At 37.3% G+C, this 144,179-nt stretch overlaps 1 long non-coding RNA gene across 3 annotated transcripts; it reads left to right on the top strand.

Moving 5' to 3' along the window:
* Positions 1-6,044: 6,044 nt before the first annotated feature.
* On the top strand, positions 6,045-112,562 carry LOC119695927. 3 transcript variants are annotated; one of them, XR_005255453.1, is made up of 5 exons: positions 6,045-17,690; positions 20,875-21,037; positions 107,030-107,123; positions 108,410-108,524; positions 110,716-112,562. It is a non-coding gene; the product is annotated as an uncharacterized LOC119695927 (long non-coding RNA). The 3 variants fall into 3 exon arrangements; XR_005255454.1 differs by lacking the exon at positions 110,716-112,562 and having other exon boundaries at positions 6,045-14,410; positions 17,629-17,690; positions 108,410-108,633; XR_005255452.1 differs by lacking the exon at positions 110,716-112,562 and having other exon boundaries at positions 108,410-108,633.
* Positions 112,563-144,179: the final 31,617 nt, after the last annotated feature.

Raw genomic sequence — 144,179 nt, forward strand, 5'->3', positions numbered from 1 at the left:
ATCACTTGCAGTTGAAGAGACGTGAAAGAAAAGAGGTACCTGAACTGGCTTTGACCTGTGGTACATCAGCAGTGTGAGCAGGACAGGAGCTTGGCAGGGCTGCAGAGTTCAGCTGGGAAGTAAAACAAACACCCATGCTGTCAGTTTGCACTGAGCCTTTGCCTGCCATTGCAAGCTACACTGCATATTTGAACACTATAATTTAAAGTAAACAAAATATGCCCATAGTGAGCTGCACTGTAACCTCTTTGATGCTGAAAAACATCAGAATAAAGGAACTTTTTATTTTGCAGGTGCAGGAGATGAATTGAGTCAGCAGTGGCAGTGCACTTTGAGTTCCCCTTGGAAAGAGTGTTGTCTTACAAGCTGCATTTTTGGGAACAAGCTTTTTCCATCTGAATATTTTTCTGTTTTGACTGGACTGTGAAACTATATTATTTTATATTAAAAAAATCTCTAGGGGGAGTGGAAGGAGGGCAGGAAGAAAGGGGGAGGGCAGTGTCAGCCATCCAGGAATCCTGTGTAAGAATCTGCTGAAAGTGCTGGTGTGAGAAGTTTTTGTGGATATAGGTTATAATTGCTTCTTTACTCAAACTGTATAACAGCCCATGTTCTAAATATTTAATTCTGTTTTGCAACATATATTTTGCATTGAAATACAACAGGCTGGGGAAGCATCATAGGCCCAGCAAACATCCTGAGAAAATGGTGCCTGGCTGCCTGAGTTGATTTTCTTGCTGCCTGAGATGAGCTTTTTCTTTAGAAACCTTTACTGCTTAACTCCAGCAGTCACCACAACTAGGTTACAGTCGTGCAAAAGGAAGGACACTTGGAAAACGAGGAGCTGGAGAGACTGAGAAAATGGAAATAGGGCAGTTCATTAAATTAAATATATCTTGTGAGAGGCTCATTTTAAAGTTTGTGAAGAGAGGGAAAGAAGATTGGAATTGCAATGGGAATGCTCTATTGGGGTCAAGAACAGTTACCCTCTCTCAGATGCAGAAGGAACTCTGGATCCCGCAGTTGTACTGACAGACCTCAGAGGCCATAGTTTGGGGAATGTTGTGATAAGGCTATGGTTGAAGAAAAAGAGGACATGCTATTGACCTCAAAAATATATTTTGAAACTGTATGTGGCCTCTTTAAATATCTTCAGCATATTTAAAATTTACATAAATTTCTTAATCTGCATTGTTCAGGTAATACTAAGTCAGCACATAAGTGCAAGCTCGGAGTCTTGGATCTCTGTGTAAGGCTGCAAGGACACAGATGTTATCCATGTCTCAAGTCCTGATAAGCACTGTACTGTTGGGCTGGGTTCATGTGGAAATCAGGAAAGTCCTGTTCCATTTCTCAGGTTCTTCTTGTGTAGAGGCAAGAGCAATGCCTCAGAACAACACACTTAACTCCTCTTTGAGTTAGTGTGGCCATCACTCATTATAAAATACCTGTTTATCAAGAAACATGGAACTGAGGGGGTGTGGTTTAGGTCACTGAGTTTGTTTTCTACCACTGCAGGCAGCCAGGATACCTTTCAGAAGCCAATCACACATTGTCTCAGTATTTTAGTTGACCTTCTCATTGCTTTCTCCTAGGAACCCAATTCTGTTTAAGATAAAATATTTTCCTTTTTGGATAATAGCCAGAATACTGGTTTTTGCACTACTTGGCACAAGACGAAGCTCTGTTTTCTTTGGTGCTTGTAGTTGATATACTTCTTGTTTTTCTTAATTTTCTTTCTGCTAGATTTTACTCAGATTGACTGCTAGGACTTCTCACTTTCTCTTAAATTTTCTTGTCTCCAGGATGCTAATCAATATCTAGTCTCATTGTTTCTCTCCTTGGTTTATTATCTGCATTCATCTGGACGTAAATATTTGTCTAGCTTTGTCTGTAATCTTTTCCTTTCAAACACTTAGCCTTTTTTTTCTTTCCTTTTTCTGAAAAATTGGGGTACTGATAAATCTTGAGCATGCTTTTACATCTTGCATCATTTACCTGATATAGAATTTAGCCTTATTAAATACAGTATTAGCTGCCAAGAGTCGATAGTGCTCTAATGTACATAAATGCATATATGTTATTACTGTATTATTATTTCTTAAGGGTGGGCTCATTGTATGCCCATGCTTCTATGAGCTCCACAGTAGAGATGCAATGATCACTGATGCTGATTCAGACCAAGGAAATCAAGTCATATTATTGCTGAAGCCTTCATTTTGAAAATATTATAATGCACAGTAGAAAATACAAGGCTGTCCTGGTTTTGGGGATTATTTCTTATTAAAAAAAAAACATTGCCTGGCTGTTCAAGAAGCTAAAGCAGTGTAAGGTTCGCCTCTGCAACTATGTTGTATTTTCAAACAAGATGTGGTAAAGAAAGTACCTTCCCAGAAGAGTGCTTCTTCAGCATTCTTCTGAATGCTGCCTTGTCTTCCACAAAGGGAGGTAGGATCACTTCCTTGTGCTCTGAGTGCAAGAACATGTCTTTGGTTCTACTTCCAAAACATTGCTTATGAGCCTGTATAAAGCTGAAAGCAGTTGGTGCTATACAAAGAAACTATGTGTGAGACAGAACATTTCACTCAGAATGTTAACAGTCTGTGGATATTTGATATGGTTCTGCTGTTGCAAACCATGTTTATTTGATGCTTTTGGTTGTGTGGGGTTTTTTTGCAGTACTGCTCTGAAGCATAGCATTGGTACAGGAGCTGTAAGATGTCTGAAGCTAGTGCATTTCTTCTACTGAAAGAATTTACAGCAAATTTCTTTAAACACATCACCTATATTTGTATGGGGCTGTCAACATAAACAAATATGTTAGGAAGCTTTTGATTTTTTAATGAGTTTCTTATACCAATCTGAGTTCAGTGAGAGAAGTCTAATTTGGCAAGAGTCCCTGCAGAACCTCTCCATAACCTGCAGGTTTTCCCCAAGATCCTCAAAAGCTGTGCAGGCTGCCAAGCAAAGCTGACTCCAAGGGAATACAATAAATTTACAGCAGTATATTGATTTCACTTCCCTACTTGCTTTTTTTTTTTTTTTTTTTTTTTTTTTTTTTTTTTTTTTTTTGTGACATTTTAAGTGGAAATTGGGCGTCTTTTTTTCATAAATGACTGGTAGATTCAACAATCAGAATATGGCTGTTCCTCCATCTTAGTGTTCAGGTTTTAAATATGTTTGGCTTGAGACTGGGTATGAGAGTCAAACCCTTATATTTTTATTCAGAAAAAGATGTCCATTCACTTCAGTAGTTTTTCTCCTGCAATGGACAGAAACCATCAAAACCTGAGAGTTTAGTACAGTTATGTAATTCTAAGTGCTACCTCTATGTTTAATATACCCCTTGGTTGCATAAAGGGGCTCCATGGCTATGAAAGGATAAAGTGTCTCTCTCTCACCAGCGAGGTCCTGTTGCCTGAGTGGCTGCAACTGAGCAAGTTCCTGTAAATGCCTGTTAATATGATTCTCTCCCAGCCTGAGATTTTTTGCTCTGAAGTATATAGCAAGTTTTGCATAGTTAAGTGTGAATATAAATACATACTCTAGCTGTCTGCATTCACTGCCCAAAAATTGAATGTGTTTCAAAGGAATTTTCTCCTTTAGTGTCTACTTTTTTTTTTTTTTAATGGTCCTTATGCTTCAGTTAATTTTGACAAATTTCTTGGGGTTCACATTCAAGAACTCTTGAAACTTGTGTACTAAGATTTACAAACTAAATTTACTAAGTAATTTACAAAGGAGAGAACAGCAGCAACCTCAGCATGCCAGTGTTGAAATTATGTTTGGTTTCCTATTACAGGGCTGTGAATCATGTTTAATCTTTCAGATTTTAATACTCTCTGATAGAAATACTATGAGGCTAGGGGGGTGGTTTTGAAAAGATGTGTAAATGCTTCTTTTTGTGCAATGTAAGGTCTGTAAGGTTTGAAGCACCTTGGGAAGAATAATTTGAAATTATGATGAGTTCATGCTTTACTCTAATGTTTTATAACAATTTTGATACAAAAAGTGATTAGATTGTCTCAGCCTCTATGAAATATTCTAAGTGAAGATACACCAGCTGCATTCTCTTAGGGCTGATTATTTTCTTTGGGTAAAGGGCATGTCATGCAGTGCTTGGATATGACTTGTCATTCATATATGCCACGTGCCCCTCACAAACAATTACGAAGAATTGTATCTTTCTGTGAAACTGTAATACAACAGGGCCTAGGGAAAGAAGATATATCATCTCTTGAAGTTCACAATGAATATGTGAGAGCTGTGAAGAATGTCTTATTGCTCCAGGCAGGTAGCTTAAATGTCAGATGATAGAAAGTTATAGGAAATCAGCCCATTTTCCGTTATATCTCTTCCTGCTCTGGAAGAGCATTTCAGCAAAGAGAAGATAAGACGGGGATTGTTTTAGACAAATCAAATTATTCTAAATTTACTTCAAGACATGAACAACACTGTGTTCCATTCCAAACCAATTGTCCTCAAAATGGGAGTTTTAAATGCCTGGTGGCTGATGTCAATGCCTGCAATATACACTGAGATACCTTGCTCTAATAAGGCATATTCAGTGGTGAGGAATCTTTGTGTTGCTGTTTTCTTCCTTTGGCTGCTGGTAACCATAAGTGGACATCCATCCTCATGTTCCTAAAGTTAACCCTGAGAAAATATCCAGTGTGAATGCATTGCTTATTCGAGATTAGATACTCTTTGCTAACTCTTTGCATTCTTTCATGAATGAGATTTCTATTGATCAGATAGAAATGTTGGATCAGCTTCTGTGCTGCTACAAAAAGGTACTACATTTCTGCACACTATTACTCATTCATGGCATTACTCAGTTTAACCACCCACCATGAACTGACATTCATACCAATCCACATGAGTTGTAACCATGCCCCTCTCACATCAGTAACCTGCAAGTATGCACTTCTCCCACATTCCTAAATTTATTGTTGCAGCCCAGTGTCATGATTTAATCCATGAGAGCAACTGATGCCATTACAACTATTTGCTCACGCCTGCACCAGTAGAATGGGGAAAGAGATTTGGAAGGGTAAAAGTGAGAAAATGTTTCATTTGAAATAAAGTAAAATTAATAACTGAAATTAAATTACATGAATTAAATCTAAAGTAATAATAATAATAATAATAATAATAATAATAATAATAATAATAATAATAATAATAATAGTTTGTAATGAAAAGAAAAATAACAAAGAGCTGGAAATAAAGGTAAATGATGCAGATTAAAACAATGGCTCACCTCCAATCTACTGATGCCACACCAGTGCCTGAGCAGTGGAACTTCTCCCAACTGTCCCCCCGGTTTATATGCTGAGCATGATGCCATGTAGTATGGAATATCCTTGTGGTCCTTTGAGATCAGCCCTCCAATAGACTGGATCCACACCAGTTATTGGGAAGAAAATTAACTCTATCCCAGCCAAAACCAGCACAGTCAGCAATCCCCAGGTAATGTTTTTTTTTGGTTTTTCACCAGAAAGTATTAGGGATTATTACCTTGAATCCAGTAGACTTGCCTGCTGTTATCAGCCTTGGCAACATGTCTGTTGCCCATTCTACTGTCACAAATTCCCCATATTGCCCTCATTTGACGTTCCAATAGAAGCAATGTTGTCTACAATTCCTTTGTAAGGTTACTTTGAGTGAGATAATATTGTCTAGTGCTCATTTGTAAAGATGCTTACATCTACTGACTCAAGGTGCTATGAGATCTAGTGATCGGGATAGTTTAATCCTTCAGTGAAATCAGAGTGTCCACAAATAGCAAAATATAGAGAAATTCAAATCTTAAGTAATATAGGGAGGTGATGCAGATAAATACTTGGTGCTAAGGTAATGGAGACGACTGGTAACTATGAGGCTGTATCAGATGAGTGTAAGTAGGTTTATGTAGTAAGGTAAAGGGTTGGCTGCCTTCTGTGATTGAATCATATAAAAAGTTTGACTAGATAAACTTGGGCAGACACTAAAAGTGCTGTGTAGTTGTATTAAAAAATTTAAGAATTTCCTATGAACAGAAGTATTCCAAAACAACTTTAGTCAATGACATATAATATAACAACTTATTTGTTTTATTTTTAAAATCAAAGGCAAGACAACAGTATTTAAATATTTAGATAAATATGCTGTATTTCAGAGTATCTGAAAGCACAGGAACTTCTGATTATTATGTGTCACTATGCTGTGTAAAACTTATAGTTTAGTAACTCATTTAACTAGTCTTCTCATACATCAGTACATTGTTCATTGAGGTTTATATTTAATGTCCTGGATAGTGTTTGTGGGAATAAGTAATATATTTTACTACATGAAAATTACTAAGTTTGGGAGTGAGGGCCCAGGGGGGTGATGGGAAGTCATCTTCCTCTTGTGTAATCCTTCCTTCTAGTCTGAAACTGAAATGATGTGCTAATGCCATGACAGGTCCAAGTTTACTTTGATTTTATCAGGTAATTTCAAAGGAAAGTGGGTTTGACACTAACAGAATAAATACTCCCTGGGTTGGTATCCAAAAAGGTTTCAGTTTGACTATAAATATTATTATAGAAAATCAGTAGCTGGCAGTTTTCTTTGGATATTGATATTGTATTATTTTGAATTATGCTGTATATTCATATGTGTTTGGTCAGAGCTGATGTTATTCCACTCACTCAGCAGTCCAAAGGAAGACAGATGATCTGACTCACAGTTCACAGCCAGAGGAATGGAGAGGTAAACAAAATTACTATTTTTTATTTAGTTTATTCACAGTTTATGATCATCCTCCAGTCTGTGAAAATAAGGTAGGACTCTTAGCTAAAAATAATTTGTCAGTTTAAAAAAGATGCTTTTAATTTTCACCTCAGAAGTTCAGGATATTATTACCATGTTGTATATTGTTCTGTCAGTCATGGGAGGTGTTTTCCAATAAACATCTTGAGTAGCTGGAAATATTTTAATATTAGTTTGTTGACCTTATCCAACCAAGATGATAAAAGCAGATAGAAGAGAGATGCAAAGAAAGAAGGAAATAATTTGGCTTCATTTCAAGCTATTAGATATTTGGCTTCATGCCAAATAGTTTAATTTTAGATGGGCTAACATACTTCATCTCCACTAAAGGAAAGGCAAATTTTAAGTAAGAGAAAAGCAAAATTTAGGGTAAGTTTACCTCCTCTTTGTTTCCTTTTTAATCAGAACCATTCTTAACTAATCTGGAATGAAAAATAACAAAGTGAGATGTTCTTACCCCTTCTGTAATAAAAGTCTGGGGAGTTGCCAGAGATGTCTTAGGTACTTTGATTCACCAGCTGAGATGGCCTGACCTCTTAGATGTTCAGAGCTGAATGTTAACCACCATTGTTTCTGTATCTGCCTCCTACTTTTTGCTGTAAAGAACAGGAAGCTCAGCCAGCACCATGTTTATCACACTGTAGCAGTCTGAAACAGCTCAGTTTGGCTTGGGGGCTCTCATGTAAATTGTTTCATTACGTTTGTTGAGGGATTGTGGGTTTGCATTCAAAACTACAACCTTCAAATACAAGTTTACGGCTTGAATAAATTCAAACTCTTTAAGCACAGCTTGTTCATAACTGTGAAGTTTCACTTTGCTCCCAAACCATGTAGAACTGTGAGTTGTGTATGAGTAGAATCACTTGCTCCAGTTTTATGGATATGAGGCTATGATGTGCTTTTTATAGTTTCCAGGTCTGCTCCAAGCTGTCCATGTGAAAAGGTATGGCTTGAGATCAGTATAAATTTCTAAAGGACAAAGATCTGTGTCAGCTCTACCTACCTTTAAGAACACAGTATGATTCCTTCCTATAGGAGGAACCCAGTCAGTTCTGTGAAGAAGATCCCATTCAAGGGGACAGATTCTCCTTGGAAGCACTTGTCTCCATGGTCTGGAACCAGGTGCTTTGGTGTCGCTGGATAGCTGTGATGCTGCCCACAGTTGCAAGTTATTTTCAATCAGATCATTAATAGGAAGATTAATTTCTCAATAAACATTAAATGCAGCAAATTGCTGCTGAACCATTGGTTCAGCAATGAACCAATGATGGAGCACCTGCCACTATGGTCAGTGAAGCACTTGTGCATCCTCTGACTGCCTCTGGTACAGGATGACTGGTTTCTTTATCAGAATTTGGAATCTTCACTGAGGATTTTCCTATTGCCTTACATTATTAGTGACCTCTGAAAGCTGAATAGAAACCAATGCTATTTCACACATAGCTAATCTCTTGTAAGATTTAAAGAAAGTATCTTTAGCTAAATAGCGGAAACTTTCTGAATGATATTAGTGATTAGGAGAAAAATATATGCAAAAATTATGTTAATTGGAGGGGCTTTAAAATTAAATTTAGCTTTTAGGACCACACCAAGTAGTTTCTTCTACAATCAATTACATGGATATGAACAATTTTCCTGTTTTCCATTTCAAGATCAAATGATCTCATAGGTTTTGGCAACCTTACCTCAGGTTAGTAAATGTCTCTTGTTTCCAAAAATGTATTCACAACCAGGAGCATCAAGGAAAGAGTTCATTGCAGAGATTAATTTCAGAAGGAGACAACAAAGGTGATGTTACTAAATATTTTTGGTTACTGGAAATGTATTTTGAAAACTTTATCAACTCTAACCATTGGATTTTGACTTTATCTACAAATCCAGATGGCCTATTTGGGGCAGCCAAACAGAGCAATTGGTTGAGAACTGTAATTTTGCAAACTTGTTAAATATGAGAATATTTTTTCAGGGCTGGTTGCAGCTGCAGTGAAAAATTGCAGAATTGTTTTACAGTCATTATTGTGTTGCAGATGGGAGCCTGAATTCTTGCAGCTTCCCAGTTCCCAGTCAGAGCAATATGGAACATTTCCTTTACCTTTCAATTATGACAGTACTACCACCACTTGTTTTATTTTCATTTAGCAAGTAAATATATTAGAGTCCACTGCCATCCAGAAAAGACTTCCACTAACTTGGCATGGGATCCTTAGTTCATGTCATTGAGGACCAACCTACTCTGGGTTAGGGCAACATAATTTGTTCCATATAATTCAGGTGAAGGATGTTCATAATCTAGGGATGAAGCACTCTTTGGTGAACCAGTGCAGAGCACAGAGAAGGTAACATTATACAGTGAAGCACTGAGCTGTTCTGGTTTTGAACTCTGTATAAGAACTCCTATAGATTAGGACAGGAAAATGTAAGGATTAGCAGATGTGCCATGCTTATGGTTTGCATAGGAATTACAATTTAAAAAAATTAAGAAAAAATATGCATTTAGCATATAGTTATTAGATGGATACTGCTTCAGAAATTATTTTCATTTGTATCCTGCCTATTACTGTATTTATCTCTAGCTGTATTTTAGCATACTGCATACCTTTAGCATACCTTGTACCATGAGTATATTATTAGTGGGGTGGTGCTTTTAAGAAAAGGATGAAACTAGTTTTAAATTTGCAGTGCTTCTGAGTACTCTGTTCATTGTAAAGTTGGAACACAAAATGTCCATTCTGCTTTGATCAATAGTGTCATGTTGTCTCTCCCTATATTTTGTCTCTATTTTGTTGTTGTTTGGACTTTTTTTTCCTTTTCTGTATGTAGTTACCTCCAGGGTAGTAAAGACAGTAGTAGACAGTTGGCAACCATCAAAGAAATAATGAAGCATTTCCTTTAGAGGCTGTAGAGCTGTTCAGAATATCACTTCAAGGCTAATAATAGCTTTGAGAATTTAAATTACAGTGCAGTGTTGAAATTTTGTGCTTTGCCTCTACAGTTTTCTTTCCTTGGTTTAGGAGGATCATATGTTATTTGAATCCATAAGCTGCTGGAAAACAGTTACTGAAGTATGAACTCAAGACGATGTTATTTGGGGACAAGGAAGAATAAGGGCCCCAGGAATCAAAAAGACAATGTTTCTCTCTCATTATTTTGGGTCACTGAAGATTACATCTGAAAAGGATAATCTCAGATAGGTATTTCTAGGCTCACATATGGAGAAGTAGGACAAGAGATTATTTAACAGCTCAACACAAAATTTGTTGGTTGGGGTAGCTGGTGCCAAATACTCAGTGTTCTTGGCAATAAATTGCTTTTTATCTAGCTTAATCTCTTTGCTAAAAACTAGCATAACTAATGCATACTCAAAAAAAATAGGAAAAAAAAGGAAATGTTCCTTCTTGGATGAAAACTGATTAAAAATCTCTTCCCAGAGAGCATCTCTTCTCGAGCCAGGAAAGCAGATAACCAAAGAGGGCTACCTGTAAAGATCTCTGCTTTTTCAGGATCAGAAAGATCCCTAGGACCTTGTAAGGCCCTGTTGTTTCAGTAAATGGGAAATCAGCTAATAAACATGTCGGTTCACTTCAATAATAGTCCTATACCTGTAGGCAAAACAACAGTGTTAGAAAACATACATTTGTGAAGAAATGTATTTTAAGACTTAAGAATTAATATGGCATTGGCTCAATCAGAGGCATTTTAAGAAAAGTCATTTGTCATCCAAAATATTACTGATGTTGCCTCTGGAAATGTTTTGCAATAGGGTTGTAGTTAGAGTAATACCTAGGTTTGTGCCAACCCAGCTTAAAAGACAACAGCCTCAGAAATCTGGCTTTGAATCTCATACAGTAGTAGATTCATGTGTCTTTAATATGTTTTCTGTTAGAAAGTCCTGTAGAGTTAACCAAAATACTGTAGAAGTCAGTGACTGCATAATAGAAATTATGCACTCTTTTATATTTTGACATGTACGAAGATAGTTAAAAGATGTAATGCTGTGCAAAGCAGACAAACAAGGAATAAGAAAATATTCAGAAAATTTAACAAGTAACATATTTTATTGATTCTGTAGGTGTTGTATTTACTTAATAAGCTATACTCAAGAGTTTTTCTTGAAACAGCAAACAGATCTATCCCAAATGTCCCTGAAATAAAAGTGTAAGTTTTCTCTTGCAGTGAGGAAGAAATCTTAACTCTTGCTATACAATCTTCCTGAAATGGTAGAAACTAGTGTGCAATACAAAGCCAAAAGTTTAAATAAAGTGAGTAGCTCGGTAGGCTCATGTACAGCACCGCTTCCAGCAGCTGGCATATTCTTAACAGAAAAGAATTTCAGTGGGACTTTTTTTTCATTAGTGCTTTTGTCCTGGCAAACAAAGAAGTAAATTGCTTAGTGACTCACCCTGCAGCTTGATAACATATGGATGAGGTGTGAGGTCATGTTCTGCCATCCTTAAAGCCAATATCTAAGCTCATAAGTATTTATTTGCTCTCTGAAGGTGATTATGATCTGCATTACAACACCAACACTGCTAGTTTTAAAACAGCAAATTAAATTATTAATTTATTATATATATGTAAAAAACTCATTGCACAGTCTGTCCAAGAAGAGAGAACTTCAGCAACTCAGATGTTTCAACTAAAGATGATATGTGCAACTTCCTGCACCTTCAGTTTAAAAAAGCAGCTTTTGAAGCAGAGTAGTTTTTAATAGAGTCATAGTTGTATGAAAGATTCAGAGAAAAGTTGTATAATTTGCAAGTCTTAAATGCCTGGAAAATGTATCTGGAGCTTAAAGGCATCTCCATGATGAACACTCAAGCTGAAAGGAGGTTTTCGTCTCCCTGTGGCACGCACAGATAGAGCTGTGATTCTCACTGAATATTTGTTGTGCTTCTTTCATTTTGTTTGGAAGGGTGTGGATGGGCAGCAAAACAATGTTCCAAAATTAAAAGCTCAGAAGACCTTAAACTGACCTCTTAAGTCCACATAATAACAAAGCAACATTGAAGGCCTGACCTCACAAACTCAGGAAGCACAGTGCCAAATAATCTTGTACAGTATAGGAAAGCCAAAATATTGAACCTTATTTTAGCTCTGCTCTGACAGATGCACTGCAGCCTTAGGCTCAGGAGCTTTATGTGCTTTTCTGCTCATGAGTAACATTCAGCTCAAGCTTGTGGGAAAAAAAAAAAGAAAAAAAAAAGAAAAAAAAATCCTGCATGTCCACAAGTGGAGGTCCCCTTGCTGCAGGGGAGTGAGGGGAGTGCAGACTCTTGTGCAGCTAAGGCAGAAGATGCAGAGTGCATTGCCCTTTGGGTTTTTCTTTGCTTGCTTGGGAAAGAATGTCAGGAGCTAGATACAGTCGAGTAGTGAAGTGGCAGTCCAGGAAACCAGTGCTTTGCTGGTGAAGGCTGACAAGAGGTCCATGCCCCTCCTCCGGCGTTTGTTGTTTACAGGAAGTCTGGGTGGAACTCTATCACTTCAAGTGACTGGCTCTACATGAGTTGCGTCAATGCAAGACTATATGCAGTGAAGTAGAAAATAGAAACCTATAGCAGACCTAGAGAAAAAGATCTCTGAGGATTTAATTCCGGTTCCTTTCAGACAGTGGTCCTTCTTTGTTCAGCCCTGAGTCTGGGTACTATGGTACAGGCTGCTCTCAGCACAAATGTAACTGCTAGAAATTTTTCTTTCAATTTAGATATATTGAAATTGCTAAGGCCATTTTCTGAATTATGGAGTCAGTCCTAAGGACTGTGTTTGATTACCTAAATGCACTGTCATCTCTCTTAGATGGAGAGACAAGTTAAATGCTCCTGGACCAAATTATCTGCAGAGAATTTCATCTGAGTGCTGTCTCTTAATTTCGAGGATACTTGACTTGCAATGAGTCTTTATAACAAAGTGTTAACTGCAAAAAATGGTTGTAGTGACATAAATAAATCTGTTTAGGGCTCTAATGTGAGAAATAGTCCTACTCAAAAAAGCTCATATGCTAGGAAGTTTGTGTTCTGACAAGGTGGTGCTTCTATGAGGATGAAAGTGCAACAGGAACACTTGGCTGCTCCTCTGTAAGTTATGCAGCATGCATAATGCTTTTATTGTAAAATATTACATTTTTCCTCTTGTAATAAAATGGCTAAAAAGTTAAGTCAGCAGATACAATAGAAGTGCTGCAAATTAACTGTTAGTCTTCTGCCTTGTCAGTCCATGTATAACTTTCTGCTTTACATTTTGTAGTTGTTTTGCTGTTTATTTAGTTAAAGGTTATTTGTCCGTTTGGAATGGAGAGTAATGTTTTGATCTTAGTATGAAATTGAGGAAATAATATAAAAACTTGAAACCATCTAAATAATGAAATGGGGATTCTTAAGGTAAAAAATGCATGCATTTGGAAATCAGATGGAAATCAGATGTCATAAATTTATTTAGAGTTTCATATTGGCATTAAAATTGTCACAATGAAAAATTACAAATATGGTATGCAGGACTCTAGTATATCTTCTATGTGATGAAATTCAAATGCTCTTACTTCAGGATACCTTTGTACTTGAAATTTGTCAGGAAGTTTGTGGGACAGAGCAAGAGGAAGGTTTGCATTTCTTTCAGAGTGAAGATGGATTATAATGCCTGGTGGGATTTTTATCCAGAGACACTTGCAGTCATTAGCCTTGTCAGGAATTTTTTTTTAATCTGAGTAACAGGAACTGTGGTTAATGGTGTATACAGTTACTAACAACATTACGATGGCAGAACTAGGTGTTGTCAGTATTATCTATTATAATACAGATATTTCTTAAGCTGTGGGTACAGAGGGTGGTGTATGATCGATGAAGAGTGAGACGACCTGAGAGGGATGTGGATTTTTTTTTAGTTCAGGCAGGGAGACATCTCCTCCTAGACCTTCCTCACTGTGTCTGTTTGTTTTCCCTAGGTTTTTGGCACAGCCTTGTCCAGGCAGTAGAACCATTTGCACCATGACAAACTGAAAGGTCTTGGCATTATCACAGTGTTTTTGGAGGCAAAAATCACTGCCACTTTGTCTGGCTATAGCACAGAGCCTGTCAAAGGTGGCCCCAGATAAGGCAAACTGATGAGAAGCTGAGAGCTCATTTGTTCCCATACACATCTGAAATTCCAGGAATGTTGTATCAGTGTGCTCTACCTTGCTTGAGAGGACAGCAGCTATAGGAAATGTTGCAGAATTTGTTAAGCTTACAAAAGGATACACTGAGTTTGGATAGTGTACAGCTTTATCTTTTCATGTTCTTGTGAAAGAATAACTTGCAATGCTGGGAGACTTCAGGCCTGGGGCATTACATAAAATACTTGACAAAGAATGTTAATACTTGTCTTTTCTGTTCTGGTCAGTTGTCCTTAAAGTAACTCCTGCAGACTCCATCTGGCCATCCTTATGTGACTTTGAAAAAGTCAGCACTATAAACTTCATCTGACTGTTAATTTATTATGGTGGGGTATTTTTTCTTCTCCAGACAGATGGAATAGTAAGAAAATTCCCTTTGCTGCCAAGAAACAAGAAAAATGATGATATCATATTCAGGTGCTTTCCTCTTCTCCATTTATTCTGCATTGCAATGATGTTATGAAGGGAAAGGTAAATACACATATGCTCTGCCAAAGTTTCCCTGCATGTGGAAGAATGAAGAAAAACAGGGGGGGGGAAGGAGGGGTGGTTTTTTGGTTTTGTTTTTTTGGCCAGAGGGCTGCATTATCAGGACTTTCATATATAAGATGCAAAGGTGGTTGTTCTGTTATTCTTGTTGCATGTGACCCTTCAGATGGACAAATATGTTGTAGGTAGATCTTAACCTTCCAACAAGAAGGAAGGAATTACCATGTAAAGTGATCAGCATGTAGGTATCTCTACCCAGTCTTTTTAAGTGGGATGATATTTCTTCTGTGGTAGGATAATCTTCCATTTCTTATGTTTTTTTGAGGCAACAAGGCTGCTATCTTCCATAATGTATATTTCTGCATATCTGAGAAATCAGTCATCAGGATTCCATTCATGAGCTTGAGAGCTGACTGTTAATTGCTGTTGGTTAAAAAAGATTAAATCCATGGACTAGAAAACCCTGTGCAAGACTTAGAAGGAGTTAAGCACACATGCTGGCATTCTGAATGCTACATAATACATATGGACATGCTGGTACATTTTGAGAAGTTTGGATTTTGCTCAAAGCTAAACTTTGCTATAAGCCTAAGGCAAGAATAAGTTCCAATTTTTGCAAAAGGATGATCTTTTTAGCATTTCATATTGAATTAGTTACTTCCAAATTTAGATATATGCATATATATATATATATATATATATGTCAACCCTCAACTCTGTTCTGAGATCTTTATGGGACTGCTACAGATGGAAAACCAATGTAACTAGCTAGCTTCCTACCTGTGGCCCTCGTATCCCAATAAAGAATGGAATAGTGGTAGCAAAGGGAAGTTGTCAGAAGCTACATGTTCAGGAAATCACAGTAGCTGCCACTCCTTCTTGAGAGCCAGTACAATCCTCTGCAGCTCAGGAGAGCCATGGTTTAACACCAAACACTTCTCCAGAGAAGGTGCTTCTGAAAAAAAGTTTTAATCTAAATTAAAACATTGGTGATTTGTCTTTGACTAATGCAAACTATATAGGCTTGTTCTTTATGTCCTTGATAGTAATTACATTATGCCATGCTTAATCTACAATTACATTTTCAGTTAAACTCTGAAACTAAAAAAAAATGTCCTCATTGTCTTGTAGATGACTTAACATCCTCCTTTATTGTCTTCCTTTAAGGAAATGGTTTCTCAACAATTTTTCAGTCCATCTGGAGAAGAATGATTTACCCATTGACTTAGTTTAGATTTTAGGATCACTCCACCCACAACTAAATTGAAATTGAGATCTCTATTTATCAAAAGACTGGCAGGCAAGAAATGCAGGCAAATACATAAAAATGAAATGTAAAATATCCTGAAAACCAACTTACTTTCAGAAATATATGAATAGATTTGTGAATGCCCAAAATGCTCTGATGTTCTTCAGCATTCCTATCCCAGTTCATTGAGCGTTTTGGAAAAAGTTTCCAAAGCCTTCCACTGGTGAAAATTTCAGACTTTTACTTAGAATTATATTCCATATTTATATTACAAAGTTTGTGTAATAGTTCACTTTTTATATTTTGAATCTTGTCCTCAGTAAACTTGGAGACTAACACATCTGCACTTTTCTGATGTGTTCTTTAAAACATCACATATCACTTATAACTGAAAACATTTTTTTTCTACTATTTTGTCTATATGTCTTGTTTTCTTCACTCCATCAGAATTTTCTCAATATCTTTTTTTTAGATATATGGCCTATGGCTGGACCCTAAAATCATACCTTATTGCACTTGGACTTACTTTATCAATCCTGCACATAACACTCCTATTTATACCCTTTGCTTTTTTTTTTTTACCCCAGGATGATGGCAACACAGATTTTTGTTTAACTTTGATTTATTCAGATATTGGTGGGTTTTTCCTTTGTTTTTTCTTTTTTCTTTTTTCTTTTTCTTTTCCCATTTTATAACTGCTGTCTCTTCATTTACTTTCAATCTTCTATTTGCCATGGAAGTTTTTGCTGGAATGTTATATATGCTATTTGTCCTAAACGAAACTAAACTTTTTCTAGCTGTTTCTGCAGTTTGTCTGGGTATTTTACAATTCTTCGAATTGTATTCTCCAAAGTATTTTCAATCTTTCATAGAATCATAGAACTTTTAAAATTGGGGAAAACCTCATTAAGTCCATCCATTGACTTAGCTCTGTCCTGTTTACCACTAAGCTATCCCTATGTGCCACACCCACTTTTATTTTTAACTCTTCCAGGGATGCTGACTCCACCATGTCGCTGGGCAGCCTGTTGCAATGGTTAACCTCTAAAGATATTCTGTGGTTCCTCATTTCTCTCTTTGTTGAAAATATTTATCAAGGTCCAAGCCCAAAACAGAGCACAAACTTTCACAACAAATTATTTGTAGCAATTGTGGACATTTTTTTTGGTTTACTTATAAAAATATTGGGTCATACAGTGTCAGACTCCTAACTAAATTCACAAGCTCTATTTTCCCACTGAGTGGTTTGGCATAAGTTGCTTACCTGTTTGTTTCATAAGTACCTAGAAATTATATAAATAAATACTTTGTCGGATGATCTTTTCCTGTATTTTTTTTCTGGGAACTCAGTTATAGATCACTGAGTCTAAAATTCCTAATTTCTTGCTAAACTGTAGTAACAATAATTTTTTTCTTTTTTTTTTTTTCCTCTTGGTTCATCTAGATTCCATTGCTTAATGCAATCTTCATTTTTTCAGCCTCCCTTCTGCAGAGATTCAGAAGGGATAACTGAAATGGTTCTGCCTGGCCTTGAAATACAGGGATCCACATTTTTGATGCTCTCCCTGTTCACTCCAGGCTGAAATGTTTTTTGACAAGATTAAACATACCCAGACTGTCTCCAGTCATTCATCCTATAATGTTTTGAAAGCAGTCACTGAAGTTCCTACTGTTTTCCTAGCTGACCAGTCCTCGTGCTTAAATATAATTCTGGATGGAAATTTTTCCTCATGTCTTGTGCAGACTTCTATTTTTTAAAATAAAGTCTTGCTCCCTTCCTGGCCTTTGGTTGACATGGGGGGATAACTGAATTCTTTGTTGCACTTTTCTGCATGTTTGAACTTCATTGTCATGCTCTCCCTAGTCTTGCCTAGACTATGGAAACCTGAATCCTTCTGTTCTGTAAATCAAGCCTCTTGATTGTTGCTGGTCTTTCTTGTGTTCTCTTTAGCTTGTCTAATAGATTGTGACCAAAACTGGATGGAGCACTTCCGCTGAAATGATCCATTTTTTGTAAGTGATACAAAAGGAAAAACAAATCAATACTGTGCACCATTCTCTTTTTATTACTTTGTAGATTGGTAGTTCTTTACAACCAGACTGTATACTTGCATATGCTTAAAAAATGCATTACAGGATATTTCCTTAGCACTGTTTTATTAATGTGTTAGAAGTTCTCTTCACTGACAAAGTGTAATTCCATGAAAACAGTGTGAAACTTTAAGGAAGGCAAAAACTCTTCATCAAATGTAGTCAGTTTGAAAGAATGAAAAAATAAAAAGAAATAATAAAACCAGAAATTGTAAGCTCTGCAAAGACAACTTGATTAAATCAAATTTTTTCTTCCCTGATGTACTCACAAAATGGCCAGCTAGCTCATGAGTTTTTGGAATTTAATTTGCTGCATCTAATGTGAAGGGAAATTCCCTCTGTGGCAATTTGACTTCCCCAACAATACAAGCAGAACCTAATTTCCCTAGTAGAATTAAGCACTAGTGCTCTCCAACTTGCAGTCTGGATTACAAGCCACTCCTCCCCTTGTAACAAGACTCACCACATTTTCACAGTGAAGCTTCCCAATGTTGATTAAAAAGGATGAGTGCATAAGGTGGAGGCAAGCACAATGCAGTGTTGGCTACTCAGGCAGGAGAGGTTAGCTGCTCATTTCAAGGATCTTCCTACAGCCAACGTTAGTGGTTTTTTATAGACAATCTGTTGCTTTCTTTGACCATACCTAAAGCTATCGCCTTCTCAAATGAAGTTACTGGGAATTCTGCTCAGTGCTTCCCCATGAGCCTTATGCCAAAGCTTAGGAATTTGTGTGATGCTCCAAAACTATTAATCCTGGTCTGTTCCACGATTCTGAAGTATAATTCGTAGAACTCTATCTACAGCTAAAAAAATGTAAATTTCTGTGTAAATGTTAAATGAACAGTTGGAAGTCTCCTAAATCAAAGTTTTTGATTCTTTCCTCTTTCCAATTCTTTGTGTGATGACAAGTGATTTGGTAATCCATGATAAGGTGTCTGGCACGTAAACTGCCAAAAGCAGGACTGTGTCTGATTCAGCACACTGACACAGGGGCAGTGCTAGAGTTCAGACAATATCCCCAGCAGCCTGGCCAGCTGTGTCCGATGTGGAGTGTAAGGTCCTCCAAGCAGGAGAATTTAATTTCTGTCTTCAGCAGCACTAATAAATAATAAACAAGAGACACAGGCTTGTAGGGGAAATTTAATCCCATTAACACCTGGGCCTCACTAAGCACAAATGTGAGGTAAGAGAGAAGCTATCCTTGAGCACCCTGTTTCACAGATATGCTGGGAGTTTGTAGCAAGGGAGTGGAGGAGATCATGATGCTACAGCCTAGGTACCCATCCTACCCACATTTTGACAATAGGGCTCCAGAAAGTGAAGCTACAGATAGGTTTGTTTATAGAGAGTTTGTACAGGAAGTGGAAACCTGTAGCAGGGGCAACCTGGTCATGTTGAAGGAGGTCTGCTGTCAGTGGTCCCTACTTTCCAAGGACCTGTGAGCATGGCTGTAATCACTTCTCTTCCTTCTCTGTTGTACAAAGCGATTTTCTCTACCGTTGCGGCCTTTCTCTTGTGTGGCCACTACTACTTCCACTGGTGCGAGTGAGAGGCTTTGTTTTTGTGCCCTATGACCAGATTTGTTTTGATCTGCAAAACTCTGATAACTGAAATCTGATATACAACTGGGGTCAGTATTAGACTTTTATAATGTTTTGAGCATAGAAGAAGAGCTCAGAATCCTCCTTCAAAAATTCTGCTTTGTCTGCTCTTTGTGCTCAGAAAAAAAATGCCTGCTTTTTGCCCCCAGAGATAATTGGCAGAGCTCTTTTAAAATTTAGTACAGGTATTCAGCACTCAGTTGTTGGTTCAGGTGACACACAAGCTGAATAGATGAATACCACGATTTTGTTAATAAGTATCTTTTACTTCTATGACTGGTCGTTAATACTATGCATATGTGAATTATAAGTAAACTAATAGATCATTTACATTTTTTTTAAACTGAGAATGCAATAGCAGACTGGTAGTCTACTCAGCTTAGTACCCTTGCTCTTGGAGTGGTCAGTAGCAGATGGTTAGGGAAAACTGTGAGAAATTTTACAAGTTGTGGATTACTCTTCCTCTCATGATTTTCTCAGGCAGTCAGTATTTTAAGAAAATTCCTGAAGCTTGTGTCTGCTGTGTTATATTTATGTATCCATTAACTCCTGAAGTCAATTAACACACTTTTTAAATCTAGAACTTATTTTCACTGTTATGATCAGTGAAATCTCATGGCAATGAATATAATAGGAGTAGTAGTAGTAGTAGTAGTAATAATAATAATAATAATAGTAAGAATAATCCCCTTGAAAATTATTCTAATATCTCATTTTGTTTTAAACCCACAACCCCAAAATCTCATAGTGGAAAACTGCTTTTCACAGTTAATTTGCAGTGACATTTGCAGTTTGACAGCTAGACCATAACTACTCAGTCATCTCTTTTCATATGAAGAGCTTCTGCCTACTTATCTCACATAGAAGGTACTCATCAGTTGTCCTGTGCACATCACTCACTACCCACTCAAAGCCTTGGTTTCCTCCTGAAAAAAATCAGGTTTTGCCTCAGGGAAAATCGTGAATATGATCTAACTAAAGATAAAACCTTGCCATTTAAAGAAGCTCACTGGGTTGAAAGCCTACTAGGCTTTTTGCCTGCTCTTGGGGTACCTGTTTTTCAATGGAAAAAACAATAAATAATGTAACAAACCCTGAATGTATTGGTTAATGGCAAAGGAGAAAATGCATGCACCCTTATCAGCCAGTTTCAGAATCCTTCAGACATAAGCTTAACCTAGATCTGGGTTTTGAAGATTTCATTTCCTTGCAGGTGAGTGGTCCTTAAGTCAAATAATGAGGTAGCGTTTGGCCAGTCACCATGCAAATCTGACTGACCAAGGGCAATATGGAACAATGAGGATAGGAAGGAAGCAGGCAACGTGCTTCTGTCATGCTCATGAGTCTTAAATCTCTTGATTCTAATTATTTTTTTAGAATCATTAGCTTTAACAAATTCCAAGGAGTGAGTGTGTATTACTTTTTAAAACAACCATGAGAAGCATTATAACATAGGAGGTTATTGACTTGACATTCCACTGAGTTAAAATTACTTCTTTTTTAAGGAGATGATGGCCATATTTCCCAACTGACCTTTAGAGCTATGACCAGAATATTTGTCTGGCTGGGAGCCTCATCACCTTCTCCATGGAAGAAGAGCCCCAAGGAGATGGAGAGCTCCAGGAATAGCAGGACACGATAACAGTTCTATCAGTGCATTACATGTAGGTGAGTCACGTAACAGTATCAGTCTGAGCAGTTTTGCTACTTTACTTTATGCCATAGCTGAGATTTGGGCTACCTGACCAGTCCTTCTTGGCTGGAGTTTCACTGGGACACTTGGCCCAAGCGACGCAGGTTGACTGTGTCTGTATCTACCTGCTTGTAGATAAGCTCAGGAAGCCAGCTGAGTGCACCTACATCACAAACATGAAGCTGACTGAACTGCAAACAGAATAATCTGGGTAGCCTTTATGGAGCAATACAATGGTCAGGGCACTAGTGCAGACTAGGTTCAATGCCAGTGGTCAAACCCATGATTTGGAAAAACTTTTTTTTTTTAAATGGCAGGTATGTATGTGGTCATCTCTTCCTATGTGAGGGCACAACTAATAAAAGAATAATAAGTAATATGTCATATATCAGATGGTTTGTTCTTCGAGAATAGATTTCTTAACTCCTAGATAAACATCATGTCCTCACATATGTATAAAATATTTTAAAATTGTGCTCATGCAAGTATGGCTGGAAGGGTAGAGGAGATTGATGCATCTTTCATGTAGTGGGAAAGAGGACTTTCTAAGGGATAGGACGCTCTTCAGACATGAACTTAATGTAACACTTACATCTGGAACTCAGCTGCTGGAAACTGCAGGTTATAATAATGGCTTTCTTCTGGTGACAAGTAATACCATCATTTTTTTTCTATCATCTTAGCATTGTTCTAATTTTAGTCAAAACTGTTTCCACTTTTAATGGAGTCTAAAGTTCAGTTAGCTATTGAATTTCACTACCATATTTTGCAAATTGCTGCTGTTGGTTATTTATATTATAAATGTCTCAGGATATATAACTACTTACTATTATGAAAAGATCCATTTCTGACATCTAATTCCAGTTTATCAGCCAAACCAGTGAACTGATGGCCCTGGTCAGCACAATAGGATGATAAAACCCAGCTTTGAAGTATATAATCCTCTTATTAGTTATATAAGACAGGCTAGCAGGAAATTTCCCAAATGAGGTCTTAAACTGTGTTGTTTTCCAGTCATTTCAAACCATCCTAGATTCTCAGTAATGCCGTTTCAAATGTACCTTTGGGTGGAAAGGAATCATCATAATTTTTGGCATATTTTATTACTCAGAAATAATCTTATCCTTTCTGTTCCTTCTCATTTTTCAGTTGATTATATAGATTTTCTATTTCCTGCCAATTCTATCTTCAACTACTCTTTAATAATTCTATTCAACACTGAGGCCTTAAAGAGTTAGTTTTTCTTTTCTCCTGAACACTGTTTTCAGTGCAAAGAAGGGCTGAGAAAGTGTTAGGAATACACCCACCAGCACCTTTGTTCCTTCCTTAATTTTTTGAATGTACTTCAAAGCTAGAAACTATGTGGCAGTGTACTGAGTGTGCTCCTAGTTTACAGAAAATGTTGAATTTAGCTGTTAGAGAGCTCCGTTCTCTCATTTAGTGTTCTAAATGTGCGACATATTTTAATTCACGGAAGGATCATGCTGATTTAGCTGATAATGGTTTCTGTTAATTCCACATACTGTACCAATTAAAATCTGGGCATGCAAATTAAGATGTTTATTCTGGATGAATGGGAGATAGGGGAGGTTATAAACCCCAAATCCTTCTTTGAAGCATAGTTCTATTTGAACAGAGCAAGCTTCTAAGTATTATACTCTGGGAGTCTGTGTGTATTGTGTCTCAATCAATCCTTATCAAATGCTCCCAGGTTACAATAAACAAGGTTTTTATTTCCTTAGCTGCCAGCTTTGACAAGACGATGCAGTCTGTCAGGGTCAGACTGGGATCTTTCCATCACACATTACATGACCAGTAAGAAAGATTCTGTGAGCCAAAATCTGTCCTCAGTTGCACTCCTGCAATCCTGTTACCTCTGTAGCGTGTCCTCAGTGACACCAGCAAATCCGTCCTGTGCAAGGGAGCTCTTCACTGGGAGATGCAGGAAGGGTGTTAGAGGTAGCAGGGAGATTCGAGGAAGCAACTGGTGGATTTTCCCTTTGCAGAGTTTGTTCTTTATCAGTTATTTTAAAACATGCATTTTTATTGAAAACCTAGGCTCTTTCTACTGCACATTGGAACTGACAAAAATTTCATAGACTCACAGAATATGCTGAGTTGGAAGGGAGCCACAAGGATCATAGAGTCCAGCATCTGGCCCTGCACAGGACAGAGCCAACAACTCCACCATGTGTCTTCCTGAGATCATTGTCCAAACACCTGGACTCTATCAGGCTTTATGCTGTGACCACTTCCCTGGGGATCCTGTTCCAGTGCCCAGCCATCTGCTGGGTGAAAAATCTTTTCCTGATACCCAACCTAAACTTCCCTGACACAGCTTCATGCCATTCCTTCTTCAATATCCTAGGCCTACTAAACGTTTAGTGAACAATTTTGTAGAAGATAAGATGAACAGAAGAGCCAGAACACAAGTTCACCCCTTGGCTTCTGTCTCTGAGGAATGTTCTTTGTATTTCCATTGGTTTTTTAAATGAAAAATTACTTTTAGGGAAAAAATGGTATTTTAACATTAGATTTGCAATAACAGATGTTCTACTTTCTTTATGGAATACGATATACCTTCCCCAATTAGTTTCTTGCATATAAACAAAGAACTTTTATGGTAACAGCCTTTGTCCTGTAGTTCTTGACAAGTGCTGGTTAGTTAGCACATTGAACATACTTACTTCCTCCCTTTGTATTATGGAATCATAGAATGGTTTGGGTTTGAAGGAATCTTAAAATCACCAAACCACCTGCCATGGGCAGGGATGCCTTTTACTAGACCAGGTTGCTGAGACCTCCATCCAAACTGACCTTGAACACTTCCAGGGATGCAGCATCCACAATGGCTCTGGGCAAACAATTCCAGTGCCTGACCACTCTCACAGTAAAGGATTTCTACTTAATATAACCTCCTCTCTTTTGAAACCATTTCCCCTTGTCTTCTCACTACAGGTGCTTGGAAATATTTTCCCTTCATCTTCCTTCAAGCCTCCCTTCAGGTACTGGAAGGACACAATCAGGGCACCCTGGAGCCTTCTCATGACTGAACAAACCCAGTTCTCTCAACCTTTCTTAATAGGAGAGGTGCTCCATCCCTCTGATAGTCTTGGTAGCCTCTGGACTTGCTCCAGTCAGGTCCCTGTCCCTCCTGTGCTGGGATCCCAGCTCTGGATGCAGTGCTCCAGGTGGGTCTCAGCAGAGCAGAGCAGAGCAGAGCAGAGCAGAGCAGAGCAGAGCAGAGGGGCAGAATCCCCTCCCTCCCCTGCTGCCCACAGGGCTCTGGATGCAGCCCAGGACACATTTGGCTCTCTGGGCTGTGAGTGCCATGGCCGGGCCATGTGCAGCCTCTCACCCACAGCACCCCCAAGTCCTTCTGGGCAGGGCTGCTCTGGGTCTGTCCATGCCCAGCCTGTGCTGGTACCAGGCCCATTACTGTGACCTGGGTGCAGCACTCTACATTTGGCTTTGCTGAACCTCTTGAAATTCCTATGGACACATTTCTCCAGCTTGTCCAGGACCCTCTGGATGGCATCCCATCCTTCAGGCATGTCAGGTGCACCACTCAGCTGGGTGTCATCTTCAAATTTACTGAGAGTGCACTCAATCTCAATCTCTATGTCATCGATGAAATTCTTAAACAGCACTGATCCCAGTACAGACCCCTGAGGAACACTACTTGTCACTGATGTCCATCAGGAGTCTGATTGGTCTGATTGACACTACCCCCTAGATGTGACCCTTCAACCATTTTCTTATTCATCTAATAGTCCACCCATTAAATCCAAGTCTCCCTGTAAATGCTTTGTGAAAAAGCTAGACACGTATGTTTAACCTAAAGACAGGCCTTGGTGGTGATTCATATAATTGGTGGTGGTTCATATAATGGCTTTTAAAAAGGGATTTCTGTAAAATGTGTTGGTTCAGAGGAGTTGCTGATGTAGGAAGAAGAAATTTGTCTCCAAGTAAATTTACTATTCTTTTAAATTATGGAAATTAAAAGAAAGATTGCATTAAAGAAAATCTACTTAGTGATTCTCTGGGGTCATGAAACACCAGCAAATCCAGCAGACATAAAGAGTCTTCTAGTGTGCATATGCCTAGGACATCATAAAAACACATCGCTTGCATTCAGCTGGTGATATTTGTAAGTCATGTCTTTAGTTTGCATGTCAAAAATTACTTAATTTTGATTACTCTATCTGTGCTAATTATTACATGTCTGAAGCCATAAATCATTGCATTCTTAGTATACTGACAGTATTGTCATCTGATAATAATTTTAATGACTTTTGGTTCACTGTATCTAATACTTTTTGCCCACTCTTTGATGACTTCCTAAAAATCCCCATCTCAACATCCTGTGTTTATAACTATTTTTGAATTTTGCACTTATTACAGCTATACAGAATAAAGCCTTTGAGCACTTGAAGTCTAACAGTTTGGCAAAATTTAAAAAAATGGCTTTGAAAAACAGGAAAGGCTTTTAAAGAAAATTCTTTCTCATTTAAAGAACAAATAGACATTAATTGGTCAGGAATAAACTGGGAAATCCAAAGGTTTGTGTTTGCTAGAGTCTGGAATTTCTTCTAGGGAATTGTCAGGCTGAACTCGAACTCTTTGTGAATAGAAGGATGCTAAGTTGCCTGAAAACAGAAGATCTGAGTGAATCCAAAGTCTTTTCAGTTGAACATCCTTACAGAGCTACTGGCACCAATGTATTCAAACTGAAAAGTCTTGCTGCTGATTGTAAACATTCAACCAAGTAAAAACATTCTGTCTACACTTGTGTATGGAGGGTTTTTATTCATTCTCTAATATACATTCTGAAATTAAAGGTGACTTCTAGTTTCTTGATATCCTTCCAGTGATTCACTTCAATAATTCTGTGATGAACTTGGATTCTGAAAGTCTGTGTGAAAACACAGAAAACAATAGGAAGGTTTAGTTTTTGGTTTTTGTTGTTTTGGTTTTTTTTCTGTTATCTGGCTGTGTTCTACTTCCACTGTTTAATGTCTGTCTAAATAGAGACAAAGTTAAATGGTTTTCAATTTCAATGATATGCTTACCTAAGAGCATTCAAGCCTAAAACTTATGAATAAGATAATAAGACATAATTAAAATTTCATTGTATTTTAGATCTAGAGAAGTGGTACGTGTCTGTTTCTCTGCTGCAGAATTAGTCTGGAGCCATGTGACTGAAAATAACTGAAGCTATTTTCTTAAAGTTTGCTTGGCACAGATTCATTTAAAGCAAATAAGCTGTCTTACATCTTGCCTTTTGGCTGGATTAATTGTCCATTGCTTGTGCTACCTTGCACTTTCAAATAGCTTAATCTGCAAGAAAAAAGCATGGCCTTAGCCAGCAGAAGATAATTTAGAAAACAAGAGAACATCCAGCCTCCACCTAAAGGAAATCAAAATAAATCACCCCTTTTTCTGTCTTAGTATTTGCTATACATCTACATGCCACTTAGTAGTTTTCAAGATACTTATCTTGGTATTTATTTCAAGATACTTATCTCATACTTATCTGAATATTTTTAATTCAGAAGTATAAACAAAATCAGGACTTCTGGAAATCATAAAGATTCATAATGTTACTATTGGTGACAGTTCTTCCACCTGACAGAATCTTTGTGAAAGACAGGAAGAATTTTATATTATGAAATTCAGCCCTATTAATAATTTTCCTGGAAAGATGTTTTTGAAAGATGTCTCCTTTCCTTTATGTAGACTATTAATAAAGCTAAAAGTCCATTTGTATATACTACTGTTAAAAGAATAGCCTTCTAAAACTTGGAGCAAGGTTACTGATCATTTTATGTAATGACATTCCTGCCAGTTCTGGAATTTAGATACTAAAGAAGGAAGGGAAATTACAAGCAAGCATAAGAAAAGCTAAATTTTCTTTTTTCAGCCCTGTTTAGAAGCTTAGCAGGATAACTCTGATTAAACACTTGAAAGAAGAAAAATGGGCGTGTCTGGGTGCAAAATAGCCATATGTTTGCCATGAATCACTACAAAGGTCTTTTAAGTTGGGGACTCATTTTTCCTCACATGCATATGCACACAGCCAGCTGAAAGCTAGATGCTCAGAGCCTTACCATAGCTGGCTTACATGAGAAACAACAACAAAAAGCTATCCACAAACCTGAAAAGGACACATGCATTTTAGAAGAACAATTGAAATACATTTTTTGTGCTTGCAATTACTGTGACAGGCTATGTAACAGTGAAGAGTAGTATCACCGTAAGTATTTTCCAAAGTAAGCAAAGCATTCATGCACCTGGCTTTTTTTGTTTTTTTCCCTATTTCAGGATTAAATGCTCGACACTATGCTTAGATGTAGGGAATGCTTACAGTTTGATTTATAAATTCAAATTGGCAGTCTCATCCTGTTTGGTGCAGTTGAGAGGAGCAGGTGAATCCACCCACAGACCTCTGTTATTTCCTCTCCATCCTGTGATGTGAGTCCAGGAGACTGCACTGGCCTGCAGGAATTGCTGGGGAACCCAAGGCTAGCCTGGCTCACCTGGCACTTGCAGCTTTTTGCCTTAATCTCTCCACTGTCTGTATCAAAACCCGACTTGCCTTTCCTGGTTGCTAATTCAAGCAAGGATCAGAAAGGAATGTTGTTGTCTAGACTCCACATAGCCCCCAGTGCTACCACCTCTTCTAAGGTGAGCTTGCCAGAAGTGGGTGGGAGCAGTGCTAAATCTGGTAACATGTAAAAATGTATCTTGGACTTAAGCTTTCTTCTTAATTACAAAGTAAAAAAACTTGTAACTATCTAAGCAGTATGAAGCTTTTCTATTGGGTTTGGAAGTCGTTTCTTAGGGGGTCCCAGCAGAGAGCCCCGTGGTGTGAAGTATGTCCTGGCAGTCTGCTGCAGCATACCAGGGCCTATCCTGACTCCTCTCTTCAATACAACAGCTTTGATTAGAAAATGCAAAGTAAAATACCTTTTTTTTTTCTCCATGGTTTTCTCGAATTTTATTTTCTGTTTTCTATCAGCAGTTATTTATGATTACTTTTCAGGTGACTCTGAATCCAGGCAAAATTGAAATGGCCTTTATTCAGCTGATATGTAACTACTCCCCTTATTCCCAATGCATTCTTACTGAACTCTTAGGATATTTTCCAGACTCTTTCCTGCTTTATTCTTTTCCACAGCTGGAACAAGCTCCTCCATCCTATACCATAAAAGACTTTTCTGTAATAGCCACTTTCCTATGAAGCTGCAATAACGTGAAACACTATGCCTCAGACTAAAAGTGATAAAGAACTAAACACTCAATTGGATTAGACTCTTGAATCAGAGTTAACAGAAATCTAAGGAAAGAAGAGAAAAATAGCAAAGTGCTTACTATTGGAGGAAACATGACTTAGAGGCTGCCATAGAAAATGGAATTTAACATCAGGTACAACATCCAAGGACAAGTGTCACAATCAGTCAAGTAGTTGTCATAAAATTAAAAAAAACCCCTTTAAATAACTAAAAAATCCCCACTGTTTTTTTTTCCCCCTGTTATTGATGTATCTGTTAACCCCTTTTCTGTTGCAAAGGATGATTTTAAAAAACCAAACTACTGATTGTTACTTCTTATTATTTTTAGGTGCTCGGAATTTTATTAAGCTGTTTCGAAATTATATCTTAGGGAAAATATCTCTGCCCTGATTGCCTCCTTCAGATACATTTATCCCCATAAATATGACAACAGCATGGAATTGCTTTTTGTCTCCTTTCACCTCTCCAGGTTCTTAGGCTTGTAAAGGTCCTGACCACCTCCACTTAACCTGCAGTTTTATTTGTCTGACTAACCCTGCATTCACACATTTCTGCAACACGTTAATACTCTGTCCCTTCCTCTCCACATGGTCCCTTCCCTTGCAGAGGATAGTGTCAGCCAGGTCAGTTTTACCACAAAGAACTTGCTGTGCTCTTACAAGCAAAATAATGTCAGCAACTGGAGCTGCAGTTCTGAGAGATGACTCCCCTACACTGCAATTATTGTTCTTAACGGGGTGTTTGGCACTATATTATTGCATCCAACTCAAAAGGTGTTTTAATGTCTAGATTTTGTCAGCTATCCAGATTCAATCTATTGCAAATGTTACTGACTCCCATGGTACAGTAAAGTGTATGTAAATAACAATATCCTCGAGCCCTCATTACATTAAAATAATTTACTAATGCTGTGTAGGAGGAGAGGAGGAGGAAAGAAAGGTGGAAATTAAATTGTGTGGCACTAGAAAGATTTTAAATGGCAGTTTCAGATTCAGGCCTTGCAGTGCATGGGTACCAAGCTAACTGAATGTATTAGTCAAGAACAGAATTTGCAGGTATGTACTCCTGCTTTTTTTAAAAACTAACTCTCGTCTGGATGGTTCTTACATGATTTAGAGGGCAAGATTTCTGGCTGCAGCTACAGCATCTCAGTGTTTTAGAAGAGATTGCTTGTGCCTGTGACAACCTCCTGTTGCTGTCATTTTTATCTGAGAAATTTTACCGTCTGCCAAAGCTGATACCCTTTAATGACCTACCACAGACTAACATAAGCATTGAAATCAGGCTTGTTGGTTTAGGTTGTTTTGGTTTTTTTTTAATGTTGTATAAGTGCATATGCATTATCCCTTAATGAGTCAAGTTATTTAAATTTCAGATCAGATTGGGGATATAGTGAGTGTGATGGTTCTATATTCCTCTACCATCTGTCACTGAGAAGCTTCTTAAAGTTGCAGCCTGGGTTAGAAGAACAGCTTGGTCCTATAATCTCTTTGCTACTGTTTCTAAACAAAGACTAGAGACAGGCTTCTCATCTACTGAGAGCAGTTGTTTTGAGTGAAACCTAGTGGAGACACTAAGCCTATGTGGAATATTCAAAGCTCTTGTGGTGATGCTACAAAAATGTGTACCTCAGTGGTTCAGATCACAAGCTCACCTCACAAAGCACTAATTTAATGGAAATCCCTAGTGCTGAGGCAGAGTAGGTGAGTGGTCTTAAGTTGCACTCCCACAGGGAAGTGAGGCATCTGCTGTTTTCATTGCTTTTGGTAGCTCTCAGTCAGATCAGACACCACTAGCTGAAGCAGGTGAGTTGCTAAATAATTTCAGGGGTAGAATAGGACTGACCAATACAGACACTCTGCAGAGATGGTCTGAGGTACTTCAGCCCTAGAGCCTCTTTGTGGAATTTGGATGACAGTCTGGAATTTGGATGACAGTCAGGATTGTTTTCTGACTGTTTTTCCCTGTCATGTTTTTGTTTTGAATATATGATGCTTTATCAAAGCTGTTGGGTGTTGATTCAGGCTGTCCTTAGTCTCAGAAGACAGTCTTTTTGCAGCCAGTGAGTTAAGTCAGTCTTGGTCATATGGATTATTGTGGACTGCATACATCAGTTATGAGAAGGAGCAGGGATGAGTTGGAGGTCTGCAGCCAAGGTGGAACATCCTTAGGGAGCCGCTGATGGCACCAGAGGCAGAAGCACAGGTGCTGGCAGCGAACAAGGATGCTTGTGTAAAGGGAAGGAACTGGCCTTCAATTAGTCCAGTTTCACCCACAGGAGTACAGACAGTACAGAAAGACTTCTTTTTTTTTCCCCCTGAAAACACCTATAACACTTCTCCTCTTCTGCTTGTTATCTGTTTAAGTAGTGCTGGTATTGCTCAGCGAGAGGCCCAAGGGCATAGCTGATAAGGGCTCAGGAGACACAGTCCTGTATGTCCTGCCAAGAACATTAATGTTTTCTGCTATCCCATTTTCTGTCCTACAGTTAGTAAGGTCTCCAGGAAATCTTGCATAAGGCACCTGGATATTTATTAGGGCTTTTGTAAAAAAACCCAAACAAACCAAAACCAAACGGACTTTGTCAATGGTTTATGTCTAAAGGATTATACAGGTGTAATTGAACCTTTATACAGCTTTGTCCTGCAGAATTAAGGATGGCAAACCAGATAAAAAATTCATAAATTTATATTTTATAATTTATAAATTTTTAATTTATAAAATATACATTATGATAAGGATTAGACAAAAATATTGTAATCAGAATGAATTGCAACAGAGTATAGGAGATATATAACAACTATTATAGTGCAATATGAAGCAATATTGAAGCAATTATATTAAAACAATTGTATTAAAGCTAGGAAAAACAATTATTAAGTAGAGATTGATATCACCCAACCATACTGATGACTTTGGGCAAATCTCTTTTGCTCAGCTTCAAGGAGTAACCTTGAGGGGCAGTGAGATGTCAGGATAAATGATGCATATCAATTCTAACTATAGGCTGCTATATATATGAAGAAGTCACATGCAAAAATTAAATTAAACATGATATTTGCTAGCAAGGAGGTCTTGGAGTACTGACATGACCTGATATGAAAAATCAGAACCATGAGCAAAGTCATCACCTTCCTCTTACAAGTGAATTCATGATATGGACAAAATAGATGCCACTTTCTCTTCTCCAGCCTCACTCATGTCTCAATAAAGTTTGATAATTTTTGCTTTTACATTTCTACTTGGCTTCATTCTGCTGTTGAAATTCTGTTATCATATGAAGGTTGTTAACTATTTTCTGTGAAACTTGTCCTCAATAGTTAAAAGAAAACATTTTCACATGTTTATAAACTTCTTTCCTTTAGGTGATTTTCTTCTCTTCAAAATTAATTTGCTCAGTAATATTGACTTCCCAACAAAATTATGTTTTCTGCAGAACAAGTAGTTCATCAATGCTGTAATTGAATATATGTCACAAATCCCAGTTGTGATTTCACTGCTGGTATTGAAAATTAATAACATTTTAAATTACTTTTTTTCATTCACATGTATTTCTGGAAATTATGAGAGGAAAAATAGGTACTAGATTGCAGTCTTACACACTGAACATGACTTAAATCATGTACATCAGAATTTTTTGTGTCAGACTGAATATATACATTGACAAAATTATGTCAAGGAGAAAAAGGAGATCATTAGAATACTCTAAATGCAAGACTGGGTTTTTTTAAAGTACTACTTACCATTGAGATAAATAAATTAAATCAAATTATAGCTACCATAATGCAGTTTTTCCTAAAATTCTCTTAGTTCTCAGTACTACTTAGTGTAGAAAGTACTGAATATAACTATAAATAGTTATTTCTGAAGTGTGTGTAGTAGCTCCAATATGACAAACAACCCTTGCTGGGCTTTGAAACAGAACTTGAACAGCCTGGCTTAGTGGAGAAGAAAGGGTGTTATTGCTGTGTGAAGTGAAAGAAGGATGGTGTAAATTCCTAAGATGATTACAGAATTTTAAAGGAAATTTCAAAAATATGAAACACCATATGAAGGAAAATCTTGGAATAGATTAAAACATAAGAGGGGGGAAGTGAAATATGTGTGATTATTGAAAAGCTGCCTGCTGCAGGTGGTTATTGGAAACCTGTCTGTTTGGGGTGAATATTATCTGCCATTTCCCTTGGGCAATGTAAAATTGCAGATTTTAAATGCCTCATAAAAGTGCCATTGCCCCCAGTCCTACCTGCTGTGGCAGACACCTGCACTCTGGGAATCTGCCTTCCTAACACAAAAGGCAGTCAACAGTGATATAAAGAGTCCTCTCACCTACCCTGCTGCAGTTAAATGCATTTAGGTCAATGTTACACAGGGGCTGTTTTTATAGTTTAAAGAACTTTAAAGAAACAATATGGATGCTCTCACAAATAACTGTTGCAGTGTCTTCAAATCATCCAGGTCTGCTCTACACCCTTTGCCAAAGCAGAGACCCGGCAGTCTCCACTGCCCTCAGAGAAACAGGACAGCTTTCCAAGGCACAAAGCAGTGTCCTCCTCTGCAGCACTAACATTGTCTCTGCTCCGAGGCAGCAAAATTTCTGCACCTAGAAATAATTGATCTGCTTCTCAAGAATGATGATGATGATGATGTCATGTATATGACCCAAACATTTGCCAAACCTGTTTCTCAATCTTCCAGCAGCTGTAGAGAAGTGTGCTTTACCCCTTTTTAAAGGACAGGGAGATGGAGATATTGGAAAAATGAATGAATTCAGTCCTAATGGGAGAAATTATGTAGCTGCTGCAGTTTCTTGTTTGTTCGTCCAGATCTGCCTTCGACAACTGTCTCATGCAGTGCTCCCATTCCAGTTTAATTCTCTTAACTTTGTTGAACTGACACAGCTATAGGAAAAAACTGCGGCCTCTGTGTCTCCTGAGTGCCGTTAGCAGAATTTGTTATTGAGGTCATGTCCATCACAAGGTCGGCATTGGGGCTGCACTACTGCCCTTGAGGAACTATTTGTTTGGCAGATATTTTGTGCAGACCCCAATGCTCAACAAGGCCAAAGCCCAGCTTGACTTTCTTAGGTGAGAGAAAAACAACTCCATTTTATTTACTCACAGATTGAATAAAACTTTGAAGATATATGCAGATGATTACAATGGTAAACTAATTCCTGTTTTTCAGAGCAGGTTCAAGATAACCAGGTAGATGCTTTAGTGATAACCAGGTACATGTCCTTCTCCTGTGAATATTAAGAGTGACAGATAAATGGCAAAGTGTTACAGAAGAACTGACAAAGAAACAGTTTGTCTGAAGTTAGACAGTGAGTGGGTCAAAAACCAGGTGAAACTTACTTTTTATCTAACACAAAAAGTGCTTGTGAAACATGGCTCAGTGGTTCTGCCCATCATACGGATACTCATCTTACTGTATGGAGCTAATAATCCTAAACTCCTATGAAAGATATTAGGGAGAAGTAGATATATTTAGAGCACAGTCCTAAAGTAAATGTCTAAATCAGAGAACTCATGCCCTAAAAGTTCCTGTGCATGCCCTAATGACAAAAAAATCAGATGGCATTTTGGACTTATCTGTAACATTTTTTTATTTTGCACTTGGAAAATGAGCTCTCCCCTCCTCTTTTCTCTCCTCTCTTCTCCTTCTCCTGTCCTTAAATAAAGTAATCATACATGCAGGCTTGCTTGGAAGTATCCTCTTTTGGAAATTTTATGTAGACAGCTTTTTTGCTGGTTAGCCAGTATCTCTTATTGTAAATTTCAGACTGATGGTAGCTTGAAATGGTGAGGTGAAAAGCACTACATATGTGGAAAAACTAACATCCATCATGCATGAATCCCCATGAGTGTGCATCTTCAACAGAAATATGGTCACCCTCATCTTACTCAAGTGCTAAAAATGAAAGCAGAAAAGATATAATGAGTGCATAGATAAGGAAGTGAAGATAAAAGGGGGCAATAGGCTAGGCTGGTAGAAAGCAGAATATTTTCATACCTGAAAGTGCTGACCTCATCATCCTATACAGATAAATTTTGAGTTACAGTTTTTATATGTAAGCTAAATCAGTTTTTTGTTGCTGAGCCCTTTAAACTGATGTGCAACTTATGGCTATGTTCATATTGTCTGTCATCACTGTGGCAGTGTGTGGGATTAATACCCTAACCCAGCGTGTTAGTTGGGCACAGACCCTGCTGCTTCCCAGCACCATCCTCTGTCAGCCTGGCAGCACAGCCTTGTCCAGTGCTCTGTGAGCCCCGCGGCTCCCTCTCCATCATGTTGTCCGGCTTTGCACTTATTTTGCCCTATTTTCCTTTCTTTTCCCTATTGTATATTCCTTCTTATTGTATATCCCATTGTATATTCCTTCTCTGCCTGCTCTTTCTTGCCATCTCTAGGTAAGTTTTAGTTCTGAGTGCTGGTAACTGTTTCTTTATTTTGCTGTACAGCAAGTTTTTAAATATTTTAAAAAGTAGTTGAGTGTTACCTGCATATTGAAAATGGTAAGGTGGATTCCCATACCTGTGAGGGGAATGATGAGAATTAGCACTTTAGGGGCATCTCAATTTCCTTCTCTCCCACTGTTTGCTGACTCCCTTTAGCCATCTGCTCTTTCAGTATGTAGTTGAGGAGCACTGGCTATTGCATACCTTTCGTGACTGTACCGCCATTTCACAACATGTCTCTGGCTGTAGTGATAAAGCTGGCTTTGAGGAAGAATGCTCATATTAGTCCAAGTCCTCTCCTCCTTTTCTCTCCAACTCCCTTCCCCTCTGATTGCCTTTCCCTTAGCTGTGTTGATACAGGTATTTTTCAGGCTCTACAGCAAATGTTATCAGTGAACTGAAATGCTTGAAAAAAGTAAACCTCCTTTGTATCATCAAGTAGAGAGTACAATAAGCAATGGTGCAGGGAAAAGCAGCAGACAGGAAAGTAAAACTGGCCTGCCCACCAAAGGAGGGCTTTGTAATGAGTACATTCTGTATTACCCAAGATGTACTCGGGCCAGTATGGCAGATTCACTGTAAATGTTCCCCTCTGCAATGAAATTGTATGGGAATATGATTCTCAGCTTTGCCAGTAATCAGCTTTGCCTTCCTCTGAGCATGAGTGGAGACTCCTCTCATAAAATTTGTGCAGTGGCTAGGGGAAGGTTAAACCTGTGCATTCCTCCTATGCACCAGCTGGTCCTGTGGATGGAGAGATTCTTAATGCCTTAGCTATTCACAAATTCTTTCTGAGCTTCTCCTTACACAAAGGCTGTTTATTATGTCCTGAAGAAATGATATCAGCTTAGTCAGGCTACAGTTTTCAAAGAAGTCTATGTTATTTGAACACCCAATTTATTTGAAATTAAAAGTATATGTTCAAGTTTAGATGGCTTTGATTAAGTCCCAGCTGGAGTCTGCTTACTGGTAGAAAAGGGACAGATCGATAAAACAACCTTGGCCATGACACTGAAACATGACTCAGTACTATAATTCAGCACATAGTCTCTATTCATTACTTTTCTTAAAATTTTCCTCTTCCTTTTTTTCCTTCCTTCCACTTGCTTATCAGAGACAAATTTCTTTCAGATCTAGTAGAGAGAGCATTTCTTTCAAAGACATTCTGGAGAAGTTTGTACAAAGCTGATCAAAACTGCAAAACTGAATAAAAAAAAAATAAGACAAATTTATCTGTTTGATATGGAAAACACTAATAGCAAACTTTCCACAATAACAAACCAAACTGCAAGTAAGACATGCTAGTAAGATTAATTTCTTTAATGTGTGGGTTGCTTTTCACCACTGCAGACATTCTGAACCACAATGGCTGAGAAGCATCAGTCTTTGAAATGAGTGAAAAGGTGATATTACACTTCTTTTAGGAAGGTGATTTGTTTGAGTGTCTGGCAGGTCCGCAGTGCACAATGTTGTGGGGCACAGAGACATCTGAGCTAGTTCCACATGCAATACTCTTGCTGTCAGAAGTGGGGTAGCCAGAAGTTCACACAGGTGCATTTGTTCTACTTTTCAGTGTTCAGTCATCTGCAATGCAGACTTGCTTTATGAATCACATAACAAAATGTTCTACCTCCTTGCTTCCAGGCTATATTATCAGATAAAAGCTTTACAAGTACTCTGTGAACTGTGTTCATGCCATTTGGTAACAAATTTCTGCCTCTTTACTCTAGTGAATAACTTCATGTTGTAAAACCAAACCCTAGATGATGAGTTTTTCAAAAGATAGAGCAATGCAAAACTGTATGTTAGGTACACATGGCATTATACTCTGCATGGCAATGAAAACCACTGAGTATGGCTTTCATACTCACAACTGACATATTCTTGGTCTTCTCAACCTCTAGTCCAATTTTTGAGGTTTATTTAAAAACTACCTAATAATTTTTAAAGCACCCAAGTAATTACTTCATGTAGATATTAAACAGCATTTTGTTGTTAACCCTAAAATTTTCCTGTGGGCTTCACATTTCTGTTAGACTCAGTTGTGTAGGAGGCTGTAAATTTCATATGGGTGCATTTGATTTAATTAGCTGGTTTGATATATGCATTTGTGTCTGCTCTGAATGTCAGACCAGAATGGCAGCTGATCCAAAAAATCAGGTAGGAGCTGCTCCTATTGCATCCAAAGGAAGTACTTGCATTTGCATCCTCTGATGAATGGGAGCTCTAGTTATATTGTTAGTGTCTGTATAAAAATCCAGAGCTCAAATCCAAATGGTTGGTGAAAACCTGAGTACTGGAAGAAGTCACAGTTTATACTCTGCAGTTTGAGTGTCTTCACTTGACCATGTGGTTGGTGACTTCATGCTTCTTGCAATCTACTCCAGGCTGGAAAGGGATGCCATTTTACACCTATAAATCCAACCTATAAATCCAACACCTATAAATCCAACAATCATCTTTTTAAGATCTATTTTCTTGATTTCTTTCTGCTTTTTCTGATTTCCTGAGGCCTCCTGAAAATCTTCTCAATGTAACTGGAGTGTTTTTTGCATTTTCTATGGTGCACAACAAAAACAAAGGACTGAATAATTTTTATAAAAATTTTAAAGTATAGAGGGAGACTGTTAGAAAGTACTGATATCATTTCTTCTTGTCACCAGAATGAAAATTGCAAGACTTTCCTAGGTACTTAGTTAATAATGTTATATTTAAGACGTATCTCTCTTTGCATCCCCCTTACAATAGACATTTGTGGGCACGGCCCTGCAGTATCCACCAGAACCCCTCCAACAGCACTGCTTAACTGCAAGCCAGAGGTGCTGAACAGTGTCCGAGCACCATGTGTTAGATCCCTGATCATTCCCAGGGAGACTTTGCATAAAATGAATCAAGCAAGGATCAGGGATGGGCTGGATTTACTCCACCTGCTCTGCACTGCACATTGAAAAGTCAGGGGCAAGTTCTCCCTGCCCTGCTCTGCCTGGGTGCTCTGGGGTGCAGCTTTGAGTTCTGAATTTGTAGTGAAGAGAACCTGCCTTGGGCTGCATCGAGCTTTCTCCAAGATCCTTCAGCTTAAGACTGAAGAGAAGATTTTTCTCAATTTGTAAATTGGTTTTCCCTTTGCTGCAACAGTAGCCTAGTTTGTGCTGCTCAGGGTACGTGAGAATCTTGGTTCAGAATATCTGATTGGGCAGGGACTAGTAAATTTTGACCTGTTGTGTGGGTGAATTTTTGTGAAATTACTATGTAAGTCAGAAATCCTTTGATAGAACCGTTTAGAAAATTTGATGTTATGCACTTGCATATATTGCATATATGGTTATATTGTTTCCCTCCATTAGGCAGTGTTAACAGCTTTTATAGATAATAAAGAAAATAAAGAAAAAAACCCACAAATATATTTATATTTTATAAATAGGGTTTATAAATATAGATAAATATAAATAATAAATAAATATAGATATATATAAATAATAAATAAACAAAAACACAGTTGGAAAAGGCATGAAACAAACTCATATGGATCTTTAAAAATGGGCTCTGCAAGCTCTTTCACTGGCTTTGCAGTTGATTCAAGTCTCAGCAAATGGACTTTCCATCAAGTGATTTCTTTTGAGTTTGCATATACTCATCTTGAACTAATGCTACCTACTTCTTCTGTCAGTGTCAGTATGTCAGCAATTAATAGTAGTTTCTTGATAATTTCTAAACCATTTCTTGATAGTTAGCCACAAAAATTACCTTTCTGCATTCCCTTCATTTAAAATTCTTCCGCTCTACAGATCAGTAGGCTCAATAATATTGAAAAGCTGTCCTGCAAGGCTGCAGAACTAAGGCTGATTTACAAGGCCTGTGGCAATATTAAGCAACTTGGATGTTTTCCTGTAGTCAGCAAGCAAATTACTCTTCCTTTCAATTCTGCTGCATTTGATGTTTCCAATGTTTTCATTTGAAATATTTTCATTAATATTAGTATGTGCTTCTGATTTACATGAAGATCATGAAGGTGTAAATTTTCTGCAGTTATATTAATGCATTATGGCTACTAAGCTCTTGGTTATGTTAGTTGAAATTGAGACTTAGTTTGTAGGCCCTGCAGCTAGCCAGTGGTAGTGGACATCATATTTTAACTCTTACAGATGTGCAGAAGCAAGTTTTTCTCACTCTTCTTTGTATAAATGCAAATACATAAGATATGAGAGTACATATTTATTGCTTGTCAGATCCATTGTTTGGCCTAATAACTTAGACATGACTTATTTTAAAAGTAAGCACTCAGGCAAGGTGTCCTGGAAGCAGCACAAGGACTTTCACCCTTGAGCAAAGCACTGTTATTTTCTGTGTTTCTATGCATGCAGATGATGTTTCCTCAATATGCTTCCCAGAAGAAGGATCTCTGAGATTATTCAGTGAAGCCAGCATTGTTGTCACTGCACAGTGACACATGGTATTCTCCAGGGTCTGCTCCAGCTACCACTGGTGTGTGAAGCTCCAGCTGGCACAGCAGAGGCTTCCCTAAATGCTTACAGGTGCTGTGCAAAGCCAGCCTCACTGGGGCCTGTAACAGCTGAGCTCTTCACAGCTGCAACCACAGCTGAATTTCTCTGGGTTTTATTGTTGATGGTGATGGTGGGTTTGCTGTGTGGTTTTATCTCATTTGGAGCCCAGATTTGTATGTGTTTTTTCCCTAGATAAAGCCTGAAAGAAGAAAAAGGCAGCTAATTTGAGAGGGAGCCCAGTGAATGAAGGTTCTATCACATTCCAGTGGAGGAACCAGAGCAATTATTTTCTAAGCAAATATCCTACAGTATGTCAGCATAGCATATTACACTGTTTATCTGGATCATGAAAAATTACATTTCATCCAAATGTTGGCATTTTCCCAGGAGACAAAAATGACTACACCACTGGCTATGCAGAACCTTCTAAGTTCTGGTTTGCTATGAGAACAAACTTAATATTTTTTAGCAAAACTGTTTTCCTGCCTATTTTTCTTACAGTCTGTAAATAAGTTCTCATTTTTGACTGACTGAATGATTAGGTGACAGTGGAAATTTTATGTAAATGAATAAAAAATAATTCATTAAAGGAAAATATTTTAATAACACATTAAAAAACAACAGAAATGGAATTAATATTCAGGAATACTTTTTTAAATTACAAGTGTTTTGCAGAAGCATGAACTCATTACCCAATAAGACTTATCTGCCCTGCAACACCTAAAAATGCTACAAATGTGAAGGAAAAAACCTAGAAAATCTAATGTTACTGGTGTATAATTCCCCAGTATGTCTGAATCTTCGATAAAGTACGCAATTCTGATCTTGCCAACTTGGAAAAATGTCACAGAAGAGGGAAAGATTTAGAGAGGAGCAATACGGATTAACAAGTTACAGAGGAGTAGCCATACATGGCAAGCAGACAAGGACATTTTTTTAATTATGAGAAGTAGAGGTCTATAGACTTGTAAGTGACCATGAAAAGATGGTTTGGGAAAAATTGGAACTTGGTTACTGGCCTACAGATGGCTTTGCTTTGAGCTAATACAATTGTTCTTTTGGAAGAACAGAAGGCCTCAGTCATGACAATTTAAAAGACATGAATTTTCTGTTTTAATACACTGTTTCAAGCTGTTTGGAAATTTGAGTAAAATTTGGTTTTTGATAAGGCTTTTGAAACTGCTGCAAAATTCTTCACAAACAGCAATTTTTTCTCTGAGGAACCAAGAGAAGTTGCTTTTATATTTTTTTTACCTTCTTTGTGGGTAGCATTGACCTCAGTAAAACTTTGCTATAAACTTTGATAGTGCCTGGATTTCTCCTCTGAGTCCTTTCAGATTCTAGTATGAGGAGCTTCAGCTATAAAGCTGTCACTGAACATTGATATTGAACACTTCTTTTTCCACTTATTTCTGTGTGATAATTAATCAGTATGATCTGATGCTTCCAATTCTGTCTTTAATATGCTAAGTCCCAAGAAAGAGGGGAAAGGGGAAAGGGCTAGAGAGAAACTTTCATTTACTTTCTATAGTGAATAGAAAAGTAGTTGTCTGATCACAAACATTAGCAATCAAAGGGTAATCTGTCAATTTAAGAACATAAGGGTAGGAAATTTTAAATCCTAGTTAAAGGTTTCAATCACATCTACAGAGGCGGTCTCACAGAAGGGGAGGTAGAGTTTAAAACCTTACTGCTCTACCAGGGTGCAAGAGTAATAGCTTGCTAGCATGATGCCAATTATGAAGTGGGTTCTATTTCAAAGTCATTCTTCAGAGGACATTTTGGATAATGATAGTATTTCACAGAAATAATCCAATCAACTTCATGTATTGCAACATTAAGAGACTTTTTGAGACTTTTTCCACAAATAAATTAGAGCTAGTAACTTTCATGCCTATTGCTAAAGCCCCATGACTCAGCCTGGAAGGACAGGAGTGAGTGCTCAGGATTCACTACTGTACTTATCCTAGTACTCCAGTGATTGCAATTGATTGCAACCAGAGTGGGACATCACAAGATCAACTGGTTTAATAGTGAGTAAACAGTTTTTGTGAGGCATCAGCTGACCATCAGGATCACCTTAGACATCAACATGTTTTCTCATCCCTCTTCACTGTGACACCTTCCCCATGGTGTGCAGAGTTCTCTTCTTGCCTCCTTTCTGCTCTTTTTTCAATTGTTGTTTAATAAACTGAATTTCCCCAAGACCTCCTTTCCCCATGCCACAAATAATGCAGTTTCTCAGGGATAAATTAGCCACAGCACAAAAGACTCTGGTCCAGAGCACAAATAATAAATTAATAAAAATGAGTTAATTAGACTTTAGATGAGAGTAACAGTTTTACATGTGTTTGACCTCCTTTACCTGACAGGTTGGTGTTTTTATCCTTCCTTGGGGTAGTTCTGCCTCAGTGTAGTCAGCAAGACAGGTAGTCCAGGGCATTTGAAGACCTTCTTTCATGATGTTTTATATTTGCATGAAACATCTGCATTTAATTTCATATGCATTTAATTTTATGCCCCATAAAAAAAGGACAGTGAGAAGAATTAAGTATTGTTTCCACATTTTTATTTAACTTTTTTAAAAGTTTGATTTTTTTCCTGTGTACATCACTGAAGAAAATAATTCCTTGGAACACACAAAAAAAGGTGATCTTTAGTCAGCATAAGGAATAATCTTTCTACAACCCAATTTCACTCAGCTAATTTACATAAAAATATAAGAGCACTATTTCTGAACTAAGGTGAGGGAAATAATCTTCCCTTTGAGAAAACTCACAAGTTTTCCTCAATTTTCATCTACACTGCTCAATATATTAAAACTTTATGAAAAGTAATAAGGTTTCACAAAAATGTCTCTGTTCTAGAACATGACAATCCTCGCTGTATATATTTTCATACAAACACAGAGGAGAAAGCTCCAACAATGCAGAAGCACCAACATTAAAGTACCACCGCCCCGGGAATAATAAAGTGTGTGAGCAGTGGGAGAAGCCTGTGCACAGGCACTTTTGCCTCTGGGCATAGCACAGTCCAGATGACTGCTGAGTGCCTTTCCAGACTTGATTTTTCTGGTCCTGTGAGTGCAGGGTGAAAATGCAGCTGTTGGACCCTGCACTTCCACAGCCATGATTTGCAGCCTTTCCCCTGATGAATTCCTGGATATTTTTCAGTGGAGACATAGGCCACTTTTCCATGTGTTTGACCTCCTTTACCTGACAGGCTTGTGTTTTCATCCTTCCTTGGGGTAATTCTGCTCAGTGTAGTCAGTGACGGTCTGGGTGCTACAGAGGCAGGTTTTGGCTGCATGTTGCTAATTTCTTTTACATGGGACAAATACTTGCTTCTATACCTTAGAGAAATTCCTGTGCCAGACACTTGCCAAAGCTAGTATATTGTAAGGATGGAAATACTCCCTACAAATGCTGGTGAGCAACTGATTCAAATTATCCCTGGCCCCAGAATTTCTCAGTTTGGATATTGGCAACAAGGCAAAGTTGATCTACAGGAAGTAGATTTTTCTCTGTATGCAGCAGAACTAAAAATAAAAAAACCCAACCCTTTCCTTTGTGTTGATTTCATGTGAAGCAGACATGCTATTTTTTTCTGAGCTTTTAGTAAAATCTTGCTATATTGAATTAAAGGGTTGAATAAAGACATCAACAACAAATATTTTTTCAAACATTCATGTTCAAATAAAGCTCATAGAAATTTATCTCTATTTATTATAATGAAAAGGGAAAATTTTCAGAGTGAAATAGCAAGGATTGTTTTATTAAATTCTGGGGAAAATATTGACTAGTGTTTTCATAAAGCTTCCTCATTCTAACATTGACTCTAACAGATAGGTGGGTAAGCAGAGAAACAGTTTTCTGAAATGTGTGTGTTAGAATTGTTTGCCATTTCAAAGATATTCTCTCTATACATTGATAGCCATGAATTTTAAAAATAAACTTTAATCTCTCTCTCTCTAGCTCTCCAATAAACTGCTAAGCAGCCAACATGTTGTCAAAGCTTCAAAACCTGTAGATAGTTCTGTTTCCCTGGCATGCTGAAGAAGAAAGTAAAGCTCTGAATATTGAGCTGACACTTCCATCAAATACTTGTTTGTGGTAATGTTCAGATAAACAATCTCTTCTAATAAGTCATCATCTTTCATCTTCAGACTACTATGGAGCTCATTATAAACAAATTCTTTTGAAGTGCATTGCTGAGAAATAAATTCTAGCACATTTTTAAAATTTGAACTCCTAGTTACCTTGCTGAGAGTGACATCAGAGAGTAGAATGAAAAAAAATCCATCTCTCAGGTCAGTGATATTCTCCTTTGTAACAAAACTGTCTTGGCTTGCTGTTGTTGTTTTATAAACTATGCGGAGTGTCAGGAGTTCCATGGGTTATTTATTTGGGGAAAGGAAGAGCAGAAATTTTGGGAAATTCAGTGAGCTGTTTTTGCAATTATTCTTCAGTGAGCTCTTTGTGCAGTTACAGAGGAGAAAGTAGAAGAAAGACCATAGAAAATAAAAGACAACTTGATTCAACATGATTTACATTCATCCCCAACATATGTGGGATGTAACCGTGAAAAAACATTTATTTTTGCAGCCAATTTTTATGACTTTTGTTATAGAGTTTATGACTCTTGTTTGATTTCCTATTACCTGAATAAGACTTAAGGAATAGTAGGAAAAATAATTCAAGATATTTTTTATTCTCCCTCATCTGACTTTCTTCTTTCTCCATTTCTGATATTGAGTATTTTGATTAGTTTCAACAGCCTGTACCTCACTGACACATTTAACATAGGTTACATAGTTATTTGCTGTAGAATTCATGAAATTGTTTATGAAATATCCACATTGTCAGTGGATAAGTTAGCCTCAGCTGCAATGTTTATTGTTCAGATTCTTGTTCTTCAATTTAAACTGTAACGTATAAGCTTTTGGTAATTATATATATATATATATATATATATATATATATATATATATATATATATATATATATATAAAGTTTCTGAGTTTTAAGAAAACAGAAAAAAGACAAAGCTTGGATGGCAAGAAAGCCATTACAGCATGACAAACAGGAATGCATGGATGCCCAAAAAATGAATGAAAGGAACATCAGTGTGACAAAAACCCTCTGCATGCCTTGCACTATGCCCTATTCATGCTAGAATAAAAGATACAGACCAAGTGCAACCATTGCACTATTGTGCAGAAAAGTGAAACAGTGCTTCATGGGCCAATGCCTATACTTTTTAATAATATGCAACTTTATAATATGCATTTCATAATGATAATATTAATAAAGTATGTTTTTAATATGCTGAGTTTTAGTCGCTGCCTATGTCTTTTAAATTTATGCACTCTAGAGATAGACATGCACTCTAGAGATAGAGGAAATATTTAAGTATTAATACATAAGTACTAAGGCCAGGCCTCTGAACTTGGGTTTTGAAGGTGCTTTTTCTCATACTGAAAATATACAGGTGCAGAGAGACACCTGTTAGACATCTATGGTTGCACCTGTCCTCATATAAATTTGCTCAGCTCATCCACTCATTAGTGCTGTCCAAGGCCCAGCCTCCTTTAATGAAAACACTCAATTTCTAATTATAGGTATAACTGTTGGTTTTCTGGTCTTTCAATTCACTGTAAGCTTAATGTATTTGTAACTAGTTGCTGTGTAAAGTCCTGAAGAACAAACTCTTTTTTTGTATCAGCTGCATGGGTGGCCCACAAATAACTAATAATAATTATGTGCTTAGAACAAGATTAATATTTAGATAAAAAAATTAGATTCCCAGAAGTAAAGAAATTCCACTTTCCCTAGTGTCCATTCAAACATACTTCCCTTTGCTGACCATTTGTTTCTGCTGTTGTGCAAAAGCAAGCGGACTTCAACTGGCACAGCAAAGCAAATTGTCACTATTTTGACATAATTTGGTCATATTTGTGTGGATTTTCTAAGGGAAAATACATAATTGCACATTTTAAAGTTAAGTACTGTTGAGAATGATGGCCTTGTGGACCCAGAACCTGCCATGATTTCTGAAACCTAAGTACCCACCTGGCACTTGAATTGTGGGATGTACCTCACAGCTTTACTGGCTTATTCTGGTCTTCCTGCTCCTGCAGTGGTCTCTAGAGCTATTTTAAGTTCAAAGTCTCAGCTATTTTGAGTGGCTGTTTTGAGTCACCTTACCTTGGCAAAATCTTTCAAGAAGAAAGGAACAGAAGGGAAACACTGTTTTTCCCTCCCTTCAAACCATCCTGCAAAATTTGAGTGAAATTCCATAGCGTAAATTTAAATAACATGTTACTGCCTGACTATTTTCTACTGCTGATTTTTAAAGGATGGCACACCCACTGGCCTTCAGTAAAATTCTCAAAGTAAATTTCCTACGGCAGTGGAAAGTACCCTTTGCAGTGAAAATTATCTACTGTTTTAAATGTTACAAATTCTTCCTTAAAAAAGGAGATGATGAATACTTATGCCTGAATTGAGAAAATGCTATCCAGATTTGCAGGTTTCATTTGAAATTCCATAAACTGAGGGCTGGCAGTATCAGCCTTTGAATCTGATAACACTTTTAACTTCTAAGAAATGTTAGAATATTTATTTCTATGTTTGTGGTCTTCTCCCTCGCTTTATGTTGTAGTAGGATGAAATGTCTAACTTGAATCAAGAGCTTTTTTTCTTATTCAAGGTGCTTTTTCTCCACCTGTAAGCCATTATATCCACCACATATAATCTAGGATATGCTACTGTCCTTTGTTTGCAAATATGCATGGATCTTGCTGTGGACCAGGAATCCATTGTGCTAAGGGGTATACGAGCACACAGCACGAAAAAGGGGCTGCTCTGCGGAGACCTTCTGCTTTCAGTGTGTGTTGTGTTTGTCTCTGCAATAACTGAGTGCCTTCCAGTAGTGCACTGAGCAATGCAACTACCATCTGGCATGTGTTTGCTCGCTCACTGTCTCCCCAGGGGAAGAAGTGTGTGCAGTGGAGTGTTATGTTTCTGAATTTTCATACGTAGATACTGACACGTGCTTACACTGGAAATGACAAGGTCAAAATACATGCCTTGCACTGGGAATGAAAAACAGTGATATTTTAAATGTTCCTTAGTTAATTCTACGTATGCCAGCTCTAACAAGATCTTCCTGTTGCATAAGAAGATGCATTTTTAATTTAATGCAGCATTTTCCATTCTTGCATAGCCTCTAGTCACCCTCTGTCTTCAGTAAGGAGTTGCCAGGGGCTTCCATCCCTGTCTCCAGATGGTATTGGGAGCTGAAGGCAAGAAAAAGGAAGAGGAAAAGTTAAATTTAAAAGTGTTCATGCTCACAGAAATGAAATCTGTTCTTCCTGAGATGAGGAAAAGTCATGACACAACAAATTCCCCACTCATTCACATCCTGTGCAATCCTATCGAATACAAGATGGGATGTGTAAATGCATGCACCATTTGATCATCATAAATGCATTGGTTCCGTTAAAATTTGGAATCAAGCATTATTTTTAGATATATTTGCTGAAACTAAACAAAAAATTCTTCATGATCATTCAAATGGGCTCAAAATGTAGAGAATAATTATTGAAAAATTAGTTGCTCAAAGGACAAGGGGTTTTTAATGTCCCAGATTCTTACATATAAAGATAGTCTGTCACACTGTTGCATTAGCCTAGCTGAAATGCCAGTGATGAGTATTTCTGATAACACAGGGATCTGTTTTTCTTCAGTAATTTCATAACACAGAATGGTGTCATGTAGATTATGGGTACTTATGCTTGAAAAGAAAAAGAAACCTCCTGCGTACCGATTTTTTCCCCAAAGAAAATTTTCAGAAGATTTATGAAGAAGTCAACATACGTTTGCTTGTAATTATTCAGTAGCCCCTGGATGTGCTGCCATCAAGAGTGCTCTTCCTTTTGTTCATTTAAATAGATGGAATCACTATCAGTTCCTTAATTCTTTTCCTCCATAGTTATTTTTTATTCCTCCTCAGCCTTTCTGTGGAAGCTGACGGCTTAGCTGTGCTCTTCTGAAATTCTCCTGTTACAGCATTTTTTTCCCTGTAGAATTTTTAAAATGAATTAAGCAGTAGAAATTGATGATTAACTCATTAGTAGCCATTTGGGAGTGGAGAGATTCTGATTGAAAAGTATGATACAAGGGACAGAGCAGGTCACTGGGGAACAGTACTTTGAAATTTAGTCCTGAATTCTACCAGTAATTTCCTATGTGGTTTTAAACATGTTGCTGAACTCCTTTGTGGCTGAGTTTACTCATCTGTTTATGAAACATGTAACTTTATCCAGCAGAGATGCTACCACAATTAATTTTTAAATTAACTTGCACACTTTTGATTCTATAAATGAAGGTTTTCTCTTAAGTCTTTGCTGGGCTCTTAAAGCGCAGATTAATTTGGAATAATTTTTGTGTTGCTTTCGTGGCTCATGGTGTAATCTAGTAGCAACCTTTTCAAAGGTCATTAAAAATGCCTTCAGTTTACTATGTAATTTAAACTTTTGATGTTCAAAATTTCACATAAAATCTCTTGAACCTTTCATGTGCTCTTGTAGTTGATGGTGGTATAAACTAGAAGGAATATTAATAACTTTTCCTATGTCACAAAATATGCAGTTATCTGTAAACTTTTCTGTGAATTGCATAAGATCATCCTTAATTTCAATTTAATCCCATAAAATTATACTTGTGTTTTTTATTATTCATGGGAGTGACTTTGTAAGTGCATGACTTCTTACTTATGTGATGGAAATCAAATAAATTTTAATAAGGTATGATGCAGTGTATTTCACAGTACTGTTTATAAGTAGTGTTATTTCTAATTTAAGTGGTTATTACAGATCAGTTGAACAAAATTCTAAATTTTTGCTGTTTTATTTTGATTGATTGCTGTGGATTTTTTTTTGGCAAATATAGTTTTGTCAGGTGCGTATTTTGCTCTTGTCATGATGTTTGCCACAGGACTAATGGATTATGCTGCTTATCCTCAGGTTGGCCTGAATGCATTATGAAATTGCAGTCTAGGGCTAGACTAATGCCCATTTCACATTGTAGACCACACAGAAATGCCTATACAGGCACTGGTAGAATCAGTGCTTAGTATAGCTTCTTTCATTGTTTGAACCTCTTTGTTCCTCTTCTGCTATGGACAAAATACAAGCAATGACATCCTTTGTGTGCTGTGAAGTTTTGCAATATCAAACTGCATGCATTTGAAACTGAATTTTGAATGTGTAATACCCAGATACAAGCTTGCCACTATCAATTGCACTGAAACCCCATCCTCTGCTCTTTCCTCCTGGAGGAAATCCATCACATCCTGCACACATCTTGGGGGTTTAATTTCCTTTTTGTGAGGCCTTATTACAGGTGTAGTTGGTTTGTTCCTTGAATATACAGGTATCCAGCACAAAAGATAGTCAGGGGCTTAGGAATATTTTCACTGTCCTGGGACTTCTGTCATAGGAAAGTTCAGCAGACACTTTGGTACTCAAACAATTGATGTGGGGAGTGAAATGATTTCTGCTCCTGAAATCTATAGTCCATTGAGTGATTTACATAAACCCCATTGCAAAGAAAACTGGATAATCCAGTGAAAATCACAGTTGATCTCATCTTAAATGATCACTGCAGAGAAGAATGGTGGCTTAAAGATGCAGACAAAAAATAAAGATTACAAGACAATTTCATTCTAAGTGAGGACCATCTGAAGTCCATGGGCAATGGTAGAAGGTGCTGGGGAGAGATGAGAAGATGCTGGAGTGCTTACCCTCTTTCTGTATTTCATGATTTGCACCAGTGATTCTGGTATTCCCATGTTCCAGCATACTCCAGTGCCTTCCAGGAAGACTATTCCTCAGCTATTGCTCATAATTTTGAATATGAAGTTTTACACAATTCTATATTCTTTTAATTTTATATAGACATTTCTAAAATGGGACAGAGAAATTTTCATCTGGTTCTTTAGATGTATCATATCTGGGTATTGCTAATTCAAAGCAGAGATTGTCATTCAAATGAATATGTTATGAAAATCATGGAATAATGCTGCCAGCTATGCCATTTTAAGGACAAAACATGGTTTTCTTTTAAAATTAATGCAAACCTTCCCTAATACGATTATACTTGTGGGAATATTTGTCAGAGACAACACAAGCCAGCTAGGCATTTCTTTGTGATGATCCATTACAGTTCATTCTAAATCAGCTATAAATATTGTTCCATTAAAATTGTTATCTACTACTGTCAGTCTGGGTCTTTCACAGATGAATCTTATCAGAATAAAGAGCTGACAGTACTTCTTAAAATGAACTATGCAAGTCAGGGTTACAGTCCATAACTTCCAGCGTCCTCCCATACCCTTAATATCTGCTGGGTGAAAACTGTTACTTAATTTGACACTTTCATCCATTTTCACTTTTGAAGGGGATAAGTAGAACTCGACTTTGTTTGAGTCAGAGGAGATAAAACTGAATCTGTAGCCTAGGAAATCTTGACAAAAGTGTATGAGAGTTTTATTTCAAAAAAATAAAAAAATAAAATTTCCAATTTGTTTTAAATATTTGAATGACATATATGAAGGAATATTGTGACAAGGGAAGTAATTGAGGTAAGAGCTGTGTTGTGTTTAATACTTACAGTAGTGTCTAGATAAACTAATACTCTTTTCCGCTCTTTGGAAAGTGCCTAATGGGAGATGATCAGTCACTGGTGGCCTCTTAAGTCCTATTAAGCCTCATCTGCTCTACAGAATGCAATCATTTCTAATAGTGACAGTCCTCAGCTTTTAAAATTGAGTGTGTTAAGTGTAATTATTTTTCTATCTTTGTGCTGATCTACTAAAGACCAGCACACAACTTTTGTTTTGTCCAGAAAAATGTGTTTTGTTCAACATTTTGTCAGTTTTTCTAATTGGAAATCACTTTCCATTTACATTTTTGTTATTTTTTGAAGCCAAGGTAATGTAAAGCAAGAAATGAAAAAGCGATGACTCCGGACATATGGAGTAGTGCCAAGTGTTAAGGCAAGAGAGCCAGCAGAAACTCCTTTTCCTCCCTCTTCCCCAGCTGCTTCTAGCCTTTTCCCCCTGTGACCCTCAATTCTCACCTAAACAATACATGGGCGTGAGTCCAAGCCACCAGGTGGGAAGTGAATTGGCCTTTCTCCAAAAGATGGGCTGGCCAAGTTCATAGGGAGAGTTGGTTTCTAACATTTGCCAAATTTGAGTGAATGGTTGCCAGTCGGACAAAGGGAGGAAAAAAGAAGAGAAGAAAATGTCTAGATAGTAACTAGTCATGCATCAGAGAATAGTGTTAACTCCATATTCTTTAGGTATATTAGTTATTGGATTAATATAACTGGCCAAAAATTTCAGTCTGAATGAGCCCTTGTATCTTTATTGCTTTGTGCTTGCACTGCTTCCAAAGGGTTTCATTTGCTGCTGTTTACTGGCCCAAATTAAACAGAAGTCTAGAAGTTTGCATTTAAGGATTCTTTATAGTAGACATGGATTTGTTAGGCTGAAGAGGGAACTAAATTTGCCTTTCTGATGTACTACTTTAAAAAGAGCATCACATGAGTACTTCCTTAGTGGGTCCACAGTGACGTCCTTTTTTTAAAAAATAAACCAAAATATTATGCGGCAGTGAATGGGGAATAAAAAATGTCTGCTTGAAAGGCAAGGTTTGTTGGATTCCACTAATAGGTCTGGTACGATCTCTGAAGAAGGTCAGAACACCACTATGAAGTCAGTAAGTGTACTGTCATAGAAAGAACCTTCAGTCATGTGAAGATGATTCTGTACTCCCAGGCTGGAAGCTGCATGCCCATCGTTCTCATTTTCTCCCTCTATTGAGAATCCTTCTCCTCAAGGATGGCATCAGTGCACAGAAACTGAAATGTCACACTTCCTATGAGAACAGACTGGATACAAAAGCTGTTGACTGTACAGGCATCACAGGGTTAGGGAAGGCAGGTAGGGACCAGATATCTGTGAATTCTCAAAGCAGGGAAGTAAGATCAGGAATAGCATCTTTACAATTACACTTTTGACTTCATATTGCCTTGAAACTTTCTGTTTAATGTTGCAAAGCACTCCAACTAATTAAGAAGTTAGTTTTTAATTTTCTTTTACATAGGACTGATTAGGCTAATTTTCATCTACCTATAAGTAATAAATGATTCACAATTCTATAGACACATGCCTTTTGCTGCTTGAGTAGTCACTTGACAACTTGTTAAGTGGGAGCTGAGTAATTGGGAGCTGAGAATATCCTATGGTAGCAGCAAAAAATTATATAATTTAAAAGAAGCTTATAAAAATATGAGGGGAAAAAAAGTAATGGATTTAATATCCTTCAAGCATAGTTGGAAGGAAAAAAATCTGCCCACTGTGCTGGTACAAAGGGCTCAGAGTGTAGTTATGGCAGTGAGAGCTGAAAGTGTACACGTCGAAAATAGCCTGTTGATCCAGATAACCAAAATTAAAATAGTCATAAATTAGAGAGGTATTTAGTCATAAATAAGAGAGTTATTTAACTCCATATTGTTGCAGCATAATTATCAAAATATATAACATACTTTTGGGAAACATCTTAATCCAGTCAAATATACTAGCTGCAAAATGAAACATCTATATCTATGATAAGGAGATCTGTTTGTTTCGTGTTCTATAACAGGCATTTACAAACAGTGTTGAATGCAAGAATCAATATTTAATCAGAACCTCCAACAGTTTGTCTTCAAGTTTCAGAAGTCAAGATCCAGTTTCAGAAAATGCAATTTGAGGCCCCTGACACTTCAGAAAATAGAAAATACTGTACACAATCAAGGCTGTCAAATGTGAAAAACACAAAGTGTGATTAGTTAGTTGTGCTATTGGAATTCCGACTTTAATGATACATCTGGCTGCTTTCTCCCCTTTCTAAGAAACTAGAGGAAATAGCTAATCTGACTGAACCTCATTTTGAAGACTCAGCTATCACTACGCTGGAACCACATCCTCCAGTCTATCTCCAGTAAAAGACAGCATTTGACTACCTCGGTAAAATGACCTAGAAACAGAGCAGACCCAGATTAGCTCCCAGCTTGGTTGCTGGCTTCTCCTCTCAGTATCGCTCACTCCTTTTTCTGTGCTAATTCTTCCATATCACTCACTCCCTTCCCTGTGCTGATTCTCCATATCACCCAGGGTCAGCATGCTTCTGACAGTACAGACACATGTGTATTTCACTCCTCATATCTGTTGAAGTGTGTGTAAAATGATCCTGTCTGTCTTTGCTGGGAACTGAAGCAGGACAGTTTTCTACATCCTGTTGTTCCTTTGTGCAGGATTTGGGAGAGCTTTGTGTCTCCAGTAAAGCTGAAAACCCTCCCACTGAGAGGAGAGCTTGCAGTGCAGAAATTGAGATTCCTCATCTGTTGTGATGGGTCTGTGTGAATGCTGAGCTGTGTTGGTTCATCAAGAACTGCTTCACACTCATAAGCACTCAGTGATGATTTTTGCTATATGGGACATGTCAGAGATTTGTGCTTAGATTACATTAGTGTCTTGTTGGTTGCTAAGGTGCATGGGCAGCTCTAATTCTTTCAAAAGCATCTTCTGAAAACATTTTGGTAGAAATTGGATGAAGTGAGACACAGATCTTGAAATGGTGGGTGAGCGAAAGGTCAACACAGTCTGAAATCTCAATTATTAGAATTTAACATACAGCTGTCATCTCTATCGTCATGTAACTTGTCAGTAAGAAAGTTTGATTTGAGGTATCTCCACATTACAGAGGATGTATTTACTTATATGCAGCAGATTAAAATTGTTACTGATTGTTGGGGACTTTCTAAAATTTTTTTAAGCAAATTAAAAAAAAATATGGGAAAATGAGAAATGAGGATGTGGCAAGGGAAACAATAATCAATGTGAGAGCTGAAATGCTGGAAGAGAGAGGAGAGGAAATGAAAGAACAAACAGATTATGGAAAGGGACCAGGATGAGAGGGTAAACACAGGTAAAAATGGCAGAAGGTCAGAAGAGAAAAAGAGGGTGATTTCAGGGTGATTTCCAAAGTGAGGTTTTCAGACAAATTTCCAAGTTGCCATGCCAGGATGTGGAAATCTGATCTGATAGGCCACTGTCACATCAAGCAGTAGGTTATCTTCTCTTCACAGAATCACAGAATGAGTCAGGTTGGAGAGGCCCAACCTCCCTGCTCAGGCAGGGCCATTCCAGAGAACACAGCACAGAAGATTGTGTCCAGATGGTTCTTGAAAATCTCCAGTGTGGGCAACTCCACAATATTTTTGGGCCATCTGTTCCAGTCCATTGTCACCCACACATTAAAGAATTTCTTCCCCCTGTTCAGGTGGAATTTCCTGTGCATCAGTTTCTGCCCCTTGCCTCTTGTCCTGTTGTTCATCACCACCGAGGAGAGCCTGGTCCCTCATTTGACCTCTCCCGGTAGACACTGACAGACACTGATGAAGTCCCCTCTCTGTTGTCTGTTCTCCAGGCTGAACAGGCCCAACTCTCTCATAAGAGAGATACTCCAATCCCTTGATCTTATTGCTTTCCACTGGACCTGCTCCAGGAGTTCCTTGTCTCTGTTGTACTGAAGAGCATAGAACTTGACACAGCTCTCCACATGTGCTTCACTAGGGCTGAAAAGAGGGGCAGAATCACCTCCCTCTCCCTGCTGGCAATGCCCTTCCTGATGCACCCTGGGTCACCATTGTTCTTCTTGGCCCCAAGGACACACTGCTGGCTCACGGACACCAGGGCCCTCAGGTCCTTCTCTACCAAGCTGCTTCCCAGCAGGCCAGCCCCTTGCCTGTACAGGTGTGTTGTGGTTTGAGAGGAAGTGAGTTTTTGGGAGGTGGTGGTCAAACCAATAGGTGCTCAGATGTGAATATTGGCACCTGATTTGGCCATTGAGGATATGGATACGCCTCTGAGAACACAGGGGTAAAAGCAAAGAACTCCCAGGGGAACTCTCTCTTGGTTCTGGTGGCTGGAGAGGTCAGACCTCCCCTGCCCAGCTGCGGGCTGGGCGGGGGAGAGGAAGCCACGAGGCCGGAGGGAGGTAGGCCGGAGCCTTGGGCAGAGAAGGGAGGTGAAGGCCCCTGGCCCCGGCAGGACAAGAGTGAGTTCCCCACAGAGGTGGAAGGGTGGAAGAACTCTGAGAGGCATCGGGCAGCCCCCCTTTCTCAGGAGAGAGAGATAGAGAGAGAGAGCGTACCAATTTGATAGCACTGGCCTGGCCGAGAAGGAGAAGGGGGGGCGGTGAGACGAGTGCCCGGCAGGGCCAGCGTGGGAGTTCTGGATGAGTAGAGACTGTGATTTTAACCCTTCTATGGGATGATGGAAACCTTGCAAATGCTGATCCTCCGGGAGCTGAAGGAGAAGAGAGACAGGGATAAAGTAGGAGGAAATGCGCAAGTGTGGTGCAAGCTGTGAAGGTGAAAAAGGACCGAGAGAAGTTGAGAAGAATTCTAGATGGGAGGAGATGATGGAGTGGCTTTTGGCTGAACTTTTCTTGTATGGCCATGGACAGAACCTTTCCTGTAATACAGAGACTGCATTTTAGGGGGAGGCGATGGCTTGGTGCCGGAGTGATGTGAGCGGAGACGACAGGTGATGAAGTGATGGTGCTCTCGAGACCCCTCGGCCCTAGGGGGTGAAATCTGGGGGGGACTAGTGTCCCAAAAAGGTGAGAGACTGTCTTTTTCTCCTGGAATTGGGCGAAGCATCCTTGAAAAGAGAACCCTAAAAGCAGCTCTGGTCCATGTGCAGTGGTGAGAGCACTGGACATGGAAGGAAGAAGTCACGAAGGTGGTGCTGAGTGACGTGGAAACACAACTGGACTCTGCTGTGTTTCCAGGGGAAGCCTGTGGCGCAAGAGGGACTCCTCTCTCCTTGATGAAATGACAGTTGATTGTCGGAAGGGTGGAGATGGACTAAGAGTTGATTATTTGAAGGGTGATGGACTGGATAAAGATCTAAGGTTTTTTTTATGCTGCGGGAATTGAGTGGGGGGAGGAGAAATGTTTTTGAAAGGTTTCCATTTTTGCTCTGTGTGTTCATTTTATTATAATTGTAAGATAATAAAGTTTTTTTTTCCTCTTTGTTCACAAGTGGAGGCCTGCTTTGCTCTATCTCTGATCGCATCTCACAGCAGATACCAGGGAGAATATGATTTCATGGGGGCACTGGCATTGCGCCAGCGCCAAACCATGACAAGTTGCATGGATCATTCCTCCTCAGGTGCAGGACCCTGGGTTTTCCTGTGCTGAATTTCAGATTGTTCTTCTCTGCCCATTTCTCCAGCCTGCCAAGGTCCCTCTGTAGGGCTGCAGCGCTCTCTGGGGTATCAGCCACCCCTCCCAGGTTTGTGTCATCAGCAAACAGGCTGAGGAGGCATCTGCCCTTCCTCCAAGCCATTGATGAAAAGTTAAACAATAGTGGGCCCTGTATTGACCCCTGACAGGCTTTCCCAGCTAGATCCTGTGCCACTGATTGTAATGCTCTGGGACTACCATTCAGCCAGTTCTCAATTAATCTCACTGCCCTCTCATCCAGTCTACTCTTCCTGTTTTCTTGTGAAGATATTGTGATGGAGACAGTGTCAAAAGCCTTGCTGAAGTGAAGGTAGACAATATCCACTGCTCTCCCCTCATTCATCCAAGTAGTTGTTTTATCACACAAGGCAATCAAGTTGGTCATACATTTACCTTTAATGCTGATTATTTGTGATCACCTTCTTGTCTTGTGCATCCTCCATAATTGAGGACAAGGGTCCTCCACAATGAGGGACTCCATCACCTCTCCAGGGAAGTTGAGACTATAGTTCTCTGGGTCTTCCTTGCACTTTTTGAAGACTGAGGTGACATTTTCTTTCTTTCAGTTCTCAGTTAGTGCTCCTGATCTTCACAACCCTTCAAAGATAATCATGAACAGCCCCATTGTGATGTCTGCTAACTCTCTCAGCACTTGTGAGTGCATCCCATCATGTCCATGGCTTTCTTGTTTCTCTATCCTTCTCCCCATAAATTTTATTCCCATCTCTGTCATATGCTGTGGCCACCCATGACTGCTCTAGTGCACACTCGTCCCCTCCATGGCTTCTCACAAACTTGGCGGAAAAATAATCTTGAAAAATACAGTGTAGTCTTCTGCTGAGATGGGTTTTGCTTCTTCTACTGCAGAAGATTTCAGTCAGACTCTTAGCTGGCTCAAGAGACAATATCGCCTGGAATGGATATGAGGAGTGAGGGAGTGAAGAAGGAGGAAGGGATGGGAGGAGGTGGGATGGGAGTAATGATTTTAGTGATAGTAAGCCATGTGGTAGGCTTAACCATGTGTAGAGATGCAGTCTGAGTCCACTTTATGTCCACAATAATTTGTAGGAAAGCTGGGTTACCACACTTTTCTATTCAAGATGAAACGCAAAGCAGTCTGAAACCATATGAGCAGAAATCACAGCTCATGACACTGCTGCAAGTATTTGCCAAAGCAAGGTCTGTTAGAGGGAAAGTGTGCTTTATTGGGTGATGATACTGGTAGCTGTTCAGCAGAATCCAAGAGACATGGATGGTGTGTAAGGAATACCTGTTTACTTTCCCATTCATTTTCATCCCTGCAATTCCCACCATCAGTAAACTCAGTGAAAGGTCTTGCACTTGTTCAGATGGAGCCCCTAAATCATTTGTATTGTGCTTCCCCCCAGCAATCATAAAGTCAGGAAGTCTGTACTAGACTTTTGCCAGACATAAACACTCTATTTTTGCTGAGCTAAGAACAAACCACATTTCTGTGTGTGTGTTATTTACTAGTTCAAATTACTTGACTTTCTCCTTAGGATTTGGATTCCTAGCTTTACTGATTTCAATCACAGACAAAAAAAAAAAAAAATCAGCTTCTGCTCATTTCATCCCCAAGACAAATCTTGCAAATGTGTTTTCAGTTCTCAGTGAATCTTCAGTAAGTGTGCTGAATTACAGGCCTGTTGCTTGTCTGCAATTAGGAAAGATAGTAGTGAAGCATAAACCAAATTACTAGAGATTATCTAATTGAATTCATTTTGTCAGTTGTATACTAGTATAAATAATATTTCCTTTGTATTTGTATATCTGTGATGTACCCATCAGATACCTCCAAAGCGTGACAACACTTCTGTTTGGGAGTAGGACTATCTGGGACATATTCTCAGCAAATTATAGACAAATTCACTTAAGAACTGCCACAGAAAGACCGTTTGTTAATATTGTGGTTTGTTAGCAATGGGAATCATCCTTTCTGCACTTGGGTCTAGGTGCATCACAAAAAGATTTTGTTTACAATGACTCTGGCAGAAGGGCCATGGAAATGAGAAGAGCTCCTCTTTTGTGGGATCAAGTAGACAAGAACTTCCAAAACAGCTGAAGTTGGGCACGTGAATTGGTTTCCTGTTTATAGTTTCTCCTGTTTCTGTTGAGGTAATTCACACCATTTTTATCTTCTTCCTGTAGATTAAACACTTGCAACAATCCTGCAATTACTATTGCCATCTCAAGGAGGCAAAAATCAATTAGGATGGGATGTACACAAGTGGCTTGTACATATCTATAGAAATATATAGAGGTTATCTGGAAGTATGGTTTTAATTGATTAGCAGTGGTAAGTAATTAAATGTCACTCCCTATGTTTCTGCTTTATTATCCCATATTATTTTTCTTTCTTCCATTTCAGCTCATGTTGCTGAGGTTTGATCTACTTTTTATTTCATGTACTGTTGTGGTAAATTAAGAATAGCCATTACCATCCCAGTAGAACATCACCTTAAAATGACTGAACAGAGCACTGAAAAAACAGTGATTGAATAACTAGTGATTTCTTCTGAGAAAAGGACAGAAATTTCCTATCTGAGCATGTATGATAACCACCTTTTGTATTTGAATCCATTTTCCACAATGACAGAAAATTTCCTCTGAAACTAAGGAAGCTGCTTTTTCTTTTTCTAGTACAATGGAATTGATTTTCTGCTATGCATCTGTTATGGTGACTTTTTGCTCGGTGTCCTGGGGCATATATCATTGCATCATCAACTGTCAAGTCTTTTAATAGGCTTGGCCAGATTCTGCTCTGGACTAGTGAAAACCTGAAGTAACACCAGTGAAATGATATGATTTATGAGGTTCAAATGCTTTCAAGATTTGCCTCTTTTACAACCAAATTATAATAAATTTGGAGGTCTTGTACCATTGATAGGTAATATTGATAGGCTAGGAAAAAACCATCTCTCAGACATTGTGAGAGTTATCATTCTGATAGAGGAGCTTTGGATATATCTTTGCACAGGTCAGGTTTTCTGAGTATGCAATAACATTCTATGTTGCATAAGTCTCTACACTTGTGTCAAAGAAAATAGTTTAAAATAAACCTTGAAAACCTATGATACATCCTGCTTATGCAATTGTTCCTTCACAAGAGTCACTTTCCTAATCACAGTATTAAGGGACAAGCCTAAATGCTTCCTGAGTCTCCTGAGAGGGGTCTTCAACAGTAGAACTGTGTCAATGAAATCAAAGAGCTTGATCCAGGATCTTTACAGGAAGGAGATGCAATGTAACTTTGTCCTGATTTTGTAAGGTCTTTTGAGGTAACATCTGAGAAGTGGATTCGAGCCTATTCAGCCACTGGAAGAGAATTCCTACTGCTTTCCAGCACTTTCATCTTCTATTACTTTCCCAAATAGGCTATTCCAGAATAAAGTAGAGAGTGTAATAGAAGGTTTAAGAGCCTGTAAAAAGTCTGCCAGCTTTCAGTTAAGTTTTAGAATTCCTGGAGTGATATTCAGAGAAACCATTGCATGGGGATTTCTACAGTGACACGAGGGCTATACTTTACTTCTTTCCTTAGCACCTTGGTTCATGAGGTTGGAAGCAGACCTTCCCATGTTCACTGATGCAGGAGATGAGGGCACAAAAAGTGAATGTTTCTTCCTTTAACTGTGTTTTCTCATTGTCCGCACTTCAAAGAAGAAGGAAGGTAGCAAAGAATCAAGGTTCCATATGACACAACTTTTCACTGACATACTCCTGAGGAATCACATCATCTGGGGCTGGACTTCTCATGTCACACTCCTTACTTCTCTTGTGCCTCCATTACTTTCCTTTGTGCATTATTGCCATTAGACTGCTAAGTAGGAGGCTTTTCTTCAAATTAGAGAAAATGGAGAGTCAAGTCTGAGCCTTGAACATCCTAGGAATGATTGCCTGGGGACTCTACTCTGCATCCCAACATTTGTAAAAGTTAATTATAGTTGGTTTTAATTTTCAAGTCTGTTATTCCAACAACATAAAGGGGGTAGCTGTCATTCTGTATATGCATCTCTGACAGTTTGTCAAATAGTTTGCTTTTATCAACTACAGTATATTTGCTGTATCAGAATTCATTACTGTGTTGAGAAAAAATCAAGCATTCCTCTCAGGTTATCAAAGGAAAAAAATGCTAGACCCAACTGCACCATAACAAACATAATTTCAAATTAAGGATGAGAGTGGCCATATGATTTGGATGTGAGCAACTTGTATATGACCTACTTTCTCCAGAGTACTTTTTACTCTAAAGTAATCTTTACACTGTCAGTTTCTCAACATTATCAGTGTCATTAATGCACCCTTCCCAGCAGCAGTGCAATAAAGGATTTTGCTGATGATGCTGCTTCTTAGAGCTCACAATGAGTCATTGTCTGCAATGTTCTGATTAATGAACACCCCGTACCCAAACCCCCTTCCTGTAAGTAACCTCAGTCCAGTTCCAGTATTGGACCTTGTCACATGGTGTGGAGAACAGATAAATGTATATTTAGTTAGACAAGAAGTTTTAGTAGACTAGACAGAGGTATGTAAAATCTTGCCATTTATTTCTTCATTGTTGTCTTTAAATTTGGTGACACTTAGACCTCTTTATATCTACCATCTCTGTCATGGTACTTAATCTGTACTTAAAATCTCCTACCATTCAAAAAGTCCTTCATTTACCACTCATTTTGAACCTATTGGCATCTAACATTTATCTTCAGTTTTACCATGATCAATATAAACCAACCCCTCTTGAATCAGTCTGCTAACCTGAAAGATTTGCTTCTTTTCTCTGCATTTTATTACTTCATCATTTTCCAGTCAGTTTACAAGCAAGTATCTATAAACCAATTAGTTTGGGCAGCTTATCTGAATCAAGGGGCCATGATAGCCTTAATCTATAAAAGCGTGACCCAGGAATTTGTATTGATAAATTCAATATAAAATATTGATTTGACATATCAATATAAAACCTATATTGATAAATTAATCTCAGAAAGACTATTATTGCAATAAGGCTTTAGCTAGTAGCAAGAGTAGCACCATGTGACTTGAAAGAGATTGCATATCTCACACTATAAATATTTCAGATAAAGTATCTTAACTGGTGACACTTTGATGTGGAAATCTGTTCAGTTACATCCTCACAGACTACTGCTCTCACTTCTGAGATTATTATTTTTAAATGAAAACTGTAGAGAGAACCTAATGAGGCTTTACAGCTCAGCTCCCTAGCAAATGAAAGATTATTTTTGGACCTCTGAGTAGTTTATTGATAATTTAACCATTGCTATTTCCAGATAACACTGTAACCTTTTAATTCAGCACAAATTCTATGATTTACCTAGGCTTTGAAGACCAAGAAAAACAAAATCTTCATTCTTTGTTAATGAGAAATATAAAAATTATGGCAAGGAACTTCACTGCAGCACTAGTCACTGTGAATGTTGATATAAAACATGAATGGCAGATCTCTAACAGGTTTAGTGGGAAGTTGTTGGAACGGTATTTTTGACCAGTTAGGAACTGGTCGTGGTTTTTTTTTTTTTTGTTTGGAACATACAGCTTCACCAAAATCTAATCTAATCTAATCTAATCTAATCTAATCTAATCTAATCTAATCTAATATTCCTTTAAGAATTCACTGATTTCAGTTTGTTTCACCTTTCCAAAATGTATTTTTATGGGGGGAAAACCTGAAAATTAAAAACTGTTTTGAAACAGTTTTAAAAATCTTTTCTAAAGACAAAGCTTTTCTTAAAGACAAAGCTTAAAGCTTTCCTTAAATACAAAACCAGTTTGAAGTAATGCTGTTACTTTGTAACATAAGTTATTATAAAAAACATGTAGAATTTTAAAACTAGTGGAAAACCCTGTGATAACCCAAACTGATCATGGGCATGACTTTTGTTGTTGTTATTGAAAATTTAAGTATTTCCCAACTAAAACAGAGAAAAATATCAAAATTATATCTCAAATCTTAATTTTTCCTCTTGATGAAAAAAAATCTCTGAAGTATGTGGATATCTATATATTCTTTGAAATAAGAAACTGTTAAAAGTACTGTTCATTATCTTACAAAAAAATTGAGACTATATGTCAGTTAGCTCATTATCTTCTAGTAACAACTCATATTGATTAGTAAAGCAAGCTGAGTTTAGAGGAAAATAGATTAATAACAGGACTTTCTATTAATAGTAATGTTGCAGAAATAATAGGAATAATATTATCTTTAGATATTTTATGTATAAACTGATGCTGAAGGCCAGTTAGAACAAAGTCTTTTTTAAAAATTATTTTTCTGCCCTTAATTTACTGTTCTCCTCCCATGTATGCATAGGTAGTATGAATTGTATTTGTTTCCTAAGGCATCAAAATTCTATTAAACATGACAATAGAGTAAATATCTACCATTCATGAAGACAGTCAAAAACCTAGACATGCCTCTTTATTTGCTAGACTACTCATTTTGTGCTATCTATTTAGTGTTGAACTAAAAATAGAGGAAAATTCTGTCACATGATCAAAATTCTGTGACCATTATGAATGGTCACAGGCCCATATTAATCTTCATTTTCCCTGTGATTTTCATTAATCAAAATAACAACGTTTTTGAAGCCAAATATGTAGCATGCACATTTTTAGTATAATTTAGAACATAATACAACATACTTATTTCCTATCACTGTTCAAACATACTAAAAATATTTCCCAGTGCATTGTTCAAATGAAGAAAGTAAATACAAGAATTAAGCTGTGACGTTAAAAAAATGTTGCTACTGAATTTGGGTTAGTTGGGTGGTACATTTCAGAAGTGATTCTGGCTCCTGCTAGGTACCCATATTTAATTATATATGTACTGGAAAACACAATCCACACATTCCTTACTTAGATTGAAAAAAACTGGCAGAATTGAAAAGCAGTATCTGTAAAATAGGATGAAATGTGATATAGAATATAAATGACATATAAATGACCAGTATGCTGTAGAATATGTGACTTAGAATCAGAAGGCAACTGGATATGGCAATAATGAATAAGGTATGTATATCTCTGGATTTGGGATAATAATAATAGCAATAATCCTCAAAAGGAGAAGAATTATAGAAGGAATAGAGCTATGTAATTTCACTAACATTGGAAATAGCTTTAAAGTCTATTTGTATCAGAAGCCACCATTGAATTTAATCTGGCATTTTAGTATTTACATATATATCCAAATTTGTGTGTGTGCGTGTGTACATATGTGTAGATTTTTTTGATGTATTTTTGTGGTTTTTTTTTCATTTATGTAGATGTGCACACAGTTCAAAAGCTGATGCAACGGCTGAATATTGGTGATATTTCTGTTGACTTGATTTTTCATAACATAGGCATATGAAAAGAGGGCTTCCTCATTAACTGAAAAAAAAATTGTTTCTTTAAAGCAAGACTAACATGATTTTGCAATAGTCATCAAAGATGAAAATAATTTCAAATGGACAGTCCAAAACCCCATATCATCCAGATCTGAAATGAATTTTCATCAACAACAGCTAAAATTTGGAAAAGATTACACAAATTGCCCTGCGGGCTGTCTCTGTGCCATGTTGATGCATTTTATCAATCTGCTGTCATTTTTTTTATTGATCTACAGGAGGTAATTTTACACTTTAGGTTTCTAATTTTCAGCAAACATACAGTGTCTATGCGCTATTTAGTATTTAATGCACTGACTATTAACTTAGTTGAGTTTCTATTACTTCTTGAGTATAAATGAAGCAGACCCTACGCTGTTATTTAACTTTGCTTATCCTTCTATTGCTGTTGACCATTTACTTATTGTATTTTACTTTTTTACTTATGTGCCAGCATTTACACATTTTTGTTATTTCCTACAGTAATATATATGTTTTGGATACATTCAAGACCTTGTAGCAAATTTCCAAAATATTTGTGCATGACAATATTTAGAAGGCCACATAAATGAAACTTTTTTTAACAGCTAAACTAACTCTCTACAAATCAGGTGATGAACACTTAGTCTAACACTCTCTGAGGCCAAATGTATATTGTATTTCTTTGGTAGAAAAAAATTATATGGTATCATAGTATCTTTCACTCTGCTGAAATTATTCTAACTAGTTAAGAATCACTCTGTGTGGATTAATTGTAAGTATTATTAATTAGAAATACTAATAATGATAGCAATGTCTGCTAGGACAGGGAGGGGATGCTAACAGGTGGTGACTAGAATAAAAAAAGAATAATTTTTTTTCCTAAGATTCTGTGCATTTTTCTTTCAAGTGTATGTATCAAAACAACCTTGGATAGAGTCCTAGAAACTTGCTCCCATAATTTCCACTTTCCATGATATCAACAGAACTAATTGCCATCTACTTGTAAAGGTTTGCTCTGTTGTGTGTATCCCAAATCTTATTAAAATCAAAATAAATCATATCAGCTGTTCCTCTCCGAGTAGCTGATGCTACAGCACTGTAATGTAACCGTGCACATGTTTGTTCTTTGGCACCAGTTATGCGTTGCATAATCTTCTCACTGAACTTTTTCGCTGTTGAAGATTCACTGGATAATATTCCAGCTTCTGAAATATAAACAGCCTTTCACAAGACAAGCTGATTCTGTTTAAAGCCATTTTCTGTAGAAATTGCTATGAGAATGAAGAGTTCCAAAATTTGCAAAAGCACAAATCCAAATCATGGACACCACAGAATCACAAGATGGCTGGGGCTGGAAGGCAGCCCTGGAGATAGCTGGTCCAGTTTGCAGCTTCTAGAGCAGCTTGATCAGAGGTCTCTCCAGTTGGGTTTCTTTCTCTTCACAACTTCTCTGGGCAACCATTTCCTGTACGTCACTCGTCTTGCCATAAAAAAAAAAAAAAAAAAAAAAGTTCCTTTTTAAATAGAGTTTCGGGTGATTCTGTTCATGCCCACTCCTTGTTGACCAGTAGCTGGACATCACCAAGAACAGTCTGGCTCTATCATCACTGAAGTTAGTCCAGTCTAGACTGCTGAAATATTGCCCAGCAGCTTCTGTTTGCCAGCAGCACCATTAAACATTGTTAAAGCCATAGAATTACTACATCTGGAAACAAACATCTTACACAGATGTGACATTTCCACTGACTAGACAGATTGTATATGAACCTCTAGACAGATGTTTTGTTTAGTAATAAAGAACCATCTGTCCAAATATATTTTGGGATAACTGACCTTCATACAGCAAAACTGCCCATGTTACCTACACAGAGCCACCAACCAGACTCCCTACCCCTTCCTAGCTAAACAGCTGCATCAGCAATTACTGGTTATTTTCCTGCTGCCTCAGCGAGGATGTTCAGACCCTCCTCCCCTCAACAAATTTCTTCTTCAGCTTCTTAATCCTCTTACTAGCACTATTTGAATGTCTGTTATGGCAATATCAGCAGGGAGTGAGATATGGCACATACTGGGGTGTTCGAGATTGTAAGAGCATAAAATAGCTCATTAATTTCTATAAAATTTAGGCAATGCTTACGCTTTTCCTACATTTCACAGAACTAAATTCAGAAGAAAGATTGAAAGAATAACTCAAACTTACATGATACCAGCCAGGTAAACCCAGTCAGTATGTGCCTGGCATCTACCAGGTTTTGACTACAATGTGATTTTACTTACTGGCTTTTGTACCCATTAAAGGATTGTATGAAGTCACCTACAAGGAAATGTAAGCCTGAAATTACTTTGTGAAGTACAGATAGTGCCAAATAAATGCTGATGAAATCTGGAGAAGTCCCTAGACATTTTCATGTCAGTCACTCAGCTGATTCTGCCTAGCTGGAAGATCTCACTGCCCAGTCAGAATGTCTGCACATATGTGAGGTCACTGTTATTAGGAAAAGTTTAAAAAGAGTGCAAAATACATAATGCATGTGATTTTGTCCAACAGAAGGAAATCAATTGGTGTGAATGTCATCATTTCTCTCTGCTAAATTACTATGAGACCACCTTGGGCTTTAGAAATTATTTGGAAGGTGGAGTCCCTTTTTAGGTTGTGGTAAACTGGCCATCTTGAGGAAATTTGACAGCGATAGTTAATCCAGTTTTGGACTTTCATTTTTCTCTCCTGTACTTTAAGAAGCACCAATATTTTTGAATGAGATTTTAATATTTACATTTTTGATTAATCAAAAACTCATATCATCATGTATGGAGTGAGACATTTACCTTTCTATTTTTTTGACAAATGTATTTGCCAAATTTTGGCCACTGCTGCCAAGACACTACTGTTTCACATTTGCCATTTGATAGGAATGTGTCTCTGCAGCTAAAAATGCTGCTTTACTGCAAAAGTCAGCAGGTAATCAAGATGAAAGAATGGAAGGAGGTGACCACACTGAAGAAACGAGATGGGTTATAGAGATAAGTACACCTCTCACTGGCTGGGCATTGGAGCTGTCCTATTTGGGTTTAAGCAGAAGCTTTAGTATGAATACTCTGAAATGAAAGATCTACACTCTAAACCCGATGTTCCATTTTGTCTCCTTTTGCTCTCATTCAATGCATGAGAGAGATACTAATTTGCCCCTTGTAAGAATGCAAGTATAGACTGTTAAGGAATTGAGGATGACAAATATTTTGTCGTAATTCTATAAATAGCAAATGGATTTACGGGGGTTTCCAGAGCTTTTGTCCCATTGAAAGAAATTAATTTGATGTCTGTTGAGAAATTTACATCTAGTAAGTGTTTCTACAAAGAAATGCCCAATGCTGTTCTGACTATATTTCTGTACATCTAAAAAATGCAGTTCATATAAGAGTTAGAAAGTTTGAAAACCTTTTGGTGATGCTAACATTTTCAGGTCAGTGATAAAATGTCTTTAGATTAAACAATAATCATCAAATATTAAAAATATCCTCTTATATATTGCAGCAGAATAAAACATAAACCTGAAATGAGGGCCATTTTTACTTCTGCTTGTCATTACTGATGTCACATGAAACTGAGGAGACCCTGTGTGGGAGGACTAGATGCCTTCTATGAGCAGAGTTATCTCTTCCTCTCTTCACAGGAGGGATTGCAGACACATGCCTGTTCTCTTTTCCATCCTCCAGGGTAATGTTTCTTCAGGGACCATATTTTGCAGGGTCTATTTTATTCTTATCTTCATGCTATGTTTGTTGATGCTGTCTGAGTGAGTAGGCCAAAAGATTTCTGATGTGTATAAGATACTCAGTAAAATCAGGAAGACCAGAAATGTATCTCCTAGATAGACTTTTCTAAAATAAAAATAAATGTAGCTCACTGCATAAAATTTAAAAATAAAGATGTGAATGAATTTTTCTATATTTTGTTTTGCCATACTGTAGAATTAATTACTAGAAATGCAGTAAACCTTAACATTTCAAGATTACAACAAAAAGCTACATGTAGAGTGGGTGCTTGTGAATACATCCATGACAATTTTTGTTTCTACCATTTATGATTTATAGCTACACCCTTGTTTCTAGCAGGGGTTTTCTGGTTTAAAGGATACTTAGCAATGACAGTTCAGAACTTGTAAATGTGAATACCCATAGCCTTACCCTTACTAGTATTACACTGTACAAGAAATAAACTTGTGGGCTACCAGTGGCCTATGTGCTAGGTTTCTCCTACACTGTAATGTTAGTATTGATAAAAGCAACTGGAATGATGCCTACAATTGTTGCTTTGAATCATCCCCTTCACTGAAAGTTTTTCTTATGGCTGCTTAAATTTTTTTCTGTCATCTCAATAGTAATGCTGTAAAAATGTTTATTTTAAAAGAGAGTCAATCTCAGCCTTAGAAATGGATCACTTCATTTGGTGTCATGATTTTTTTTCCTTTGAAAACATTTCCTTTGCTTTTTCTGTGAATCCCATTCCATTTTCTGAGCTTATACATATTTTAAAATATGTTCTCATCTCATGGACATCCATTGTCAATGCCCATGGTTCACCTCACATCAAACAAGCATCAACTGTCCCTACAGAAGGTCCTGTCCTGTCACTGCAGGGGAAGTAGTGCAGATGTACAGAAATAAGATACACCAAATGGTCATGGCCACAGGCCATATGGAAGAGGTCTTAGTGGGCCACATCTGAAGCTGTTTTAATCAGCTACAACATCTTGGCGTTAAAGGGGGATATGTCATTCTACACTGGTTAAGCAGCTACTTCAGAATGAGGCATGGCTGGGAATTTCCTTTAAAGCAGTATTCACCCATAATACGTATAGCTGTCCCACTGCCAGTTAAGTAATATACAATTAAAGTCACTATAATAATCAGAGGATTGCCTTTCTTTATAACTTTGAGGGTTTTATTTAATCAGATAACTTGTTAGTTACAGAAATCTGTAGTATTTTACTTCCTTTCCCCTACACCATGTGATTTTACTTTACTTCCTTATCCCTACACCATGTGATACAGTGCCATGCACAGATATTTGACCTAGCTGTGAGCAAGGTTTCTTGGGTGCTGGCAGCAGCATGGCCATTTTCTGATCTGAGCCTCCTTGGAGTGGAAAATTAGCCCCCTGGCATTATTCCACTAGGTTGCCAATATGGTTTCCACAACCGAGGCTAGTATCTGTGCAGCCCTGTTCTACTTTGTTCGTATCAGGAGCTACAAAATTTTGAGAAGTGTGTACATCTCTCTGTATGTCTTGAGGTTAGTAATAGAAACTTCTGTCACTGAAGCTTAGGATTAGTGAGAAATAATGATAAAAAATCCTTTTGGAAAAAATAGAAACATCTGTTACAGTCTCTGCTTTTTCTCTTTTGTGTCACAGCAGTAGTGACCCCTTTGCTGGTTATATTTCAGACCGGCATTAATTTAATACAACAGTTTGTAGTTAACATCTGGTCTTTTTTCTTCTTGTCTGTCACAGACCATTCTGACCCAAGAGCATTGTCTGGTGGGTGGTAAACAAGTACAAGAAAAAGTAAAACATTCCATCTGCCTCCTTTTATATTTGCCCATAATTTGTTTTTGAGTTATTTATTCACTCAGCAGAGACAAGAGCTTAAGTGTGGTCAAGAATAGATTGATTAATCTATTAATCTACAAGTGAGATTTGGTTAATTGCACAACTTCCATAAACAGTCTTACAGAGTAGTCCTGATGCCAGGGGGCATGGTCTAGGGAAAAAAAAACAAACTTGTATCACAGCTTTTAGTCTGGCTGGGAAGGCTGGGAACCTACTTGGAGGCTTATTTTAAACAGCTCCTGCCATTATGGAAATAGAAGGGGAACTCAATGCAATTTGGTAAGGGTTGCTCTAACCCTGCTGACATTCAGTGCTTTTGTAAATGGTCAGGTGCTACTAGAATGTGCAAAGAGCTAGAAGTAGTCTTGTGGTACATTTGCTGGGAGAATTTGAAATTATGTTATGTGGAGAAATTGGAGAAATAGCTTGAAAAACATAAATTTGCATTTGACATGGGCAAATTTAATTCCCAGCTTTGGCAGCTTTAAACAGTGAGGCACCTGCAGGACATAGTACTGGCACTGTAGCTGACTACAGGTTCAGAGGTGTCTGGATCATAAATTAGATGTGGGTGTCTGGATCATAAATTAGATGTGAGGCAGCACTAATACCTTGCAAGGTAAATATCATTCTGGAAAACAGAATAATTTGAGATGAGCAATGGTATAACCTTGTCCTATGCAAAATGAGTAACACATTAGTATAGAGTTGGTTACTTCACCCTTGGACCACTTGAAGATAGTACAGTAGGACACAACTCCTAGGCATGCAGAAAATGTTTCCTACAAAAAAAAATTTAGAAATTCAAGATTGTTTAGACTGAAGAAGAAATGGTGGAGGAGGTGTATGTGAAAGGAGTCTCAGCTTTGTAAGTGAAAGACTAGTAGAATTTTATTGATGCAACAAAGAGTCAGAGCAGGTGGCAGGGAAAACTTTATAATTTGGAAGATTGTGAACCTCTGTATAGACTCCTTGGGTAGAGTAACAAGGCTTTATCTTTGTAGCTATGGACAGCTATGGTAGACAAACAAATTCTGAAGTGTGGTGGTAAGGCTGGTCTTATTTTGTCTGTATGAATGGACCAAATAACATCTTCTAGGAATTCTTCTAGCATAATGTTCCAAGACCCTCACAACAAATTTTTCAATTATTATATTTCACATATTATTCAAAATTGTTCCTTTATTAAACAAACACAGAGTAAACATAAAGGTGTAGACAGCTGTATTACCTTTTTGTTCCTGTGCTTTCACTATGTCAACTACTCTAAGCTTTTCATTAGAAGGCACAAAATGGCTAACAATCTCTGGTTACAAGGTCTTCTAAGACTAAACTGTCCAATTAAGAACTGACACCTAGATTATTTCCCCTTTTAACCCAATAACTGATCCCACAGAGCCCACAAGGCAGACTTTTCTGCCCAAATACAAAATGCCACCCAAACCCATGAAGAAGAAGGAAGAAGAAGCATGAAGAAGAAACCCAGGGTGACACCCTGTGCCCTCCATCTTGCTTCCATCCACAACATACTAAAAAACCCAAAACATAAATTTCTCATCAAGTGATACACCTACACTACTCTTTATAATCTATTTCACAGTTTTGTGGATTCTAATCTATCTTGAAATCTAGGAAACTTTCTCTATGAATGAGGTTCAAAGTCAGTGCTCCCTTGGGGGTCAGGGCACCCCAGAGCAGACAGAGGAATATTCCCGGTGCCCTGGGTTTCCACATTCCATGAAGATGATAATTGTAATAAAATAATGTAAATCTAGTTATCAATGAAACACATATCTATATGTAAAGATTAATCAGCCACACTCAGTTATTTAGTGTTTATTAAAAGTACAGCATTATCCTTTTCTAGCTGCAAACTTTAAAAACATTTAGATACTATGAATCTGGCAATTTGTTTAGATGTCTCCTTTCTCTGGTACGAGGGCAATGACTCTGCAGCTTTTGCTGAAATTTGCCCTGACATTCACATGAATTATTCCCTTGCAGGAAGTGAGCTATGCCTTTTGTGACTGAGAGAGATTTTATCTATTCAATTATGCAGCTGAAACACCTCCTCAATAGCTCGGGAAGGCACACCAGCCCTGGAACAGCCAACTTTATTAAATCAGTCTTTATGTATTTGTGTGGGTGCATCAAATAGTGCTCTAATAGTGCACAGTGTGGAATGCAAATGCCAACAATAAGCTAGAGAATTTATAGGCTATTTAAATTCCTCAAAATAGATCATTGACTTGGAAAGCTCTTCAAGCTATGGAATAATGCTCTTGGAAGTTCAAAATCATTATAGAGTTTGAGATTATTTAAAATTATTACTTTTTTCTTTTTTTTCCTCATTTTTTTGCCTGTAGTTGCATTTGCTGTTTGAAGTAAGTGCTTTCAGTAAATACATCAAATTTCATTTTTCCCTAAAACAACATTTTTTTAATATCATTAAAAATTTAATTTCTTTGCAAGTCTGTAGCATAAATCTGAATCAGAAGATGCAGATAGAAATACTGAGGTAATTAAATAAAGTGCTTTTAATAGTCTTCTCACCCCTAAGTTATTACAGTCCTATTCAGTTTTTTCTCTAAAATGATAAATTATTTAACTTCATTTGGCTTAATATAAAAAAGATATTTTTTTAAGGAGTCTTTCAAAAATACATCTGATAAACTCACTGGGGTTCTGATAAACTTCAGGGGTTTTGGAAAGTAATACAATTCAAAGAAATGATATTAATCCAATAATATAATTTCTAGAGAAATAACTTTATCCATTAATTTTCACTGTGAAGACTTGTCAAAGAAATATTTCATTTTTCACAATATTTTTTACAAATTCTTTATTTGTTAAAGGAAAACCAAAATATTAATTCATAACATTGGATAAATTCTAACTTACATGTGGATTTTTTTGGCTTACTGAAACTAGTATAATTCTAAATATAGCCAAAGCTGCATAGAAAAAGATGTCAGATATCAGCAAATTCTGATTTTTATAAATTTATTATCATATGAATTTGTTGAATAAGTTTCAGTAGCTTTGGATTCTATATCGAGAACATTTCTTACAGACATCATGTTTTATAAAGTCAGTTTTACATTCAGAAATTACTTCTGTTTCTATAGGAAGAGTCATTTTTGAACCATTTCTAAAATATGTTCATCAAGAATTGATGTATTGCTACTTTGGCATATATTCCATTCCACTTCAGAATGAAAACCAAAAATATTGAAGCTCTTTCTGAAACTGTTTTTTCAGGCTTATTAAAATGAAATGCTTTGGGTTACAAAATTAAATTTATTGCATCTATTCTATTTAATTATAATGTGATTTCAAAAATATTGCTTATGACCTCTCTCCCCAGTCTCTCTTCTAAGTGTACAGTGGCAAATGTTCCCAGTGCAGAGGCACAAGGTGTGGATGGTCCATTAGGAATGAGGTACGCTGAACTCAGTCCTGTCATTCTTAGTGACTTTCAAACCTCTGAAAAAGGAAAGACAAATCCCTTAAGTGCAGCAATCCTGAGCAAGTTGTTCTTTTGCAGCTTTTTTCATGGTGACAGTGAAAATAAAAATCTTTCTTCATTTGACAAGACTTGATATCAGTTTTTGAGTCTTTGAAAGAAAAAGAGCTGGAGTTTTCACTGTACTGTTATATAACTTAAAGTCTCTGTGATTTGTAAGAGATTTGTGATTTATAAGAGAAATTTAAGTTCAGCTGTAAAATATGTGGTCTATTCTGCAGAGAATCTTTATGTGCTTAAGGGTTTCTTAGAAATTCTATATGTAGTACCAGGGAGAAACCAAAGGTTATCTCAAACACATATGAAAATACTTCATATGTAAACTCCATGTTTTGGATGTATTTTAGGTTAATTCAGGAGACCCATTCTAGAATTTTCTCTAGAGACTTAAGATAAAGTTCATCTCACCTGACTGTAGCTGGCTAAAAGTCGGGTATCAGATCTAAATTCCCAATATTAAAGCTCTTGTAGTCAGCGGAGACAAGCATGTTCTGTAGCACACCCTTTACGTGTTAAATAGGTATGCAAAAATGCAGGAATTTATCCCCAATATGGATTTTGTGTGATAGGAGTCAAGTGAGATGAACCCCACTGATTTTGCTCTTTTTATTTATATTGTACAAGTTATATATTTATGAACAACTTCATTTTGTACTCTCACATCTCTGCTTTAGATGACAACCCTTCTCTGTTATATTGGATAATCTAACTACTATTGTTAAAATAAAATTAAGGCTATAATGCAGAATTCAGTGGCAGGGAATACCTGTCCAAGTTTTCAAATCTTTCATTGTTAGAGACTGCTGGGAAGTCTCCACACCTGGTAAGAGGTGTTGGACCTCCAGAGATAGGACTCACAATAAATTATCTCTATGAGACCTATCTCAACTCCACTTTTTGTGGCAGATTTCATGGCAATATAAGTGTTTTACTGCTATAGATGGGATTTCAGCAACAGATTAATTCCTCTGCCATGCTGAAAATGTTTCTGTGTTTACAGAACTTCTTATCTAAGGCATTGTAATGAACATTCAGAAATTGTGGTCCCCTGCCTCAGTTACTCTTGATGCAATAACTTGTTCTTTTAGAGGCTGAGTTTTAGAGTGTATCCTTGTAACACTGGAGCGCTGTAGGGTTATATTTTTATTATTTTTATTGTTATTGTTACTACTACTATTAATATTATCAGTAACATTAATATTAACATTAATAGTAATATTAATATTAATCTTGTTATCATTATTAATGTGATTTTTAGGAAATTTTATATAGTTTATTGAATGATATTTTTATTGGACTGTAACCATTCAGTGGATGTTATTCTGATTGTAGTGCCTTCTTTTAAGTGATCCTGTGAAGAGTAGCCTGACCAACACTAACACATCAGATTTTTGGCACTCGCTCTTAAGTAATCTTAGCAGATTGAAACATAATCTAACAGGAAACTGGCTAGGATTGCATGTACTCCATGCACAAAGACACTACAATAGGCTTGGATTTTTCTCAAAAATTTTCCTAAATATATATTCCACGAAATTTAATGCTACATATGTAATAGAGATCACAATAATGCGTTTTTCTCACTAGCTGTCATACATGCAATATAGAGTTGGGAGGTCTAAATAAATTAACAAAAAATTTTATATTTTTGGCAGAAATTACAGTGTACCCAGAGAATTATTTTTTTTTAAATTTTGATGGCATTGCAATGGAAAGCTTATCTGAATTAGTTGCGTTCACAGTGATTTTTTAGATGATTGACTAGGCAGGAAACTCACAAAACCATTAAAGCTCAAAGACAAACCTTGGTGAAAGGCAACATGAAAAAAGAAAGCCCAACTGAATCCATCATGATTCAGTGATCTGTATAGAATGATGGGAATTCAGATAAAACTCTGACGTCACGTAAAGGAATATTTGATTTTCCCCTATTGTATAGGCAAAAGAAACAGCCGCATTATGCAGATAATACTCTAATACAAGTGAAAGCTTTTGGGGCGTGCTTGCAGAGAGTGTCAGACTCAGAAACACTTTTGTCTTGCAGACTATCTGGTCAAACTGTGCAAACAATAGCTCTCCAGAATTTTCAAAATTGCTTCCTTTCATTTTTTCAGTTCTACATTGCTGTTAAGTAATTACACACCAGTGGAATCTGAAATATGACACAGTATAAATGAAAAAATTTAAATCAAGCAATAACTTTTGATAAATAAAAATTCATGTGAAAATTCAAAAAATGTGAAAATTCAAACTCCCTAAATTTGTCTTAGTTTTTCAGGTGACTCATATTTGAGACAGAGAGTTTTTTTTAATTTTCTAGAGGTAAGGTTCACAATGAAGACCTTAATTCAAGAATGAATAGTAAGAAATTAATAATATAGATGATAGCTTGAAAAAAATTTCTTTAGCTTGCCATTTCCAAAAAGCAATTTATGAAGAATTAAAGGAATAGAAGAAGATGTATACAACAGCCTAAGTATAAAAAGGGTATAAGTGTTGAAACTTAAGCAATCAGAGAAGAAATGCAAGGGGTAAGGAAGTGGGAGATATGAATTCTGAGTAAGAAATGCATTTTTGCAGAGAAGCTGTTTTGTGGTAAATTGAAGGAATTTTTAGAAAACAACCTTTTTTTTTTCCTGATAAGAAAATAATTTTCCTTAAAGGCCTGTTTTCCTTCTGTCAACAAAAGAATTTTGTTAAGCTTCTTACCACCTCCAGTGGGTAAAATATATTCCAGGGCACTACTATCAAGCAAATGTTGCTGTCATCTTACCAGCAGAAAGAAACAAAGAATATTACTTTATCAATAAAATTGTGACTTATATTTATTTGGGGATAGCAAAAAAGAGGAACTTTTGCTGCAGTCACTATGAAATTCAGAAAAATTTTCTCAGCTGACATAGAAACCTGTTGACAGCTATACAAAACTGAGGTCTCTCTTAATAGGAAAGATGGTGTCATCATGCTCCAAACTCTGTGAGAAAGCGGAAAGATTGGAAAGACCTTTTGGTCTGTTTTGTGGGTGACCTGTCAAAGAAGACTGCAGTACTTCATTTTTCAGTCTTAGTAATTGTCCTGAAAGCAACTGTATCATTTTTCTGCTACCCATTTAATATGGCTTCTAGGAAAAATTATAATGTAGAGGAACAAACAAAAAATAATTTCAAATTGGTTTGCAACTAAAAAATGCATTTTTAAGATAAATTATAAGGATAAAATTTTGAGAGATATCACAGCTTTCTTTAGTTTTTTGGGGTTTTTTTTAACTTCATCAGAGAGCTCAGAGAGGATTTGCCAGGAAAAACGATCCAGCGAAAGTGGTCAGATTTTAAAAAGATACTTATGTCCTCTGTGCTCATTGATGGTGAGAACTAGTAACTGAAATCTCTTTAAAATATCTTATCTGTAGTACCTAATTTCTTACAAAATAAAAAGATAGGCACAGAGACAGTGAATATTTCTCAAATTGATTTTCTGACAAAAATATGTAACTACTCAGGAATTACATGCTGAGGTAGTGATAGATGTATCAGAAAAAGGAAAAGGAAATGTTTTTATTGCAATTAGTGAGTTTTTATGTACTTAGACCTTTCCCGGCTTTTGAAACATATTCTGAGAAATTCAAGATGCATATTTGAGCTGAATGTTTGCATTCATGCTAATGCTCTCCCATCTTGGGATACTGGGAGGTGGCAGGATAGGTGATGGTGCCTAATGATGTGCAAATTTACATGAGTTATATATAAACCATGACAGGAAATTGTTTTCAAGCTAAGACTAACTCCTGGGTGATAGCTTAGGTCTGCAGTCTGCTTTTAAACATATCTGACACTGAGTTCTGTCTCTCAAGAAAGGACACTGAGCTGTTTTCCCACAAACTAACAGGGCTGTAAATAAGAATTTACATTGAGATTTAGATTTTGAATTGTGCAATCCTATCACAAAGCTTCTCTCTTGTGCAGTTTTATGCAGTGCGTTTTTCCGTCTCAAGGGACACAAAGGAATCTTTCTTTAGGAAGAGGTTTTAAGAATGAAACAGAAAGACATATATTTTGGATTTTTGAAGCACAGTAAACCTGAATCAGCAGAAGATAGATGTCTGAACATTGCACAAGACCTCTCTCAAAATACCAACTCATCCTTAAAATATTGACTGTCAAGCAAGTTACATTTTTCTCACTTTCTTTGGTTTTCTTAGGATCATGTTACAAGGACATTAATAGATGCATGTTGGTTTCTGCTTTATGCTTTTTTTTCAGCCTCCCAAACATGCATATGGACATAAAAAATACATTAATTTATAATCAAAACCATATTCTATCCATTTTTTATCCATTCTGCCAGTATTTTTGATGTATCTCTCCTTCTATATATTGCTCAGTCTTGATACTCCCTTGTTGCAACTTTGGTATCTGCAAACATTTATGCCTGCCAACCACTGTCACAGAGAAAAAAATTCTTCTCGTTCTGAGAATCAGCCCTTGACTCCATGAGCTGCTTTTTAGGAAGTTTCCATGAGCAGATATACTTTCCTTGCTGCCTTTATGGCAAAAGACAGAGCTGATCCTGCCTAGGGCTGCTGGCAAGTATGGCTCTGCAAACATTCATTAGCATGACAAACAGAGTACTGAGGCAAAATGAGGACAAAACGATTGTGCAAGCAGCTTTAACTGGGGTGAAAGCAATACTCCTACATTTAAGTCATTTGTCTAGCATTTTAGTACCACAATTCAATATTGCCAACAATAATTTGCAGTAATAGAAGTCAGATAGTGCCAGGCTTAGAAGCAAATATAGGCCTGATAAGGAGGATATCCATCAAAAAGAGGGACATTGGTGAAATGTGAATTATTCACTCTTATCTACTTACTTTTTTTTATTGTATTTTTATGTCTTTATCTATTCTATTTCATCCCCTCACAAAGAATAATTGGAAATGACATTTCTATGCCTGTAACTATGAGAAAAAAATATGCAAAATTAATTCCATTAGAAGTAAACAATGATAGTATTGTCCTTAGGATCTCATTTCATGTTGTCCTTAGTTCTTAAAGACCATCAGCAGAGATAAAATTAAAAAGACTGCAGAAATTGGATCTTACTTTCATATTGAGTTTACTTTAATATTGTTTCACTCTCGTAGTCTGTGAGTGACTGCACATTGAAGGGCAAAGAAGGAGAGAGAGAATGGAGAAGAGAGAGGTGACTTTCATGTAATCTAGATACCTGTAAAAGGCTGAACTGGAATTTCTGTTGCAGCAAGCTTTTATCAGCCTGCTTTTATAATCTAAGCAGCAGCAGCAGCAGCTTGATTTTTATAAAGTTCAGAGTGTAACTGGGTGAATAGTATTTAAAATCTTGGAAGTAATTTTCATCAGAAAACGACTGATCAAAACAAAAATATTTTGTAGAAAGTCACCAGTTCTGATAAGTTTCTCATTAGCCTTTTTGTGCATTCTTAAATGTTTTGAAAGTTCAGAATGTTATAGCAGCCTTCTTGAAAATGAAATTAAAGTCCAGAAGTAGGCTTTTTACATAATTGGATTATAGATATTTCTGCTAGTTACAGAACCAAAATATTGAAAAAGTGAGATAGAAAAAAAAAGTATTTATTGTGACTGGTCAGAAATTATTTCAGGATATATGATTTACATTAAAGCTTATATTTAATTTTAATTAATTATAATTGTATTTAATTACATTTTTATAGTTTATAGGAATTATTTTGGTGAAAACATTAGTCTTTTTTAAAACAGATACAGTTTTTCTACTCAATTGAGATGACTGTGTTAAATATGAGAATTAAGAGGAATCTATCATTAGCAGATAATTCACTATTTTTTTTAATATTACCAGATAATTTACTGGAGCTTTTTTTTTTTTTTTTTTTTTTTTTTTTTTTTTACAAAAGACTGCAAGGTCTTGTTCTGGGAAGTTTCTTTGGGGAAACATAGAAGAAATTGCTTTCGTATTCAAGTATTTTTTTGAAAAGGTAAGATAATAAGCTAACGTGATGAACCTCACTGTCGTGGAACAGATTAATGAGATATTTTTTCTGAAAGGAAGCCCGGCCTCCGCAGTGAAGCCAGCTGTGAGGTTGCATTAGGTTCCTCAAGAACTGGCTGAGTTTTGCTTTCTACGCTTTCTCATAGAGTTTGGATCATGATGACACCATCTTTCTTATTAAGAGAGCCCTCAGTTTTGTATAGCTGTCAATAGGTTTCTATGTTAGCTGAGAATTTTTTTCTGAATTTCAGAGTGACTGCAGCAAAAGTTCCTCTTTTTTGCTATCCCCAAACAACATATCCAGGGACAGACACTCAGCAGCCCCTTTTTACAGTGAGCCTCTCCTTCTGCAATCTGTGTAGCCTCTTATTCTCAGTGTGCACCTGAGGTCTCAGGTAACCAAAACCAGCTCCTAGATCCCTTGCTCAGCCCTCTTCAGGCCCTTTCTCACATATTTCTGCTGATTTTTTTACGATTCATGAATGAAGACCAGCTCTGAATCTTGACGTGAATGTCGATGGGATTCTTGGTTTGACTCTAGACCAATACTGTGCAAAACTTGTTCTATGTTTCCTGCATGGCCTGAGAAAAAAGTTTCATAATATGAAAGTAGCTGCATGCTAACGTGTCATGGAGGTACATGCCAAACAAACTGGGTTTGGTGACAAAGGCTCTAAAACAATTCAGCCCTAGAAGAAAGAGAAGAAAGAGAAGAGAAGAAAGGTAGCAACAGGCTTATTTTCAGTTCAGAGCAATTGCAATAGATTTTTTCTTGTAAGTGTACCAATTTTACCATTGATTTAATGTACGCAATTGATCTGATGCACTGCAAGGTTAAAATTTTTACTTCAGGCAATATATATATATAAGGAAATATTTAGGGCAGCCTTATATGATATTGATGCTGCTATAACAAGCCTAAAGATTTAGCAGTCTGGTGGAAGAAAAGCGAAAATTTTTATATATGATATGCTTAGAATCAAAATATATCTATACCAACATCCAGCCTGAAGTGATTTGTCTTCTGAATAATGGGATTAATGATGAAATGGCCTAGAAGCACAATGATGCTATGTTTTACATTCCTTAATCTTGCCTAGTTATCTCTACATGAATGAAAAGAACACATAGAAATTATCCTGACAGTGGACTATATGACCACAAAGAAAATGAGAAAAAACAATTACATCATCATCAAAACATATAAAGCAAAAAAGAATTTTTAAATCAAAAAAGTGTGTTCTTAGAGGAAAAAAAATTTCTAGAAATGCATTTTTTAGAGAAAGTAGTGCACTAGTACATATTCAGAAAACTACAAGACCTTACTTTTCTCTAGGTTATAGGTTTTCAGTCTATTTGCTAAGGTTCTTTTCTCCCCTCAAAGGAATTCAGCACATGTGAATTCTATGAAGCCTAATATTCTAAAATATTAGATATTTGTTGCAGATTTTAAGACATAACAAAAGGTGGCAAAGCAGCAATGGTTATATAATATCTAATACAAAAACCTCATGTAGGACTGAGAACATATCTATTGTTGACAGCCGCAATCTGATTTGAGAACATGTAAAGCAATTTCAGATATACCTCTGTGGAGTTCATTTGACAGTGAAGAGTGGCTGTACATTACCTTGGAGCAAATTAAAAGCTCCTTGGAAAGTCTGTCTAAACAAAGAGGAGCCCACTCAAACTATCCAGAGATTCACCATCAGTCTGTAAAGAAAATGCAAGTCAGTTTTCTTGATTCCTGCAGCGAATGTTAAGCACATCCACATTTTTTGGGCCTACCTCTATGCCAGAAACTACATGTAAGCTGTGCAAACTACCACATCAGGGCTTAAAACTAATTATTTACAGCTATAAATAGTGCATTTGATGAAAAGGGGGTTAAAAATTGGGAGGTTTTGGTAAATCATCCTCCTAGAATAGATGTCCTTCTGTTTGTTCTCTTTGATGGATGAGTGGCAAAAACCAGAATGGGCTGGTAATTTTAGTTCACATAAACCAGGGGTTTGTATCATGGAGAGCTCCAAACAGATGTTCAGTTTGATCCAGCTTCTCCAGGAAGACACCAAATTATGCACCAAGGTGTTTGGCAGTGTGCAGCCAGACCACAGTGTAGATTTGTCAGTCCTCATAACACACATGAAAATTCGCTTTTATTTAAACAGGAAAGCGTCAGTTTTTACAGAAGTGGTATGGGATTCTAGAACATGTTACAGTTAAAATTCACACAAATCTTTGAAATGTATCCAGTTTTAACACAAAAAGCCCCAACAAACCTGAGTAAAGAATAGTAGGCTTTAACACTTCTTTCCTTTTTTAGGGTAATGTAAACTGAAACAAAATCACACATTAGGCAACAATTATGTTGCTCTCAAGTGTGTGAAATGACAGATGCATTTGAGGCAATCATGTTTCACAAGTGTGCTGCGTTTCTGGGAGAATGATGGATCCTTGCCAATTTTAATGACATTGTGCAACTGGCAAATGATTGCCTTTCTTCAACCAAAACAATAAATAGATTAATAAAATTAATTTCAATAGCAAACAAAAATAATGTCATACCTTTACACTTAGAAAACTTAAACTCAATGTACAGGAGCTTCATGCAAAAGCTACACAAAAGCTGAAAAGGCCTTTTCGGTTTTGCTAGTGAAGAGACAGATCTGCAAAAAAAGTCTATGTCAGTGCACAGTTGTTTAGCTCCTAGCTCTTAGGCTCCCAGCATTTATGGGAGATTCCTATATTCCATAGGCATTTAGTGGCAATGTTTATGAATAGTTTAATGCTACAAAAAAATTCCGAGTCCAATTATAGGCTCCGCAGTCAATATGAAATTGTGAGGACACAGATGGAATGTAACCCAATCTTTCCCAAGGCTGAAGCATGCTTTGTAGAAGTGAACACAGTTTCAGAACTATAAGATTATTCAGGCTGGAATGCAACTCTGAAGACTATCTGTATCTTTCTCATCTTTCACGCAGGTGCAAGTTTTAAGATGTGTCCAACTTTGATATTAGATGAGATTGCTTAGGACCTTTTCCCTCTGAATTTTGAACTTCTCCAAGGATGGAAATTTCACAACTTCTCTAGGCCCTTGTTTAGTGTTTATTTTTGGAATTTAAAAATGCATTTATTTATTTATGAAATGCAAATAAAAAACAAGCATCAATACTAAAGCAATCCCTGTATCATATGGTAGCCTCAGGTTCAAGTCTGTCCTCCACTGAAAGCAAACCCTGTACCACTATTTACAGAACATTTTACAGTGGTGGAGGGAAGGGAGTTGGGGTGGTGGGAGAAGACAGGCCCTAGAGGCTCTTTAGTTTCAAAACAGCTGTTGAAGCTCTTCTGTCCTATGTTGAATAAACAAATGCTCCAGAAACACTGTCAGGATAAAGAGCCTTTTTCTTTCTCATAGGAGGTAAGATATGCCTTTCGGCATAAATATAAATTTGGGTATCTTTAAATGTTATAAGTATGAAAAAGGATAGGTATAATTAAGGATGTTTATAGTACAGGTTCTTCTTAATAAACACCTATTTCTTGTAAAGTTATATCAACTTGTGAAGGAAGGGCTAAAAGGGAAATCATAAGAGATTAGGAGAAATAAGTCTTGTTATAACCTGGCAAAGTTGGAACTTGACTCAGCAACTTTTACTGCTGAACTTGGATAAAGGGTACTTGGCAGCAGGGAAGGTAGTATCTCTTTATTTGGCTGGTCCTAGCCAGTGGTGCTTTAAGAGTACCGATCAGGTTAAGCTGTAAAGAAAATAAACATGTCTGGTTTATGCCTTTCTACAGGACGTAAAAATGAGCTGGGTCCAAACTTCTGAACAGTCATAAAAATAAAAAGACTTAGGATAACATTAAATTTGCACCTATTCTGAAAAAATTTGGAGGCCCTTATGAAAAAGTGGGTGTCTATCACTCAAGCAGCAATTGACCTTTGAGGATCTGACAAGCTCCTAGCTTGCTCAATAGGTGAAAAAGTTGTTCTCAGTCTAGCCAAAAATAAGTAAAACTTCTCAGTTTCACATGGAATAAAAGGTTAAAGACACTCTAGACCACATTAGTGTGGAAATACCAAGGCAATATTAGGTATGGATATGCAGCTGTGTTTGGTTTGGTTTGAGGTTTATTTGTCATTGTCAAAATACAAGAAGTTTACTCAAGCTTCATCAGGAAGAACAAAAAAAGTGATCTAAGATGATAGAAATCGTTTTCCAGTAATACTATAGAGAAATTTAGTCTAGTCATTCACTGAAAATTAGCCAGGTGGTCTTAATTCCCGTGTGGGAAAAAAACTTCTGGTTGTAGACAGTCTTGTATTTTATCAGAAGTCTTAATATTTAGAGAAATTAGATTAATCTATAAAAAATAAGACTTTTTTTTTTATTTTTAATAATGAGGATAATGAATCATTACATTAATCTCCCTAGGAATGGTGTTTTTTCATTTATTCAGGCTCTTTAAAGCAACAGTAGATTTTAAGTATGCTTACATGAAAATAAAATTTTTCATAAAGAAATTACAGCAAAATGTCCTTTACCAATTTTGTAGAGAAGAAGAGGCTATATTATTTGATTTAGCCTCTTCTGTTTTTTAAATGAACTGTTCTATTAATCTAACTGATTTATTTGTCTTCCCCCCCAAAAAACATGGCAAAACAGGTAATTCTAATGCGTATTTTTTGGTCAACCTAAATACTGCCTTTGAAAAGTGTGTATGTCAAAGTAGGAGAAGGTAAGGAATGAACAAAGCAAATAACAGACAATTTAGTAAATGGACAGTGCAAATGTCTGTCCAAATGACCTCTATGCTTAAAAGTCACTTTTTCCTGTATTAATGCTCTCTGTCACTTTGGGCCCACTGAGTCTTCCTCTCTTTCAGTCCTTTTGCCTTAGCTGAACTTAAATGATTTGTAAACTGGTAATTAATTCTGCATTTTATTTTCTAAAATGGTCACTCGCTATTAATTGTGTAATCTTAGACCAAAAACTGAACAATGAAGAAGTCACTAGTCACAGCACTATCAAGGTTGTCACTAATTGTTGCACCATGAAAAAATCACAGGCTTAGTAATTCACAAATTAAGATCCCTCTAAATCTCAAAGTGTGGGCTTAAGCCAAAGTAACCTTCATGGATCCTCTGCATTTAGGGAAAAAAAAAAAAAAAGATAATTGTCTATTATGCTTTTACTTAAAACAAGTGCTAAGTTTGACTCTGTGCCCTGAACAACATTTTAAAATATATTAAAAAAATGAAGGAATAGATAAAATACACCAAGACCATTTAATCACTAGCCACAGAAGCTAGTGATACAAACTTGCATTCACCTACAGGAAATCACAATTAACCCATATCTACTTATCACTTTAGCATTATAATGCATCCTTGAACACTTTTATCTTTAATGGAATAATAATCTTCAAAGAACCAAGGTACAGTTTATAAAAATAAGCCTATATAATTCCTATGATAGTTTCATAAGATTTTTGATTTACATAATTCTTAACAGGAAATTTAGCAGCAATACTTGATCTGAGATATTTTAAAAGTGATAAGCATACTTCATATGATTCCAGTCCTTTAGAAAGCTGTAACTAAATTGATTCGAGATAGTTCAAGTATGTGAAAAATTAGGACTGAGGCAGTCTGTCAAGCACTGTTAAAAGTTTTATAGTCTGATTAGAAAGTCCATGAAGCAATGTCAGTTAATATTTGGTGATTTTTTACTCTTTCAATTACTAATGTTTGCTACTGTCCATGAAATTGATGTCCTAGATATCTTTTTCTACTTCCTCAACCTTAATGGAGGCATCTTGTAGCATTGTGTTTGTTCTTTTTCTTTAATTAGAGGCTTTTTTGTCATTTTACCTCTGATAATTATACAGTGCTGGAACATTACTATAACTTACATAATGAATAATGAAAACAGAGTTACAGAGTTACTTATGCTAAAGTAACTAATTTCAATCTCACTCTTTATCTCATCATCTGGGAGTATTAAGAAGCAGGAGATATGTGTTTTCACACTGTGTCTGATCATTCACAGTCCATGTTGTATGCAATGTCAAAAAAAGTACCTCCAAATAGCCCATCCCAAATGGAACCATACTTTATTACCCTATAATTAGTAAAGGCATATATTTTTTTACCTTCAACATGTGAAAGATCAGGTATTACAAGCCAAGCAGAGTGGCAGTATTTATCTTTTACAGATCATTATCAATTTATATTTAATTTTGGGTAAAATGAAACTTGTTGCATGAAGAGTTCAGCAACTCAGCAGAAAATAAAACCCCTTGTGTTCCATCTGCTCCTTAGAGATCAGAGGAGCTGGCTGTGGTTCGGATTAATTTTGATTATAGCCCATTTGGCACTCTTAGCCTGGTCACATTCAAGAGGAACTTTCACAATTGTAGGTTCACAAATAATGTGGTTAATTAAAACAACAGAAATAAAAGTTTGAAATTACCATTGAAAAATGCACTTAATGCATCAGTGCTAAATCTTAAAAAAGAAAAAAACAAAAATCTCAAACAAAAAACCAAAAAAAAACCCAAAAAACCCCCAAAAAATCCAACCAACCAACCAAAAAATAAAACCGCCAAAAACCCCAACCCAAACCAACCCAAACCAACCCAAACCAAACCAAAAAACCCCCTCATAACTGGCAATTCATTAAGCTTAACTTTACCATTAATTAAGCTTAACTTCACCCATTAATGCTTTGAGACAGGCAAAGGTGCAAATCTTACCAAAGTGGCCTCTCTGCTCTGGGGAGAGAGAGGAGCAGATGTCTTGTCTGCAGATGGGGCTGTATTGTCACCCTCAGCTGTGGAGCATTTCAAATGTCAGTTTATACTTTTGGAAGAAGTGGAGATGAGTCTGTAGTCAAATATCCTGCTACTGCATCAAAAATGGGGGCCAGATACTTTATATGTAAAAGGGGGCTATTGATAGTTAAAAAGAGTGCAATTACAAAGGGTGTGGGTCTTGCTACAGAGCTGTGACAGAACAGAATTCAGAGCACAGTAGAACAGAACAGAAAGAAATCACCACATATCTCATAGCTTTAGGCTTCGTTCCTACAAAGCTGTAGTGACAAGTGTGACCCCTGACTGTTAACTTCTGCCTTGATCTTTAGGGGAAAAAGAAATAGCTTTTATTTTTCTGAAATAGTAGTTTTCATCTCTAGAGCTTTGGGTGATAAACTGCAGTTGCACCCAAACCATAAGACCACATTAATAAATTAACTTTCCAGCTATTGCTTTGGCCCTGAGAAGAGTTTAGAAACTGTGGGTTTTGGCATATTTAAGAAGAATAGACTACTGTGATTATATATAGTTTATTGAAGAGAACACTATATTTAACTCACTTAAATTTTACTCTTAAATTACTTAAATTCTACTCTACATTTGCGGTGTAGAATTTTAAAAATTGTCACCTGAATGTGGCTTAATTTAGATGTTTCTTACAATCCATTATAGAAGGGTGCTATCACTCTAGCTTTGATTTCTTATTAGACCACATTGAGTTAAGTGTATTCTTTATAGAATGGATGAGCTATCTTCTGTCTTGTGCACATGTGGTCATGTGGTCAATTATTAGGGTGAAGAAGGGGCTCAAATATTACATATACTTCCCTGTGCTGAAGTTAGAGAGGGTTCCCATATACTAACACCAGACCTCATAGTTCCTGTTAAAAGTGGGATAGAGTAGCAGTGAGGAATGCAGCCCTATCTTCCAAGCAATACCAATAACACCAACACCAAGCATCTTGAATCATTGGTGATACCAGCATGACGATACCCTTTTTGTCCAATCCCAGTTAGTACAACAAAAAAACTAGAGACTGCAACAGTCTGTCAGAAATACGTTCCTGCTCATGCCAGTAACAATGACCTAACAATCTCTGTTTGGTCATTGGCGTGGTTAAGCCACCAACTTTTATATAAGAGAGAATTGAGAATGATTTCAAAAACTAAGCATAATGGATACCTAGAGGAAAATGGGTCTGAGATACCTGACAGTCGTTCCCTTTAATCTGTTCATTCTCTCCAGTGAAGCTGTGCTTAAACAAAAAGGGGACATTGAGTTTTGCACTGTCGGGAATGGTTAAGAAAGTAACTATCTGTATATACAGGAGTGTCCTGTTACAAGGAACCTGAGTCTGGTAGTTATTAGGACTAAAGAGAGAATTGCAACAGAAAATCAGCCACAGAATAAAAGTACCAAGCCTGATACAGAGAGCACTGTACAGAAAGAGAGATCATTTATTCTTGTCATAGCATAACCCCAGACAGCAGCCCACTCAGGGAGAGCTGGAAGGATAAAAGCTGGGAAACTGATGAGTTGAGATAAAGACAGTTTAACAGGGAAAGCAAAAGCTGCACACAAAAGGTAAACAAAGCAAGGAATTGATTCACCACTTCCCATGGGCAGGCAGCTGTTCAGCCATCTCCAGGAGAGCAGGGCTGCATCACGTGTAAAGGTTACTTGGGAAGACCAACACCATCACTCAAATGTCCCCCTCCTCCTTCTTTCCCCACTTTAAATACTGAGCATGATGTCATATAATTTGGAATATCCATTTGGTCAGCTGGGGTCACCTGTCCCAGGTGTGACCCTTCCGAAGCTCCCATGAGCCCTCAACGTCCTTGCCAGCAGGCCGGAAAAGCAGAAAAGGCCTTGGCTGTATGAAAGCCCTGCTCAGCAATAACAAAAACATGTCTATATTATCAACCTTGTGTTCAGCACAAATCCAAAACTCAGCACAGTTAGGAAGGTGAAGTAAGTGTCATTACTAGAAGAGAAAATAAATATTATGTAATGAATTAAATTATAAATGAGCTGAAGAGGTAATGAAGTTTGAATTTTACAAAGAAATGAAATTAAAATGCTCCTTCTACAAGAATTTGAACAATCATTGTACAAGCAAGGCATCAGGGAGTCCTAATCCTATTAAATCTAATCACCACAATGTCTGTTTCTGCATTCACAATGAGTTTGCACAGAGGAGAATAAATTAAAGCACATTACAGTGTGTCATACTTTTCTCCAGACAACATGATGGGACAAATTCTGCCCTTCTAAAATGCATACATGGTCACAATTTCTGATTCATTCATACCATTAAGAGACTTATGTGTTCCTCAAGTCACACATGGTGTGATGACCTACTTGGTCTACTTTTCACGCTTCCTGTGTAAATGTCAACTAGTCAACAAGCATCTGTGCTGTGGATACCTACTTATTTATTTCTAGTAATACCCTCCTCTCAGTTAAAAGGAAAAAAGTTTTGGATTTTTTCAGCTAGCTGGAAGTGGGAAAAAAAATTAATATTTTAGAACCTTCTCCATGATCATCTCAGGTGTCATTTAATGACATAATATAAATGATGACCGTACTACAGATCACAGTTTTTTCCTAACTCCTATTTTCATCTCTATTTTCAGTTCCAAACCACTTTCCCAATTTGGTCACACAAAAAGAAAAGAAAAGGCATCATCCAGACCCAAATCTACTCTGAAAAATCATTCCCTGTAATTATTAAAGCAGGTGTAAGAGAGAAGAAAACTCTGAAAAGAAAGAGAATGCAGACAGGAGAGCTAGAGAATGATGGATAGTTGAATGGAGCTGCAGCTTTCAAAATCGTAGTAATTTTTCACTGTGGACACTGGTCATTGGGGTGAGGACCAAATCTCTGATTTTGAGCATATGAACTGATGAAAGTTGGAAAGTGCTTTTAATCCCTTTCTCTCAACTCTGAGATAAGAATCTGGCTGATTTTATCTTCTCCAGTGTGAACTATTGGTTCATAGAGACAATGTTCTTACTGCAGCTATATTTAGTGTTAAGTTAATCCTGCATGAACTTAGGCATGAGCTCCATTGAACTCGATGTAAAAATATTTAATGGGTGCTTCACTAAATCCACTGTGAATGACAGGGAAGAATTTTATTAAACAGTCATATTTAGATATGAATATTAGGTATAGATTAGGTATTTAGATATAGAATATTAGGTATTCTAGTATTTTTATTTTTATCTCTACTCTGAAGCATCAGAAATACTCTCTCACCTGAGAATGGTGAGAAATCCTGGATTTACTGTAGGGAATTAATATATTGATTTTTTTATGCCAAATTCTATATCCCTTCAAAGGAATTATTTCATTTATCTTTTTCTTGGAATATTTCTCTCTTTCTACTGGCACTGACTGAGCTATATTAGAGTGGGACTAGAGAAGATATTACTGGAATAACTTCACATTGGTTTTCCCTGCAGGTACTGTAAAACCTAATATTTTTACAGAAGGGGATTTGCAGAAAAATGCCTCTACCACAATAACTATTATAGATAAAATCTATCTGGTGTGACAATCACAGGTATAGTTCTTTTTAAGTCACTTTCTCCAGAGAATATACCACTGATATTTGGTTCCACTGGTATTAGTCCCACCTTTGGCCTAACACAGGATCTTCAGAGTGGTTCAGATCACAAGATACAAGAATGAAACTAGAATTAATTCCTAGAAGAAATGTGACTTTTGTAGGAGTGAAATGGTTTTATAGTGGTGGGGTCCATTTGGGTAGGGAAAGAAATGTAAATTGTTAATGCATATGATCAGGATATATCAGGATCAGTCTGTGAGTGACATCTCGTACTTATCAAAGAGAGATAACACCAGACACATCTGATACTTTCTTTGATAAAATAAGACCACGTTAAACAAGAAAAATGAAGTAGATGTAATCTCTCTGGATTTCAATAAAGCATTTGATGTGACAATCATTATTTAAAAGGGAGAAGACAGGGATTGGTGTGTGAATTGTGTGGAAGATAAGGGATAGGCTAGAGGACAGAGAGCAACCAACTGTGCTGAAAGCAAAAGATGTTCCTAGTGAAACATGAGAGCATCTGACAGGGCTGAGCTTGTTTGATATTGACATTTTTGAACAGCTTGAAAAATAGCAATGTGAAAATGGAAATTATAGAGGTTAGCAATGAGGAAGTTAAAGGAAGTGGCAGAAGGAAGTGGCGGAAGAGGTGGAAGGAAGGAAGTGGCAGAAGAAAGGAAGTGGCGGAAGGAAGTGGTGGAAGGAAGGAAGTGGTGGAAGGAAGGAAGTGGCGGAAGTGGCAGAAGGAAGGAAGGAAGTGGCGGAAGGAAGGAAGTGGCGGAAGGAAGGAAGGAAGTGGCGGAAGGAAGTGGTGGAAGGAAGTGGCGGAAGTGGCGGAAGTGGCGGAAGTGGCGGAAGTGGCGGAAGTGGCGGAAGTGGCGGAAGGAAGGAAGGAAGGAAGGAAGGAAGGAAGGAAGGAAGGAAGGAAGGAAGGAAGGAAGGAAGGAAGGAAGGAAGGAAGGAAGGAAGGAAGGAAGGAAGGAAGGAAGGAAGGAAGGAAGTGGCGGAAGGAAGGAAGGAAGTGGCGGAAGGAAGGAAGGATATCATAGTAATGACTAAAAAACTGTAAGATTTTTCAGATGTTAGCAAAAGTATGAGTCTGTTTTAAACTGCAAAGCAAAAGAAAAAAGAGGATTTAATGGAATTTCTGTTGTGAACTTAATGTTTTCATTTGCAAATGCTGAGGACAGGAGCTATTTGAGGTAGGCCAAACTGAAAGAGGTCTGTTTCATCTTCAACCATCTAAGGACCTATAGAGAGAGCACAGCACCCCAGAGGATGGACCATGCAGCCTTAAAATGTTCAAGATATATGGGAAACATGACGCAGATCCTGCAGGGAAGAATGTGGCTTAGGACATGTCACATCCTGTGTTGCTGCTGCTATCAAGGTTTGCCTAGGGGAGCACTCTGGGAAGTATGAGCTATCAGCAAAGACCAAGTGTGTTAGGACTGTTAGGCTGGAAGGTACTTTCACTTTACTGTTTTCCTGTCAGTGGTTGGTGAAATTAGGAAGACAGCAATTCTAAGAAGCTTGGAATCTTCTGTCCAAAAAATTGGCAATTGTCTGTCAGAAATTATGTATTGATTCTGGTACCAACTTCCTTGTGACAATCTTGAGGCTACTTTTCTGTTATTATTGCACATTGATCTTTAAAACCTTTTCAGGTCAAAAGCAGGAACATTGACTCTGGCTTACTCTCCAGCTCTTAGCAGTCCCTGCAAAACAAGATAGTCTCCATACAATAACCTAATAATAACAGGAACAAACAAATAACAGGAACAAACAAATTTGATGTCTGAATATCCATTCAAAAGGATATTGCACTTCAGAAGGACCACACTGGGAGAGACTGGAAAGCAAATGTGTTGTAGGACTTCACGTGGACTGAAATGCCAAAAAGTTTCCCACCACACAGGAGGATGAGACTAGATGAGAGACAAAAGCATCACAGAATATTTGCAAGGCTTTGTAACTCTTGTCTTTACAGTAGATGTATACTCATTAAATATACTTTGTTATACTTTATTCCTAAATTGTCTGCTGTATTTCTCCAGAAAGTTCAAGATACACTTTCTGTCACTTTCTGACTTTTCTGCCACCTTGTAGAATGCCTCTGTGGGATTCCACTTTGAGAAGCATTTCCAGAGAGCATATAGAGGGTCAGATTCTAGCATTGTCCAGATAATGTTCATAAATGATACATCATCAGAGTGATGGATTGTAATTAGAACTTTCCATAATTCATCTCTCACTTGAATGTGAATGTTTTTGGCGCATCCTAGTGATGCCATGTAATTCCAGTGCTGAATTCATAGAAGGTCTCTACAGTGGCTTGAATCAATCCTTTCAAAGGACACAAAATACGAGTCATGAAACTACTTATGAAGAATAAATCAAAGCCGGAAAAAATGGTCCTCCCTTCCTCTTGGATCAGATTCTGTCAGGGCATTAGGTTCCTAACCAGAACAGAGTAAAACTAATAATCATTTTAAAAACTGAAATTACAGCAATTTAATAATCCAATCCTCATGGTTGATTCTGGTTCAACAACGCGAACCAGAAGATTCACAGTGAAAATGTGATTTCTCTAAAATATAATTGTGAAAAATGGCATAGTTTTCAATGACAAATCTGGTGAGAAATGAAGAGAACTCTCTCTGCCCTGAATATTAGAAACCATGCAGTGTACAGATCCCTAAGATCAGGGTGTGGTGTCAGCATTTTGAATGCACTTAGGAGCAAGTTAATTCAATTTACCAGCAGCAGCAGGGGTGGCTGTGAAGATCCCAGCACCTGTGCAGAGCTCCTGTGCTAGTACAGCAGCTTGGGGTTACAGAGACTGTTACTGATTGGGGTCAGTGCAGATCAGAGCGATCAGCACATTCTCAGGTGGTATAATGAGCCAGATCCAAGAATGATGTTTAAATGCTTGATTCAGTTCAGTTTTTGCCTTAAGTGACATAAATACTGAGGATAATTTAGATGGATGCATGAGTCCAATTAGATTAAAGGTGCTAGTGGTACTGCTAATCATCCTGCCAACAGCTATACCAATTGCCATTCAGGATGGCCCTTCTCTTCTTTAATAGTAGGATTATTCTGTTAGGTTGTTTACTGTGGATTTCTTTCTCCATCCATACACTTTAGACAGGAAACAGATATTAATGTAAACCTATTAAAAACGTTGCATACATATAAGACATCAATTCTTAGCCAGTGTAATCTTGAATATTTTTAGCTACTTCTGTAAATCTGCAGAATAAATTAATCTGAAAAGCTGGCTGAGTAGTTTGAATTTCCTGGGGCTGAGTCTGTGTACGTCTGGGTTTAGTGTACCATCAAAACACCCATTTGAGTTCCAGAGCTTTTAAAAATGTCCATCACTTAATAATAATTGAGATTTTTAAAAAGAACTCAAGTGCCCAGGTAGGACATGTTAATTTGCCTTTTGAAATATTTGACTCAAGAGGTGAATCTTCAATTCACTGATTTTTCAGTGTTCCCTGTATTTTTATAGATTCCATAGAGACAGATTTTCACTATAACTTTTCTTTCCAGATTCTCTCACTTGCAAACTTCACTTAACAAATATATTCAAGCAGCATTTACATTTCACTTCACATTTCCATTTGTTTCCATTTCCATCCCACTTAAATATTTTTTCTATAGATCACTTACATTTAATGTGATTATAGTAATAAAATAGCTTTGCCTGGGGAGTTTAAATTATAGATGAAGCCCATGTAAGCTCAATCTCTTAAAAATACACATTTAAATAGAAGGAAATTGAATGTTGAATGCTAAGGATCAGTGATTTACAGTGAATTCTGGCTCAATGTGAAGTAAAATTGAACAGGTCATTTTCTATTCTCTTATTATTGCTAAAAATGCAGCTTATAAAAATGATCATTTAGCTGCCTATTGGCAGGTAATGCCTTTTGCCTCAGTTTCATACTAAAAAGAATTTAAAAGATTGCAAAATTAAAGACTTTAATCCCCTCATTTTTATTGTTTTCTTTCTGATAGAGAAAAATATGCCCTCTCCTTTGAAATTTTTTGAAAATTAATCTGAAGAATTTTTGTTATCTTGAGATCTCTTTATGGTAAATCCCAACCGATAATGTTTATCAAGAGCAAACCATTTTTCTTGCACATTTTATATAACTTCCTTTTTTCTGTGACTGATAGATCCCTTACATAACAGAACAACATGCTGCTTCAATAGTTTGTTTCAGGGATAAAAATCAAAGAGTTTTAAAATTCTCCAGAAAAAAATTGGCGATGGTTTTAATCAGCTACCATGTGAAGTTCTGTGCTTCTGCTGAGTAGATATTTTTTGAAAGATGCAGATTAAGCATCGTTAAAACAACTTTTCATTTACAGTGTTACATCTCTCAGCAAGTGCATCTGCTCTCCAGTCCCTCTCTGCACGCACAGCCAGAAACAAAAATAAAAATAAAAGACTTGAAAGCAGAAATAGAAGGTATCCAATCAGAGTAAGAAACTATAAGGGAATCTAGGAGAAATAGAAGGTAGTACTCAATGGGCTTGGTACATCCTGACTTTCTGCTCACAAGGACCAGAACTTTTTTTAGATTAGAAAGATCTGAAGATTTTTTGTTGTTTGGTGTTTTGTTTTGTATGCGGAACTGATCCAAGGGAGCCATCTTCACCAGTTTTTTTTTAAATGTTGCTGTGCTTACCATTTCTTTTAGTCTAGACATGTCTTACAAATAAGATTTATTTTCATAGATTAAAGCTCTCAGTCTCTAAGGAGAAATACTCCATCTACAGGAAACATCTGCACCCCAAAGCACTGTTCACACATCTGTTGCTTAAGTGTCTTGTAAAAATCTGAGTTTACATGTTTGCAAAATCTAAGAATGTAGAAAAACATGTTTGGAAAGGCAAGAACATACCAGTATATGTACATGAGACAGAATACATACACTGGAGATACCATTGAATATTAAACAAAATCAAAACTTTGAAAATTCCTTTTTCTCTTTAAGTTCTGGAAAATAAAAATAGTGTTCAACATGTCTAGAACTGAGTACTTCTTTGTGTAGATTGTCTTCCTCTTCATGTTGGGAGAGAGAAACGGTAGAGAAGAAGAGAATAATCTGTCATTCACCTTGGGTTATTAGGTTTAGCTGGACATCCTCACCCCACAGCCTGCTCTGAAACCTCTTTCCTTTGATTTTCAGCTCTCTTTTATATTACAGGGCTCTCTTTGATCTCCACAGAAGATCTCACTTTGGCTTTTCATGTATATAGGATGCTTTTCAAGATGTGGCACATTACAGGATGGGGCAGAGGTTATCTGTAACATCATTTGAAAGGTTCTTTCCTCTGAATGAAATCATATACCCAGTGAAGTTCTAGGGACGAGATGAGTCAATTTTCTAAAAAAAAAGTCACTATGAAAAATGGTTGAGGTGTACTAGCATGTTTAATGCTGTTGCCTAACTTGAACTTCGAAAAGTTGTCTTGCAGCAGAGCACTAAATGGTAGGTGGAGATTCTGCATCTGTGAATATAAATTATTAAATATGTTTACAATCACAAATTAAATGGGCGATTAGAGTGAAATGAGAAATCACAAAGAACAGTCATACTAAAAGGAGGTTATTATCTTAGTTCTTGACTGCCAAACACCAACAGTTTACAGGGGTTTGTTTTTCATGTTAAGCCACAATAATTTTGAAAAACAAGTTTGCTTTTTTTTTCTCTTGTCCCTCTCCTTCTTTCATTTGAGGTTCACTTCTGCTATATTAAAGATTCTTAAGCAAGACTAGCAGGTTTTTTTACTTGAGCTGTTACATCAGAAAAAATATTGGTAGAGTGTTTTTAAACTGTCATTAAAAAATGTGGCTCGTCTGAGTTCTTCCTGAGCATTTAATAGACCATATGTGATCATTTTCTTTTGATATTCCTAACATTCTGTCTGCAGTCTGCACATTTGAAGCAGCTGTTTTCAACTTCTTTCTCTTTTAGAATATATTTTTGTATGGCTGGCAGAAGGAAAAGGATAAAATTTGGCTCAGGCCTGCATGAAAACAGCTCCTCATGAGTGCATTCTCATCTGGTTCTTTATTGTATAAATTGTTCTCACAAGACCTTAGGCAGGCAGATTTGCTTATGTTTATTTGATCTGGCTAATATCAGTTTTTCAGTCTAATGCAAGGTGTTTTACATCTTCTGCTATGCTGCTGATAACCACAATTTGCTGAAATAATAACATTTGGTCCAGAGATCCTGGAGTCCTGGATAGGACTGGGAGGATGGGTAACCAAAATAAGGAGCTACCTTTAAAAATAATCTTGCTGCTCGGCAAAGTTTTGTAATGCTGTAGAAAGCCAATGGAAAATTTAATCACTTAATCAATGTGAACTCCCATATTTAAAGCCCAAGAAGATACACTGTGAAACAGCACTGAAGAATGCAGAGGTCATAAATATAATGTGCAACACTGTAGGAATTCATCCTGTCTTTTGGTCTTAAAGGACAAGATTGCTCTTATTAAGCTACCAAGGATGAACAAAAGGTGTTGAGGGAGGGTTTCAGAGTGCTTATATTACATTGTGCCCACATGCCTGAGACTCTAGTCTATTATCTCAGATTATTCAACATTAATCAGCATGAATACGATTCCTTAAATATCCCTCCTTCCTGTTGGATTTTCAGTAGAGGAAAGTACTGCATTCCCACAAGCAGTCACACATTCCCATGTGGACTGCAGAAGACACTACATCTGACAATTATTTTTCTGTTGCTTGTGTAAAGTTTTCATAATCTGGGACTTTTCATAATTAATGGTTAAACCAAGGCACTGGTGTAGAAATAGCTGTAATTGCTGAGAGAGTTTTGCAGAAGACTCCTCATTTAAAGAAAATTTCATGTTCTTGAAAATGTCTTTCTTGATTTTTTAACACAATCACCTGCACTACTATCATAGAAGTTCCCTTATTGTACACCATTGGAGTCCAAGGGGATTTTGTCAGAGGTATCACAGAATATATAGGTAAGTCTGTAAATCCAAATCTGCTGGGCTAGACAGTCTACTCTAGCAAGATTCTACAGTACTCCCCTATGGTATTTCATTCATTAGTGCCTCCCTAATCCCTAGGGAATTATTTAAATGGCCAAGATAAATGGATGTTTAAGAGCTGCTATTTATGTCAGTATAGTCTTTAAATCAGCTTCTTTTCCAAACTGAGCACTTACGGTTATTTCAGATCAATCTCATCACTGGTCTGGTTTCAATATCTTAATTTTCTGCTTTTAATGCACAATAAGTAAATGTAAGTTGCTGTCTAAATGTAGCAAATGTCATAAATCCCCTTATCAAAGTGTTAACTTCTATTCAGATATTAACAGCCCATCTAAACCCAGATGTTAGCCAGCCCATCTAAATACATTTATCTGTGAATGTAGAGGGATTACCTGTAGAGTACTTGATTCACCTCTGCCTGGATAGGTTCCACTATCACCATCTAGAAGCTTATTGCGCCATTTATTACTTAATGGGCATGCAGTTAGGAGAAAAATGACGGAAAAAAGGTATTTTCATGTACAAAAAATGAATGGCAGTGTGATATCAGGTCCTCATTCCTAAAAAAATCCATCCAGAGTCCACAGCCACAAGTTACCACCCATTAGCTCTGAAAAGCTACATTTTTTATTTATTATGACAATTAAATATCTACTGTTTGATTACCAAATAACTCATCAGAAGCAATATCTTAAAAAATGTAGGTTACTATTAGACGATAGATTATAAAAGTTACACTGGGCAAATCAAGATTGGTTGTACACTGCATTATTTTTGTACTTAAGGATGTAAACAATTTGTGATGGTGAAAATTCACTCATGAAGGTGAAAATTATGAAGATTTTGCTGAATCACCAACATGCAAGCTTCCCATTTTAACAGAAGTCGGGAATGCTGTAATGGCCCATGGGTTGTGATGGAAATATGTGAGAAAACAGTTGCAATTTACAAAATATTTGGAAAAAAAAGATTAAGTGACTGTCACCTGTATAGCATTCTATTAAACATATGCAATGGCTTTAGGTTATTTCAAGTGGAACTAGTATGGGTCCCCTTTTCTTTTCAGAAAAGTGATGAGACAGAAACTTAGTGACATCATACAAATGTATGCAGTTTAAGTGTCAATGTATAGACAAACTTAAAGGACTTAAACTTTTCTGGGATTTGTTCCAACTGTCCCTAGTAAATACGAACTAGCTTTGATATTGGCTTTGATATCTTGCTGGGACTCATTACATATATTATGTCAGATTTACTTGCCATTGCAATACTTCTCTAGTATTTCCCAAATGGCATCCTGTTTTGGTTGGATCAGCAAGGTATGATCCTACTCTGTATCTGGACATTATTTATATATACACATGTACAGATTAGGATTTCTGTTTTCAGCAGTGACTGTCAGTTGTCCTGCAACTCTACAGTAATTGCAATAGTGGCACTACTGGCAAAACAAATGCTTGCTTCACATGAACTTCCCTTGGCATGCCTGGAGCCTGGTTCATTTTCATTCTCATTTTAGCTATAGCAGCAACTTTTCTAATGCCTATATCTAATTTCTTTTAGTTTTCTTCATATGGTGTAGCCATGTTATTATATGGATAGTATAAAACAATATTGTCTTCACAGAATAAGAGATTTATGAGGCCAGTATAAAGATAAACTGTGGACAAAGAGTCATGGTATCATAGGTGAGGCCTTGAGAAGTGGGATCAGAGGACATGATACATAGGCAGGGTCACAAGCTGGCACTGGAGACCTCTTGACTATCACATCTTGCCAGTGCTCAGGATAGGGTTAGGAGAAAGAAAACAAAGAGTGAATATGAGCAGCCACATGAAAACCACCATACATAGTATAATGGTAGTAACATGAACTCACAAAACAATTAAGAGAAATCAAATTGTAAAAAACATATGAGCAAAGTTAAGAATTTCCTAAGGTGGGTCATCTAGCAAGGGACAGGAGACCATCAATATCAACAGCAAAGGACGTGGCAAAGACCATCAATATCAACATAGGATGGTGATGACCAGCTCTACACTTCAATAGCACCGTCAAATGGTTGCTGTCAACATTAGGACTCTAAGAGGCAATGAAAGGGTTTGGATAAGATTGAAAAAAAGGCACAGACATCAGGAAAAATATATGTTCACCCTGTATATTAATTTTAATTTCATTATTTTGGAACTTATTTTCTGTAACAGTGTTTAATTTATTTTTTTATTAAAATAGATCTCTAATAATATCTTGCTGATTATGTTTTTAAGATTTCATTTATACTAACAATAAATTTATAGCTTTCTGTATTCAGCGTGTTTTCTGTTTGTCCTTAATAATCCCACAATCTGACTTCTAAAACAGGCTGGAAAAATTGATATGTGGTTAGATGTGACATTGCCTACTGAGCTGTCAAAATCTGAACAGGTTAACTTGGATGCTCTTCAGTAGTCAAATGGAAAATTAGGGTACATCCTAAGTGTATTGAATTGTGACAGGCCACCATGGGTACAGATCTGATTTTTGCAAAGCAGGAGTTCATTCTTGGTTCACTTAACCAAGTAAAAACTTCAGCGTGTGTGCTGGCAGATATGATTTTACATGGTGAATAAATCTTGAGTACTGTAAAATACAAAGCCATTGTTTGTATGACATGAAAACCTTGACAGCTTTCTAAAATCCTTTTGCTGTTTCAGTAAAGGTATTCACCTTATGGGTAATAGGTTTCTGAATTTGGGGGTTCAGGATCTAAAGTCAGAAAAATTAATTCTGGGAAAAAAGACTGCAACACAAAGATCATAGGTTTCCGAATTTGGGTGTTCAGGATCTAAAGTCAGAAAAATTAATTCTGGAAAAAAAGACTGCAACACAAAGATCGGTGAAGCTGGGTGCTCTCCAAGTAGTGGCATCATAAATTTAGTGTGTTGGTTGGTGGAGAAAGCAAAAATCCCTTGATGCTGGGGACGTGAGTCTGATGTACAGATGGAGGGTCTGAACAACCTGGAGGCACCACAATGGATTCTGAAGCTATAAAATCTTCCTAGGAATTCAAATCAGACTGAGAGTGATGTACCCACATGGCATGGGGATGGTGAGAGCCTGGATAAGAGCTTATGTTGTTCAGAGCACAGTCCTTCCTCAGGAAGGATCAGGAGCAGACAGAGGCACTGACTTGGAATAAACAAGACATGTTTAGTGCAGACAGGAGGTGTGGTAAAGTGACTGGGAAACATCTTGAATTGGTGGATTAAGTTCTATATAGATTATTCAGGCAATAATAAGCACTTTTTTTTTGCACAATGCTGTTTTCTTGGTCTTGTTTTTGGTTGGGTTTGTGTCTTTAAAAAAAAAAGAGACGTTCTATACAGTATTTCCTCTGCAGTTCCTTTGTTCAATATAAGCTTAATCTTGTACACTAATTCTCTAATACGATGGGAATTTACTGAGAAAAATGAAATTCTGAGATAAGTTCTTATTAAACAAGAATGTAATATTTATTTTTCAATTTCATTTATTGATTCAAAAGGTATTGTTACTGTGTTCCTTTGGCTGCTTTTCCATTTTGTTCCTTCAACTACATGATTCAATTACTTTTATTTTAGAATAATTTTTATTTCATTTTTTTTTTTTGCATAGAGTAATGCATGCATTATTAAAACTGTTGAATAGTCAAGACTGAACTCATTCTCCTTATTGCACAATAATGTATTAATAACTCCAGTAGCAAGAGAAAGTGAATCTCAAGTGAACCTACTCCTTTTATTCATGTGTTAAATAGGATCTTGCTGAAGCCTCAAATTCATGTCCATCAAGCTAACTACAAACAGCTGAAGTGTGTTAAGACAAAAAAATGATTCATATCACAAGAGCAAATTAACACAAATTTCACAGAATACCAATAAAAGTAAAATTTATTCTCAATTTTAAAGATATGTCAGTCTCCTTATAACAAAAACAAGATTAAGCAATAGCAACAATTATATGCCCAGCTCCTGATGGATTTGTGGTCATGACGGGAGCCTGGGGGCCAGATTTAGTAAGAGACTTAAGTACCTAAGGAGCAATTAGGTAATGAGATTTTTCAAAGGTGCCCCGGTGCCAACGAATGCACAGGCAAAGAGTAAAATTACTGGTGCATTAGTGATTAAGGTCTGTACCACTTGTGTTCCATACTTTTCAGCCATTAGACAACTCCCAAGAGCTCAAGTCTCTCAGTTTATTTATCAGTAAAGAGCCTGTGTGGTTAAATACCTCCTCACATATAGTTAAATATCACTTTGACCAAGGAGAGGGACTATGGATATATTCTTATATAACAGTTCTCTTGCAGTTGGCAGGGGCATTGTTATCTCTCTGCTGGAATGAATGTCTTCATGAGTGTTAATCTAAGTAACTGTTATGTGCATGTAACCCACACATGTACAGAAGCATTTTTATGGATCAGGCTCTGTCACTGTTCCCAGTAGTTCAGGTGGTTGGAACCACCACCAGAAAACAGCAAATCACAGTTAGGGTGTGCATGCTGACACTTTTCAGTTAGAGGTTGTATTTAACATTTTATTTTGGCAAACCACAATATGAATTTCTATCAGTGGGATCGAAGGAAGTTGGAGAGACATTTAATCCATACAGTAATTTTATTGCAATATATTCAGTCAAGCTTAGCTGAGACCCATTGTATTGACATTTTTTTGATCATAATTCAGTTTTTATGGCACCAGGCCCATCGGCAACAGGTGGGGTACACCTGTCTCAAAGAGGAAAAATATTTTTGCTCCAGGCTTAGCCTCTTCTCCAAAATAACAAGTTGCTTCACTTGCACCAGAGAAGGTTTATATTAGATATTAGGAAAAAATTATTCACAAAAAGGGTTGTCAGGAACTGGAGAAGGCTGCCCAGCAAAGTGGTTGTGTTACCATTCCTGGAGCTACTTAGAAGACATGCAGATATGACACTGATTCAATGGTTTAATGGGGGACTTGGCAGAGTTAAAGGTTGGACTTGGTGATCTCAAAGGCCTTTTCCAATCTAAATGATTCTATCTTTTCTAAATGATTTATGATTCTGTGAAACTACTCATAGAACTTTAAAGTTAATATGCAAGCATCATGTTATTAGTTTTCTACCTAATTTTTAACCTGGAAAAACAAAATTGAAACACAAGGCGTATGTTGAATATGTTTAGATATTTTGGCTTCAAATTAGCAGAATTTTTTCCATCATCGCAATTGTTGGGGGTTTTATTTTTGCCATTCTACAAGTAATGTGAAATGCCTTTTGGCATTAAAGTGCATCTAAACATCCAAGCCAAGTATAGAAGAGCATGGTGAAATCCAAATTCTGCACACTCCAAAGTGAGTTGATTGAAGGCTCAGAAAATATACACCTGGATGCTGAAAGCAGAACCAGGTTACTGAGCTCAGAAAATTATGTCATCCTATTTCCAATACCTTAATCCACTTACTTCTTTAGTTTCCATTACAGATCTTGTCATACAGAGAAATGATCAAACCTACTTTCAATGTTCTTTGATCTCATTGAGATACTCCCAGAAACATTCAGTATAATTTAATAATACCTTCTTTAATTTAATTTCTTCAAACATATACAAAATTTCATAGCTAAAAAGTAAGAGCAATGTCAAGTTTTGGAAAATATCAGGCTAAATGACATGGATTCTAATCCTTAGTAGGTGGCAACAAAGTTTTGCTTGCAACAATTTCTGAAGATTAATACTGCCTATTGCAGGCAGCAGCTTTTACTTCTATAGGAGGGATAAGTGCACATAAGTTTCTTGGATTCTTAATACATATTTCATATATTAGGCTTTTCAATCTAGTAACTTTATTGAAATTGTGAAGAAACCAGTTTGAAAAGGCAATAGACGTAGTGCACTGTGTGCTTTGACAGTGAATAAAGCAGAATGACTGGACTTTGAGGGAGCATTTTGCATTTTGAGAGATAAGTAGTAGAGAAAAGAAATCTCACCATGTGCAACAATGGACCCATTTGCAGGTTTGCACTGTTTAGAGTAGCTAGAAAGAGAAAAGTATCTGATAAACCATGATGAGGCAATTCCAAATAATTTGTGTGCAAGGAAGTGCAAATGAAATGTGAAATCACTGGAACACGGTATTCACCACATTCAAAATCTGATTTTAACTTCCACAAAACCTAATGAGTGATTAATGTCTAGGCTAGATTTTTCTAAACTAGGCTTTAGATTTTTCTAGGGGGAATGTAAGTTATTGCAACACACTTAAAGTACTTACAGTACAAATAACTTGGTAATGACAACTAGTGACAATGCTTTGGAGAATCTGGACATACGGCTTTTCACACTTCATTATTTATAACTATAATTTTGCACGGTCCTAAACTTCAAACCAAAAAAAGTATGGATTTAGAACAATCATTATGAGACAGAAGAGTAATTCATTAAAATGGGCTTGCCATGATATGAGAAGCATGGAGTCAGAGGAAGGAAAATGAAAGACTTTTTTGCAAGGTACTCCTTGACAAACAGTTGTTAGCATCATAAGCTCCTTTCACTAAAAAGAAACCTACTAGCCTTTTTCTCAAAAGTTAAGATTCTTGTGGATTTGGTTTTGTAGAGGTTTTATCACATATCATAATACCTAACACTGAAATGAGTTAACAGACTCCTAAAATAGGATATTAGTTTTATAAGTATTTCAACAGCTATCTTGCATCCAACTGGTAATGTGGAGATTTAGCATTTCTGTACCTTTTAAAAGCATTCTGAACACCATCTAAGATAAACAAATCTTAAAGTCACCAAGAAGCTTATTTTGTGTAATCTTGGTAAAGTCAGCCAGAAAGTTTTAATGCATGCCTCTTAGCTGAATTATCTGCAGGAAGATGTTTACTTAGCAGATAGACCTAATGGGCAGAAGGCAAGCTTAGCAAAAGTGGCATTTTAAATTTGCACTTAGAAATATCCTTAAATGTTTTAAGTTAGGCATCTGAAGTGCACCTCTACCTGGAAAAAACACAGTAGAAATTAATTTGTGAACAATTCTCAGTGTCAATCAAAAAAAAAAGTCATCTGAAATGAACCTCTAACTCCTACTCAGAGTGAAGATAATTCCAAAATTATAGATGTTTGTTCATGGCCTTGTTCAGCTTAGTTTTGAAAATCTCTAACGATGGCAATTCCAATCTCTGTGAGAAACCTTTTTCATTGCTTAATGAAACTGACTTTCTTACCATGCTTGTGACCTTTGGCTGCTGCTTGCCCTGTTGCTCGGCACCCTGGAGATGATGTTGCTCGGCACCCTCTGCTTTCACAGTAATTTCCCACCAAAATTTGGATGGTTGCACTGAGATTCCCTTTCCTCCCCCTGCATCTCCTTACAAGTTACCTGCTGACCTCACTTTCATAGCTCAACCACAGAAGTGGATAACCTCTGCCACCACAAGGGTATTCTGCTGACACGTGGCACAACAGGCACTGGAGATGGTAATTTAGCACTCTGAAAGGATTACAGGATTCCAGCAGACTTGAATTTTAAGAATTGACCTGAATTAATAGCAATGTCATAAATTTAAAATCTTCTAGGATTTAGCTGGAGAAGAACAGAATAATTTTTTTTCCAGCAACTTTTCCTCAGAATTTGCCTATCCAGAGTTCCAGTCATGTGGTCACAGGGAGTATTTCCATTATTTCTCATGGAATTAAAAGTTAAGGATTCAAAAAAGGGTGCTCCTCACATCATCAAGTCAAATCCTCTTTCAGGGTTATAATCCCAGAAACACATTTAGTAGAGCTTCTTGTAAAATCTAGCTCAGGCTTATGTTTCCAGTGCTTGCACTAAGAAGTGGTTCCACTACACTGATGGATAGAAAAACTATTCTAATTCTCAGACTAGATGTATTCAGTTCAAGTTTATAACCATTCGTAACTCTGCCAGTGTTGCCTTTTAACTGTAATAGCTCTTCATCCTCCCCAGTAATAACAGTCCTGGTGTATTTATAGATACATCCCTTCTTAGCCTTTCATTTCCTCATTTCAAAAACTGAAAATCACAGAGTGCAGCAGAGAATCTTTTCTAAAGTGTTGTAGAATTGTATTCACCCGTCTTATGACTCCATCTGTTTAATGGTTCCCCCAGTGTCACCACCTGTACTGCTTCCTTTTACCTCACTCATTAAACACCTGACCTTACTGCCGCTTCTTTTGCAATGCTGAGAGGGTTGATTTTGCCTCACATACGTTCTGAAAAGGCTGTGACCATTGGACCACTAGGACAGAAGTTTTGTTTCATCCTCCTTTACTCTTGGAAACTTAAAGTTACTCAAGTTTTGGGTGGGTTTTTTTCCCCTTGTCAGCTGCAAATAAAACAGATGTATGTGATGAACAGTAGAACAAAAGTGAGATGATGAAACCTGTTTCTATTGTTCCTGTGATGTAGGTAATAACTGTGAATCTTCTTGTCAGAGCTGTCATGAATTATTTGAGTGAAAGTCTCAGGAACATTTCTTGTACTGGAATTTGAGATGGAGAAGCAATTCCTTCCCCATAAAGTTATTGATCCTGATTTTAAAAGCAGTTTTGAATGCTTTAAACACTGAACCATTTCTCTTAGTAGAAAAACCTGAAAGGGCAGATATGCGAGTGAGAGACCCAGCATCACTAGATTAAATTTCAAAATATGGTGCAAAATCTATGGAACGGTTGTACAGAGATGTTCAATGTGGATTACAGAAAATTAATGATGTCTCCACAGCACGGATAGATGAAGAAATCCCACCATCAAAAGCTATGAGATTAGGAGAATATCAGAAAAACTAGTATGTTAGCTATTCCATAGTAATTATTGAATATCAACCTTTCAAATTAGTTGAAAAACTGTTGTGTATGAAAAACTGTGAAAAGTCATCAGTTTCTAGGAAAACAAAGGGGTTTTTTTTTGCATTTAGATACAGAAAGTATGATTCTCCTGCTACTTTCTGCTTTCTTTTGCAATGCTGAAAGGATATTTACATTTTCCATTCCACATAACATTAAATAAAAATATATTATGAGGGTGAAGAGAGCAGCGAGCTTGATGGGAGAACACCATCATTACTTTATAAATTAATTTTATGCATATATTTTCAAGTCACTTATGTGCCTCTTAATTTCAATATTTCTACTGGTATCAGTAATGGGCATATAAAGCAAGTTTCACTTTAAATGGTGGCAAAGTTGTGTCTTAATATTAACAGACGTCTGGTGAAGTACCAGTATTAAGTGTAAAGGATTAAGTTACTTACAATGTGGTTTGTAGTTTTTAAAACATTAATTTGCAGGGGGGGAATTTTTTCAACATTTTTATGAAGTTTGGGTTTTCACAGTTTTAAAAGTGGATTTTATTTTTTCTACTAAGCATTAGCAGGTAATTCAAGGACACATTAATTAATCTCATCCTACAATGTGTAGTCATGCTTGTTAGCAGGAGAAAAAAGGGCTGTGGGTGTTTTTTAATATGCAAATACCATGACTCCTCTGAAATTCATTTGTAAATGAACATTTTTCATTCAGATTAAATGCTTATGGCTAAAATATTAATATCAAGGATGATGGATATCCTTATCTGACAAAGTCATGCACCCACTTGGAAATAGAAATAGATCCAAATAGTCATCTATTGGATTTAGACTTAGATCTACATCATGTTTTCCTACTTACATATTGCATCTTGTGCATCTTGATGCACTTGCAGCAAAATGATATTGGATGTTGGCTGGATATGGAAAACAGGAGCAACATTTCATTTGAAAAGGAGACTGTAGCTGTTTAGACCAATTGGAATATTGGACATTTAAACATATATTTACATTTTCGAAGTCCTGCATGGAGTTTTACTAACAAATCTTCTCATCCTCCGATAAAACAGAAGCTGGGGATACATGTTTACGTAAGAAAGTATCTAACCCCCAGAGGAACACACATCTCAGGCTCATGACAGGTTAAAAGCAAAAGTAACTAGCCTTTAGTATTATGTTTTTTAACATAAAGAAAACACATGCAACTATGATACCTGAGACATGGAGATTTACTATTCTGAAGCCTATGCTATGCACCCCTGCTTTTGCGCTCACTTTGACATAAACATTAAGAGAGGAAGAACTAGGATTTAGCCTTTTGTACAAGATACAACGAAAGCCCTATACGCGCTCATACTATTCTATCACAAGCCAGCTTGTTTGTCTCCAAATCCAAGTGCCAAAACATAACCCTGCTAAGTTTTAGACTTCAGAGGCAACAGACATCTTTCTTTTGCCCCATCAAGTTTTCACTTTAAGTTTCCTTCCTGCTATTGAATCATACCTGCTTGTAGCAAGAAAACTCATGGACTGCTCAACAGCTCACTAATATAAACTAATGAACAGTGGTTTGTCTGTTCATTAGAAGCACAGCAAAAGCAACCAACTAAACCCATGGGAGGTAAGAGCAGTGACTTTCAATTGAGCTAAAAATATTTATAACTTCCTTTTCCCAGATATTTGATTTATTGTGTACGGGTGGATCTTACATAAATAATAGTCCAGCTGACACTGATTCTTGTCCTAAAGTAGTGAAAATGAAGGTGTGAACCTAAACCTGTAACTGCTTAGGTTCTTCCTTTGCATTTTCATTGTACCGCTTCAACTAATATATCACTATATTTTTATTTCTGAATGTGAATAGAAGCAAACTCAAAATGCAAACTTCTAAGATCAAAAATTATATACAGAACTATTATTGCTGTAAAAATAAGACCTATACTTTTGAAATACAGATTTCTTTATTTTGAGAAATAAGTTTTGTAACATTTCTGCTCTATATGTTAATATCCTACAGAAATGCAACGTGTCCTCTAGCTGAATATGTTGGCCATCAGGCTGCAGAGACATTATGGTTTTCCTTATTTTCCCTTTCTCTGTTCCTGTGAATTTTGAATCATCCTGCTTTTTCAAGAAAGCACAATTTTAAGAGAAGCCAGTCACTTAGCTGCAGGGTATGGCTGCAGGGTACTCTTTCACCTGACCTGAGCCGTGTGTTTAGCCACCCTCTGGTTGATACAGGTCTCTTCCTCTGCAGGTAATCATCCAATCCATTATGTCATGGTACAAGAAGGCAGGCAGCCACCTTCATTCAGATTTAAAAAAAACCAAACATATTGGCTTTGTTCTTCAAAAAGAATGGTTAAAGATTACAGCTTTAGCATAAAGCTGTAGGCTGGGGGGGTCTCAAAACAGTAGAGGCACAACCTGATAGCTCTGGATCAAGCAATCCAGCTCCATGGAGATGGGATTTCAAAATAGAGCCTTTCCTCCATGTTTCTTGTTCTTCACTACAGGGTCCATTCTTGCTGAATATCTCCCTTCTGAAGTGCCTGATGTACCTGGGCCCTGAGATGCACCCTAAGGCTTAACAGTGCAAAACTAAAAAAGGTGGGTTTACTTTTTAAAATTTCTCTTTAGGCTACAGAAACAATGTGTTACCTGTAGAAGGGGTTGGGGTAACAGTGCAGGCACCAAAACATCTGTGTGATGAGCATAGTGGTGGGGCACTAAGGGTGATGGAGATGAAAAACTCTTTTTTGTTTATTATGATGAGTATGTTAGTTGCAAATGCAATTAATACTGGATTAATCAGCTCATACTCTTACAGCAGTTTCATGTTGCTTCACATTTTGTTATCCATGAAACTTTCATCATTCCTGAGAAATTTTAAGTAGCATTTATCTTCAGTTCAACCCTAAGACTGGTTCTGAAGAACATAAATTATTTTTCATATTAGCACATATTTTAATAAAATGATTTTAATAATAGTATTTTAAAAAATCTTAATTTTATCTTAGTATATTATTGTTCCTTTTTTCCTAAACTTCAGTCACAGACTTAAATTTCCCGTATTATCAGGCTATTTCTATCATATACCATTTCCAGAATACATACTAGAAGTCCTTGGGAGAAAATACCTAGGATGGAATATATCAGACATTTCAGGTCCAAATGGCAACAAATACCCTGATAATTTAAGTAGTATTCTTTAAGGTCTCTTTTATAAAGGAAGGACATCATTCACTGATCATCATAGTATGTCTGGAGAAAAGGACATTGCAATTCATCTCAGACTGCCAAAAGCAGAAAGTATATTTTAGACAGTAAAACAGCTGCACTTATGTCTAGAGGGGGAAAAATAAGAAAGGCTTTTCACAGAAGTGATCTATAGAGGTTGTATTAGCTAAACATTCAGGTCTGATCAGTCCTGAACTTTCAGCTGGACGCAATATTTTGTTCTGTCTACTATGATTTTTCTACAGGTTCTCAATATGTTCGTGGTGGATGCTAACCCATAAAATACAGTACTGGTCAGTGGCAGCAAGAGAGGCAGTCCAGGGTCTCCTGAGTCAGCAGTGGGAGACCATGGCTCAGGCTAGCATGCTTTATTCTTTTTCTTAGGAGAATGTGTTCTGAACTGCTAAAGCCAAGAAATGTCAGGGTAAAATGTGTAGGCCATTGAAAGACAGCCTTGCCATATTGAAACTGATAAAGCAATGGTAATCTATTTTCTAGGTTGTTTGCCACTTATTACTTGTTTCAGGTGATCTAAAATATTCAGCTTTTGGTGGGGGAGGGGGGTATGTGGGGGAGTGTTTTTTAAACATTTTGTATTTGAGGCTCACGGCAGTCTAAGTGGCTTGCAACTCAAAAACATTAAATTAATTTTTCAGCTTTCTGTGTCCAGCCAACTGAGAAAATGATGCTCCAGAGCCCTTCAGTTCCTGTCTAGTCTGAAAACACTACATACATGGAAGAAGAAATTAATTCCACTCCAGAAAACCCCTGGTATGACTGTTTTCTATTTCCTGCCAATAGTATCTGCCCATTTAAAGAAAAACAAACAAGACCCTTAGTAAATGAAAGGCATACATACAATTACAATAACTGAGATAGAGAGCAAAAATCTTCTATTAAAATGTACTGGATGTGTGCATATAAATACTTCTCTTAAATAGAGGATATAATTCTGCTACTGTTATATAATTTATGTATTAATAATGGTAATGAAAAGAAGGAAGTAAGGGAAAGCATATTGGAAGAAACTCTAATATATGCATGTAGCTTTGCCTGGCAGACTTACAAAGGGTTGTACCGATTTTGCAATAGTTATATGCATAAGCTCTTCAGGAACCTTGGTCCTGAATTGCTCCATACCGACATAAATATTATTACAGGCACGAACTGTCACAGTGGAGCTCTCTACAAGAAAAGTCAAATAGGGATACACAAGTTATTTCTCAACTTTCTCGAAATTTACTTGCAATTTCTATGAGCAGCAAAAGTAGACTAGGTATTCATTATCACAGGGAAGTATAGAGCAACTGATCATAAAAGATCAAATAATCTAAGAGTAAAATACACTTTGTAGTAGCTTTATTCATGTTTTCATTTTTCTAAAACTAAAGAGCAGCTGTTCCAATTAATGTTATTTTTTTTCCTTTTGTTGTTATAGCTTTTGAATTTTTCTGGAAACAGAGAGATACATATCATATGAAGTGTAATCAACAGCAAAGTTGAATTGAGGTTAGAGAACATTGCAAACATTTCAGTTTTGTGAGAAAAAGAATGGTGATTACATGGCCATAAATACCATGAATACCATTGCTACTGAATGGAACCAGTACTATAATGTACCTTTTAATACACTGTGTGACCTTGAGTCTGCAAAATGAGACATCACTCTTCCCTCATCTTTAAAAGGAGTAAAAACTGGTCTCTTTCCTTACAGAAAGTTTTCCAGGAGTTTAACTTCCAGACTGAGGAAAAAAAAGGAAAATAAAAAATCTGGCCTACTAAAAGAAAACTGCCTCTGTATTTAGACAGAAAACAGGTGACTAGAGTTATGGATTCTGAAGCTAAAAGGATCATTTGATGTTAGCCTGGCTTTCTGGATAACACAGCTTTTTTTTTTCTTGTTTATAATTACTTCTTCATTATTAAGTGCATTTTTTGTTGTGGTTTAAAAAATGTTCCTTTTCTTCCCTGGTTGCTTTGATATTTGTTCATTTGCTCTCCTGAAAGCATCTTATTTTTTCCTTGAATTTACTTGTACCAGGTTTAGCTTACTTGAGACCTCCAGTTATGTGAGGCTAAAGAGGTTACTTTATCCTCTTGATGGTAATTGCCTTTTTAACATAGAATTTCAAAGGCAGAATTAAAACAATTTTAGCGCCATATTTTTTCTTGCATTATGAGAAAACTATTTCTAGCAAAGACTTCAGATCACTGACAAATTCTGTTAGAAATATTAAAATTTTTTCTTGTTTTTATTAATAATTTCTTTCCAAGACATGAAAGTTACCTGATTTTTTTCATTAAATGTGCAGAATTCTTAGTTCTGATATTATCTTGCCACATACAAAATCTCCACACAATCTCCATTGTATCTACACAGTTGCTTTTATTAACCTGTTCTTCTGTCTCTTTAGAGAACTAAGCTTCTTTGCAAAAAATATGATCTTAACTTACCTTAATCACACCCTTCACCTTTAATTCTTTATTAAAAGAATCCTCTACCAGCTCTTCTCTTTATTTTGTCTGTGACAAACTTCACTTGAGTGACCAATAGGATCATCCTGTTGTGCTATGGTAAACCAAGCATTGTTCCAATTTTGGCATTTCCACTACATAAAAAAAAAAAAAAAAAAAAAAAAAAAGAGGCTTTAGAAGGTAGTCGTTCTGGGAGCAGCTTAAATTTCATTAGTATTTTCAAGGAAAAGTATCTAGACTTGTTTATTCATTTTTTAACCACCAGTTCATTAACAAATAATATTCTTGGCAATACAGGCTGTATAATCCCAGTTGTTTGGAGCATGAAAAGGTTTGATCTTTGCAAGCTCCCCCATTAGGAATCTGAGAGCCGTGAGTGTGGAGCAGTGACATTTGTAATTCTGTGTACCTGGCTATTGATTATCCTTGCATTTATGAGTTCATACAGGAACAGATATTAGTTGTCATTTTTTGTTTAATCTTACAGATGTGCTGAAATTGCCCCTGGAGATTTGGAGATTTGGGTGAATATGGAGACGCATGTTATTATCAAAAACTGAAACCACACAGAAATAGGACAAGAAGATTTTTTACTCTCAAAGAAGTATAGAAGAATCAGGGGCAATTTCTGATCAATCTGAGCTACAAGGACTTTTAGGAATTTTGTTCTATTGTGCAAAGCCAAGGGCTTACCTCATTTGGCATCTAACTGCAGGTCTAGTTCATCTAGATCATGAAAAAAAAAGGTAAAAAACCCCACTGTTTTTCACACACATATATTGCTATTTTTTCACAGACAAGTTGAGAAAGACACTAATTCTCCATCTAGACTGTAAGCTCCTTTGGTATGTTTCCCGGAGCCTCCCATCAGCATGGCAACTCATAAAACTCACATATGTCCTGAACGAATCTGAGGTTTTTAATAAATCATTATTCTAAATATTGCATTTTCATATGCCACTGGTTACACCTGCCCTTTTGTAATTACTGAATGATTCATGGGCTGTTTGGAAGAACACACATATGCACACAAATATTTATAACTCTATAAGTTTTGTTAAGCAAAGTTGTTGACCTCCTTTAATCAAGAAATTTAAATGCTTTGAGCTGACTTTTGAGTTTTACTGATTGTTTAAGATACAATCAAGGCTTGAGTGGGATTTAAGATGGGGCCTGTGACCACTCAGTTGCAAAACTGAGATCTGCGCCCTTTGGTGGCAGCCTCTGAGTGTATATTAGCTCTAATAATGAAATTCCAGGACTCGGTGGTGTTTAACCTGTGGTGTTGGAGGAAGAGGCATACATTTTCTGAGATCAGGACCTAAAGGGCTTCTTTCCTGACCATGTTTGAAGACTGAGGAAAGTTGAGGTCTCAAAGAGTACAGTCAGTGTCTTGAAATGGATTTCTGGGTGGCTGCTCATGCAAGTATTGTCATTTAAGTCTACAGCATCACTAGGCACCCTGATGCTTCAAAGCCATCCCTGTTTACCACATTTTGTAGCAACATGGCCTTCCTGTCTGCTTGATGACCCTATTGAGTTTTTAAGAAATGCTTTCAACATTGTTCCCAAACATGGGTAATAAACTTACATACATATTCTCAGCATCTTACAGTTCTTGATGTTTGCAGAGCCATTCATTCGCACATGATTTGTAGCTGCATGAAGCTGTGACACAGTGACAGGTCTGCATAAAGAAACACAGGCTTTTACCACAGATCACTTGACTTGAGAGAGCAAAATTTACAGGAAGCAACACACACACCACATATCCCACAATGCAGTGACCGAGTTCTAGATTCACTGGCAAACGGCATCTTTATATCAAGACAATTCCCAGACAAGCAGAGCTACAAAACACGTGAGTTTGCAAAGAAAAACTCAGGATTCCTGGGTTTTTGGAGCAGTCGAGGGAAGAAAATGCTCTATCTTGCCCCTTGCGTGTTTACCTCTTGCTATTTGTATGTTTACCTGCGCTTCAAGCGACTTTGTATTCCTAGCTTTTGCTAGTTTTTAAAAAATGTATTTAAAAATATTAACCTGCTGTGCATTAGGTCTCTCAACCTGAATATTCAGACTGGTGTGTCCTTTTTGGAATGCAACATTGTATAAGCTAAGATACAAGCACAGTCTTCTGGCTGTGATACTAATATCTGTGTGTCTTACTCACTAAAAATAAAGGCAGAAGAAAATATTTTTGAAATAATTCTACTCAATATCAATCGGTAAACTCCTAAGGAGCTTGTGGGTAAACCAAATAAACATTTCACTGCAGCATATCTCTGCCTTCTTGCAAAATAGAACTGATGGACTGAAAGGCAGTATTTTGGAGATGTGACCAACCCTTCTACTCTGCTTGCAATGCTAAAGCTCTGTGCAGCTCTGGGTTTGAGCAAGTCATAGTTGTATTTCTTAAGAGAAATATACTTTTCCTAATTACACATTGTAACATTTATACTTTCATTTATTTGGAAGGAAAGCTGTTCACGATAAAACCCATTTTTATTTCTTCCTTATAGGAAAAACCAGTATATAAGCCCTGATTTTTCTGTATCTGGTGCCTTACTCAGTTTTTCCATTGGTTATCCCATAGACAATTAATTCTCCAAGACCACAAGTTTTTTAGAGCCAAACACAAAGCAACTTCAACAAGAATTTTTACTTAAATGTTTAAACTCTTATTACATTTGACAAATTTGCCACAATAAGGCCACAGCCAAAATGAGAAAATCTAAAAAGAGTTAAAATTATTTATATCCATTACATCTGAGTGAAAGGCAAAATTCTATTGGTAAGGAGTACTTAGAAACAGCGACTCAGTTAAGGGCATTTTTTCAGATCTGCTTGCAACATAGAAAGGAATTTCTAATTAATAAGGAAGTGAGACCCAACACCTGTATCTTTTTAATCTGTGGGGGATTTCCAGGACTCCTTCTTCCTCTGTGTTCTCCATGAAGACAGCATGTTCATGACAGTAATAATCACTTATTTTGCCAGGTACAAGCTAATTTTCATTGCACGAGTGGAGATTCTTATACCAAACACAGCTTGTTCCTGGGCAAGCAACCTCAGTAATGCTGGCATGTATTCAGCCTTCTGGAAATAATATTTTGAGTCCTGGCTGATGTTAAACTAAGTAAGATGGACAGACAAAGCTTCATCTCACTTAATGTCATTGTCTTAAATATGCCTGCATTATCCAGAGATTTAAGCTATATGAAATTTGAACTAGGAAAATGTCAGTGCCTCATGACTAAACAGAAGTACTTTTATCTGAGTTAGAAAAAGAAAAAGGAAGAAAAGAGGAGACTTGCTGAGACTTTCACTTATATTAGATGGAGACAGTCCATCTACCCACCTGTATTTCAGGAAATACCCGAGGACTACTAGAAAGGGGAAAGCAAAACAGGATAGTCTTCCTGACAGTCTGATACAAACCTTTAAGAAACTTGGGCTGGGTCACAAAGATTATTTGTGAAGTGTGAAGTCATTCTTCACCATTGGTACAAAAGTATCATTAGGAATAACACAAGAAATTCAGGTCTTCATTATGTTTCATAGAGTTTGATCAACTCCTATGTGAGATAGAGATAGAAATGAAAAGCCAGTGATGTTTGTGTGCTCCCTCATTGTTCCCAAGATAAACGTCTATCACTCAATGCTCTCAGACTATGTTTGCTCTTACCTGGATCCCTGGCTTCAAAGTTTTCCTGTTAATTCTGCATGATACCTCATACACCAATAGAATAGATTGCTATCTGTTTTCCACTCATTTTGATACTCATGCCATCAGACTACTAAAAAAGAAATCCCTAAATATTAATATTGATTTAATTAATCCCACTGAAAATAATATTCTTAAGTCCTATGAAAAACAAAACTGTTGTGGAAAAGAGTGCTACACTTCTGTAGGACAGTAAAGCTGGTCTGACCCAGTTTTGCAGTTTTTTAAATGCAAGATTTGCTGCAGGGCCATAGAAAAATGTTTTATTAGATCCGTAGTAGAATCTGAGATGGATGTGTGAGTGGGTGTTTTATCTTTCTTTTTTAATCTTCGTGGTTTGTATTTGTAAACATTAGGAATAACATTAATTGCTAGTAAGAGGCTGACAGTAACTACAATAGCTGTGCTGAAGACATTGGACTTTGACTGATGTGGACCAGGCAGAATCTAACTTTCAGAAGCTTTCCACTCAGTAAGGATCATTTTATTTCTGTCATACACTTCTGTGCATTTCACCATACCACATCCAGGAGAACATATCCTTTCAATAGCTGTCAGCACTTTCTGAACACCTGCTGTTTATTCTTTCAATAGTTGCAAGGGAGAGGAAGAAAAATAAAGCTAGCAGATTTATAGGCTTATTTTTCCCCTAGATTACATCTCTTTATTCTATATCATAGCACTGTTAGTTTTCTAATATATTTTGGAATGTCAGGATTGTGCAATAAAGATCCCATTTCATATTTCACAGACTAATCACATAAGGTATTCTGTTTGTGTTCTAAGTGGTCTAACAAAACATGGTGACTTTGGTGCTAGAAAAGTGACAACTTCTTTAAAGATTTACATTCTTATTTCTTTGGGGCTCAATGTACTCCTCAGTGTTTATGCTCATCTGCCCTGTCTGTATTCACAGAGCAGTTCCAGGCATGGGGTGAATGTTCCTGAGCCAGAGTAGAGAACAGAAGAAACCTGAAGTGGCCTTTGCCTGTAAACCTGCCCTAAAAAAACTGTGCTTTGAACATTCAACAGTGTTATGGCTATTAATTAGTACATCTACTGCAGTGTACTAAAGTGGCTTGGCTTGAAAACTTCATGGTTTGTAGACACATCACCTGATAAAAAGAAGACCTTAATGCCTCATTGTCCATGTGCCCGCTAAGATTAATATTCAGCTAATACATTTTTTCTGTTGTGAATAATGAAGCTCATGAAAAACTGTTTTTTGCCTGTTACCTGTTGAAGTATTTTTGCTTCATTACTTACAAAGTATTAGCTACAATCAAATTCAGATAGTTTTCTTGAGATAAATCCAGAAGAGACATTTATAACACAAAATATTTTATGATATATCAATGGAGTACTTTTATTAAATGTTTTAAATGTTCTTGCTCCATGACTTCATCTGCCTGTTATTTAATTAGGATTAAAATGTTATAAGTAAGTTTAAGGGGTTTTAACATAAGTCTCTGAAGTTTGCCAATATATCTGGGGTCCTACAACAAATATCCACACAACATCTCTGCATATGTAGGGTCATTTACAGCCGTATAGTCAAATACTGTAATTTTAAGTGTGCCATGGATAGCTTTTGCTGTGCACCCCTGAGGGACACAATTATCCACTGTCTGTGGTCACAAGGCCGTGCTCTCACTTGCAACTTTGCTAGAACTCAGCTGAATGCTCACAAGCAAAATTCTGCTTAAATTCTGAACAAATAAATGAATACAATTAAATTACATTCTAAACTAAATTTTCCTCATTTTCTTCTTGGTTTGTACCTTATTACTTCCGTTTATGGTATAATGAATTTTTCAAGACTAGAAAGCTTGTCTTCTCTAGCTGCTCTACCACTGCTTATCACAAAGTAACTTCAATACATCAGATTTTAATTCAAATATAAGTAGTCAAATAAAACCTAGCAATGAGGTGATGACCCATAGTGATAAAAAAAGATAATTAGAATTACCATTTTTCTGGTATGAGAAGAGCCATGCAGTGGCACATATATCAGATACTTGGGAATATGTCTAGGCATTTCCATTAGTTTTGCATTAATTTTCACTTTGAATTCATACAAACTCAGCTATGAATATTTCTGTAGAAACTAAATGTCTGTGCTACCTAACCTCTCATGTTGGATTCCTATATAGAGTACAGTTATATTCTGTATTTCTATCAGTGAGCACTGGAAAATGAAGTGTAAGCACAGACCAGATATGGCCCCTGTCAACACTCTAAAGACTGTTTCTTGAACAACTCCTTGGTAGCAGTACAGGATTTAATTGGTGCACTTTCCCACTGTTTCTCTGAACTATATTCTGCTTCTGTGTGATGCTGACATTTGAATTTGTGCTGTTATGGCGTGAACTGGACTGAAGACCTGACACAGATCCAAAGTAAATATGAACATTCATCATCTAGCTTGTGTTATACTAAATATTAAGCCTCACACTCTCCCATAAGTCATAAATTGGGAGTCTGAGATCGAAACATGTTATGTTATAGGCATAAATTCCAGCAAGAGATAAACACATGCATATGCTTTGCCTGCCCATATATCCTCCACATCATCCTGTCATTTGTGCCTGAAAACGTGGTGAAAGTTTAGGCTCACATAGCTCATGCAGCAGGAGTAATGTCCTGGCAGAGAGAGGCAGATATTCCCTTTTAATTTTCCCTCTGGATTTATGTTGATAACTTAAGCTTCTGAGTGAATGGTTAGTCCTAGCTCTTTGCAGGGCCTGGCTCATTTCCAGTTGAGCATATTATGTGGGGTAGGAAATTTAAGGACTAAATCTTGGCAGCAACTCAGTCTAAATAGTTTGAATTTCAGTGCCTTAAGGAAAGGATGTGGCTTAAAAAATAGCTCTGGAAACGAGCATTTTGCCTTCTGAGAATAGTTCACAATATTTGTGGGGGCCCAGTGCTTAAATTCTCACACACTTGCAGCATCTGGCTTTAATCAGCTGGTAGAAGACTCGATCCAAAGACACCAAGACCTGTGGTTCCAGGGCCATAATGACTTAAACCCTTACTATGAACAAAAGCACAATCTGTCTTTCATTAAATCCTTGGTAATGAGGATGGGCAAGTTGGTGGACCTAAGCAGACAGTTGCTGTTTCACAAATAAGTCATCCTGTGAGACTGCCTTTCTGCTGCTCCGTTTGGCGGCTCAGAAGAGCACAGTGCGAAGGTTGGTGTCCAAAGCCATCCTACAAGCTTTTGGAACATCTTTGAAGTCATTCACATTCCCATTGCAGCAGGAACAGTTGCTTCCACACAGCATGTCTCCTATATCTAACCATGGCACCTGGCTCTGCCAGTACCCATCCCAAAGCAGGGTTTCCAGAGGACAGAAAGCCCTTGTATTTCACCACACTTGCCTCATGACATAATTTGGAGGAAAATCATAGATGTAGGATAAGCTAATAAAGGTATTGTGGAGAAGGTGCTGTACTCCTAGCATGCCCATGGTGGTTGGAAGGTAGGGGCCAAGGTACAGCTGTACCTAGCTATGCAAAACACCACATATCTCCTGTCAGAAAAGTCTTATTGTGATTTTTCTGACATCATGGTCATGAAACCTTCAAATATTATCGCATATAATTAATAGAAAACTTAGATACTAAGATTACCATTCAGTTTCCTGAAGTGCCATAAGTATTATCCAAGGGAATATTTCCAATGGAGTGAAACCAACTGGTGAAAGCTATGAACAATAAAAACTTAACTACTTTTCCTTCAACAGGAAAATCTAACTACTATTCGAGGATCATGTTATGATGTATACTTGAAGCACAAAGAAGATTGTTTGTCCCTTAAGCATGTGTATTTTTTCCCCTAATCTGCTGCTGGAATCTTTGCACTGCATTTTCATTTAATTAATACACAGCATTAATTTTTAAATTTTTTTCAAGCTTACTGTCAAATTTTTCTTTTAAATTGCTTTCATAATTTAATTTCTTAAATTAAAACATCAAACATCACAAACACTTCACAATAATATTTTTCTGCTTTTATGGAATTTTCCTATGCAATTATCTATTGCATCTAAAACCTAATAAATGTAGTTTTTGTTCCACAGCATATTTGTATCTCAGCCAGGTCTCACTGCTTCCTTTGTTCTTCCAACTAAGGATGCTTACAATGAAGAATAAAAATTCCTTTGCCCTTTCCACAAAGAAAAAGCCAAACAATGCTGGGACACAGCTCACCTCCTACATCCAAAAGAGACATTGCATGACTAGAGCACCAAAAATTTAGGACAAATACATCAGAGAGCAGTCATGATTTTAAATCAAGCAAGTAACCTCACATTAATGTTCCTTGTGTACTACCATGCAGCCCTGGGCAGCCAGAAATGTGCTGTTAGGGACCCCCACATCCCAGGAGATCACTGTCACTCAACACGCCTATTCCCTCACAGACTCCTGCCAGCCAGGCGCTGCTGTGCTCCAGGTCCACCCTAAAGGCTCCTATGGGATCAGAGCTAAGTTAAACATTAGTTTAGAGCCCTGTATTATTGCCATTTCCAGCGAGGCAAATGTAGGTTTAGGAGCAAGGAATGGGAGCTGCCTTGCTGTCACTCCTTTGGCTGTATCCTGCACAGGCCAGACACTTCAGGTAAATGCTGAAGCACACAAGGTATTCCTTTGAGTTGAAGCCAAACAAACCTCTCTAAATTCTTTTCATTATAGTTTGCACTCTACTCATACCAGTGTTAGTAGTACTTTCCAGTCTTGCTGTAAAGCTGTCTTACAAGAGCAAAGGACTGACTAGAGGGAAGAGGAAAGCAAATCACTTAGAGATCAAATAATAAGATTTTGTTCCTCACACTGCCAAATGCAGTGATAAGTAATCATTTGCTATCTATGCAACAAAATAAGGAAAAAAAAACTTCCAAAGTGGAACAGACTTGGTTTGTAAGCTATAATAGGCCTATATATTTTGTTGACCAAGATACTCCTGTTACGCCAACCAGCCGAAATAAACTGCAGAATAATGCTAAAACAAGAACTCAGGTGCAATAGTCAATTACCTTTAAACATAACTGGCTTGCCTGAAAAAACCAAACAGCTAAACCATATGTAGTCACCCTGAGATTGCAGGAATTTTAGCAAAATGCTTCCATTGGCAGGAAATATTAAAAATTAAATTATCCTTTCTTACTGTGTTGGTTACAGATATCCTGTATAGATCTATCCATATATACCATCCATATATATCCATATATACCAGTCCATATATGGACTGGTCTGTGTCCATATCTATATATCGATATATCAATATATCAATATATCAATATACCAATATATCAATATATCAATATATCTATATATCTATATATCTATATATCTATATATCTATATATCTATCTATATATCTATACATCTATACATCTATATATCTATATAATCCATATACCTATATTAATATCTCTACATATCTATATAATTTATCTATATCTATCTACATCATCTATATCTACATCTATCTCCCATATTTCTACAGTACAGAGAATGCTATATATTTGTGTTAGAATTTATGCATTATTAGCTTTGACACATTTTGTCGTACTGCATAAATGGGATACATACAAGAACTCAGCATAAAAACAGTATCATCAGAGAATGGATAATACATTAAACTTGAGGTTTCTCTGGTAGGAGAGATCCATGTGACTTCTGTAGGGCTGAAACACTTACCAGTGTGGATTTACTTAGGCCATATCCACAGGATGGTTGACTTAAGTGACTTGAAGCAAAAAGAAGAGAGGTGCACTCTCTGACTGCAGCAGCACAACATGGAAACTAAAATAAATGTTTAAAGCTTTTTCTTTTCAAATATCTTTTCTTCTTCTAATTGCCACTGCACTTTTGATAAAGCTAAAAGGGGATGATAATTACTGGAAATACTAATTTGAATTAATTTTAGTTATGAATGGATGGCACAGAGACCTTTTCTTTCCTCTTTTGTTGGTCACAAAATGAAGAGGAGACTATGGCACTTTAACCAAGTTACAATAGTAGTGGTAATTTTAACCTTGATAGAGGAAATAAAGATCCCGCTATAAGAAAACTACAGCATTGTTCTGGTTCCAGTTTCCCATAGGCCTGGGTATCTCAGCAAACAAGTGGAAGAATGGCTGGAGGGGGATGTGTGATGTCAGAACCATGGGAGCAAGCCAGGGAAGGGAGCCTGAGGTACCATCACCCACGGCAAGGCATGTGCCATAAAAGAGTCCAAGAGAGCTGAGATCAGGCCATACTAAAAGGGAGCTACATAACACCCCCACTTATTATCCCTTAGGTCACCTATGGATGGAGTTAAGACCCCTTAGGTCACATATGGATGGAGTTGTGCTTGTTTTTATAGCAATCTTGAAAAGTTGTTTGTCTTGGTAACTATGTTTGTGTAAAGGCTTCTTTTACACTGTAAAGAAAAGTCTCCAAAAAAGATACGTAAGGTGGAAATAACCAAATATTTTGAAGCATCCCACAGGGTTTATTTGGTTTCTGTATGCATTAACAGTAATAAGAGCAGGAAATAGCAATTACCTGAAGCATTTCAAATAAGATATTCTTGCCACTGCATGAAAAAACGTACAAATTCATCTACAGACTTTGTCATCTGAAAGAAGTCAGCTGATTGTCAAGAGACCAGTGACTCAGATATCTCCTTAATATTGCTAGATGACCTGTCAAGGGTTTACTGAAATTCCAATTACCAGAAGTCATTCAAGCACTCTCTAGTAATAATTATATCTTCTGCTACCTAGTACATGGTACTGAGCAGGAAATTGGAGGGAAAATATAAATCTACATTACATTGTAATGACTTAAAATTTAGTGAACAATCCAAGGAAAAAATTACTATTTCCAGATGATTGCCCCTGAACATCATGAATAAAGATAAATATTAAGTATCTTCATTGATGCACAAGAAATAAAAAAAACAGCTGAAAAACAATCACCTATTCTAAGTCTTAATAACCATGTGGGTTCAGGTATTTCTCATTACCATGGTTTGAGAAGGTATAGGATTTTGCTTCCTCCTCAGTCATTATAGTAGTATCTGGCCTCATTCCAACACTTTAATGTTTAAATTAATCTTTATCTTTCTGTTCAAGAGATCCAGCTAGTTAATGGTTGAACAGCAATTCTAATAAATGTGTGGAACAAAGTAGATGATCATCATCATAATTTAAAATAATTCCATAAATGCTTTATCACCATTGTAGCTTTAGAGTGTGTTTTGGTGAAGCTTTTACATTCATAGTTACCCTGGCCTCAAAACAAGAAGCTCATCAGTAAAATTGCTTAAGTATTTTTCTGGCAGTTAACACATGCAATCTAAGAGTGGTCATCATTGACTCATTATGATAACAAAAATGATAGGATAAATCTGATGAGACAGGGAGATTTATGGGGTCAATATGTGTAGATATAAGAGCATGAGATGAGTCCAAATTAATTAGTTGCTACAGGTCTGTGGAAAGAAAGAAGATCCTGGATGGCAAGGGTTGCAACCAGGCAGCATCCGGCACCAACGTCCATTTGGAGAGCTACAAAGCTTTTCAGAATGGTAAATCAAAATTTTAGCAGTAATCTCGTGGTGTGTACTCATGGGGATAGTAGATAGAAGACAGATAAACTCATCAGGTAATGTGACCAGCCTAAGATTGTGTGTCCTAGTACTTCTTCTGCTATACAGAACACACCCACCAGCACTGACTAATGAGAACAGTCTCTGATCTGTTCCCTCATCCAGACTATGAAGAAAAATGGATAACTGGAGGCCAGAGCTTGGACCATTGACCAGGCTCTGTTTGGTCTGCAAACTACTGTATCCTATCTATCTCATGAGTGCATCTGTGCTGACACAAGCTGTTTCAGCACACGCTTGGGGAATTTACTTCCACAGTTCTGAGCGGCATCTACATTTCCACAATGTCAGTTCAGTGATATGAAACATATAAAAAACCACTGATATATACAAATATCAGAATGTCTTTCAGAGGTTCTTAGAAACAAGTGATGTTTATCCTGTGCTGTTCATGAACTCAGTGTCAAATAGCTCATACCAAAATTTCACAAATATGCTCTTTCCTTTATCAGGTTTTCCCAGTTTACAAAAAATATAGTGAAGTACAAAATTTAAAGTTGGGTACCCATTAATAACTTCTTGAGTATGAGAAGTGGTAGTACTTAGTAAGTGCCCCTCAGGCAGCACATCACCTATTTGGGAGCATGTGGGCCACCAACCCTTGTGATAGCATTTCCTGAGGCTCAACTACTTCAAGGTGCTGGAGCGGCTTCTGGCTTCTACCTTGGCAGTCAAAAGTCAACTCAGGCCTCTCTGTGTTCTTCTGTTATTATTGCACAGAGACAAGATGTTGTCCCCTTTTCTATTTATTTCTCTTCTCTATGTGGAAAGAAAGATTTTGCTCTCATTATCACCAGGGCTTGTGACATTTTTGCCCATCACAATCTCTTTAGAAAGCTGTGTCATATTTAGATAATAAATAAGAACATTTCTCTGTTTTCATTTATAATAGCAAGTACTCAGTGGAACTCTTATTAGGTGACAGTGGTGCTGGCAGGTCTTATAAATTTTGGACAGAAAACAGAAAAAGGAAAAGTTGGGACGCAGAGTCACATACTCATTCTTAGTAGCAGCTTGGGTAATCACAATGAACTTTCCCCATACTATTTGGAAAGAGAGGTTTGGTTTGTGTTTTTTCAACTGTTTGGCATGTTGTGCTGGGACTCTGCACAGACAGAGCTGCCTGCATAATTTTCTCTGAGAATACATCCCTCAAACTTCACAAGACTTTTGAATCAATAAATCTACAGATTTTTCACAAGCCACTCAAGAATATCTAACTCCTTAAATGGGAAACACAAGCCATCCAGGGTTAAATAGATGAAAATGACAGGATTTTTTTGCAGAGAAAAGTCCCTTCCTTCAGAGCCACTGGTAGTTCAGAAAAATCTGTGTGTTCCCTATGGACCCCTTGAGATCTCTCCTTTCCATCTTGGCTGGCACTTGACAATGCAACTGCTCCACATCTTGCTGGGAACTCTTCCTGGCCTGTGACCAAATGTCTGAGCAGTGGCTCAGGGGATCTCTTGCTCTCTGCCTGCCCTACCCAGCAGCCAGAGAAAACACTGAGAGCAAATGTGATCTTTTCCCCACCACAAATGCAATCTTTTGGCTTTGTATCACTTTTTATTTGCCAGAAGCACCAGAAAATATATTAAAAAAAAATCTTACCCAGGTTTGTATCCAATTTGTAAATTGTGTAATTGCATCTGGAAACAAGCAAGAATTAAATTCCTTGGCAGGTTTTCTTTCTTGGTTAAACCTCTCTTAGCTACAAGGATAAATATTTCTTACTTATCTAATATTGCTTACTTAGCTAATATTGACCTCCTTCAAAGGCATGAAATTTATTTATGTCAGTGCCCAAGGACTAAAGGCTAGTTCTCCATTTGAATAAATGGTTTTAGCAAGTACAGTGGTAGACAAATTATTGTATATTGTGGCGCTTCTGGGCATCATTTTATCTTGCATTTTATGCTACAGCATGAACAACTTCTGGTACTGATTTTGTTGATTCTGAGTTTGAACAGTACACAGCTTTCACCCCCAGGTCTCTTTTCCTTCTCATTTTACATTCTCTCTCATGTCCAAACTGGAGAGCCACTATCCGTCCCTATAAACATCAGACTGGATGAAGCAAATTCCCTGGCTTGCCAGATTTAATTATTTTGTCAAATGCAGATTCTGTATCTTTCTGAATGTTCTGCCTCAAATCCTGTAATAATGTGTTCCCTTAGTCACAAACCCTCCTCAAATATTATTTTGTGACTCTCTCAATATCAATAAGAATACTTCTGAAAATTTTGTTTGGCTTTCTTTTTATTTTTTCCCCTGAAGTAAAAAAAAACAAAAACAATTGCAACACTTGACTCATACAGTTTTGTCAAAGTTCCCTATTCACATAACAGCTCAATGGCCTATAAATTATGCCCATTTATAAGGGGAGTTTTAGACTGATGACTGGAATCAAAGTTATCAGATTGCTAGACTACAGGAAAATTGGTTCATGAAAATTTCCTTTTAACATCTTAGTCTGCTGTTATGTAACAATTTCTGTCTTCCCTTAAGATGAATCAAGTTAAAAACAGCCTCTTTGTTGGACAAAAGTTATGGTCAATTTTAACTCTCTTAATTTATGATTGCCTCTTGGTAAAAGATTTCTGGGTACAAGGTCCAGAATTCATTAAAGAAGTTATAAATGCTGACCTTGATCTACCCTTGCCTCTGGTGGTTCTTATATCTGCTTCCCTGCCTAGGGGCAAGGATACTAATGTTGAAAATGTATTAAAATATGCTTCCACAAAGATTCTTGCTAATTGGCCAGATTTTTCCAAGATCAATAGCAAGCACACTGGGCTGAACTCTAAGTGCTTGACCTATGAATGCTAAAAAATTCCAACAACCAAAATTGACAGGTTATTAAGATGTCATCCCAGGATCCCAGAATATTTTTCCTAATTGCTAGTTTATCCTGCCCAAAACTCGAATCCGTAAGTTTCATGTCTCCTACTGTATCCTGTGGCATCATAGAATAACCTCTGTGATTAGCTCATATTTTGTTCAACAGTCATTTTATTTGGTTTTCTGTCTTGTTTTGATGTCTCCTTCAATTTGCGGAAGCTTCGCATATAAAATGAATCAAGGCAAACTACAGAGGAAATGCATGAACCTAGAACCTCTGTCTTTGTTTTCTATCCTTTGTTTCGCATAGTACACTTTCACACTTCCTTCCTATCTGAAAAACATGGTTCTGTAAAGAAAATAATAATGTTTTTGTTTTGGGTTTGTTTTGTCCTTTGTGTTAAATGGTAGCTTTGCTCTGGTCTTTCAGTCATCTGCTTCAGCTACCAGCAGGAGAAGAACAGTAGCATTTCACCTAAAAAAGTCAAACCTGAAACTGTATCTTTGCTTGGAGGGAACATCCAGAATAGGATTGTTCTCAACTAACATAAAATATCTAGACATGTCCCGATCTATGCGATTGCTTTAAGCTCCGTGCCTGATCCACAGAAAAAAATATTCATGTCCACACAGTGAGTCATCCTATCTATTTTAGGCATGTTAGTAAGATGCTGGTGATGCTTATTTTTCTTACTTAAGATAGATTTCTTAGTTCTGTTACATAAAAGTCCATCAAGGCCATCAGGAGTTAAATTTTTAATTGGCATGAATTTGATTACATAAAGTAAGATAAAATTGTATGAAATTCAATCAGATTACTAAAGGTATTTTTTGATAACACTGGAATGAAAGACTACTTGATCTGGTCAGGACACACAGGACACACAAAAACTTCCAATGTTGAGATTTTCTTCTGATTTTTAACTCCATACACGATACTTGATGCACTTTTTAGTACAAAACCTGTAACATTTCCAACAGTTTATCATAATTGTGTCATAGGAAACAATAATTCCTATGAAGAACAAATGATCTTTAAAAATACTTACTTCTGCAGAATGAATTAATTTTTTTGTTTTATGTTTCAAAACTAGAAATGTTTTGTTGAATTGGAAAGCACACACTGCAAATACTTCCTGGTTCAACTTTAAAGAGAACCTGTATTGTTCTTCAAGGATCAGCATCTTTCTCACTTTCTGTTCTGAAATATGAGGACATAGATAAATGGGAATAGAAGCGAAAATGTCTGGTAAAAAAAAAAAAAGCTGTCTGTTCAGCTGCTCCTGAGGGCCACATGTCAGGAGAAGGGCAGAACCTAGGGGGAGGTGTTTTGGTGCTGGGGAGAGCTGAGTCTGCTCTGAGTCAGCCTGAGCTGCAGGAGATCCTGAATCTGAAAGCTTATGGGAAGAGAGGAAGAAAAAACCCCATAATACAAAACAAAACAGAAACACTTCATATCCCACCTGTCTCTAGTGACCCAAGGAGAAATGTACAATTTCAGGTAATCAAAGAAGCCTTAGAATGGCACTGGGCTAACATTAAGGGGAAAAGAACAGAGAAGAGACAGAGATTTGTTTTGAAATTTTTGTTGTAAATCTTTTTAGCAGGAAGACATTATCATCTCCATTCCAAAAATGACATTCTTAAATGCACTAGAAAATTCTTACTTCAAGAGACTGAAAATAATTGCTGGTTTCAAAGTGTTTAGTTAAAGGGAAAAAGAAGCTAAGGATTTAGCAAAAAGAGCAAAACGTTCTTTAAAATCCTCAGCTATGGTCACATCAACTTAATTGTTTGTAGTAACCAGAAGCTAGGTGCTTATAGTCCTTATATAAATAACTGCTTTATAAATGGTAGCTCAAGGTATTTTCAACATATCAATTGGATGGATCAGAGCATTTGTGTCTTCTCTGAGAAGAAACTTACTGTTGTTCCTGAATATCGTTGTGGTATTAATAAAACAAGCAATAGGCTCCTCTTAATTTAAAAGGTTCTACATTGTACCCAGTCAAATACTTAATGCACATTTTTCCAGTTCTGAAATCCTTACCAAGGGATAGCCTTCTTCCTTGTTCTATGTTTTTTTTTTTAAGACCTAGGTTTGAACAAAAGACAGTAAAGTCTCCTTAAGTTACACATTACTTTGATCTCAGATAACCCTAAAGATGGTGTGCACACAGCAACTTAAGTTTGCATACATAAAAACGAACTCTCTTTGGTGTATCAAAGATAGCAGTAATTTTTACTTCAGGTTATTTACTTTCTGCTTTAGTACCAAGCCTGATCTGAGCTAGACTTCAGTTTGCTTTAATTGCTCTCTTTCTTCTAATTTTAATTTTTAATATTGTAGCAATTCAGCAGAGTAAGGTAGAAGCAAAGGAAACACTCTCCTTTTCTTGCAATGTTTTGCAAGGAAGTAATAGGCAGAAACTGTCTGTGACCATATTTCATGAGGGCTGGATGACACCTTGGAAAAGGTTGCCTGTGCCAAAAAATTTGCAGTTGAAGTTCTCACTTGAAAAATGCTGAAAAAAAATATCCTGACACTCCAAATTATCTATATAGAAAAACCCAAACAAATGAACAATGGCATTTTAGTTTAGTTTAGTTTAGGAAGAATAATTCACACTGAAGAAAAGTCGCTGACTTTCCAACTGTATTTTCAGTGACCAATTACAAAATCAAAAAAAAAAAAAGATGAAAAAATGGACTGAGAAGGTCACCTATTTTATCTTTGGGCTATATCAACTATACCTAACCAGTCCTGACAGATGTTTCTCTAACTTGTCCTTAAAATCCTCCAGTGATGGAAAGGCTACAGGCTTCCAAAGCAGTCTCATACACACCAATTTATTATGATAGAGAACTAAACAGTTTAATCAGAGATTACTTTTAATGCTCCAAAGGAAAACATGTTTTGAAGCTGCCTGAATATCATCCAGACTGGCTTGAGAGAATCGAGCAAGAAGATGTATAATTGCAGTTCACTCATGGTCAAGGCCAGGACTCAAGGATGTACATATGTTTGTTCAAAAGGATGAGGGATCAATTGCTGAATGCAACTGCAATAAGAATTACAAATTACTGGCAAAGGTACAGCATTAAATCCATGCAGCACCTGGTAAGTACACATGCATGTGTAGCCTCACTAAATGCCAGGTACCCTAGTTCTCATTTATTGAGTGGGAGGAAACAAAGAGAAGACATGGAACACAGCCCAGAAATGTGGAACAGCTGATTTAAAACTCTCAATACTGTTTACTTAATATATTTTCATCTATACAGACAGAACAGATAAGACAGTGCAATCTATTATAATCTTGATTGTGCTAAGGATTTTGAGGAAAATATAAAAGGCCTCTTTTTTCTTCGTGGTTTTTGTTTCTATTTTTATTTTATCAGGGTCAACCCACTGACAATCACATGGGAGTCTTACACTGAGAGTCAGATTAAAAAAAATCTGGAACTTTCATAAAAATTTAAAAAGCAACCAAAAGATTAGGTACTATCCAAATTTCTCTGAACTGGATAATAGGTTGGCTATTGAAAAACTGCACATGAAATCAATACATGACTGATATTTTTCAGTTCCTCCATCTCCCGCAGTATGAGCAGAAAACTGCCTGACCTGTGCATTGACTTGCATTGGACCCAAGAAAGTCTCAGAGTCGTGAATGTGTACTCAGTCTCTTGTGTCACACACTTCGCATCTCTTGTGACTAATACTGAATTCACCATGGACCATACCCTTTAGAATCTGTTGGCTAAGGGAAAAAGTTGGTTCAAAGGCAAAAAGAGCAAGCCAGGGTTGCAAAGAGAACAGCAATGGTTGGTCCTTCAGAAATATTAGGAGAAAATACTGATGAGGACATATTAACACAAAATAGTCTATTTACACTGACTATACACTTGGTTGCACAGGGACCATAATTTTACAAAAGAAAAGATTTTACAGATCACCTGCAAGACAAGATAGAAGATGCTGGAGTAATTTGGGAGGAAAAGGAATTATTAAACAGAGGTAAAAATGAAACTAAGGGAGATATGGGCATTTTCTGCAAATAGGACAGTAGTTTAATTGTCAATAGGACAATTAACCAAGGGAAGTTTAGGTTGCAAATCACAAAATAGCAGGGTGAGTTAGGTAGCATTGGAAAAAGGCCTCTTGGCAGACAGAGGCTGGGGAAACCCTGTCTCCAGATGTTTTTTTAAAGACCCTGTTAAAATAGACCTCTGTGAGGGCTGCTTTAGGAATAGCTGATCTTGTCTTGGAGCTGCAGACCAGATCAAGAGACCTGCAGATATTTACTAAACAGAGTAGATTTTTAAGGATTCAAAACATTTGCTTGCCCTAATATAAGTGACACAACACAGAATTTGTCAGTAAAGACAAATGAAATACAAGAAGAGAGTTTCCTCCTTTACTTTAGCAGTCTGCAGCTAACGGGCCCTTCCATTACTGCTTGGTTACAGATCCATTATTGCTTTTTAAACTTGCTTGTAGGTTTGCCTCAAAAGCAGAATCATGGTGAAACTGTAGCAGTGAAGTCTTATCCAAGTAACAAAGAATGAAATCAGGAACAAGGCACTACAGACAAAGCAGAGAAATTGAACAACTGTTACAAAGGCTTCAGAGTTGTGTTAAATACATTCAATGTAAAACCCTTCTGGAAAATGTTGTTTTGTTAATGCATGAAATGATAAAATATTTCTTCATCGGTATATAAATGGTTAAACTATTTCTTGGTCTGGATATAAATGGATAAACTATTTCTTGGTCAGGACATAACCTGGGATGAGCCACTATATATCTATGGAAATCTGAGTCAGTGGGACTGACATAGTTCATTCAATTCAGTATGTTCACTTGAGTCCCTTTGCCTCTTCTCAAGGACAAGGACAAGCTGAGCTCCACTGCAAGGGATTTCATGTTTGTTTTTGTAAAATTTTCAGTGGGGCAGTTAACCAAGTGAATGTAGCAATCCACCTACAGCTCAAGTATATTGCACAAGCAGGCAGGCTAGTAAACCTCAGACCAGGTGGAGCAGGCCAGTGTTGATATACCCCCCACACACTGAATACCCCAAGCACTTTGAAACACAACTGACTAATCCTCCATGAGAATGTCCAGAATCTGATCACAGATTATGGATAGAGGAACTATTTGTTTTTGTAAACCTCATAGTAATACAGAGTCTTTCTTTAAGCCAGGAATTTTTTTATTTGTAAGATCTGAGTGCTAGGTGACTTTGCTTGTATATGATATGCTGTTAGTGGCTTACTGAAAATATTTCTGGAAATGGGGAGAGGGTCAGGCACGTGGATTCTCTCCTTGAATAGTCCCACTGTAGATACCAGAGAATGTGGGAGGAACAAATGGACAGCTATTCTCATAGCCCTCTGAAGTGACTGCAGGATAAACAAACCTGCTGCTGTTACCACAGCTATATCCCAGTGGCTATAATGAGCAGTTTCCAAATAACAAGAATGTGGTCACATCTTATCTCTGTGGAGGATTTTCTTCACAGCAGAATGCTGCACCTGCCAGGGGACTGGTGTTCCCTGCATGGCACTTTGGGGAAGTTAAAACACACCAGTTTTCACTCCCACTTAGCTTGGACAATCATAGAGCAGGAGAGCACAGTGCACCATGACCTTCTAAAACTGAAGGTAATCAGTAATCTGTATGCTTTTCTCAGTCTATGAACATATCTGTGTTACCATGTGTTTAAGCAGCATGAATCTTTCCTTACATCTGTGCATTTAATTTCAATTAATTAGAAAAAGTGCTAATCCTAGCTGGATTATGCATGGATTAAATACACAGTACAACCTCTAGTAAGAAGGTTGATGTTTTCCAATGCAACATTTCACCACCTAATAACATTCCCTATAGGTTGTGTGTGTCACCAGGAAAGGGTAATACTTGCAAGGTCAAAGCAAACAGTAAAATTTCAGAATGATTAAGAATGATTTAATTTTAGAAATGTAAAAAAAAAAAAAAAGACACCATATTTTGGGGTTTTTTCCCTGTAATAACAGCAATTATCAACTCAGAGAAAAAAATAAAACCAACCTTTTCCCCGAAATGTTACTAAAATCTTAATGAATGTACTTGAAAAAAATAAAATAAACTAAGGAATAAGTGCCCAGTGAGCAAAAAAAAAGTAATGTTTCCCTACTTGCGTAACTATTTTAAGAGAATTTTGCTTCTTAATGATCTCAGTCTATTTTTATTTCTAGTTTTGCAAGTACTGCTTTTTAGGAGTCTCACAGAATTTGATATTTTACAGTGGTGTGTGCTGTCCCAAATGTGTCGTTCTGCATGCTAAAATACATTTGCAGTGTTGCAGGTTTTGTTCTGCTGACTCTTAGTACAATACCAAAGCCAGGTGCATGCAGGATTTGGATAAAAAATTGTTAACTACACCACAGACTTTTAATAATCATTTTTTTCATAAATCTATGAACAATTTCAATACTTCATAGGCTGCAGGGATGAAAAATGCAAAGGCTCAATACTGGAGTTGTTTTAGTAAAAGTCCAGGGAGTCACTAATTCAAACAAATTTTACTATTTTGTTAATCTTAGGGATGAGCCAGATGCTCAGGAAAGACTATTTGGGTGGCAGATTTGAGAGCTGGATTGTATTGTGAAAGCTGCCACATGTTTCTGGAGCTTTTTTTTAATGCCCATCACTGCAGGGCATGGGGAGGATACACGACTTGTAAATTTTTAGAGGAAAATAGAAGTAATTACCAAGCCAGACCTAGTTCTCAATACTATTATTATTTTAGCACATCTTTCTGATGCGCCAGATTATCTGATATGAAAAAAAATGTTCAGGGTTTAGCCTGAATCTCTTTAAGCACTCACACTAAAATTGTTCCTGTTTCTGAGCACCTCCAGATAAGAACCACTAGTTATTAATTTTTTTTCTATTTTAAGCAAAAAAAACCCTAAGTGTGGCTAAATCAAAGGTTATAGGAACTTCTTCAGAGAGGGTGAAGATCAGTTGAGCTATTTATGTCTTCAACATAGACAGTTTGTATGACTTTTAGAAAAGTATTTGGCAATACCAAAACATAAAGATAGGTTTTTGTTGTAGGTATTTAGACATCATTCTTCTACAAAGTCCCTGGTCATTAAAAAATTTCATCTCTGTAATAAGGAGAACAAATTGAAGAAATCTTTACTGGTTATATCAGCCTTTGTAGTAACTTTCCTTTTCCCTCCTTTCCACTCCCCCGGACACATGCTTGGCTCTGATTCATCTTAATTCTCTTATATGATAAATTCCTAAAGCTGCTCGAAGCTGTTGGCAGGGAGAGATGTAATAAAAACAACAGGGGGGAGAGGGCATTAGTACTTATAATAACACTGACACCAAATGACTTCCACCAGAGCTGTAAACATGTTCCTAAGGAGGGATTCACCAGGCTGCTTCCCTCTGCCCACAGTTTAGCTCCACAATGGGACACAGAGTGAGTGCAAATGGGGGGAAACTATCTAGTAAACAAAGCACAAACAGGGAAAAAGCCATGACCCCAGTAGCCCTCCTCTATGTTGATTTAGCTAGCAAGCAAGGTTTGTGGGCACACATTTGTCCTACCTCCATGTGAAATCCCTCCTGCATTGATAAGCCCAAGAGTTGCCAGGTTCTGCTGTATTTTCTTTGAAACCTGTGTGTGCCTGGAGACAGCAGCTCCTCGGCACTGGCTCACAGCACCTACCCTGCACTGATGGACTGTGCAGTTTCTGCCTGACTGGTCGAGCATTACAGGGTGCCTGTGTGCACCAAAAAACAAAGGAAGCACAGGTTCTACTGCAACAAGCAGTTTTCCCAGTTCTGCGTTCTTCAATGCAGGGATATGCAGAAACGCTGATCATTATCTTGCCTGAACAGGTGCAAAGGTACATTACACTCAAAGAAGTGAAAAGAATTTGCAGCCTCCCCAAAAAACCCAAAAAAAAAACCCAAACAAAAAAAACCCCAAACACAACCAACTAAACAAACAAACAAACAAAAACAAACACAAAAAACCCCAGAAAAACAAATGCCATAAAAACATGACTGAAAGACAAATGTTTGATAATAGATAATCTGGAAAGACTTAGAAATAAAGAGACATACATGAAATGTGATAGAAATAAAATATTGTATAATTGAAGTATAAAACCACATTTTTTCAATACTTATAAGTTTTGGAATCTTCTAACTGCATTTAACACGAGGTAAACTGACATTATATTTTTACCTTGTACTAGGACAGGCGCATTTGCGTTCTTACGTATATTCCTAAGCAGGAGTAGACATTTCAATAGGCAGGACAATCCTAACAATGAATGCAACCCTTCTATTTTCATGATTGCTTTGTTCATGATTTTATTGTAGTTTATCTGAAAGACAAGGAAGGACATGAACAAAAGAAAAAATATCTCACACACTGAAGAAAATGTATCTTCTCTAATTTCTGTCAGAGTGATAGATTGCATTGTCCTATATATGTTGTATGTAAAGAATACACACAAGAAAAGTGCAGAGATTGCAAAACAATAGTTTATATTCAGTAAAAAACAATCCTGAGAAGAAAAATACTATTAATGGCAAAGACTCCAAAAAATATTGTGGAAGCACAGTTTCCCCATTTCCTGGTCTTTTTTCACTTCTCTCAGAAGAAGAGTAAGTTAACTATGAATAATACTGCACAATATCTATACCATAATTCTTCATTAATTCAGGTAAGGAAAAAATTTATCAGATAGTTTTCAGGTATTTTACTTCTGATGCCGAAATTATGTTTTAACTTCACTTAGACGCTACTTCAGATTCAATTTTATCTTAAGCCTCTTGCTGGCTGAGACAGAGATGCAATTTTTAATAAGATAACGTATTCAATTAATAATTAAAAATTTTGGTGGATAGTTTGAAAGAAACTTAGTGGTACTTTCTTGACTAGGAATTTTCCTAAAAACTACTAATCTTATGGGGTTTTTTAGTACTGTATATGAACCATCACATGTTCAGAAATGGAATTGAAAAGTTAGTTGTCCTTTTTCTCTGGAAAAAACAACCAAATTGCATTCTTTTTATCTGACTCTATAGAACTGTAACTTGGTTTTATAAATGTTGAAGCCACCACTAAGTGTTTATTATTATAAACTATTTTGAAAATGTATGTGTTCACTCCATGTTGGTACTCTGGGCATCCAGGCAGGCAGAAGCCATTGCTCTTCCCAAGTCAGTCATTTCAGTGTAGGCTATTGGGTTGGTCAAGCATGACGTCTCATTTGAGATTCCTTGTTAATCACTCCTGAAAACTTTATCGTCCTGCCTGTGCCTGACAGGCTTTTGCAGGATTAGCTGCTCCATCACTATCCCTAGGTATCAAGGTGAGACTGAGGCACCTAAGTTCCCAGGAGGATCCTCCTTCTTGCCCTTTTCAAGGCAGCAGTAACCTTTGCTCCATTCACTATTCCAATTACTTTTGTCATTAACTGTCGGGACTCACCCCCGGATTGGGGTGACCCCGAATGATGGAAAAGTCTCTCCTTCAACCCGTGCCTTCAAAGAAAAACTCAGTAGTCCTCAGTTGTCCTGTCTTAAGGTAGTTTATTGTTGGCTATCTAAAAGATTTTCTTCCTGAACTGCTGTGGCCCGTTCAGCAGGTCAGACAAAGGCACACTGCCCTCCCAGGGGGCTGGTGCCATCTTTTATATCATACATTACATATCAAATGTTTATGGTTTTTCCCCAATGCCTATTACCTATATTGACTGGTGACTTTCTACTCTAGACCAATCTGTGAGTGCCAACATCACCAAAGACATGGAGGCTAGGAAGGAGAAAGAAGGAGGACAGGGCACACCCAAATCCCTCCATCTTAGATCTCCTGACCCCCATGTACAAAACTTGGACCCCTGCGTACAAGGCTTAAACCCCCCTGTACAGCACTCAAAAATCCTTCCCTTCACCTTGTGACTACTTCTACTACAATACCTAAACTTTTGTGACTTCTTGTTCTTCCTGCAAAGTTGGTAAATTGTTCCATGGGTCAGATTCAAAGTCACAGGGGTCTCTGGCTGCATGCCAGGGTCTCAGATGTTTCTGCCCTGGGTCTGAAACATCCAAGAATGTCTGAGGGACATTCTGGGTTCCGACAATTAACTGTTAAGAGTTTCATGACATGACATACTACTATATGATAAAATATGGACGATGACCCTTTTTAATATTCCTAGGACAAGTATCTCAATCAGAATTATTTGGATGCTGTCTTACTTAAGGTACACAATTCTCCCTCAATTCAAAATCATATAAACAAAAAAGCTATGTTCCTAAGATTGCAACTGAGGAATAAAAGTAGATAAGAGTAGCTCTTTTATTTCTTGTGTGGACATTACTTCCTCAGTCAACTTTAAAACTGTGTTAGGACCTGCAGTGGTCCTTTTAATTTCATATGGACTGAAAGCAGGCATTACCTGTCAGAAAGCTAAAGCTATGTTAGATGGTCTTGATCACATCAGTTCTACTGGTAGTAAATCAGTAAAAATTCTGCAAAGAGACACAAGGAAACTTCAAGGAAATTCAAAAGTAACTTTATCATAAAAACAAAAAGTGACTCTTTTGTTAACTTTAATTTTAGTTTTCTAGTAAATACTTGCCATCTATTCAGATATGTGAGAGAGGAAAGCTGATATATGGTTATGCAGGAATGATAAGACAAAAAATGAGGCTGCAGAAAATGGATGGGAATTACAGCATGTTATTTAAGAATTAATGCCATAAAGCATCACACAAGGAATAATTTTTCCTCAAGACTTGGAAAATGCTTGGAAGATAAATAGCTACTGCTCATATGCATAACGGAGCAAGAAACACAGGGCCTGTCAAATCACCATTTCATTTTTAGGAGAACTTGTCCCAAAGAATTTAGAGCTTTATTACCAAAACACCACCTCAGGTTTTGGTCCCTAAAAACTTTGGGAAGTGGATACTGATGAACTAAGCGCTGCAAACTCATAAGATAGCCATACACTAGCTTGTCACACAGTGAAAATAAACAACCAAACCAGTCAAGGACAGAAATGGAATGTGTCTTCTTTCTTCTCCTCTGCAGTCTGCTTTATTTTGATGACTAGTTAAATGAGGATTATTGAAAAAAACATTTTCACCCCCAAGGCACTCAGCAAAATAGCAACTGAAGAGAAACAAATTCTGTACCTGAATTGGAAATAGATACATGTTACAGAAAATGTGGGGTTTTATAGTTTCAGGGGTCTCAAATGTTAGCAATGTGATAACACACAGCAATCAACATTTAAGTCTGCATATTTAGAGTTATTAAAACCTTCTATGGAAAGCCTGTCATGCAGCACACACAGCACCTGAACAAAAAACATAAAGGGGTAATGTAGACATCCAGAAAATCATAAATTATCAGGAAATTACCAAGGACTAGTCATAAAAGATGAAAAATGAAAGAAAAAAAACAACAAGACGACAAAACAAACAGTGAGGATGCACCTCACTCATCATTGAAGTGTGTAAATTTTCATGAATAGAAAGTGACAAGCATTGGTTGGCTCAGGTGTGTGATAATAAAACACAGACTACAGGCCTTGATTAGTCTTACATAGCCAAGGAGGGTAAGATCTTTGAACGCCTGATTAAATAATTACTTTCCATTAATATGCTTAATTGAAGCTTCTGAATCAGAAACAAATGTCTGATTTTTGACAACTGTCATTTTGAATCTAGGATTTCCAGCATCGTTACAACAAACTGTATCCTTGACACAGAAAATGGGACATGCAAAATGTAAAACTAAAAAAACATCTCAGTACTGAAGAGTCTGGCATCCACTAGGAGGTTCTGCACTACACATAGATGGCAATGGTTGATCAGAGATCAACAGGGATAAAATGTAATCAGCTGGCAATGATTTAAGCAGAAGAAAATGAATGTGTTAAAGTTAATTTTGTCTTCTGAGCTGTGACAGAAGAAGATGCAGTTAGGTGCCCTAGGGGAGTACAGGAGGTGTGCAGGTCCTACACAGAACTGGATAGTATTTCCAGCAGCCTGGGCAATTACACCATGAGCCCTCAGCTGTTAAGCAGGTACCTAGTATACTCTGCTCCTTCATCTACCTTATGAAAGAAGGAATTCCTGCAGATGGAAAAACCTGTATCGAATATGAACTGTGACTAAACAGCTTCCCTGTGAGTCTAATTCAGTCTAAACCCCTGGAAGGTCTGCAATGCGGTTGCACACTTGGGACATGTGAAGATTCTATGCTTCCTTTGCACTGAAATTTTAATTCAGGCTGTGCTTAGTTCTACCTACTTGGAAAATGTCCAGCAGGCTGTGAGAAAAGCACATTGGAGCATTTTTACCTGGAAGTGTAAAGAAAAGTCTCCCTATGCAATATTCTGGCGATAGAGGTACTCATGACATCTGTGTCACATCACTGCCCAGTTTAAGTGGGTATTTGAGGTTCAGTCCTTTAAATCCCAGATGATTATTTATTCATTTATCTGGCAAAAATCCCTAGCTCCCAGCCTGAAAGGAAGGTCTGGCTTTGTTTAGGTACCAGATGAGGTTCTCGGCCATGAATCCCCAATGGAGGAAATTGCTTCTTTCTGGCCTAGAAAGAGGCATATGGCCCAGCATCACTTCCTCCAAGGAAAGCTTTGGTTCTCTTGGCTCTCAGTTCTCCTTGAAATTTTGCTTTTGAGTCACAGACATTTTTGTGGACACCTAACTCGTCACGTGTTGCACCAGAGAACCCTGTCAAGGTGAATACTGTGGAGGACAGCCTAAAAATTTGAATGTGTGCAGTGTGTCCTAGAGTGCTTGCCTCTTTCTCAGCTAATGAGCAGCATTTTTCAAGAGACACTGCCAAAATATGCCATTTAAAGTGATTTAGATCGCTAATGAAATGAATGCCAATGAATATCCCATTTTTTCAGCCTATCCACGGCATGGTTTCCAAGTGTATATAAGAATAATGCATATCAAAAATGTGTGCTTGAAATATTTCCAATAGGTACACAAAGTCTGAATGAGACCATATCACCTCCTGTAAATAACCTTTCATTGCCTAGACTTCTACTTATTTGAGATTTTAAATTTACTTCTAGTCTTCAGGGGAAGGTCATTCCCACCAACCAGAATCTCTTAAGTAGGCAAGTACTTGGAGATCAGAAAAGCCTAGAGAATTGTAGCTATGTAACAATTACATGTGATAGAAATCAAACATTTGTTTCAAACCCTGTAATTCTAACTGACACACAGAATGTTAATTACTGAGGAAGTAACAAAGGCAATGGAAGCTTCAGCAAATCCTCATGCAAAATTATTAGGCAACTTTGAATAAACACTTGAAATTAATACAGAAAATTTTAACTTGTACCTGTAGTTTTGCATCTGTATATGACAAAGCTTTTCAATCTGTCTTCCTTGTTCAAGGAAATGTGAGTGAAATGGAGGTGGGGAAAGGCAAAAAATCCTGCCTTGATGATGGGAATCAGCTTTTTTATTCTCACTCTGGCACTCAGAACTTTAAGTCTTATTACTGCCCCAAAAAGAAACCCTGAAATTTAATTTCAAACTTCTCACAAACTATTTTTTCCCCACATTCATCCTTGTCTGGCTGAAACTATATTATATTAGGGGCAAAGCTCACACAATCTGCATATGTGTCTACATAGAGATGACTATATATTACCAGACATGTAGAAAGGCTTCACAATTTATTTACAGTTGGATGGCACTGAAATTAGATGTCAATTGCCCAAGCATTCTCATCATTAAGAATGACAGCTGGAGTAAAGGAATTGCTGGTGCTGTTTAATTGTTTACCACAAGAGGCATTTAATAAAAAGAAATGAATATCCTGTGCTCTTGGCAGTGTATAAAGGTATTACAAGATTCTCTGAGATTTACATTCACCAATATTTTGTTAATTGTTGTTCTACTTCTGACTTAGCTGGTTGCATCTAATTTCACGGTTGAATTCCTAATATAATTTCTGAGCTTTATTAGTAGTGATCTGGTTATTAAGAGACATATGGTAAATTAAAAAACCCAATAGCTTGTTGAAAGGGGACCGGATGTGCAGTCTATTGAAATCAGTGGAAATTTCCCTTTGACTGTGGACCAAGCTCAAGGGAAGCAGCATCTCAGCCACCAGGAATGCTGGTAACTCACTGTCTTCCCACTGCCTCCCTCCAGCAGTGTCCTGAAAGCAGTCCCCTGTCTGTTGTCTGCTCCAGTTTTACAATCTCACTATTAAAGAAGGCCATTCTTTTTTGTTGATTTATTTATGATTTCAACAAGATTTAAGCAGCCACATTTTATTTTATAATATTCTTTAACAATTCTTTTTTGCCCAGAAAACATCTAAGTGGATTCCAAAGGCCTACCTATTGCCAACACCTAGAATAATTTCTTGACCTCTAATCAACTTTCCTCCATTAAATCAATATTTATATTCCTTTCCTCATAAAACATATCGAAGTCAAAAGCCAGTGATATGAAGGGGTCATTGTTACTGCAGTGAAAAGTGAACCTCTATAGCAAAAAACAGAGACAATTGTAATATATTATACAACCAGTATGTGTCAAAGTCACAGAACCCTTACTTAAGATCCCAGTGTAGGCATATATCCTTTATTGTTCTAACTTAAATACATAAATTCACCATAGTAAAATAATATCCCATAGTCCTCTTTACAGTAATAATCAGATTTCAAGAGCATTCCTGGCTAGATTTTCAAAGAAATTTATTTCACCACCCCAGAAAGACCTTTTGTATTTTCTTTTTTATTTTTTTTAATTTTTTTGACTTAATTTTTTTTCATTAATTCAGAGTTGACATTCTGAGTTTGTTAGGAAATGCTGCTAAGTATTCAGCAGGTTAACAGTTACCCAGCTACTTAATAATCTGACAATCATAAATAAAGATTAAATTTGAATTGGTATTAATTCCATTATAGCAGCACCATATATGCATTTAGATATAAAATACAGAAACAGAGACATTGAAATGCCTGCCCCCAGTTCCTTTTTTGACCCTTTCCTCAGACTCCCAAAGCTACTGAGGCATGCTGATAGCTAGGACCTGATAAAACTTGGCAAAGTCATGTGAAAATGTATGTAAATAAAATATTAGGAAGTGTTTCTTTGGATAAAATTATACAGAATCCTGACACAAACATACAGAAATGGACCAGATGATAAAAACAAGCGGGACAGTCTAGGCTGTGTGCCTGTGCAGTGCAAGTGCCAACGTGGAAAACAGGCACACAAACACGATGTCATGAGGGGACGGCAGATGTGAAATAGCACTGCCTCAGTGATGTCTTTTAGCACACTCTTGCTCTCTGGGGACACATAGTGCCCCATTTTTCATAGAGGATGCTCTTTTGACCTCACCAGGGGTGAGAGTAAATTAGCAGGGAGTTGCTGGCACTGCAAGTTCAGGCCCTGACCCCACTGCAGTCGCTTGTGTCTGTGCTGCAGCAGCGTTGCCGGTTCTATGCCATGAGATTGCACTGCTGTGTATGACAGAGCCCAAGAGCAGACTTGGGTCCATAAACAGGCTAAATTGTGTCTATGGAGGCAACTCAGCTTACTGATGCATTTACTGCAGATTTTCATCCACTGAACTTGTGGGGAAGGTGTTCTGTTTTTCAAAACTGCCCTCAGAGCTGAATGCTGCTAGCAAAATGAAGAGTATGGCACTGCCTGAGGCAAGATAACCAACTTGAAAGAAATGGTGTGGTCTTAGCGCAAATAATTTCCTAAAATGAAGGTATTTCTGAGGAAGAAATCATGCATTAACCATTTTTAACCTAAAAATATCTGAAATAAATTTACATTAATTTTAGAAGCCCTCTACCAAGTATAGTCAGTTGGTGTCTCCAGATGTTAGAACAGCACCATATAATGGCCTCTGGAAGCAACAGTGGCGTAACATCGGGGAAGCTGAGATGGAATTAGATAGCTGGCTCTGAATGCACTCTGCAGTGTGCCCACAGTCCACAGCCAGCCCAGCCTTCTCTGCACACAGAGAAGGGAGGAGGCCAATAATGCAGAGGAACAGAAGATTGCAATGCAAGCACCAGCAGGAGGAAGGGATCTTTCACCTGCTGCATGAGGCGCCCTTGCAGACCCATTTTACTGCTCTGCAGACTGAAGACACATCACATCAGGAGACATGCTGGGGCTGGGTAAGGCAGACTGGTCTCCTTGCTGTACAACCACGAGTAAAGCAGCCTGATCTGCCCATGTAACACCCAGCATAGCTTGGAAAAGGTGACAGGTGAGAGTAGTGGGGGACTCTCTTCTGGGAGAAGCAGAGGCACCCATGTGCTGACTTGACATACTCTCTAGAAAGATGTGCTGTTTATTGGGGCATCATGTCAGGGGTGTCAGCTGGTGACTACTAAGCTTCCTAAAGACCACTTATTACTCAGTCTTGTTGTTTCACATGGGTGGCAGGGATACAGACAGGAGCAGTCTGAAGAGTACCAAGAATGATTACAGAGGCTTGGAAATGGCCTCATCAGTCCTTCTGGTCAAAGGGAAGGGGTTTGAAGGGGCCATCTTCTTCATAAAGAGATGCAGCAGTCCTCCAATCATCTTCCTAGCCCTTAACTGCATCCTCTCCAGTAGTTCCCTGCCTTTCTTGAACTGGGGCTACACACACTACTCCAGACATGACCTCACCAAGGTAAAGTACAGGGGCCAGGGCCACTTCCCTTTACTGGCTGGTCACACTCTTTGTAATGCATTCCAGGATACCCATTGGCCTTTCTGGTTACAAGGGCACACCAGGACTCTCGGGTTTTTTTTTGTAGAGTGGTTTTCCATCAGACCAGGCCCCATGCAGTACATGCACCTGCAGTGGTGCTTGGCTTTATTCTTCTCCAGCTGCAGGACCCTGCCAATTTGCCTTTGTGCAACTTCATTAGGTTCCTCTCCACACAACTCTCCAACCTATCCAGGTCTCACACAGCCTCCTGGAGTATCAACCACTCCTCCCAGTCCTGTGCCTCTCATCTCATCATCTCATCTACTTGTCCCTTTGTGGCTCACACTGGGGTCACAGGAGCAATGGAACGCCCGCCAGCAGCTCCTCGCGACCAGACACTGCCATGAGAGTGGTCACTCCTAGGCTCTCACAGGGACCGCCCGGGTAGCAGTGAGTGCTGCGGCAAGTGCAGGCTATGAGGATCCAAGGAGCAAGCGAGACAACACTCATGTGGATACCAAGGAAGCTTTACTCCTCAGTGGGACCAGGGACAAGTACCAAGCAAAAAGGGTTTGGATAGCTCTTATAAAGGGAGTGGGTGTGAGGGTTGGAAACATAAAACAACCAATGAGGGAAAGCAAGGGGAGGGGTACAACACTTGACCGAGCCAACAGGGATCATACAGAGGAGGGAAGAAGCTTTGGAGAGAAATCCTCTATAGAACTGGGGATGATTGACACAGAACTTTCTCCAAGAAAATGAGGAGGGTGGCTATAATGACTGACAGGGAAGGAGGGAAGGACCACTGGGATTGACATGGCCATTTGATGACATAAAGGGAGGAACAAGGAGGCAGTTACTTTGAGGGACAGCTAAGTGGCGGGAAAAGCAGGGAGTAAACAACTTAGGGACAAACCATTCGAGGGGTTGAAATAGGGATGCAGAGGATCAAAACACTTCCTTAGCTAACAGAAAATAGCTATCTTTATAATAGAAATAACAACAGAACTTGAAAAAACACATGACACCACATCCCTTCATCCAGGTCACTGATCAATAAGCTGAACAAGGTGGACCCAGTAGTGAGCCCTGGGGAGCACAGCTGACTATAGGCTCCAGCTGCACTCTGCACTGCTGATCACAATTCTCAACCCAGTTAGGTGCCACAATATATCAGAGATATTAAATTATTGGAGAGCATCCAAATGAGGATCACAAGGACGATGAAGGGTCTGAAGGGGAAACTGTGAGGAGCAGCTGAGTTCACTTGGTCTGTTCAGATTGGTGAAGAGAGACTGAGGGAAGACCTCACCGCAGTCTATGAGGAGCTTCCTCATGGGGGAAAGTTGAGGGGCAGGCAGTGACCTCTTTTCTCTGATGACCAGTGACAGGTCCTGGCTCCCTGAGGTGCTAATCTGTCTTCCAAGGAACAGTGGGGCACTTTGCAGGATCTCAGCTTGTCAGTGTAATCCTATAACTTATTTACTACAGAGTGCTTTTAAAATCCATCAAGAAAAATCTATTATGCTTTAGAGAAAGGCCTCAAAAGGGTTTAAATGCTGCAGCAGCCTGTGCTCTAGTATTAGGGCAGTTACTTGCAATGTGACCAGCTGTTTTTTAAATGGCCACAGCCTACTCTGTCTCTGCAGGAACAGCGTCTCTTATTTCTGTCTCCACCGTGTTGTCTGCTCAAACTGAAGGCGGCTCTCACAGCACTGCCCTTCAGCTCCTCAGAAATGGATGAGCAGAAAAGCATGTGTAAATCTCATGAGATTACAGGAAGAATGTAAACACACAGAGAAGAAATCCAGAGGTAGAAAGGTTTCACAGCATGTAACTCAAAAGGTATGCTCTGAGTCAGAAAATGGCTGCTACCTGGACATTTTGAAATTAAAAGTTGATGAAAAATTACAATTTATTGGAAGTCAAGTACAGGCAGAGATGTATTTTCTTTCATAGTTGCAATACCAGAGCAAAATCTGAAAAGGAAGATAGATTTAGTGTGTCTGGTCCTGATGAAGTACTCATTAAAGTATTAGCCCAGGTGAGCATAAAGGGATGACATCTCAGCCCCACAGGACAGCACAGAGGAAGCCTGAAGTACCTTTTCCACACCAAAATTACAGACTGGCAGAATACCTGAGAGTGTATGGCACCTATAAAGACCAACTTTTCCATCCCTTTTTCTCAGAGCAGGGTCACCTATGGCAGATTGCTCAAAGCCATATCCAGTAATGTTTTGAATACCCCCAAAGATACAAAGTCAACACTCTTTTTTGGGCAATCTGATCCAGTGTTTGATCACCTACACAGAAATAAAAAAACAATCTTCAAAATTCCAAGTAAGAATGCAACTTGTGCTTATTTCTTCTTGTCCTATCTCTGGGTACCACTGAGAAGAGTATAACTTCATCTTCTTTATTTCCTCACATCATCAGGCAGTTACAGATTGATAAGATTTCCCTGAAAATTTCCCTTCTCCGGGATAAACCCTCTCAGCTCTCTCAGTCTCTCATGGTATATCTGATGCTTTGAACCCAGCCTCAATCATCTTAGTGACCCTTTGCTAGACTGTCTAGTATGTCCACACCTTTATTGTACTGGGAAAGTATCTCCAGCTGTGTCTTACTAGTACTGAGGGATTGGATACCTTGCCCAACCTGCTGCCAACAGTTCTAATGCAGTCCAGGATGTTTTTAGCCTTCTTTGACACAAAGAAATATGGCTGGCTAATGGCCATCTCATCATTTACCAGGACCCCCAGATTCTTCTCTGCAAAGAAACTTTTGAAGTCAGCATTTACTCATGCCAAGGGCTATTCCTCCCAAGGTGTAGGATTTCACATTTGCTCTTGTTTGATTCAGTGTTTGACCCTTGTTTGACCCTGCTCACCCATATATTTTGAATAGTGGCAGAAACAACTGGTGGCAGAAAAAACTGTTGTATCAAGTACTCTT

The sequence above is a fragment of the Motacilla alba genome, chromosome Z (assembly GCF_015832195.1).
Source record: "Motacilla alba alba isolate MOTALB_02 chromosome Z, Motacilla_alba_V1.0_pri, whole genome shotgun sequence".
In the NCBI taxonomy this organism is placed as follows: domain Eukaryota; kingdom Metazoa; phylum Chordata; class Aves; order Passeriformes; family Motacillidae; genus Motacilla; species Motacilla alba.